The 101720-nt window shown below is 46.6% G+C and overlaps 1 protein-coding gene across 2 annotated transcripts; it reads left to right on the forward strand.

Annotated features, from left to right (window-relative positions):
* The first annotated feature begins 4851 nt into the window (after window positions 1–4851).
* Window positions 4852–94051, forward strand: ARFGEF2 (ARF guanine nucleotide exchange factor 2). 2 transcript variants are annotated; one of them, XM_081289291.1, is made up of 39 exons: window positions 4852–5133; window positions 18747–18777; window positions 19375–19498; window positions 26245–26391; window positions 28969–29148; window positions 29692–29917; window positions 36960–37028; window positions 38871–39019; window positions 42097–42227; window positions 44171–44405; window positions 44978–45077; window positions 46212–46351; window positions 47873–47981; window positions 48538–48721; window positions 49943–50054; window positions 50490–50695; window positions 52500–52584; window positions 52722–52893; window positions 53569–53720; window positions 54765–54893; window positions 56142–56300; window positions 57071–57218; window positions 58661–58760; window positions 62340–62380; window positions 62481–62650; window positions 66895–67046; window positions 70218–70390; window positions 71584–71744; window positions 73702–73832; window positions 73941–74070; window positions 76464–76599; window positions 78835–78973; window positions 79083–79137; window positions 80761–80875; window positions 84087–84217; window positions 87339–87507; window positions 88850–88988; window positions 90719–90836; window positions 91948–94051. In XM_081289291.1, exons 1-39 carry the CDS (start codon window positions 5013–5015, stop codon window positions 92122–92124), a joined length of 5346 nt encoding a protein of 1781 aa, XP_081145417.1. In that variant the 5' UTR covers window positions 4852–5012; the 3' UTR covers window positions 92125–94051. The 2 variants fall into 2 exon arrangements, with proteins under 2 accessions (XP_081145417.1, XP_081145418.1); XM_081289292.1 differs by having other exon boundaries at window positions 4853–5133; window positions 38868–39019.
* The last annotated feature ends 7669 nt before the right edge of the window (window positions 94052–101720 follow it).

Raw genomic sequence — 101720 nt, forward strand, 5'->3', positions numbered from 1 at the left:
GGACAGGGACACAAGAACAGAGAACACAGAGAAAGAAATAGGAACAAAGCAGAAACAGAATGAGGAGAGGTCGACAGACCACAGACAGGGTCACAGCACATGCAGCAGGAACAGAAGAGGCAGAAGGAGGAGAAGAGCCGGAGACCACACTCTGTCCTGGGACAGAGACAAGGAGAGTTGAAATGGGAGTGGCCTGACCAAGATAGAGGAAGGCAGACCCAGCCACGGGCCAGATGGGAGCAGCCTTCAAAACCAGAGAGGTCAGTATCTACACACAGCCTAAAGTCCGCCCATGCTAGAGTCGGGGAGCAGCAAGAAGAGGGCAAAGTTTTACAGCAAAAATTGCTGCTGGAGCTCCAGCCATTTAATCTGCAATCCAGCCAGTAGAACCAAGGAAGAGGAGATAATAGGTACTTCCTAGAGCTTGCATCCAATCATCTAGAACTTAGTCACATGGCCACAGAGCCCCCCAAGAGAGGCTGATAAACGTGGTCTTTATTCCGGGTTGTCATGTATCCAGCAGAAAATTGGAGTTTCTGTTACTCAGGAAGAGGAGTACTGATGTGGTCTCTTCAACCTTTTAGCTAGAAGGGTGATAGGTTCCTTGGAGCTGTGGCATCTGAGGGGACCTCTGTTGTGCCTACCATGGACCAGAAGTTGCCCCCCCCATACCTGCTGATTCAGTATTTAATTCCCTAGAGCTCACTGGAGCCTCTCCATCCATCACCGCTTGGTAATTACCTGGCACCTACTATGTGTTCTGAACATAGAGCTGTGAACAAGACAGCCAGTCTCTGCCCTCAGGGAATCCCGCTCTACCTGGGGAAGGCAAGATGGTGTGTGACTAACACATCGTGGGACATTCCTGTCCATCTAAAACCTGATGTTTCTCCTCCTGAGTGGGGACCCGACCTACTCACTAACTGCTTAACCATGTGGCCATCCGGGCAAAGTGCAGAACTTTTATAAAATACTGTTCACTACTGGCTGGGCTGTGGCTCAGTGGCAGAGTGCTTGCCTAGCATGTGTGAGGCACTGGTTCGATCCTCAGCACCACATAAAAGTAAATTAATAAACAAAGACATTGTGCGTCCCTCTACAACTAAAAAAATATTTAAAAAAATACTGTTCACAACTCCAGCACCAACCTACCATGGCATTTGAGCTGCCAAATCAGCACTTCTGATCAGTCTTCATGGTGAACCTCTGGAGATAAAGTAAACACACACACACACACAAAAACCCACTTCTGCTTCCTATAGCCAGTCCCCTCCTCCCTCCCTCTCTCTCTGCCCCATCACCCACTATGAAAAAACCAGCCTGCCACATCTGATCACACTCATGCACTCTGTGGACATGGGAGGGATGAAGACCCCCCACCAGCGCCATGAGCTGAAGTCGATCCTGTGGCCCCAGTGGAGCCTCAGGTGCTGGCAGCCCCAGAGTACACACTGCCTGCCATCTCAGAGGGGATCCTGTGCCAGACCGCCCCCCAGTACACATTGCTCTCCAATTCCTGACCCTCAGAAAGGGAAACAATAAATGCTTGACTTGAACCAGCTGGCGATTGAGTCATTTGTTACGAGGCAACAGGGAACGGATACACAGATAAATAACACCACGCTTCCAAATTAAGTTCAGTGCAGTTAAGAAATAAGTCAAGACGCATGGACGGAGGAGGTGGGGCAGGAGGGAGAGGACGGGAGATTGGCGAGGACCCTCTTTTAGGGACATGAACCAAGAGCAGCGTTAGTGGGGAGGGGACGGCCAGTGTGTCCACCAACCTCATGGGCACCACACCCTCCCCTTTTAAAAACGAATAAACGCCTTTGGTAACTATCTAAAATGAAATGCAGAGATAATAAGACCTTCCCACACACAGGTTTAATAAAAGATGATAACCTAAGAGAACAAAAAGGAAAGCGATGTATAATTTGCTAATTTTATTTCAGTAGACAACGCTCACGCATGTCCCCCTAGAACAACAGGGGAGCCCCCTCCCGGGCGACAGCTGCAGTGCACACTGAGCAGAACAGCCGTGTGGCCGCTCTGATGCTGCAAGAGCGTAGGTACTGTGGTCTTCAAATGGGCGTGTTTGGTAAGGTCCCAGCACAGAGTGCATTTGGGGGGGTGGGCACTGGGGCACTTGGCCACCGAGACACATCTCCAGCCCTATTTTGTATTTTAGAGACAGGGTCTCACTGAATTGCTTAGTGCCTCGCCATTTATGAGGCTGGCTTAGCATTTGTGATCCTCCTGCCTCAGCCTCCCAAGCGGCTGGGATTACAGGCAGGTGTCACTGCGCCCAGCTCGAGTGCATTTTTCCTTGAGTTACTCTGACAGTTACATTTCTGGAAAATAGGGGGTTTTGTTTGTTTTAGGTACTGGGAATTGAACCATGGGCAATCTGCCACTAAGCTACACCCCCAGATCTTTTTATTTTTTACTTTGAAACAGGGTCTGTTTCTGGGGATGGCCTCAACTTGAGATCCTCCTGCCTCAGCCTCTTAAGCCACTAGGATTATAGGTGAGCCCCACTGGGTCTGGTGAAACTTAGTAACATTAAAACAGTGCAAAGATTCTTTGTGTTTGTTTTTTTATTTATTTTGGCACCAGGGATGATTGAACCCAGGGGCACTGAGCCATATCCCCAGCCATAAATTCACTAAGTTGCTGAAGCTGGCTTTGAACTCTAGATCCTCCTGCCTTAGCCTCTGGAGCTGCTGGGATTACAGGCGTGCACACTGTGCCTGGCAGATTCTTTGTCTATGTGCCAAGTGGTTTCAGGGTCTGGGCTGGGCAGTCACCCACAGGCTTGCCTTTTTGCTAGATGGGACTGTCCAGCTGTATGTAGGGTGCTGTCCAGCATCCCTGCTCCCCGTTATGCCAATAAAAAATAGTCTTCCCATAAAATTTCAAAATGTCCCTGGGGTGGGACTGCCTTCATGGAGAAGCACTGAACCAGAGGCACAGAGGATGTAAGCCAAATCCTGGAAGGGACAAAGAGAAATTTAAAGTGGCCCAAGGGTCCTGAGGAGGGGGAAGGGAGGGGATGAGGTGGGAGAAATCAGCAGGACCCAAATCTCTCCTTGCTGGACTGTCAGACTCAGTCCCAAGGTCAATGGAAAAATCACTGTTGGGTGTTTAGCAGAGGAATGAGTTGGTCCAACCTTGCTGCAGGCCATTGTTCAAGACTTGTTTGCCCACTCGGCAGACTGCAGGGTAATTCTGATAATTACACACACTCACTCATCCGCTCATTCACTACACAAGGATGTGGTGGTGGTAGTGGGGGTTGTCTGTGATCTGCTGTGTAACAAGCTACCCCAAAGTGCATCATCTTAAAGTAATGATTTGTTGTTGTCCACTATTCTATGAGTTGTCCAGCAAGTTCTATTCATCTCCCTGGGTCTCTCATGCTGCTGTGTTCAGCTGTACGTTGGCTGGGGACTGGACCTTACTGGAGGAGCTGGGGAAATTGGGTTGTGTCCATGTGGGTTTTCTTCTAGGACCGTTTCGGAGCATCATGCAGCATTCCAGGAGCAAAGGAAGGAGTGGGCCAGGCCTCTCGATGCCCAGGCTCTGGTGCACAAGCAGCTCACTGCATTACATTCCCTGCTGGTCAAGCAAGTCACAGGCTAGCCCAGGGCCAGGGGATAAAGGAGGACTCCACCCCTTGTTGGGAGGAGCAGCAATGCACATTAAAAGTCGATGGAAGTGAGGGAATTCATGGCCATAAAACCTTCCACTAGGCTCTAGATCAGGCCCTGGGGACCCAGCAGCCCCCTCTGAAGGCTCACTCTGGTGACTCCACAAACAAAAGGTCAGTAAATACCATGAAAAACACCAACCAGGGAAGGCAAGGCGGAAGGGGAGGGCCACCAAAAGACACTGGAAGGGAGGCCCTAGCATCTGCACACGCCTATGAGAGAATTTCCCATGATGTCCAAGAATGACCTCTGTCCTTGAGTGACCCTCAGTAGCAAGGCTGCCCACGGGGAGACAGGTGGTGTGAGAGGAAGGGGTCTGGGGTCAGCCCTCTGGCTGCTGTGACAGCAACTCTGTTTTGGGGCCAGGACCTCTGTTTCTTACTCGCTGCAGACGGCGCACACTAGTCTTTTGGGTCAGTTTCTTCCCCTGACAAGTGCACCAAAACCGCCTCTCCTGCCCACTGCAGGGCGAGGAAGCACAGGTGCAGAAAACAGACCAGAAACTGCAGAGGACACTCTGCGCTGGCTGCCCGAGCGGGCGGCACCGTGGCGACAGGAGAGCTGCGTGGCCGGTGCATGTCCCGTGAAGCGCCCCTCGGCCTTCGGCTCTCCCCGTCGTGGCGCGTCCTTCCCAAGACCTCGGCTCGGCCCCTCCGCACCGTCCCCACTTCCCCGCTCCTCCCGGGCTTCCCTCCGCCCCATCGTCCCTTCCCGCGTCCTCACCTCCTCCACTCGTCACTCTTCCCCTCCGCGCCTCTCTCTGGCTCTCACCTTTCTCGTCCCCTTTCCTCTTCCCTCCCGTCCTCCGCCACTCTTCTTCCTCCCCTTCCTCCCCGTCCGACCTCCTCCAGTCTCCCCCGCCCTCAGCCCCGCCTCTGCCCCATCACTCGGATCTTCCCCCCGCTCCTCCCTTCCTTCCTCATCTCCACTCCATCTCCGGTCCCGCTCCTCGGTCGGCCCGCACCTCGCCTCGGCCCTCCCACCTGCCGTCTCCGGGCCCCCAGGTCCCGCTTCCCTTCACCCACGTGCTCGCCCCGCCTCCCTGGCCCCGCCCCGCATAGACCACGCCCCTTCGGGTCACGGGGTCGACGGACGCGCAGCGGCCGCAGCGGTCCCGCCAGTCACGTGATCACGTGACGCGCTCCAACATGGCGACGCCGTGGGGCCGCGGCGTCGCTTCCTGACGGGGCGGCGCGCACGGACGCGGCCGATGCCGGCCAGGACGCCGGGCCCGTAACCTCGCTGGTCCGCTCGCTCGCGCCGCCCGCCCGCGGGGCTGCCAGCCCCCGCCGGGCCGGGGCCATGCAGGAGAGCCAGACCAAGAGCATGTTCGTGTCCCGGGCCCTGGAGAAGATCCTAGCCGACAAGGAGGTGAAGCGGCCCCAGCACTCCCAGCTGCGCAGGGCCTGCCAGGTGGCGCTCGGTGGGTGAGCCGCCCCGGCCCGGCCCCGCGCCGGCCGTTACCAGCCCGGCCTCCTGGCCTCCGCTTCCCCCACCCCCACCCCAAATCCCACTCTCCCGGCCTCCTCCCCTGGTGCCCCCCGGGGGAACGGATGCCCGGGCTGCGCGGGACTGGCCCAAGGTCACCTAGCAAGTTGGTGACAGCTAGGGCTGGTTCTTCAGCCTCCATGCTCAGGGCTTTTGCCACGACTCTTGGCGTTGTGTTTCCTGGTTCTTGGCCTCACCACCTCCAAGTCCTCAGAAGCAGTTGTCCTTGCCCTAAGTTTTTCCTTTACCTGGGCTCTGCTGTTTGGGATTCCCCCACGAGAGCAGAACAGGTGGGAAGAGCGTCCCAGTTGGGAAGCCCCTGAGACTTGCTTTGGAAGTGCCCAGTTGGAGAATGTTTTCCCCTTATTTGCCGCTTAGCTCTTTCCCTCAGGAAGGTGTGTGGATGGTGATGTGTCACAGTAGTGCAAGACATCTGCTTATTCTGGGCAGTCTCCTAAAACATAGGGTCTATAGAGCAAAGACACTTGTCGGAAATTCACTGCTGTATTCCTTGCACCTGCAACAGTGTCTGACACACAGTAGGTGCTCGATAAATATTTGCTGGTTGAATGGACCTGCAGACTATGGAAAGGGAAAAAGAAATCTAATTTATAATTAGTTAAAAGATCTATAGTTGACACTAGCATTGGTCTCCCTTTTATTTATCAAATGCCCACTGTGTGCCAGGCACTGTGGCAGGCACTTAGGATTCAGTGGGGAACAAGACAAAGTCCTTGCTCTTGTGGAGTTATACTCTTAACAGAGCAGTCAAAATAAGTTAATAAGATAAATGAGACATTCTTAAATGCTAATAAGTGCTACAGTGAAAGTAAAAGAGCAAGAAGTGTTTTAAAAGGGTCTGAGGATTGCTTTAGATAGGATACTCATGAAAGTAATTTTTTTCAGAGGACATGACATTTGAGCTGAATATTGAAAGGCAAGAAGAATCCACTATGTGAAGTTTCAGGAGAAAGAGTTCTGGGTGCAGAGGATCAATACATTTGATCAGAGCTGCCTTCAAATGAATTCACCACCCTAATGCCTTTGGTTTGGAATCTGTAAAGAGTCTTGTTTTTCCTAACAAATTGAGTAAATGGAAAGGTTGATTTTCTGTCAGAGTTTGAGATTGCCATCATGTTTCTTCTTTCATTTGGTAAAGAACACAGTTCTCTAGGGCCTGGAGATTGGCTTGTGAACTTTGCAACAACTCTGGGAAGAAGTCCCCAGCTTTCATCAGAAGGATCTAAGACTCCCTCAAGGATCAAAACCGATTGATGTGGAGGTCATTGTTGCTTAGATAATCCGAATAGAGTTGCTGGTCTCATGAAATTTATGATCAGTGGAAGGAATTTACTAAGACTTTTAAAGCTTTTCTGTTTCCAGCTGGGCACAGGAACTCAGTTTTGAGGCCAGCCTGAGCAAGACCCTGTCTCCAATAAAAAGGGCTGGGGATATAGCTCAGTGGTAAAGTGTCCCTGACTTCAATCCCCAGTACTTGGGGTGGCGGTGGGGCTTTACTGTTCCAATAACTAAGGCTAACTGTTGGATATTATTTTATCAGGTATCAAGAATGTAGGATGAGCATGACAGAGCATGTGTTTCTTAGGTGGAGGTCTGGTATTTATGATTCCACAATGAATTTGCCTGGACTCTATCCTTTCAACATCACTTTAAGAGTGATGTGAACATTTCAAAATAGTTACTTGGCAGAAAAAATTTCATTTCTCCTTCAGATATCTTCTTAACATAAAATTTCCACAAAACTGTATGTCACATTTCGGAACCTACTTACAAAATTGTCTTGCAGACCTTAAAGGGCCATAACATTGAGAGTTTATTAGATATTTTTGGATCGTAGTTTTTTTGTTCAGAAATTTAGATTTTCTCCACAAAAATGGTAGATGCATGTTTTAAGTACTAAATTATAGGAAATGGCCTAGATGGAAGTAATCTGGCTACAGGTTATAGGACTAGCAAATTGGAGTGGAGGCTTGTCCTTAACCGCTAATGATCACAAGCCAGCACTCCACTGGGGAAGAGGAACGTCACAGGGAATCTGTACATAGTGTTGATTTAAGGTGGTCATTTAACAGAGTAATCACATGTCACTGCTGTTGACAGAAATGACCGCCGTAGGGACTGGGGATGTGGCTCAGTGTAGAGTGCTTGCCTGGCATGCAGTGTGAGGCTGTGGGTTTAATCCCCAGCATTGGGAAAAAAAAGAGGAAGGGGAGAGAGAAAAAAAAATGACTGCCTGAGAAACAATGGAAAATATCAGAGTACCTGGTGATATTTCACTTGATTTCTTTTCCTTTATGTATATGTGTGTGTGTGTGTGTGTGTGTGTGTGTGTGTATGTGTATATGTGTGTGTGGGGGGGTGTATAATGTATATAAATTTTAAAAACATCGATGAACCTTTATTTATTTATATGCGGTACTGAGAATTGAACTCAGTGCCTCACACTTGCTAGGCAAGTGCTCTACCACTGAGCCACAGCCCCAGTCCTCACTTGATTTCTTGAGGCCCAGTCTTGTATCCAGTAGTCCCATTTAAGAGAAGAAATTTGGAAAAATAGCTAAAGTAAGCCAATTTGTAAAACATGTTGTGATGTGGTTAGTATTTTGGACTTATTTGTATATTGCCTTAATTTTGATTAGAGGAACTGAAGGTGACCACTTGGGGTTGAAAGGCTCGGATGATAGAGAGTATTTCACAGGAAACGTTTTTTTCTGTTAGATTTCACAGAAAACGGTTCCTCAGAATCAGGGAGGGGATCAGGGCGGCAGGGGCCAGATCCTGGGATGTTAGAGGATAGGAGCTTGGCCTCTGGGACTCAGGTTAATCCCCTGCCTTCCACTTGCGTGTTTAGGATCGTGGGCAGGTTGCCTAATCTCAGACCTTCCTCACAGGGTTACTGTAAAGATTAAGTTCATTAATATACAAAGAACTTGGTGTGTATTAGACACTTAGTAGAGGCTGCTGCGATGATTATTTTAAGCTGTGACAAAACACAGAAAGTACAAGTGCTCTGACTTGGTGTTCTTAACTTCAGTTGTTCTTTTGGAATGACCTATTCCTGTGTTTGGTTTGTAGATGTGGTAAATAAGAAGGTAATTACATGACCAAAGGGCCATGTTTCCTGTAGTGTGAACTTGCTGAGCTCAGTGGGCACAGGAGCTGTTCCTTGTAAAAGCACTGATAATCAAGACGAAACAGGTCTGCAGCAATCTCAGGGATTCATCTGGTCTAAATACCAAGTGTACAGATAGGTACTGTCCAGGTAGGGGACATGGCTTTCTACCTTTATCAGAAGAGATCAGGAGAACCTGGGAAAGTGTTCATCGCCCCCTGGGCATTGATGTGCCTCACCTTGATATATCTTAATGGTCTTCAAACTTTGAGCCTTCTTTTGGGGATGATAATTACATTCTTAAAATCTCCCTTTTATAATTGTCTTATTTAAGACCCCTTTTTTTCCCCCTGTGATGTCTCTTTAAATTATATGTCTGCTCTTAATATGGAATTTGGAAGCTTGACAAAAAAAAATCTTAAGTGTTTTTAAATTCAATATAGAAAAATTTGTCCACTGTTTAACTGAATTGGGCCAGGAGCGGTGGCACATGCCTGTAATCCTAGCACATTGGGAGGCTGAGATAGGAGGAATGCTAGTTCCAGGCCAGGCTCAGCAACTAAGTGAGACCTTGCCTTCAAAGCAGGGCCAGGAGTGGTGGTGCGAGTCTGTAATCCCAGTGGCTCCGCGGAGGCTGAGGCAGGAGGATTGTGAGTTCAAAGCCAGCCTCAGCAACAGTGAGGTGCTAAACAACTGCATGAGACCCAGATGAATCACTGAGATTCCTGCAGACCTGTTTCATCCTGATTATCACTGCTTTTACAAAAAAGAGCTGGGGATGGGGCTCAGGAGTTGAATGCCTCTGAGTTCAATCTGCAGCACCCACCCCCGTTGCCCCCCCAAAATTAAAAGCAGGGTCAGGAGGGTGGGGGTTGGGACTGCAGCTCCGTGATGTAGCACCACTGGGTTCAATCCCCATTACTGCAGGAAAATAAAATTTAGTTGAATCATGCTAACAATCCACTTTTCGTGTGTGTGTGGTTAGAGATATAGTAGATATAGTGTCTTGTTACGTAATTAACATGCCTGAAGTGTTAAGGGCGCGAGCAGTACAGATGTGTATATTTCGTATGTTCATGTGGAATCAGGTGACTTTCTAATGGCAGTTGTATCTGTGACATAGTTCCAGGCACAGTGCCACTTGCTTTAGTTAAGTTCTTCTTATCATTATCCCCATCGGGTCCCTGAGAAGTGAAGTGAGTGGGCTGGGGTGACAGCGCAGTCCATGACCCTCCCCTTCCTACCTCTCGCGGGTGAAATGCTCAGTGAGCCTTTGACAGCTGCCGTCAGGCTGCCGTGTGGCTTCAGCTAGAGACCATGTTTACTGAAGCTGAATTTTGAGATATATTTGAAAGCCTCTTCTCAAAAAGATCACAGCTTTTTGCTGCATATGTCCTCCGTTTACTTTAATTTGGGAACTGAGAAGAAAGAAATGAGGCTGCAGAACTGGCTTCACAGAGCTGCATTCCACTTGAGTTTTCTGATTTTGGCAGGTCGGCAGCGGCAGGCAGCTTCCTCTCCTTCACTGGGATTCTGTCTGTCTGGGGTGCGTCCCCCAGCGGGAACCCAGGCTCCGGTGTAACTTGACCACATCACATGGCCAGGTGGGGAGCCGCGGCCGCTGCATGTCAGTGTCTGCCTGCCTGAGGTCTGGTCTGAGGCCCGTTGCTCTGTTGACATTCAGGGTTTAGAGATGGGGTCCTGTTGGCTTCCCTTGAGCTGTCTTGGTGGCCTTGCGGTTTCAAGGGCAGCCTGGCGCAGGCTGAGGCGGGAGCGGGAGGTGAGGAAATGGTGAGCGCAGGCAGCTCTTTCCAGGTTCATCTGTGTTGTGACGGGGAGGGACACGTTTGTTTAAAGGTAAAAAAAACTTTAGCCTGTGTGAGGTACTGGGTCCGATCCCTAGCACCACGTAAAATCAGTGAAGGCTGCAGTCCACCTAAGCCACACACACACACACACACACACACACACACACACACACAGGCTAGCTGTCACTGAGAAGAGCTGGTTATGGAGCGTGTCATGCACCTGCGTTGTGTAGTGAGGTGCTTCCAAATTCAGCATGGAGGGCTGGGGCTGGGGCTCAGCGTAGAGTGCTCGCCTAGCACATGCGAGGCCCTGGGTTCGATCCTCAGCACCACATAAAAATAAATAAATAAAATAAAGGTGTTGTGTCCATCTACAACTAAAAAATAAATAATAAAAAAAATTTCAGCGTCTAGGGCTGGGTGTAGGGCAGCAGGTGCCTGCACCCCCAGGCCCTGCGTTCCGTCCCAGAACCACACACGTTATTTACACATCCACTCTATGTGACAGATCGCTTTCTTCTCCATATATTACTTTTGTTGTTGTTCTATTTTGTTGTGTTCAAAAGAACTAATTCCTATCTCCAGAGCACGCACACACATCCCTCTTAAAATGAGGAAGAACCTTAAGTGTAAAATTTAAAAATTATAAAAAATGTCTGTAAATTGACATATCAAAAAAAAGGTTTTAAATTTAAATACTGTTCATAATAAAGCGTTTAATTTTAGCGAGTTCTGGTGTTTTGATGAGACATTTGTCTACAAGTGCTGACCTCATAAAAGTTTTGAGAAGTAACAGGGCTGATGACCCTGGTGTGAAAAGCTTTATGATGATTCTTTGGGAAATGTCATCTGTCTAGAAGCAGCACCTAAAGAATGGCTCGTCAGGGCTGGGGATGTGGCTCAAGCGGTAGCGCGCTCGCCTGGCATGCGTGCAGCCCGGGTTCGATCCTCAGCACCACATACCAACAAAGATGTTGTGTCTGCCGAGAACTAAAAAAAATAATAATAAATATTTAAAAAAATTCTCTCTCTCTCTCGCTCTCTCTCCCCCTCTCCCTCTCACTCTCTCTTTAAAAAAAAAAAAGGCTCGTCATTGATTATTGAAAAATAGTATTGATGGGTTGCTGGGGAATTTATTGGGAATCAAGTTTGGAGCCTCACCCTTGGTGGGTCTGTAACTGGGCTGCGAACTTAGCTTCTCTGAGCCTCAGTTCCTTGAGACCGTAAAGCTGGGCTGTCTGTATCACAGGATTGTCACGAATGGGTGCAGAGAAGGACTGGCCAGACCTGCACCTCAGTGGCTGCTGAGTAACATTTAGAGGCCTTGGTTACTTTCCTTACAGGGGAAGGAGTGGAGGGCGCGGCCTCTCTGCCTCCATGTAGGAGTTGGCTTATGGCTTTTTGAGGCCCTCGTGCAGCTGGGAGTTGGATGAAGGAATGGAGAGCCCTGCCTGCACCTGTCAGTCTCGGGGGAGACTCTGAAGCAGAGCTGGGGAGAACAGCAAGCCCTTCTGTGTGGAAGAGAGTGAGCTTGTGCAAACGTGCACTCGATCACAAGGACACGGAGCCTCTGTGTGAATAGCTCAGAGCTGTGTGTGTTCTCACCCTGTCCGGCTCGCGGCTGCCAAGAAATTACTTACTTTTTCAGTGAAGTTATCTTGGAAAATAGGTTTATGTTTGCTGATTCATTCCTGTAATCTTCCTGAAAGAGGCTTGCTTTGGTTTACTGTCTTGGTTGCAAATAAGCTTTTTAGCTTGATATTTTAATAGGTTTACAGTTTTGTGGGGGGAGCAGCCTTCTTTTGCTGGGACATGAGTTTCCCCTCAGTCCTGGGAGCGGTTGGCGTGCTGCTGCTTGTTGATCTGTAGTCCTTGTCCCTGACTGCACAGGCCCACCCTCACCCTGAAGGTTGGAGTGTCACTCCCGGTGACAGGGGCACAGAACCGACAGCCCTGTTCTGATGGAGTTGCCATCTGCTGGGGGAGTCGGGTGTTGTTGAAGTGCCCGTAGCTCTGCGTCACCTCTCCACTTGACAGGTCCTGGGAGAGAAACCTGGTCCTGCAAGGGCCTTGGAAAGGAGGTTGTGAGATGACTGATGAGGAAGATGGGAATAGGTTGGAGGAGAGGTATTTCAGCCAAGGGAACATCCTGAGCAGGACCCCTGTGGCAGGAGGACTAAAAGAGGCCACCGTGTGGTCAGAAGGGACATGGGGGAGCGCTAGGAGGTCCCCGGGGAGAGGTAGGCTGAGCCCTTCCATGCAGAGCCCTTGAGGTCATCGTGGGGAGTTTGAATTTTGGGGTCAGAAGCAGCGGGTGATGCTGACGGGTTTGAAATGGGGAAGGTGACAGGGTGGCTGGGTTTGTGTTTTGAAAAGATCACTTAGGCCGCCGTGTCCGGAGCTAAATCTCAACTCCGGAGAGAGTTGGGGGACAGCCGACAGGAGTGTCCGGCTGCCCACTGCGGGACGCATGTTCTGGAGGTGGCAGTGGCGAGAGAGCCAGGCAAGGAGGCCATCTGGGTCGGGGTTTGGAGCTGCCTGTGAGGGTCCAGGTGGGCGTGTGGGCGGGAAGTGGCCGGATCCCTGAGCCTGATGTGCGCGGAGGCCTGGGCTGGGATGGAGGAGGGCTAGTGGCGGTAGAGGGCCCCAGGCCCTGGCTGACGGAGGAGGCGGCTGAGCGCAGAGCAGAGAGCAGAGTGCGGAGGAGTGTGGAGGCGCACAGAGCCAGCGAGGTCCCACACTGCAGGCTCAAGTCACACGTGTAGGTCACTGGTGGCTGTCGCTCAAGCTGTTTGGTGGCGAGAGGCAGTTGAAAGGCAGACCCCGGTGGGCTGGGGTGCAGGCAGCCTCATCCCACTCAGCAGCCCATGGGGGAGAGGTGAGGCTCAGGGGTCTCTGTTTTGTCTGTCTTGTTTTGAAAGGTAGAAGACACTTGGACTGGTTTAAATGTCACTTGAAAGGAGCCCGTTGAGGGAGAGAGGTCAAATAATGCAGGAAAGAGGAAGGATTGACTCGTGTCTTTAACAGGTATGAGTGGCGGCTCTTCAGGGCCAGAGGATCCCAGGGACTTGGGACCCAGCAGAGGTGGGGGGCTTGTGGATTTGGGCTGAAGGCAGATGGTAAGTTAGCTGGCACGCAGTAGGTCACCGTGATAAGTGCTCTGGAGAAAGATCAGAAACTAACAGTGAAATGAAAAGCAGAGGTGTCCAGGAGACAGAGCGCCGGGAGGGGAGAGGTGGCGGTTTACAGAGGTCAGGAAGGCCTCTGAAGGGTGACACTGAGCCCTGAACTGAAAGGGGTCAGACTTGGGGATCTTGGGGAGGGAGGGTGCCCCAGGTGAACCCTGAGGCCAGAGGAAGGGGCTGCTGACAGGGCTGGATTCGGTGGTGAGACGGGGAGTGTGGGGTGTCGGCAGGGAGTGATATATTCTCATTTCCCTCTCGGGGGAATCCCTCCGGCTGCTGTGGGGTGGCCTGAGGCAGGGAAGAGGGGGACAGCGAGACACTTGAGGCTGTTGTCATGGTCCAGGTGGGTGGGCCAGGTGGTGGCCTAATGGTGAGCGGTGTCAGATTGTGCGTAGTCCAGAGAGCAGGGAGTTCCAAGACCGGGGACTGTGGAGGTGGAGGGTGGACGCAGCTCTCGGAGCAGGTGAGAGCAGAGGGTGCTCCAGAGTAGGCGACTTCTAGGTCTGTGAACAGGAAGTTGAGGGAGTCCCCTGGAGGCAGCCTCTGACCTTCTGAGGGACACAGGAGGCTGTGCCATGGATTGTGAGGAAGGAGCCGGGGAGGTGACAGGAGGGGGGCTGTGAGGAGAGAAACATCCCTAGTTGGTACCCACAGTTGGCAGTGACAGCCTCAGGGGTGGCCAGGCTGCCTGCCACCTCTGCTCGGGTGGAGACAGGTCACAGGAGGATAGTAGTACATTCAGAGTTTGGGATTTTGCCAGAAGTTAAGACCAAAGGTCAGAGAGGCCCGGCTATTGATCCTGTCATCCTGACAGCAGTCCTGCCGACGGCCGCCCCGGCAAGCGCAGGGAGAGGCGAGGCGTGCTGGCCGGGGCGAGGTTTCACACCAAAGAAACGTCCGGCTGTGAGCATGTGAGAGGGTCTGTGTGAAGGCAGGGAGGTCGTGGGCAGAGGACAGGAGGGAGCTGGGAGACCCAGCTCAGCTGCACATGGGGACCAGATTCAGGGTGTGGCCGGCCCCATAGACTGGCTTGGGGTGGAGGAGGATGTGGAGGAGGGAGAGTTGAAGGACCCCTCCGCTCTGCAGAGCAGGGAGAGGTGTGGCTGTCAGATGTTTGAAGGGACACTCTGTAGTGTTGGGGGCACTGGCCCTTCTGGATGGTTGGGCAGGGTCGGGTGGGAGGATGGTGATGTCATCGTTGGGAGTGGAAGGGACAGAGTGAGCTGCTGAGGAGAGTGTGGGGGGTTCCTGTAGGTGATGGTGACGCTCAGGATGGTTTCTTGAGAAGCCTGTGGCTTTCCAGCTGCAGCCATCTGGCCCCAGCCAGCCAGTTCCCTCTCCTCCCTGCAGCCTGCTCCTTTATTGCTGCTGACTGCCCGGGTGGCAGCTGGGAGAGCAGCTCCTGCTAAGATGTGCAGCCGTGAAGTGCGGCAGGTGGCCCGCCAGCTGCTCCTCTCCACTCCTGCAGGGTGCGGCTCTGCCTGCTGGCCTGGGGTGCCTGGCGGCTGGTGCCTTAACTTCTCTGTGCTCACTTTCCTCATCTGTGCCATGGTGGGGGTGTGACGGATGATGGCCATCTTCTCGCCACCCTGGGTCGCAGTGAGGACGGGCTGAGCCCTGGGCCAGTCACAAGTGACAGCGGTGCTGGTGATGGCGGTTCCTCTCGTTTTCCTTCCTCCCTCAGCTGGCTCCGTGATGGCCTAGAGGTTTTGCCCTCGCTGACTCCTGTCTGGAGGCCACCGGTGGGTGGCAGCCCGGGCCCTGCTTGTTCTGACAAGGCTTCTCTCCGGCTGTCGGCAGATCCCCGTATGGTCTCTGCACCATGCGGGCTGCTGTTTGCCATTCCATCATCTTTAGAGTAGGAAGTTGAGGTTCGCACCCCCTCCTCGGGCTCATCTCCACTCTCCTTTTAGCGGGAAAGCATTGTGTTACCAACATATCGGGAGCCTGCTAGTGGGGCTCTTTGATCATTCCCAGCCTGTCAACATGGTTCCCGCATTGGCTTCAGACTGGCGCTTCTCTGCCTGCACAGCTCACCCTGGGCCAGCCCTCCTTCCTGCTGCCTGGGCGATTAGCAGGTGCTCCTTGATGGCTTCCTGCTCTTGTCCTGGCCCTCTCCTCTCCACACAGCAGCAGCCAGAGCGAGCTGTTCAGGGTAGGTGGGCTCAGCGCTCCCTCGAGGCCCTCTGGGGCTCCTCCCTTGCTTTATACAAAGGTGCTGGAACACCCAGACCTCTGCTGTGTCCGTGGAGAGGATTTTAGAGATTTTTTTTTCTTCAAATAATTTAAAAGTGCAACAATTCGATTCTTTGTGAATAGTTAAGGTAAAGTAAGAAAACAACAGAAAATCTGCAGCTGTGGTTTCCTGAACTCCCTGGTAGCTCCTGGGAGAGGGCTGTTCTCAGCAGTGGCCCTGTCCTGCCACTCTGCTAGTTGTCCTTGCTCATTCCCACTCAGAAGCCAGGTGAAGCTGGGATGTAGCCCCTGGGTGGGGGGGCCCTTCCCTAGCATGTGGGAGACCAGTGATTCCATCCCCAGCACGACAACTTTTTTAATAAAGAAAACGGCTACCCAGGGTGCACCTTTGCGTGGTCATGCCACAGCAGGCCAGAAAGGAGGATCAGGAGATTCCAAACCAAGGTGTCTGCAACTGGCCACCTTCCCTTCCGGCAGCTCTCATGGAGAGTGAACAGCACGGGCACTTTGAGCTGCAGGTAGTTGCGGCGCTCCTGGTTTGCACAAGTGATAGCAAAACCACAGATTTATATGGCTCTGCATTGTGGTTTACAAGGTAATTCTGTGTGCTTTTTTGAGAGTCAGAGACCCAAGAGGTTCTGAGCAAAGAATCTGAGTCTGGTTTTCTAGGCTCAAGTCCCAGCTCCACCTGGTAACCCCTCGGTCCTGTGTCTGTTTGGCCTTGGACTCTGGTCCTCTTGCTCCTTGGTTGTTCTTTGCCTGAGTGACATCTGGCTTGGTTGAACTTGATGCTTTGTCTTCAAAAGCCACTGTTATCCCCTGCAGTGCCTTTTGTGCATCCGTGAAGCACCTCTGCCAGGCTCTTCCCTGTCCCTTAAAACAAAGGTGATAAACTAGTAGGCTCAGGGCCAGGGCAGCCTGCAGACTGCTCTTGCTTGAGCCATAATATTCTTAAAAATGGGTGAAGTTGTTTTTAATCGCAAGCTTGAGTTTTCACCTAAAATCTGCATTATAACCATTGGAAGAATCAGAATGATGGGCCCCTCCTGACTGAGGGTCTCTGGGGGTGCCAGTAGCAGTCAGCTGGGGCTGAGGAGCGGCTGTACCCCTGCCCTGTTGGTCCAGGGACCCGCTTGCTGCAGTTCTCCTTGGTGTCTCCTTCCTGGCCCTCGTAGTCCTTTGAGCGAGTGACCTCTGCATGTGGTTTTCTTACACCCTTACATGGGTGGCAGGTAGCCATCCTGTGATGGCGTCATCAGGGTGGGTCGGCAGCAGCGGTCTTCCCAACAGAGGTGGTCTTAGAGCCCAAGAAAAGGAAGCTTGTCACCTCCAGAACCGTGTCGTGAAGCTGTTAGGGTAACTGACGACCATGTCCAGACCACAGGCTCTCAGGAGTCTGTGCAAGAGGCCGAGTGCCAGCCTTGGGTGTCCCTTCTCCCCTCACCTGTGTGCAGACACGTGGAGCCAGTCGACCGACCGACTGAGTGGACATGGGGGTGTTGCTCCAGAGGCACCAAGCCTTATTCTCCTGGAAACGAGATGGTCTCATCTGTGTTTCTCAATCATGACATTTTATTTCCTTAACTTTGTAGTTCTTGTAACCTCCATGATAAAGATTTTTTAGATTTATTTTAACTCATTAGAATAATATGGTTTAGCACAACACTGAACTGCACATTTTAAAATGGTTAAAACGGTACATTTTAGGTTATGTATATTTTACCACAATTGTTTTTAAAAGTGTATATGCTTATCATAGAAAATGTGAAAAAAGAAGGAAAAACCACCAAATACTACTTAGGTGACTTTCAGTGTTTTTGTTATTTTTTTTCTTGGGTCTGTTGCTATAGTACCATGATACTGTGTCAGCTGTCACTAATATATGTTATGCTGAGTGGGGAAGTCAGTTGGCAGGGACTACAGAGCCAAAAATGCCTGGGTTCAAATTATGGTTCCCCTATGGCTCAAGCGGTAGCGCGCTCGTCTGGCATGCGTGCGGCCCGGGTTCGATCCTCAGCACCACATACAAACAAAGATGTTGTGTCCGCCGAGAACTAAAAAATAAATATTAAAATTCTCTCTCTCTCTCTCCCTCTCTCTCACTGTCTCTCACTCTCTCTTTAAAAAAAAAAAATTATGGTTCCCCTCTTCTTAAAATAATTTTTTTTTTTAGTTGTAGATGGGCACAGTACCTTTACTTTATTTATTTTTATGTGGTGCTGGGGATCAAAGCCAGTGCCTCACACATGCCAGGCAAGTGCTCTACCACTGAGCTACATCCCCAGTCCTCCCTGCCTTTTTTTGAGACAGGGTCTTGCTAATTTGCCCAGGCTGGCCTTGAACTTGCAGTTCTCCTTCCTCAGCCTGCAAGTTGCTGGGTTACAGGTGTATGCCACCGCACTGGCTTCCAGATCTTAATGTAACAGAGGGCAAGTTACCCACTTGTCTTCTGCCTTGTTTTCTTCATCGAAACCATTGGTTCTCATCAGAGGGAGTTTTGCTCAGGGGACACTTGGCAGTGCTGGAGGCGTGTTTGGCATTGAAGACTGCAGGGAGGTGGGAGTTACTGGCATCCAGTGGGTGGAGGCCAGGGAAGCTGCTCAGCAACCTGCCATGCACAGGATGCCTTGTAGTAAAGAACTGGATGTCCCCAAAGGTCAGCAACGCCTAGGCTGAGAAACCCTGCCATAGTACGGTGGAGCCTCACAGGCTTGTTGTGAGCGTTAAGTGAGTTCAGCAAGTAGAGCAGGAAGCCCGGCGCCGACTGCCTGCCACGGGAGCCTTTGCTGTTCTCCTGTCCTCACGTCAGAACTTGAGTGTGTAAAGCCTCCTAGACAGGCTGGGGATGTGGCTCAAGCAATAGCGCGCTTGCCTGGCATGCGTGCGGCCCAGGTTCGATCCTCAGCACCACATACCAACAAAGATGTTGTGTCCACCAAGTACTAAAAAAAATAAATAAATATTTTTTTTAAAAAAGCCTCCTAGACATCCTCTTTTTTTTTTTTAAATTTATTTCTTAGTTGTACACAATACCTTTATTTTGTTTATTTATTTTTATGTGGTGCTGAGGATTGAATCAGGCCTGGCACGTGCTAGGCGAGTGCTCTACCTCTGAGCCCCAGCCCCGCCCCTAGCATCCTTCTTAATGGTTCTAAATACCAGTGGTGAAGCTGTCTTCTCCGTAAACGCAGCATGGCCCTAACGTGCTTTTCCTTCTTCCCACCAGATGAAATCAGAGCAGAAATAGAGAAGCAGAGGTAAGCAGCGCACTTCTCCTGGCTGGACCTGCAGCACAGGGGGTGGTAGCAGTGTGGCCATCCATTTCTAATCACAGGGACGACGTGCTGCTAGCACGGTCCTGGGCACCCAGCAGAGCTTTGTGTGTCTGAACCAGCGCTAGGTCAACAGGTGACCACCCGAGTACTTGGGTATGTGGAGGAAAGGTCAAGATAATGCCATCAGACCTTGTCCTGAGAGAAGAGCAGAGCCATTGTCTCTTGTTTGGTTGGCTTAAGCATAAGGACAGCTGGCCCTGTAAGTAGCCGCTCCTGATCTTCGTGGTAATGAAGCCAGTTAGTCACATTTTAGAAATGCAGCTCTGGCATATCTGCCGCCAGGCTTCAGTCTGGGTGCCCTGGATGCAGCTCGCTGTCAGAGATCTCTCTGTCCGCATGCGGCACTGGATTTTTTTTCCCTAAAGTCGCACGTGTTCAGCATTTAATTGGCTGGCCCCAAGATACAGCTAGCCGGACTTTTTAATTAAATAAACGGAAGCAAGTGGAGTGGGAAGTCCAAGTGAGGCGCAGGGACAGTGGGCTGCCCGTTCTCACCTCTCCGCCCCGCTCTCTCCCTAGGCTTGGCACCGCAGCACCACCAAAGGCGAGCTTCATCGAAGCCGACAAGTATTTCCTGCCCTTCGAGCTGGCTTGCCAGTCCAAGTCCCCCCGGGTGGTCAGCACGTCCCTTGACTGCTTGCAGGTACCACGTTTCAACTTGATGGTCTAAAGGGTCCCCTCCACCCACAGGTGATCCTTACCTGGAGCTGTGCTAGTGACGGCCCTGGTACTGGGGAGGCCTTGGGGGGGGAGGGGGAGAGGAGCAGCGCAGCTTATTCTCTGAGTCACAGGAAGGAGGGGAGGAGTGCGTGTGTGGAATGCCTGGCACAGGAAACCTGTTCTTTATTTGTATTTTTATTTTAGTTGTAGATGGACACAATACTTTTATCTACCTATTTATTTTTATGTGGTGCTGAGGATTGAACCCAGTGCCTCACACATGCGAGGCAAGCTCTCTGCCACTGAGCCACACCCCAGCCCAGGAAACCTCTTCTTGACGACGTTTATTCATAATATTGGGTAGAAACAGTTTGTAATATTGGTAGAAATAAGCGAATGCTGAACCTTTCCTCCTATGTCAGCTTCCTGCCATTCTTGAGGGAGTTGGTTAGTATATGACTTTATTCTTGGTGTGTTTCTGTTCATATGCACCTCATTTAAAATGCGTGGTTGATTTCTTGGTGTCACATTCACTGCCAGCAGCACTGCAGCACACACTTGAACAAAGCTTATCTAACTCTGATTTCTGTGCCAGGCACATCACTGCCTTCTTGCTCTTAAACCTGAGAAGGCTCTCCAGCACACACTCAGGGACCATCTTAAAGAGCAGAGAGGATAGGAGTGTGAAAGATGTGGCACCGCGTACGCAGCGATTGGGAGAACTGAAACAAGAAGGCCAGGTGTCGCCCTCTTCACGCAGCTGGAAGGCGAGCACCCAGCCAGTCCAGGTCTCCCTGCACTGCGCATGACCACGGGAGACACAAGTACTGACTTGGGGCTTCCAAATGTAGGGAGTAGGTGCATCTGAGATACAGAATCTGTAAGTAATGAGCACTGGCTGTATATAGAGCTGCAGGGAGCCTCATTACCCGCCACCCGTTACTGACGGAGAAGCAGGAGTAATGGAGTCAGGGCGCCATGTCCGGGGAGGTGTAGGGGTGAAAGACAGAAGCAGAACTGTGGCTCGTTTCTTTTCCTTGGTCCGCATTCTTGTATGTTTTGAAGACTTAGTCCTGAAGTTTCTGATTACCTTAAAGAATATTTATTCTGGACCTCAGTGGGCAACACACAACAATGAAAACCATTTTATTGAAGTCTTTCAAATATACTAAAGGGATTCACAGTTTACCAGTATTTTCTAGAACAAAAAGGGTGACTAGATTTTACATGACGATCACTTAGCGAGCTGCGTTACGTGGCACGTGCAGCTTCATGCAGAGTTGGAGAAGGAGCGCCTTCACTGATCGGTTATGTCTGCTGGGGCAGGACTGCAAAGTGGCAGTGGGCATGCCACAGTCTTGGCACCCCTTGTCCAATATTTACTCTATTAATCTCCCTTCTTTGGTATATATATTTGAGAATTGACAACAGTTTTTTCACAGAAGCAGCTTTTCCAAATGAAAAAACATTTTTCTCATTCAAGATAATTCTGTACAGATTGTCCTATGTGGAACATTTAATGAGCCAAGGATTCTTAAATGGCAGGCCAAGTCCTGCTTCTATCCTAAAGTAGTTGATGCCGTGAATGTTTCTGAGGAAATGTAGCATAGCTTTAATTTTAGTTGTTTCCCTGTGATAAGGTCTGGTTCGGGCTGGTGCTGACAGTCAGCAGCACTGAGGGCTGAGGTGATGGTTACAGCACATTGAGCTCCTGTCCTGCACCAGGCCCTAAGCGCGTCAAACTCTTTACTATTGTAATCTCCACAACAGCCCTCTGAGGTGTCCTCATTTTAGAATCAAGGGAACCAAGGCTTAGAGAACAAAGTTACCAACTCAGTCCAAGTTCCCATAGCAGGGGTGATGAGATTAGGTGGGTATCTAGGACTTTCTAACCCCACAGAACCCCCATGTATGGTGTTTGGGGTTTTTTGGGGGTGGGGGGACAGTGCTGGGGATTGAACCTAGAGGTACTCTACCATTGAGCTATGGCCCCAGCCCTTTTTTTTTAATGTTTTGAGACAAAGTCCAAGTTTGAGGCTAGCCTCTAATTTGTGATCCTCCTATTTCAGCCTCCCAAGTTGCTGGGATTACAGCACCTGGCCACATTCGTGTTCTGAACCAGGGGTTGTTAACTGCATTCCATAAGCCAAATCTGGTCTGCTGCCTGCTTTTGTAAATAAGATTTTATTGAAACACAGCTATCTTAGTTTGGGTACTGTAACATAATACCATAGACTGAGTGACTTAAACATCAGACATTTAATTTTCAGAGTTGTAGAGGCTGAGTGGTCCAAGATCAAGGTCTTAACTGATTTTGGTTCTTGTGAGGACTCTCAGTATTTCCTCATGTTCTAGAGAGCGTGCACGCATGCTAGCTCTCTGGTCTCTTCTTAGGGAACACTGATCCCATCAAGAGGACCTTACCCTAGTGACTTATCTAATTATCTCCCAAAGGCCTGACACTATCCCCTTGGGATTAGGACTTCATCCTGTGGATGGGCATGGGGCCTACGTTCAGTCCATAGCATCAGCTGTGTTCCTTCATTCATGTGTTACCTGTTGTTGCTCTCCACTACTGGAGCCCAGGTGAATGGTTGAAGGGACCTCGTGACCCACAGTCCAACAGTTAGCATGTGGTCTTTTTGTGCACGGGCAGGAGCATATGGTACTGGCAGCGGAACGCAGGACTTTGCCCATGCTAGGCAAGTGCTGTACCACTGGGCTACCCCCCCAGCCCTAGAATGTTGTCCTTTACAGAAAAAGACTGCTGATCCTTGCTATTAACTATCACCCTTTGGTTCTGGCCTTTGTAATAACAGGAATTGTTTGGTTTTGGAGCTTGGTGTGTATGTGTGTGTGGTGATTTCAAATGGACATGCTGATGTCCTGCCTGCCTTCAGCCGTTGCTGGTCTTGAGGCTGATGGTGCATGGTTCTCTATGTAAAATGCAGTTCTCTGGAATTTAATGGGCATACTGAGATTTCTTTGGTATATAAGATGCAAAATGTGTCATCCTTTTATGGTACTAGAAGGTGACTAGGTGCACTCTGGACTCTGAATGAAAAGTGCACTTCCCCTTGGCAGCTGTCTTGCTCAGCCTGTTGGACTGGAATTTCCCAGCGTACGGGAAGAAACCTCTGTCTTAGATATGGAAGGCTGGCGTTGAGGGCTGAAGACTGGTTTTGGCAGAGTTGACATCAGTTGCAGACACATCTGTGCTGTGTCTGGTTATTTGTTTAATGTGGAGAAGTGCTGAGGGCAGGTGCTTTGGGACCTGGTTTGCTGTGCGCATGGGTAGTCACGTCCTCTTTCCCACTGGGAGAGGCCTGGGGACTTCCCCCACTGCTAGCTTCTGTCAAGCCCTAAGAAGTGCCTGTCCCTTTCCTTCAGCACCTGGTCTGCTACACATTCCCCATGACCAGGGCTGGGTAAGGAGGGTTGTGGCCAGTCCTGCCTAAGCTGACGTTTTTCTGGTTATATGTTTCTTCAATTTAAAATTATGTACGTATATTACTGTTTGTACGTTATTAAACATTCAAAAACCGAACTTTTAAAAGGACAAGATAAATATCAGTTACAAATAGAATAATTTTTTTTCCTACACCAGTGATGGTTGTAGGGGACCGTTGGTTTGAGCTGTCCTATTCATTCCACAAAGGTTATCTTTTAGCTCTTATTGCTAGAATACTTTGGATTTTTAAATGCCCACTTAAAATGAATTTTTAGTTATATTGGTTGAATGTAACATCGATCTCTAAAAGTTTTTAGAACTTTACAGATAAGGCTGAAGTTCCTCAGGCCACCAGCCTTAAAACCAGTTGCTTACGTAGATGTGTGATTTTCTTTCATCTTTTTTCCTTTTTCTGTAAATACTATCACCTTTACAAATTTCCCTACAGCTTGCTTTTTACAGTGTTCCCTCCATGCCAGCACCTGCCTCTGTGAACCCCTTACACATGAGCCTCAATGGCCCCACTGTACCAAACTGACACTTGCTGATACCCATTGTATCAGCAAAAACGCAAAGACTAAGGCAAGAACATCGACCGTATGTCTGCAAATCACCCAGAGCCCTGCAAGTCCCAGTCAGTTCAGGATTTGGTGTGAGCCTCCCCGTCATACCCTGCCAAGAATGTAAACTATGAGAAACGGAGTCACGTCTGTATTACTTGCTGTTGTATCGCCAGTGCCTGGGACAGTGTCTGGCACAGAAAAGGATTAGATAGCAGAGCCAGAAAGACTCCCAGAATGCAGGCTCTCTGCTTTCTTGTGGTCCTGTCTCACTGTACAGGCAAGGGGTAAAATCATACTGAAAACCCTTTTCAGGTTGGAAGGTATTGCCCTTTGAGGAATCTGAGCAGGGCGAACCTGTCTAGTCCTTTTTTGTACTTTAATTAAGTATCCAGTACTACATCTCCATTTTTGCTTTGCAGCATCTGTATTTGGTTATAGGGAACTACTTTTTTTGCGGGGGGGTAGGGAGGTTGTACCAGGATTAAACTCAGGGGCACTCAACCACTGAGCCACATCCCCAGCCTTATTTTGCATTTTATTTAGAGACAGGGTCTCACTGAGTTGCTTAGCACATCGCTTTTGCTGAAGCTGGCTTTGAACTCGCGATCCTCCTGCCTTAGCCTCCTGAGTAGCTGGGATTACAGGTGTGCGCCACTGCACCTGGCAGGAATCTACTTTTCTTTTCTATTTTTGGTGCTTAGGATGGAACCCAGGGCCTGGTGCTTCCTAAGCTTGCAGACTACCATGAGCCACATACATCCTCAGCCCCTGGGAACCTGCTGTTCAACATTCACTTCTCAGGAGTCTATACATCATCCTTATATCACAGTGCTCACAAAAAAACTTGTTAGGAGGAAGAGCAGGCAGCTCAGAGACAGAACCCACGGACTCAGTTGGTAGAGTGCTCGCTTCTGCCTGCACAAGGCCCTGGCTTCAGTCCCCAGCACCAAAACAAAACAAAAGAAAACAAAAGAGACAGTACTCGACTCCCAAGCAGCCAGCCCTGTGTCTCAAGAAGCCTGCAGGTGAGCAGTGAGGTGGGGGCGACGGCTCTGCACCCCCAGGTAGGCCCAGGGTTGTCCCTGAGCGGCAGAGTGTGCAGACTGCTCCTTAATCACACAGTACAGCGCTGCTGTGTTTCGACTCGACCACTCTGAGTTTGGGTTTCTGCTTATTGAATGGCGGTGCTTTGTAGTTGGTGGTAGGGAGAAGCCATTGAGAAGTGACATCAGGCCTCTGCAGGGTGGCCCATTTTCCTCCCGTGGCAGTGGTGGCCCTATAGATGGCCTCAGTAGCTTGGGTCTACTTTGTGCAGGCAGAGGCAGGAGTGTGGCCAGCGACAGCCTGGAAGGATAAAGAACAGAGCAGGGGCTGGGGATGTGGCTCAAGCGGTAGCACGCTCGCCTGGCATGCGTGCGGCCCAGGTTTGATCCTCAGCACCACATACCAACAAAGATGTTGTGTCCGCCGAGAACTAAAAAATAAATATTAAAAAATTCTCCCTCTCTCTCTTAAAAAAAAAAAAAAAAAGAAGAACAGAGCAGCATTTTTAGGGCCTCGCTGGAAACATCGAGCACTTGAGAAGTCCCCTGTCCTTTATATGGCCAGCCATCGGAATAACCTTCGTAGTTGGAAGATCCTGGGCTTTACCCCAGAATTTCTAGTTCGTTAGGTCTGGCTGGGGTCCAGGAGTCTGTTTTTAATGAGCTCCCTCAGGTGATCCTGAATTTCACCTGGGCTTGTAAGTCACCCTGGCCTCTGGGGTTCCCTCAGCCCTCAGGTTCTCCATGCGGAAATCCAGGCTGTGGGTCGGGTGGTCTCTCCAGCCATGTGAGTGACACATCTTGTTTGATAATGTAGGTACAGAATATTGCCACTGTTCTTACTTTAATTTTTGGAATAGAGAATATACTGACATGATTCAATAGTCCCAGGAAATGAAAAGAAGTACCTTAGTCTTATCCCGGCCTCAGCTACTAGTTCTTTCTTTAAGCAAAACATGTCATCCTTAGTTTCTCAGATATCTTAACATTTAAATTAAAAAATACATAATATGTTTAACAGCTTTATTGAGATACAATTAGCAGAGGATTAACCCATTTAAGGTGTACAAGTCAGTGACTTTTAGTGTATCTACAGAGGTGTGCAGTCATCACCACAGTGTAACAGACTTTTTTTTCAAACATTTTTTTCAGGTGTAGTTGGACACAATCAATGCCTTTATTTTATTTACTTATTTTTATGTGGTGCTAAGGATCGAACCCAGTACCTCACATGTGTGAGGTGGGTGCTCTACCAATAAGCCCCAGCCCCAGCCCCAGCCCTAGACTTTTTTTTTTAAACCTCAAAAACCTCAGACTTACTAGCATTACTCCCACGTCCCTCTGGCCACCATCTGACCTGAGCTCTAGGTCGCTCTAATCCACTGCCTTTGGTAAGTGTGCTTTTTAATCCCTCAGTATTTTGCACAGATGATTGTGTGCCAAGGAGTATTCTGGCCTTGCTGCTGGCATTGAACAGTGTGTCACTGTCCCTGGATCTGCTGTCCAGACAGGAATGAAGGCCGCATGGCAGTGGTCTTGCCTGCCTGCTCGGACAGAGGCGTCTGTAGGAACCAGCAGGACGGGCAGTGCTCACTGCCTTTCTTTTGCTGTCGAGGGCAGCCTCAGCCCTGGCCAGGCAGAACTGTCTAATCTCTGTTTTTTCTGTGTTTAGAAACTGATCGCCTACGGGCACATCACTGGCAATGCCCCCGACAGTGGAGCCCCCGGGAAGCGGCTGATCGACAGGATTGTGGAGACCATTTGCAATTGTTTTCAGGGCCCTCAGACGGATGAAGGGGTTCAGTTACAAATAATTAAGGTATTTCCTGTTATCCTGTCTGGATTTTCAATTAGAGAGTTAGTCCCCTTTGGGAATTTGGGTTTCTAATTTACCATGTGTTAGTTGTCTCAGGTGGTGCTGAGCTGGAACAGAAAAATTTAAGCATCACTTAGATCTTTTGTCAGGTGTTAGCATTTCTTAGCATGGACTGAGACAAGGAGAGTATAACCAGGTGTGTTTCCAAAGTAAACATTCTGCTAATATAACTGTAAATTGCTTGTGAATTAAATGGGTTTGAAATCCTCTAGTCTTTCCCCATGAAATTCTGAGTTCCCGGACTGCCACTTGTCAGCAGATCTTCATCAAGACTCATGTCACCTACTAGTCTTCTCCTGGTTCCCCGTTCTGCTTCTCTGTTCTGTGTCTGCTGCCAGGAGTGGCTTGGCATGGGATGGTGCCAACTGCTTCTCAGGAAATGGGCACAGGATGGGCGTGGCCAGCCTTCCAGGGCTTAGGTCCCGGATGCTGTGGCTTTGTGACAAGTATCTGTGTCAGCCACAATTTTCTTAAAGTCCTCTTGAAACCCATCGGGAATGGGGAGGCCAGCTGTCTACTGAGACGTATGATTTGGGATTGGTGTGGGTGAGATCAAGTGTCTGTAATCTTTACTCTGTGTTTTCCAGTTGTTCAGTCAACATTAACATTCAGAAGTTTGGCTTTTTAGAAAGTAAACCAGTAGAAGCCTACTTCAGAAAATTTGGATTTTATGGAGTTAGTAATTGCTTTTAAACTCTTCACAATAATAGAAAGTTGGCTCTTGGCAATAATCATCCAATAGTTTGCAGAGCCATCTTAGAACTAAAAAACAAAACAAGCCAAGCAAATAAGAAAAACTAAAGCCAACAGCATGGTACTGGTACCAAAACAGGTGGGTAGACCAATGGTACAGAATAGAGGACACAGAGACCAATCTACAAAATTACAACTACCTTATATTAGACAAAGGTGCCAACAGCATGCAATGGAGAAAGGAGAGCATCTTTAACAAATGGTGCTGGGAGAACTGGAAATCCATGTGCTCAAAATGAATCTGAATCCCTTTCTCTCACCATGCACAAAAGTTAACTCAAAATGGATCAAGGAGCTAGGAATCAAACCAGAAACTCTGCATCTAATAGAAGAAAAAGTTGACCCTAATCTCCATCTCGTGGGGTCGCGCTCCAAATTCCTTAATAGGACACCTGTAGCACAAGAGTTAAAATCAAGAATCAACAAATGGGACGTATTCAAACTAAAAAGTTTTTTTCTCAGCAAGAGAAACAATAAGAGAGGTAAATAGGGAGCCTATATCCTGGGAACAAATCTTTACTCCTCAAACTTCAGATAGAGCCCTAATATCCAGAGTATACAAAGAACTCAAAAAATTAGACAATAAGATAATAAATAACCCAATCAACAAATGGGCCAAGGATCTGAACAGACACTTCTCAGAGGAGGATATACAATCAGTCAACAAATACACGAAAAAATGCTTACCACTCTAGCAATCAGAGAAATGCAAATCAAAACCACTCTAAGATACCATCTCACTCCAGTAAGAATGGCAGCCACTATGAAGTCAAACAACAATAAGTGCTGGCGAGGATGTGGGGAAAAGGGTACACTTGTACATTGCTGGTGGGACTGCAAATTGGTTCAGTCAATTTGGAAAGCAGTTTGGAGATTCCTGGGAAAGCTGGGAATGGAACCACCATTTGACCCAGCTATTCCCCTTCTCGGACTATACCCAAAAGACCTTAAAAGAGCATACAACAGGGACACAGCTACATCAATGTTCATAGCAGCACAATTCACAATAGCTAGACTGTGGAACCAACCCAGATGCCCTTCAACAGATGAATGGATAAAAAAATGTGGCATTTATACACAATGGAATATTACTCAGCACTAAAAAATAACAAAATCATGACATTTGTAGGGAAATGGATGGCATTAGAGCAGATTATGCTAAGTGAAGCTAGCCAATCCCTAAAATACAAATGCAGAATGTCTTCTTTGATATAAGGGGGGTGACTCAAAACAGCAGGGAGGAAGAGCATGAGAAGAAGATTACCATTAAATAGGGACGAGAGGTGCGTGGGAATGGGAGAGAGAAGGGGAATTGCACGGAAGATGGTAGGAGACCCTCATTATTATGCAAAATTACATATAAGATGGTGTGAGGGGGAAGAAAAAAAAAGAGAGAAATGTAATCTTTAGGTTTTCCAGTTGTTCAGTCAACTGGGTAGAAAGAGGGGATGGGAGGGGAGGGGAGGGGAGGGGAGGGGGGATAGGAAGGGTACTAGAATACAATAGACACTAGTATGGCCCTATGTATAAACGTGGCTGTATAACCAATGTGATCCTGCAATCTGTACACGTGGAAAAATAAGATTACGTACCCCAGTTAAATCAAATGTATGATATATCAAGATCATTGTAATGTTTTGAGCAACTAATAAAAAAATTAAAAAAGAAAAACCAAAGCCAACTCTTCTAGAAAAGTCTGGCTGGGGGTTGGGGAAGGCACAGGGAGGTGGGTATTCATGAAGTTGATGGTTGGGGTCTACATTTCAGGCTCTTTTGACCGCGGTGACTTCCCCACACATTGAAATCCATGAGGGCACCATCCTGCAGACAGTGAGGACATGTTACAACATCTATTTGGCCAGCAAAAATCTCATCAATCAAACCACTGCCAAGGCCACGCTCACCCAGATGCTGAATGTCGTCTTCACCCGCATGGAGAACCAAGTGGTGAGTGGACTGCCGACCGCTAGGGCAGGGCACTGTCAGCTGTGAGCGCTTCGTGTGAATCTCAGGGCCCTGAAGGCCACTAGCACTCGAAAGTTCTTCCCTTCTTCCCACGAATTCTCTGTACTGCATTTTTGTTCTCAGTTTAAAATCAGGGAGACTCTAGTGCGAGTCTTAAAGTTTGAATTCAGAATTTGCTTTGAGTTTGTCACATTCAGAGTTGGCTTTGAATTTATTTCCTTTAAAATTTTATCCTGGCCAGGTATGGTGGCATACACCTATAATCCTTGGGAGGCTGAGGCAGGAGGATTGTGAGTTCAAAGTCAGCCTCAGCAACTTAGCGAGGTCCTGTCTATAAATAAAAATATAAAAAAGGGCTGGGGGTGTGGCTCAGTGGTTGAGTGCCTCTGGGATCAGTCCCTGGTACCAAATAAGTAAATACATAATCCTGCTGGTTGGAAACTCTTTAAGCCATAGGCTAATATAATTGTTTCTTGCCAATATGCTCTGACCATACAGGTTGATTTCTTTTCTGTTGCCTTCTAGTTGCAGGAAGCCAGAGAATTGGAAAAACCAATTCAGTCAAAACCCCAGTCCCCCGTGATTCAAGCTGCAGCAGTATCCCCAAAGTTCAGCCGTTTAAAGCAGAGCCAGGCACAAAGCAAACCAACAACTCCTGAAAAAACAGACCTGCCCAACGGCGAGCAGGCCAGAGGTGGGCCTGGCAAAGAGAATGGAGACGTACCCAGAGAAAGAGGCCCATCACTCTCAGGTATGGCTGAGCCACACGGAGAGAGGGCATCATCCAGTGGCTGGGGACAAGTAAAGGAGGTTCTGCTAACGTAGAGGAAGCCCCTGCGGCAGCTCGTCTGTTTCTGGGCCTGCCCGTCTTTGCTCGCAGGAGCGCAGGCGTGAGGTTCCATGTTACTGCCCCCGGAGCTGTGCGTCAGTCCTAAGTGGTTCCTGGAATGTGTCTGCTGCATCTTCACGCCAGCCTCAGCACAGTGGGCTCAGCTTGGGGCACTGTTTCCACTGGGGGCTTGTCGGGTGACCCGCCCTGAGAGGGTGGGGGCCTCACCTACCCTGCCTCACTTCCTTGCCCAGAGCCTGGTGATTCTGAGCCACTCGGACCTGTGTGGAGCAGCAGGAGCCCTGGGAGGCTGGGTGGGCCTGCAGGCAGGCGGGGAGAGCTGGACAGCTGGGTGGGTAAGCCCAAAGGCAGGCGGGGAGAGTGGACGGCAGAGGCAGGTTGCGTTTTCCTTCCTCTGTTCACCAGATGCATCGCTTGTTTTTGTTGCTTTTTAAACACAAGATTATCCCGCACCTAGTTATAGTCTTAAAGTAAATGAAATAGTAAGCCTGAAATCTTGGATTTGGTTGTCCTGAGATTACTTTTGAATGTTTGTGTCTTCATCCTGGGTTTGTAGGAACCAGACCTCAAGGTCTTATTTTCTCTTAGTGTTTACCTAGTGCTTTGTCAAATAGTTCTTCACTCAGGCTGGTTGTTGTCCACAGTGTCTGACCTTCTCTGTGACTGACCTCTTTTCCTTCTTGGGTCACATGACTACTAATGATGTCTGCTGGTAGTGTCTTCCCCTCTAGAGTGTGCATATTTTGGAGGGGGGTTCCGGGGATTGAACTCAGGGGCGCTCAACCACTGAGCCACATCCCCAGCCCTATTTTGTATTTTATTTAGAGACAGCGTCTCACTGAGTTGCTTAGGGCCGTGTTAATTTGCTGAGGCTGGCTTTGAACTTGCGATCCTCCTGCCTTCAGCCTCCTGAGCCTCTGAGATTACAGGTGTGCACCACTGCTCCCGGCTAGAGTGTGTATATTTGAGCAGCTTTTGTTCCTTTCTAAAAGTTTTCTAGAGTGCTTGGAATGCGCTGGAATAGAATATGTGTCTGCTGGCATGTTGTTCTGTATCCGTTTACTCAAGGAAGGACAGAAGAGAAGTTGCTACAGGAGCTGTGTGTGCTGAGCACTCACTCTTGCTCCCATATATCCTAAGGGAGGCGCTGAAGAACCCCAGCCAGGTCACTGGTTTTGCCTTGATAACTGTCAGGGTGAGGACCAGGGTTTACTGTAATCCTTATCGAACTGTGGTTAATCTACAAATATTAATACTTAAATGCGCTGTGGTAAGCACAGCCGTGCAGCTCTGTGCTGTGTGAAAGTGCTTCCTCTCTGGCTCATTTTACGGCAGCCAAAGTGATCTCAAACGCATGAATTAGATCACAGCTCCACCCCTGCTCAGCGCCCCTCATCGCATCCCCTTCAGAGTGAGGCCCTCGCCCGCCTGCCCCACTGTGTGCCAAGTTCCGTGTGATTGGCCCTCGCTTCTCTGTCCCTTTCTTACATCCTCTTTGCTGCCCAGTGCCTAGGTGCTTTTCTGGTTCCAGAAGGTTCTGCACTTCTCCTGCCAGTACCTTTTGCTTAATGTCCCCTCCTCAGTCCCTCCCCTCTGTTCCTCCAGGCCTCTTGGTTCAGACTGCAGGAGGCTTCCTCATCACCCCTGCGGCTCCCTGTCCTCTCTGTCGCCTCGTCCCTTACTGAAGTGCTGTGGTCACTTGTAGGATGCCGTGTTCAGCACTGTATCACCCACACCTTGGCAGGCCTGGCGCACACTCAGTATGTAGCTTTTTTTTTTTTTTTTTTTTAAAGAGAGAGTGAGAGGAGAGAGAGAGAGAGAGAGAGAGAGAGAGAGTGAGAGGAGAGAGAGAGAGTGAGAGGAGAGAGAGAGAGAGAGAGAGAGAATTTTTTTTTAATATTTATTTTTTTTAGTTCTCGGTGGACACAACATCTTTGTTGGTATGTGGTGCTGAGGATCGAACCCGGGCCACACGCATGCCAGGCGAGCGCGCTACCGCTTGAGCCACATCCCCAGCCCCTAGTATGTAGCTTTTAATCATGGCGAAAAAATGTGAATTCTAGAATTAAGTTTCAGGTTGCTGAATAGGGCAACTTGAAGTTCTAACAAAGATAATGATTTGTGGGTTAATAGATGCTGTGGGTTTTTTATGTCAATCAGTTTTTATTGTGGTAAACATCTGTAACATAAAGCTTATTATTGAAACTACTGTACGTGTAAGTTGATGGTTCTAAATTTGTCATTGCTGGACATTTGTTGGCATACTTGAGGGCTTTTCCCAGGCGCTTGAGAGTCAGACCACAAACCTGTGAAGAGTGGACGGAACAGAGGTGCACAGTGTTTTTTAGAAGCGCTTCCAGTTCTCAGGATGTGGCTGTAAAGGAAGAACAATCCTTTGGAGACTAGTTGAGCAGCCCTAGAAGCCCAGGAGGAAGGACAGCCATGGCAGATGGTGGGGGTGTTGCCCTGGGGAGCTGGTGTCCAGGGGTCCACTCGAGTATACAGCCCTCCTGCAGCCAGTCCCCCCTGGCCACTCACTGCCAGGCCCTGTGCCTGCGGACCCAGCACTCGCCACACTCTCCTGTTGATGAACCAGGACTTCCCACAGCCTTCCCGGGGTCGTTTGCTTCCCCGGGTACCTTGCGTAGGTGGAGCAAAGACTCCAATAGACCTGAGCAGTTTCCCCTTTAGCAGTTAATTTTTTATCCTACATTAATAAATCAGTAGTTAATTTGTCCATTTCAACTGCCCATCCAAGAAGTGGGTCAGATTGCTCTTTGTAAATTCACAAAACGATTTTTGAGTTCAAGACTCCTGCCTGCCCGTGTGAACTTGGGGGCCTGGCCATCTGGACTCCCCTAGGTAGCCGTGCTGTTTACCTCCTCACCACCCTCCTGGTTCCCCAGCTGCTCTTGTCCGTCCTTTAGAAAGCAGCTGTCTGGGGATGGAATCCACACGCCATCCACTCACCCTTGACAGTGTGCGAGTCAGTGCTGCTGGCCGAGCCACAGGCGGGCAGCAATGGCCACAGTCAGTCTCAGGACGTTTTCATCACTCCCCGAAGAAACCCTGTGTCCCTCAGCACTTCCTCTTCCACTTGTCACTCCCAGAATTGGACAGTAGCGCCATACAGACAGTGTGCAGACTTGCCTGTGTGTTTCTGAATTTCTTAGCTCCCCTTTTCTTATTACATCTCATTCTTTAGAGGAAGAACAACCCACCCTTAAGTACTAGAAACAGAGAAGACCTATCTTCCCTCAGCCAATGCAGAGGCCCTGATCAGGCAGCCTCTGTGGGATCATGACTCTTGTTAGTAACTGTGTGACCCTTGGGCCTCAGTTTTCCCATCTTAAAATGGGGATACAGCTAATATTTACAAGTTTGTGAGATTAAATAAGGGTAGGGCCTGGCACTTAGGACTATGTAAGTCTTTTATTCTTTTTTTCTTCTCTCTCCTTGAGAAGAAGTCTCCCTTTGTTGCCTAGGCTAGTCTCAATTCCTGGACTCAAGTGATCCTCCTGCCTCAGCTTCCCAAGTGGTGGGAATACAGTCATATGCCACCATGTCCAGTTTATGATTATCTTTTAAATAAATTTCATCTTAGCCAGGTGCGGTGAAGTATACCTGTAATCCCAGAGGCTTGGGAGGCTGAGGCAGGAGGATTACAATTTCAAAGCCAGCCTCAGCAACTAAATGGCGCCTATGCAACTTAGTGAGACCCTGGGGATGTGGCTCAGTGATTAAGCGCCCCTAGATTCAATCCCTAATACCAAAATAAATAAATACATAAATTCATTTCAGCTTAAAAAATGAGTTGGTTTAAAGAAAAATAGTAAATATTTCAGATGGTAACCAGGTGAGAAGGTGGTGGAGATGATGCGGTAGGATAAAATGAGCCTGGCTCCTTTGCGTGCTCATATGAGATCTTTTGCTGTAGGAATTTTACATTTTGTTGGCCAAAAGAGGAAGAAGTCTCAGGCTGACGCTCAACAAAAGTAGCCAAATGCACCCCACGTCTTTGCACTGGTGCCGACAGTCACTTCACAGGAGTCGGCCGCGTTGGCGTCCCCTCACTGGGCGTCCCCTCACTGTAGTGGACCTGCACCGGCGGTCAGCAGCCATTCTCCTGTCACAGAACCATACTGCTGTGTGGTGGAGGTGGCAGAGGACAGCTTCGCTGCCAGCGTGTTTCCTTCATTATTCTTTCATTTACTAAGTGCTTGGACATTGGACCTGGCTAAGTCCCAGTTTCTAGGAAGCAGGCATGTCACACTTGATGTCCCCATGTGTCCACAGCTGCCCTGAGTCTCCATCTTTCTTCCCCTCCCCATCTTCTCCTGGCACTGTAGCCCGTGATAAAACTGACCTTTCCCTCAGCTTGGCTGTCAGCACCGCGGGTACGGTCTGTTTGGAGACAGTGATGTGCTCCACATGCTTGGGGCAGGGCCAGGACACAAGCCCTCAGCTTGTTGACCAAGATGGGAGTGCCACCCCAGCCCGCCCGCCTGCTCCCTGCCTAGCTGAACAGAGCAGGGAGTGGGAAGGCCTCCTCTCAGATGCCTTCTGGTTTAGTCCTGTTCTTAGCATGTGACCTCTGTCTTTATGGTTCAGCATGTTGCCATTTATTCTGGCAGGGGGAAGGAAAAGGGAAGGACTAGAGGATTCCTTCAGCCGAATCGTCCCCTTTCCTAAAGAGAGGCCTGCTTGGAAGCCAGGATCGTTCCCAAGAACTTACGCTATCTCCTCAGTGGCCAGGACTTGGTCATATGACCATCCTTTCCTGAAAGGAAGGCTGGAAAATATAGTCACATTTCTTTCCAAAATAAGATGAGGACCTGTTGGTTGGGAAGGGTGGGCTTAGGTAACTGGAGTGCTGGCCGCGGGGGTGCCCCTGCTGGCTAGAGAGGGAATGGCACCCAGGGTGTCTCCCACCAGAACCTGTTCAAGGTGACCATCCTGTTTTGCTTGGACACAGTGTGTGAAACACATGGTGCCTAATCAGCAGTGGCAAGGTGGTGACTTCCCCAGGGAACCAGCAGAACCAGTGTTTTTTAAGTGTACTCTCTGCACCTTTCAAGTATTTGAATTGATTTGGTTGTCAAACACTGTCATAGCATGCTTAAAACTTAAACACATGGACTTCTTAGTGTTAATACAGCATCCAGAAGGCCCCTCCCAAGGCCTGCAAGCCAGGTGTGCCCACCAGCCACCACTTGATGGCCCCGGTCTCACTTGCTAGCACCTCTCATAAAAGGAATCGGTGTTTTTGATGCTGCATGGAAGCAAGGTGCCATGTAGAAGCTGCTTTGAGAAGGAGAATACAGATTAAAAAACAGCCTTTATTAAATCATAGTATCAGAGGATGTTGGAACTGGAAAGGAACTTAGTCATGTGTTTACCAAATCATGGTGTAGGGTGAGATGGTTTTAGGTGGTTCACAGGTGAGCAGTTTTTAATAGTTACATGTTTATTTAAACCTGCATTTGGAAAACGTGATTAGTACATCAAACTGTTACTTTGTGGATTTTTTTTTTGCATAAGGTGCGTTAATTTGAAGAGCACTGTTATATGAACCTCAGTGGTGCTTGATGTTGGGCGCAGTGGCACATGCTTGTAATCTGAGCAGCTCAGGAGGCTGAGGCAGGAGGATTGCAAGTTCAAAGCCAGCCTCAGCAAAAGCTAAGCAACTCTGTTACTATCTCTAAATAAGATACAAAATAGGTCTGGAGATGTGGCTCAGTGGTCAAGTGCCTCTAAGTTCAATCCTCTCTACCCTCACATCCAAAAAAAATCTTAAGTGGTGTGAGTGCATGTGGCAAGAACACGGGGTGGCATGAGAGGGACTGAAGTTCAGGGAACGCTAGTCCAATCTTAGTGTGGCTGCGGCTGTGGCCGGGGGTGGGGGTGGGGTTCCCCTGTTTCTTTTCAGTTCTTAGTGCCCCCTGAGAAAGGCGTGGGACATCGGCAGCCCCGCGGTGCGCTCGGCCACTGAGCGTTAATTCTCTTCTGTTGAAGAGAAGACCCTAGCGCCACCCTCCGGGGCCTGGTGGACCAGCACAACTCTCTGAAATGGTAGCTGGACTGAAAATCCTCCTCCAGGCCGATTGTAAAAGGTTGTTTGGGTTTTGTCTGTTTAAGGTGGTGGCCTTTCTCGTCAGTGGGATATTTTGTAAATCAGTAATATTCACTTTTTTCTTTTTTGTGGTGCTGGGGTTTCAGCCAAGGGCCTCGTACATGGCAGGCCAGCGCTGTACCCTGAGCCACATCCCTGCCCTAGTTACGTGGACTTCTAAAAGTCTAGACAAAGTGGTTTGCTTCATAAACTGTTTCCCAAGACTAATTTTCAAAAAAAAAGCTCTTTACCACATTATATTACATTGTGTGCATGTATGAATATTTAACAGGAGACCCCACTCGTTATGTTCAACTACAATGGACCAGTTAAAAAAAATGGGGGTGAAAAGAGGTGCCAAACTTCTTCCACTTAAATAGTTAACATTGTACAGAGTGATTTTTTTACAATTTAGCAAATCCTCAACTCTTGTCTTGAAAATCTCATGCTACATTCTGGGCTTACGTATGTGGACAGCCCAGCAGCAGAAGGTGTGTGACTTACCAAGACTGTCGGGAGCCAAGGTGAAGGCTCTGTTTGGGGGTGGTAGGGAGGCCCTGGGCCGACAGCTGGGACTCAGGAAGGAAGAGCGTACGGGCAGGGGTCTCAGCATTCCGGGAAGCGAAACTTGGAAGCAGAGCAGATGCTGCTGAGGATTTTGGAACTGGAGGGGATGTGTGCCTCGCCATGGTGGGATCAGGCCCTCGGCAGAACTCACTAGCGCCCTTTGCCTGGTGACTTTAGAGGAACATTGCTGTAATCTCCTTTCTCCCTTCCTTTTTTTTCTCTGGAAACACCCTCACCTGTGCCTGTGTGTTTGGGCGTGTGTAGGGACTGACGATGGAGCCCAGGAGGTGGTAAAGGACATCTTAGAAGATGTAGTCACCTCTGCTGTGAAAGGTAAGAACCAAGGAGCACCCGCCCTTCCTAGCACCTCATTCCTCCTGGAGGTCTGCGGGCCAGTGCTTCAGGGTGGTGGTTGCTCTTCCCTGTCCAGAAAACTCGCGGAGCTCTGGGAACGCTAGCCGCCCACCGCCCGCCCTCCTGCCTCTCACATGGGGTTCTCCGTGGCTTGGTCTCCGTGGAGTAGCTTGGTTCTGCTCACACTTGCACAGGGTTCAGAGAACGCCATCTGATCGTGCTAGAGTCCCTGCTCCCCTGGACACGCAGAACAGCACTCCCTGTGCCTACTAAGCCAGGTGCCCAGGCTCTTCTGGCCGGGGGTTGTGAGCCCACAATCCCTGTCCTTTGCTGCTAAATTTTCTTAGATAGAATCGATGTGTCCAGGGTACAGCCCACATGTCAGTGGGTACCGAGTGTGCCATGTTGTTAGGTTCCCTTCAGCATTCTCTGTCTCGGGTCCGGTTTCAGTGGTGTTACCTGTGCATAATTCAGAATGACAGGTTTTTGTTTTGTTTTTTGCCCCAAATCTCAGGTTTACTGATATGTGTTGACTTGATTGCAATGACAATAAACCACTAGTTGGGTAAGAAATAAAAACATTTTAGTGAGTTGCAATCAGCATTTTTGTAAGTGAAAGGAAAAAAAAATAGAGTAGAGATGGTGTGAGTACACCCCAGGTAGTGATGCTGAGTATTGTTTCATGTACTGTGTTTTGGTTATTTATGTGCATATATCTGCATTGGGACTCAGTTTTAAAAATTAGTGTCCTGTTTTTACTTATTTATTTAGCAGTGCTGGGCGCAGTGGCACATGCAACCCAGGGCTCCATACATGCTAAGCAAGTGCTGTACCCCAGAGCCACACCCCATGCTTTGGTCATGATTTGGAATCCACTTGTCTAAGCCCTATCCTTTTATTAAATTAGGGTGCCACAAAGCTATTTATAGATTCCATATTCATTTAACTCCTTGTGGAAATATCTTTAAAATAGCACAGTTTTATTTCATACCCTTAAGTTTGTTTCTGGGTGTGCACAGGAAGTCATCATGTAATCAGGATTTGTTCTCATTCATTGCTATATCCCCAACCCATGCCACAGCCCATCTCACCCAATAGGCACATGATAAATATTTGTTGAATGAATATATGCTTGGAAAACAGTTACTGAAGACTTGCTCATTAAGTTCTTTAGTGTTTCTCATATGTATAAAAAGCCAAATGATTCATTCCTCTTAGTTTCATTGTTCTGCTATTCACCAGATGTACTTTCCTTGAGTAAATGATGAAATCTTTTAAAAATTCTTTCTGATTTCATATGGCTGCCAGGAAGTTTAGGCCTGTGTTTTTCTTTGTAAGGCTTTCTTCTCTGATTCCTGTATTAATAGTCTTTTTAAAAAAATCTTTGCTTTTGGGGCTGGGGTTGTGGCTCAGTGGGGGAGCACTTGTCTGGCATGTGTGAGGCACTGGGTTTGATTCTCAGCACCACATAAAAATCAATGAAGGTCCACCAATGACTGATGAAATATTTTTTTAAAAAATCTTTGCTTTTTATATTTAGCTCTTTCTAGTCTTTTTCAGAAGTGGGCAGGGTGGGCACAATTTCAGAGGCTCCACCGGTGGGTTGTGACACTGAGCCAGTGCATCACGCGTTGCTGTGGCCCTGGCGGTGAGGCTGTGGAGGACAGACTGGCACACCTCCCGGGCCCAGTGCCCTGCCATCATAGCTAGCAGGAGAGGCACAGGACAAACGCAGCAGCTGAGGGAGTATGTATCTGGTGTAGGCAGCCTTTTGGGGTACCAGCTGATTGGCAATGACTTTTGCACTTGTCTTTTAAGAAGCAGCAGAAAAGCATGGTCTGACAGACCCCGACAGGGTCCTGGGTGAACTGGAGTGCCAGGAATGTGCCATCCCCCCTGCAGTTGATGAAAACTCACAGACCAATGGCATAGCAGATGACAGACAGTCCTTGTCGTCAGCGGATAACCTGGTACGTTGGCTGTCAATCTGTTCAGAGGTTCCCGTTTTGTCCGTTTGTTTGTTCATTAGTTATTTAAAAGGGCAACTGTTGCCCCTGAGCTCAAGCCATCTTCCTGCCTCCGTCTGCTGCAGACTGAGACTGTAGGTACACGCTCCCCTGCCCAGTTTGCATGTCCATTTTCAGTCTTTTTTTTTTTTTTTTTGTGAAAGAAGCAAGCAGCTGGGCGCCATGATGCACACCTGTGATCCCAGTGACCCTGGAGGCTGAGGCAGGAGGCTTGCAAGTTCAAAGCCAGCCTCAGCAACCTAGTGAGACTTTGTCTCAAAACAGAAAGAACAAGGAAAGGCTGGGGATGTAGCTCAGTGGTAGAGCACCCCTGGTTTAATCAATCCCCAGTACCCCTGCCATGCTTGCACACACACACACACACACACACACACACACACACGTACGTAAAATAAGCAAGCTCTACTCAGTTATTAGTCTGATACTCTTCTTATTTGCAGGTTCAGTTCTTGGGATGTGTTAATGTTTGTTGTTTATGACATTGTTCTTAAACTTTTTTACTCACACTTTTAAGACCTTAAATTTCCTGCCATTTTTCTTTCTTTCTTTTTTTTAAATATTTATTTTTAAGTTTTAGGTGGACACAATATCTTTTTTTAATTTTCGTTTTTTATCTTTATTTTATTTATTTATTTTTTGTATGTGGTGCCGAGGATCGAACCCAGTGCCTCACACATGCGAGGCAAGTGCTCAACCACTGAGCTACAGCCCCGGCCCACAATATCTTTATTTTACATTTATGTGGTGCCAAGGATCGAACCCAGTGCCTCGTGCATGCTAGGCAAGCACTCTACCACTGAGTCACAACCCCAGCCCTCCTGCCATTTTTCTTCTTTCTCAAAATAATATACATTTGTTGTAGGGAAAAAAAGAAAATACAGAGAAGAATATAGTTCCTTCTGTTTTTTCCTCTCTGTGTTAGAAGGACTGGGCAAGTCAGTATCCTTCTAGACTTTTCTCCCTCTTGCATTTTATTTTCCTGCTTAAAGAGAATGATATAGTATACATGCTATTTTTAAAACATTTTTTATTTTTTAGTTACAGGTGAACACAATACCTTTATTTCATTTTTATGTGGTGCTGAGCATCGAGCCCAGTGCCTCACACGTGCTAAGCAAGCACTGTACCTCTGAGCTACAGCCCAGCCCTGTGCTATTTTTTGATCTGCTTTTGTTTCCTTTTTTGATGCTGGAATCAAACCCAGCGCCTCCTTCTTGCTAGGCTTGTCCTCGACCACAAAATGCTATCTGGTAACTTGCTAAAAACTTAAAGTATGTTTTGAAGGTCCTTTCAGGCCCCTAGATGTGTCTACCACATTACCATTACTTTTAAATAGCTTCATTTTCCCCTTAAAAATCGTGTATGTAAACATCCAGAACAGGAAGTGATATGCTATGAGCTTTTCTGTTCTTTGCACTATTGTTTCTCAATTGTTTTCGTAATTGCACCCTTCCTGCCCCTAGGAACCTTCTTAGATATTTCTCCTAATCATTATCCCCCACTATGAAATTTTGATGCAGTCAGTAAGTTGGATGCCTGTGTGTACTGTACATTTTCACCCTCTCCCCAAGACCAATCTTTCCCCTTGGAGTGTATCATTTCCCATGAATGCCCTCAAGGACACACATAAATCCCACACAGGACCTCGTGTCTGGTACACTAGCTTGACTTGCTTTGTTCTCTCAGCTCTCCATCATGGACGTCTTTCTGTATCAGTACACAGAGGTCTACCTGAGTTTTGTCCAAGAGGCCAAGAAGCAGTGGATCTCATTAAATTTTTTAATGGCCATGTAAAGTCTATATGGATAGTAGGTTGTTAGAGTATTTAAGTTTCACCATAGATAGAACAGTTCATAATAAACATCCTTATAGGTAAATCTTGTGCATATCCATATGTCTTTTTTAAGGATAAATTGCTATAGTATATGTCTGGGTTAAGAACAGGAAACTTTGGGGCTGGAGGTATAGTTCAGTGGTAGAGCACTTGTCTGCCATGTGCAAGGCCCTGTGTATGATCTCTAGCACCACAAAAATGAATGAATGAGTGAGTAAAATAAAGAATAAATGAGGGGCTGGGGTTGTGGCTCAGCGGTAGAGTGCTCGCCTACCACATGCGAGGCACTGGGTTCGATCCTCAGCATCACTTACAAATGAATAAATAAAATAAAGGTGTTGTGTCCAACTACAACTAAATAAAATAAAGAGAATAAATAAAAGAAAGTTAGAAACCTCTTTGTGTGTATGTGGTATTGAGGATGAAACCCAGGGCTTCACGCATGCTTGGCAAATGCTCTACCACTGACCACATCCCCAGCTCAAGAGATAGGAACTAAGGCTTTTGATACTTACCACCAAATTAGTCTTCTGGGAAGATACTACTCAAATCCCTACTTATCCATACCCATTTTCTCATTCTTTTATTAAAACCGAGCTATAACATTTGTTCACTTCTTTACTGGTTTGATAGGAGAAAAATCCTGCCTTGATATTGGTAGTAAAGTTGTTTAGGTTCATTTGTCATTTGCATTTCTTGGTAAATTTGCATATTTGTGTTTTGATTTGTTTTGGTTTTGAATGCTTTGCATTTGAGAGGAGTGTTTGCATATTTCCTTAAAGAAATTTGAAGAGCTTTTATATGTGAAGGATACTAATCCTTATTATGTATGTCTACTTTTAATTTGTAAATGTAGCTTACTCTTTTTGATAGTTTGTTAAAATGCCATATGATTTTTCTTTTTATCTTGCAACACTATTAGAAAACTTTTCTCACCCAAGCTAATATAATTGACTATATTTTAGATTTTTTGATAAACTTTTGATCACTTCTTTTTAACCATCCATGTCAACTTTTCGAAGGATAAGAAACAAGGTTTAGAGCTGCTCCGATGACTCCCCCAGCACCTATTTTGCCATATTTTAACCTCCCCTAATACCCCTTCACCTCCCTTTTGAATAATATAGGAGTTTAAATTTTCATGCGACAGTTTCGTTCTCCCTTTCTTTTCTTGATTCCACCTTAGGAGGCAGATGTGCAAGGGCACCACGTGGCCGCCAGGTTCTCTCACATCCTGCAGAAGGACGCCTTCTTGGTGTTTCGCTCCCTGTGCAAGCTGTCCATGAAGCCCCTTGGGGAAGGCCCCCCAGACCCCAAGTAAGTGCACAGCAGTTGTCCATGTTGGTGCCTGGGGTCCAGGAGCGCAGGCTCTGTGCCTGTCCTTCCCGGCTTCCCACAAGTCCATGGCTCTGCAGCTCTTCAGGCCCTGCTGCCCTGCCCTCCTTTCCTGTTGAATCGTCTGTCTCCACTGACCAAGATTCTGCCTAGTTTTTTTTTTTTTTCTTGGTTTTTATCTTTAAAACAATCAGTATATGGGGCTGAGGTCGTGGCTCAGAAGTGGAGCGCTCGCTTGGCATGTATGGGGCACTGGTTCGACCCTCAGCACCACATGGAAATAAAGGCACTGCGTCCACCTGCAACTAAAAATGAATATTGAAAACCCAATCAGTATATAGAAGATACACCTTCTTTTTAACTTACTAATAGATTGTGGGGGAGCGCGTACTGGAAATTGAACCTAGGAGTGCTTTGCCACTGAGCTGAGTCCCCAGTCCCTTTTTTTTTGAGACAGGGTCTCACCAAGGTGCTAAGGCTGGTTTTGAACAGAATCTTCCTGCCTCAGCCTCCTGAATTGCCATTATTACAGATCACAGATGTGTACCACACCTGGCCTAATTTAATCTTCTGATGGGGATATGGAGGAACAGAGTGCTTGTAGAATATGTGCCCTGCCCTGTTTGGAAACTTGTGTTTCATGGATAAAGATTTAAGCACCAGATTCAACCCAGGGAAGCCAAATGCTTCTCTGTAGTGGATACACAAGCCTCAGGGCGTGCCTGCTGTGAGGTGAAGGGTGCAGAGGCTGGCCAGAGAGAGCTCCTCCATAGGAGCGGCGGACTAGGCTCAATTCCCAGGACCCCCGCTCTAATCTATCAGCAAGTAAAAAAAGAAGGTACATCTTCTATATACCAACTATTTTTAAGTTACAAACCAAGAATCAGCCTGCAGGATTGATTAAGTGAAATGAGATGGATGTTGCCCTGAGCACAGGCCCTTGCACTTTATAGTCACTGTTATTACTGCCGTTATTAGTACTGCTCATTAATAATCCTCAGTTCTTTTATTATGAATGCTGCTGGCTGGGTGTTGTGGCACATGCCTGTAATCCCAGCAGCTGGGGAGGCTGAGGCAGGAGGATTGCAAATTCAAAGCCAGCCTCAGTAAAAGTGAGGCTTAAAGCAACTCAGTGATACCCCGTCTCTAAATAAAATACAAAATAGGGCTGGGGATGTGGCTCAGTGGTCAAGTGCCCGGAGTTCAATCCCTGGTACCAAAACAAAACGAAAGAATGCTTCTAGGGGCTGGGGCTCGGTGGTAGAGCGCTGGCCTACCATGTGTCAGGCACTGGGTTCGGTCCCCAGCACATAAAAATAAATAAATGAAGGTATTGGGTCCATTATAACTTAAAAAAAAATATTAAAATAGAATGCTGCTGGTATGGTGACAAGTGTTAGGAACATTTCTTACCATAACATTCTTACCATATTTTTCCATTTCTTACCATCCCTGATCTCAGGGGAGGGGTGGAAGGAGGCTTGTGAGGCTGGTGGAGAGAACAGCACCCTCCTGGGTGAAGAGAGTGGAGGGTGGGCGAGGGCTCTACCTCTCACAGATGATGCGAGGTACTGACTGCGGCTCGTCAGCTGCAGAGCTGGCTCTCCAGACGCACTAGTCACTCACTTTGCTCCTGTTCCTCTGCCTGTTCTCTGTTAGGAGACAAAACAATAGGAATTGGCCGCTTTTGTTCCCAAAGGGCCTGCAGGTGCCAGGAGCCCCCACCTCTGCCCTGTGCCCTCTGCTCTCTGCCCTCTGCCCTGTGCCCTCTGCCCTCCCTCTCCTGACGTTCAGGTGCAGTGGCTAACTTAACCCGCAGCCTCACAAGGTCCTGCGCACAGTGGAGGAGCAGGCAGGGCCTCCCAGGGGACACCTGGAACAGTTCCTCTTCTAGAGCTGTCGTTGTTTTCCACTCTCTTTGCCAGATCCCACGAGCTGCGGTCCAAGGTGGTCTCCCTGCAGCTGCTCTTGTCCGTGTTGCAGAACGCCGGTCCCGTCTTCAGGACACACGAGATGTTCATCAATGCGATCAAGCAGTATCTCTGTGTGGCCTTGTCCAAAAACGGCGTCTCTTCAGTGCCTGATGTCTTTGAGCTCTCTCTCGCCATTTTTCTTACTCTTCTTTCAAACTTTAAAATGCACTTGAAAATGCAGATAGAGGTACGGACTCCAAGTTCATTTTTTCTTACTTGATGACATTTGTGCCAGATGAGAAACCCACCAGCACTAAAGTTACACAGTCTATTTGCTGGCACTCGGGAGAGGAATTTTTGAATCAGTGAGAGAATATCTTTCACTCATAACAGTTCTGCCCCCAAGTCTTGTGCACCATCCATTTTGATCAGAGGTTTAAGGTGTGTGGCTTGTGTGCTGGGCTCAGTCCCTCCATCTGTTTGTTCTGTGGATCATTTGAAATAATTTGAATGAGTTGCCAAATTGAGAAATCATATTTTACACAAAAATCCACATTTCTGGTTTCTCTCAAAAAATCAGGAACACAGATGGTCCTGGGTTTGCATGTGGCAGTTCTGGGCAGGAGCCTAGCATTGGCCGCTTCCCGACAGGGCCTGGCCCTGTGAGCTGCCCCCTGGTCAGGCCAGGGTTCCCAGGCTCTTGAGCAGGAAGTGTGTGCCTCTTGTCTCTGTGCAGGCCACCTTCCGTACAGGATCAGGGTGTTTGACTCCTAACCCAGACTGTTAATTAGCATCCTCCTTTGTCTCCATGTTGTTTAGGTTTTTTTCAAAGAGATTTTCCTGAACATTCTAGAAACATCCACAAGTTCTTTTGAGCACAGGTGGATGGTCATTCAGACCCTGACGAGGATCTGTGCAGGTACGCTCCCCGCGGCGTCTTCCTTCAGAGCACTCAGAGCCACTTCCAGGGCTTCCATCTGCCAAAGCCAGACCAAGACCGTGACCCGCGCTGCGGAGCTTTAAGAGGTGCTGGGAGGGTCGTTCCCTGAAAGGCCACTTTGGCCTGATGAGAGCCCACTTGCTTCTCTTTTAAAGAATGACTGCCTCAGTCCATTTTCTTTTTCTTTTTTCTTTTTTTTTTTTTAAATGCGGTAACTTTTTTTTATAGCTTTATTTTATTCATTTATTTTTATGTGGTGTGGAGGATTGAACCCAGGCCCTCACACGGGTTAGGCAAGTGCTCTACCGCTGAGCCCCAGCCCCAGCTCAGGCCATTTTCCCAAGACTTTCTGGTATTGACACTACAAGTCCTGTGTCCCAGAAACCCCCTAATCCCGGCACACTGGGACACCTGGCCAGCCGTGACTGGGTGTGAGGTAAATTTGGAATGCCTTACGCCACGCAGTTAGGTATGGGACTTCAAACTAAGCATCGCACTTGTCGGCCATCTAACCTAACTGCGCTCCATAGTGACTCTAGGGGCATGGGTAGGGCAGTTATAGGTAGGGCAGTTATTAGCCCCTTCCTTTTTTGTTTCTGCCCTGCTGGGGGTCGAATCCAAGGCCTCCGTGTTCTAGGCAGGTACTGAACCACTTCCTGAGCCCCATTAGCCCTGCTTTTTTTTGTGGGAGACTGAACCCGGGGGCATTTTACCACTGAGCCACATCTCCTGCCCTTTTTGTTTTTTATTTTGAGACAGGACTTGCTAAATTGCTTAGGGCCTTGTTAAATTGTTGAAGCAGGCCTCCTTCCTCAGCCTCCCGAGTCACTGGGATTACAGGCATGTGCCATCATGCCTGGCGTAGCTCCTTTTCTGAAGAGGAAATTCAACCTTGGATTGCTGGGACCAACTGCTGAGGTTTTGGTTAGCATAGAGGCAGGTCGGAAACCACCCCATCCCAGTACTTCTGCTGTGTCTTTCCTGAATGAGGCTTAGCCACCTGATCAGTTCTCGGAAAATTTTTTGGCAAAGAAGTCTTGTTTAAACAATAAGAAAGTATAACTTCTATTTGTCTTTGATCACAATTCTGATACTCGTATGTTATTTTCCAAGATGCCCAGTGTGTTGTGGATATTTATGTCAACTATGACTGTGACCTAAATGCTGCTAACATTTTCGAGCGTCTAGTGAATGATTTATCCAAAATTGCTCAGGGAAGAAGTGGCCATGAGTTGGGAATGACACCTCTGCAGGTAAGATACATTCTCTCATTTCACGCAACATTTACTGAGCACCACCACACACCAGGCACTGGCGGAGAGTGAGGGGACGAGGAGATGGGGGGACATGGCGTGAACAGCACGGAGCTCACATGAGCACGCACACAGCTCCTGCTGTCGTGAGGTTACTGCAAGGAGGGCAGTCAGCCAGAGGGGACAGGCACTGCAGAGAGCAATACGCAGGACCATCGAGAAGAAGCACTGGACATGGGGGGTTGGGATAAGTGAAGGGGTCATCAAGTGGTGTCCCTGAGAAGGTGACACTGACCTGAGACCCCCAGTCACCTTCCAGCAGTAGTGTGGAGAGCAGGACCCCAGCCTCTGTATGGGAGAGGAGACTGCCTGTTGATAGGAAGTTGCCATCGAGGAAAGAGGGGTCCTGAGAGCCCCTGATCAGGGGGTTCACAGGGTCTTTGCACCCTGGAATGGGGCACAGGATTCTGGCTTTTTTCTTGAATAAGGTCATACTTTTTATCAGACTGACAGATCTGTGCTGCCTCTAATGTGGTTATGAATCTAAAATGTGCCTTTTTTAAAAAAAAGATAATCTATAACCTGTAATTTTTTATTTAAAAAGTACTACTTATTTTTAAAAATCAGTGTTTTCGGGGGGTGGGGCTGGGGTTGTGGCTCAGTGGTAGAGTGCTCACCTAGCATGTGCGAGCCCTGAGTTCGATCCTTGGCACCACATATAAATAAATGAATTAAATAAAGATATTGTGTCCATCTAAGAAATAAATATTTTTTTTAAAAAATCGGTGTTTTCATTGTAGTGTGAACCTTAAAGTAGAACACATCTGCAAGTTTTTAGGGGATAAATTCTTTTCAAAATAACTCCCTTGCTGCATAATTCCAGGTTTTTTTCTCTCTTTTCAGGGTTATGGTTTAAGACCCTGTTATTTAAAGTTTTCAGGTTTTTCTTTTAATTCCACAAGCAATGAATGAGAATTTTCTTATTTTTTTTCAAATATATTTTAGTTGTAGATGGACACAATACCTCAATTTATTTATTTTCATATGGTGCTAAGGGCTGAATCCTGTGCCTCACATGTGTTAGGTGAGCGCTCTACCACTGAGCCCCAGCTCTAGCCCTGAGAACTTTCTTTTCTTTTTTAAAGATTTTTTCTTTTAGTTGTTGGTAGACCTTTATTATTTATTTATATGCGGTGCTGAGAATCAAACCCAGTGCCTCATACGTGCCAAGCAAGTGCACTACTGCTGAGCCCCAGCCCCAGCCACTCCCACCCCCCAGAACTCTCTCTTAAACTTTGTTGACCTTAGGACAGCGCGCAGCTGGTGTTGTACTGGGATGTTCGCAATGAACACCTGAGGAGAGGCCAGGTGCTGATGTGACTTAACATTTATTGTACCCTGTTGCCTTTCCCTGGGTTTCATCCTTCAGTACTGATAGCACTGATTCTCTGATCTGTGAGCCCCCGGACGCCTGTTCTTGGCTTACCTGCACCTCTATGCTGTGTCACTTTTGTTCTGTAGGAGCTGAGTCTGAGGAAAAAAGGCCTGGAGTGCCTTGTGTCCATTCTCAAGTGCATGGTGGAGTGGAGCAAGGACCTGTACGTGAATCCCAACCACCAGGCCAGCCTCGGTGAGAGCCCCCGCCTGCCTCCTCCCACAGGGTCGGGTCGGTGGTCCTGGAACCAGGCACACACTCTGCAGCTCACACCCGTGGTGTTTTAAAAGTTTTGCTGTTTCATGGGACTGGAGTGTTGGAGGAGCAGTGTGACGCTTTTGTTCCTCTTTGCTGGTAGCTTCCCTTTCCTCAGTGATTCCAGGTCCTTTATGACATGCCAGGTTCTCCTGTGAGTGTGTCTGTCTCTGTGACTTTCTATTCTGTTGACTTGTTCGTTCTCGCACAGACGCCACGCTTTCTAAATTGTCCGAGCTGTGTCAGTCTGGATGCCTGGGGGAGCGGGGCCTGTTCTGCTCTCTATTCACTGTTCACATCCTCTTACTTTTTTGTGTGAAGTTTTGAATTTGTTCTTCAGGTTCCATGAAAAACGTTTCTGATGGTCTAAGGTCCGTGCTGTGATCCTAGAGCAGAGATTGTTCGACGTGGGCTGGGGGACCCTGCCCAGTACTTGTGGGGCCATGGCAGTACCCCACCTGCTCACCTGGTGTCCTCTGTTTCTACGTCACTGCAGGTCAGGAGAGGCTCACAGATCAGGAAATGGGGGATGGCAAAGGCCTGGACATGGCCAGAAGGAGCAGTGTGACGTCCATGGAGTCCACAGTGTCCTCTGGGACCCAGACAACTGTTCAGGATGACCCGGAGCAGTTCGAGGTCATCAAGCAACAGAAGGAAATCATCGAACATGGCATCGAGCTGTGAGTGTGGCTGCCACTCTGGCAACCCCCTTTAGCCTTGTCACCACCACCTAAATCACACCAGGCTTCCTGGTGACCTCACTCCCGCTAAGTCCCCTGAGCCACACCATGGGCTCTTGGTCCTCAGTCACCTCCATCTGTTTCACCACCGAGCCCTCCTTGGAATGCTGGGCTCTTTGACCCCTCAGATGAGGCAGAGTTCCCCCTCAGAGAGGCCTCGGGACCACACCTTCTAAATAAGCCCTGAGGCCTCCTTTGTGTCTTTCAGACTCGCCACTTTGCACTGACACAAACCTCACTCTTTAGTGCAAGGCCAGGTAAAAAGTTAGTTTACATTAGCAAGCTTTGCCTTCCTTTAACAGGAAACATAAAGTAACGGTACCTAGATTATATATTTCTTTTTTTTTTTTTTTTTTTTTTTTAAAGAGAGAGTGAGAGAGGAGGGAGAGAGAGAGAGAGAGAGAGAATTTTTAATATTTATTTTTTAGTTCTCGGCGGACACAACATCTTTGTTGGTATGTGGTGCTGAGGATCGAACCCGGGCCGCACGCATGCCAGGCGAGCGCGCTACCGCTTGAGCCACATCCCCAGCCCTAGATTATATATTTCTTAAGGAAAGGAAAATCAAAAATAAAAGAAGAACAAAGAAAAGGAAATCCTAAAGTGGACAGTCTGCGTTATTGCGGTGAATCTCAGGGAGGGATCCAGCCTCCTTCTGTCTGTCTGCTTTACCACCCGAGGCACATGATTGTCATCTTCAGGGTTGCCTCATGGATAGGGATGACTGCTGGAGCACTAGACTTCACACATACATTCCAGAGAGGAAGAAGGGAGGAAGGGCCAAAGGAGCGGCCTTGGTCAGCTTCATTTAAGGAGACTTCCCAGAAGTACTGACACCATTTCTGCTTCTATCTGGCTTGAACTTCCATGTTCCATGTCTAGGGAGCCAGGGAGATGCAGGTTTTCTTCCACTGAACAGCTAGAGTCCTGTTACTGGTGAAGAAGGGGAGAGTGGTGGTGGGGTGACAGCCATCAGACTCTGTTGTCGCTCAGTCAGAAGCGAAGTTGGAGTTTGGAAAAGCTACTGGGACGCACAGGACCTTGCTAACTTATATATGATGGCTTGTTCATGGTGATGTGTGTAATTACCCCAGGTACCAGCTCTGTCTGTGCTCTGGGTTTTGAAATAAGCCTCCTGTGTCCCATCTCTTCTTGAAACAGCTTCAACAAGAAACCCAAGAGGGGCATCCAGTTTCTCCAGGAGCAGGGCATGCTGGGAACGACGGTGGAAGACATCGCCCAGTTCCTGCATCAGGAGGAGCGCCTGGATTCTGTGAGTCTGGGGCTGTGCGCTTGCAGGAGTTTCTGCTTTGTGCTTCTGCACCCTCCTAGCCGGAACCTCAGGACGAGCTGACGCTGCCTGTGGTCCACTGGGCCCACTTTCCACCAGTGTCACACATGTTCCTCATCACAGCCGTGAGAGGAAACGAGCCGCCCAGCAGGCGGTGGCTTATTTGGTGGAACTGTCAGAAATGTCCCTTAGCTGGCCCCATCTGCCCCTGCCCCTCTCGTGAGGCAGCCCAGTGAGGGCTCCCCGCACTGTTGAGTCTCTTGCCCGTCCTCCTCGTCCTCCCTCCACAGCAGCAGTCCGGGTCTGGAAGCAGGAGGCAGTTCAGCCTGTTGTGGACATTGAGGCCCTGGTCCCGGGGCAGTGTCCTCTGCTGTGGGTTCTTATTTGAAGTGAGTGAGTGTGTTCTGCGTGTTTCAGACCCAGGTGGGCGATTTTCTGGGAGACGGCACGAGGTTCAACAAGGAGGTGATGTACGCCTACGTGGACCAGCTGGACTTCTGTGAGAAGGAGTTCGTCTCTGCCCTGCGGACGTTCCTGGAAGGTTTCCGCCTCCCTGGGGAAGCCCAGAAGATTGACCGGCTGATGGAGAAGTTTGCTGCTAGATACATAGAGTGCAACCAGGGGTGAGCCCCCCCTCCAGCCTGGCGCCTCAGCTTTTTGCCTCAGGACACGAGTCTTGATCTGCTTGGGGTGTGGGTTTAATCTTTCTAAATCTGTGCCAAGCAACTAAGGTTTCTGTTCACTGCGGACCTGGCTTTGTGCTCAGGGATTGTCTCACAGCAGCCTTGTTCATGTCCCCATTCTGTTGACAAGGAGATTGGGGAACAGGGGGGTTAAGTAACTCACCTGAGATGACACAGCTAAAGCCCAGGCTATTAACTACTTCAGACAGGGTCTCACTAAATTGTTGAGGTCGGCCTCGAACTTGTGGTCATCCTGCCTCCTGAACTGGCCACCCTAGTTTTTTTGTTTTTTGTTTTTTGTTTTTTTGTTTTTTTGTTTTTTTTGCTTATCAATTAAATCTTTTTTTTTTTTACTTATTTATTTTTTTATTGGTTGTTACCACCCTAGTTTAAAAAGTATAATTTTGTGAGTTGAGAGGAGGTAATTGGGTGCTTCTTTTCTAATCAAGAATAGCTCCCTGATTTAATGTATGGACTAGATCTGAAGGTTTTGGGTTTGTTTGGTTGCTTACTGATCAATAAGCTATAGAAATGACTGAGTAACTTCAACCCCCACAAGTATGTGATTGCATCTTGAGTTCTTTTTGGTGGGTGGCTGTCTTGCATGCCCTGCACCTGGTCAGTGGCAAGCCTGGGTGGCCTCCCTGTTTTATAGATGAGCTACCTGTCAAAAACTAACCAGCTAGTAAGCAGCTGGGCTGAGCCTGGGTGTGTCCTGACTCAGAGGTGCGTGCTCTTGCCACCACTCCTGGAGTGGATGTCTGAACACACTGGATTACGTGAGGATGATGGGGAATCATTCAGTGGGAACATTCTGATAATAATTTTGCCTCTCAATTCCATTTTCATATTAATTGGTCCCCTCCTCTGAGTGTGTGGCCAGCTGTCCTCAGGAGTTGACCTGAGCAGCAAAGGTGGCATCTGGTTCCCTCTAGATGTCACACCCTGTATGGGCCTGGAAGCCGTGCTCTGTGAGCCCTGCTCCGAGTATGTCCCTAGTTGTGTCTCATTGTGTACCCTTGGCGCCCCTCCTTTTCCTATTGAGGCAGTTAGGACAGACCAGTTTGTTGGCCACGTGTTATAGGAGGCTACACATCAACTTCTTTGTGTCTTATTGTGTAAGGCAAAAAAAGGCATGGCCCAGGGTGTTCTGCAAAGGTTTTTTTCTTTTTTTTTTTAATTTGCGCCAGGCATGGTGGCCCTGTGATCCCAGTGGCTGAGGAGGCTGAGGCAGGAAGATTGAGAGTTCACAGCCAGCCTCAGCAACTTAGCAAGGCCCTAAGCAACTTAGTGAGACCCTGTCTCAGAACAAAAAATAAAAAGGGCTGGGAGGGGCTGGGGTCATAGCTCAGTGGTAGAACGCTTGCCTAGCATATGTGAGGCACTGGGTTCGATCTTCTCAACACTACATAAAAATAAATAGATACAAGTATTGTGTGCATCTACAACTAAAATTTAAAAAGCGGGGGTCTCGAAACATTCTCAGAGACTTCCCAGGTTCAATCCCCAGAACCAAAAACAACAATAATAATAATAAAATAACATTGAAGCAACTTTCTTCAAAGAAGCCTAGACTCTAACTAAGACATATCCTTAGTTAGCTGTTTCCATGCTCGGTGATGGTGAAAGCATGGCTACTGTCACACACTAGGCTCCAGGTGGAGCACGGGCCGCCTCCAGTGAGCACTGTGCCTTCCAGAAGCATCTGTGCCACTGTCCTTTACATGAGGCTCTTTCCTTGCAGGCAGACTCTGTTTGCTAGTGCCGACACGGCGTACGTCCTGGCCTACTCCATCATCATGCTCACAACAGACTTGCACAGCCCTCAGGTACTCGCTCTAGGGCCCGGGTTCTGTGGCAGATAAGGAGGAGGTTTGGGCTAACGAATTTTGGGGGGAGGGACTTTGTATTATTTGGGGGCAACTGAATATTTTTTAAATGGTCTTTATATTCTTTAAAATTTCAGGTAAAAAATAAAATGACAAAAGAACAGTATATTAAAATGAATCGGGGTATTAATGATAGTAAAGATCTACCAGAAGAATATCTATCCAGCATCTACGAAGAGATAGAAGGCAAGAAAATTGCAATGAAAGAAACAAAAGAGCACACCATGGCAACCAAATCCACCAAGCAGAGTAAGGTCCAATGGCAACAGGGCCCCTAGTCTAGCTCTGCGGGGTGTCAGGGGTGTGGTTAATTAGGTTGGTGGTGAATTAATTTGCATATTAAGTATCTGAGTAGGAAGTGTGATTAATTATTATAATTATGATTATGTTGGTTCTTTCATAATATCACTATCTTGCTAAGTTTTGATTAGGAACAAAAGGGAATTTAAAATAAGTAATCAGGGAACTTAATTACCTTCCAAAAACATATTACTTAAAACTCAGCTTTAATTTCAGTGGTGATTGTGCCATACTTGATTAGAATTTGATTAATCAGGGACCTGTGAAGCTGTCAGTTTCTCTGAGTGGCAGTGGAGTTCAGAGTGGGGAGTGCAGGGTGGAGAGTGCAGGCCTTGGACCTGTGCTGCTGGATCAAGTCCTAGTTATGGCTGGCTGGTGTCTGTGTAGGAGGGATTCTTGAACTCCATAGACATTCAGCAGAGAATGGGGTCTTTGGTTAATTAGTGGTGTCTATGTGACCTTGAGAAAGTCTCCCAACTTCTCTGGCTTGTTTTTTCCCAACTGTAAAGTGGTGATAATATCCATTAGGCCCATGAGACGGAGCGATTGCTATGCACCTTTTAAGTGGCTCCTGGCATGGGCAGTCCCCAGCCAGCTGCCGCTCACGCTCAGGTTTCTTCGCAGATGTGGCCAGTGAGAAGCAGCGGCGGCTGCTCTATAACTTGGAGATGGAGCAGATGGCTAAAACGGCCAAAGCGCTGATGGAGGCCGTGAGCCACGCCAAAGCCCCCTTCACCAGCGCCACACACTTGGACCACGTCCGGCCCATGTTCAAAGTGAGTGTTCTGAGGGGTTAGGCGAGTCTGGCTAGACCCAGTGCTGGACTTGTCCAGCTGGAAGGTGACCTGCAGGACCCCAGTGTTAAGGAGATGGCAGGAGGAAAGGCCCAGTTGGGGTGCTTCTTATCTGAGCAGGAACTAACACAACTCTCTCGCATTGTCCTTTGGTGATGCTGGGAAAGCTCCAGCACCATACTGGACTCTGCCATCAGACCATCTGGCTTTGAGTTCTGGCTTTGTCACTTTGTCACTGTATTGCCTTGGCCAGTTGACTCCCCCTCCCCGTTCATCATCTGTAAAATGGGGACATATAGGATTGCTGTGAGGGCAGCCAGGGAGGGGGTTGAATGAATTAATGAATAGTTATTTGGGCTGTAGAGGAAAGGACAGTGTTATTGGGACATCTCACCTCAGTGGCCTCAGTTTATCAGATGAGTTTAGGTGAAAGAAAAAGACAGTAGATGAAATCTGTATGTTAAATATATCTTTAAAAGATACATGTTCTGCCTACATAGCACATAATTTTTTATAAGTTTTTATAAAAACTGTTACTGTCCTGTTAGGTAATTAATTCTGGACTTCCATGACCTTATTTCTAAGGAATTCATTTGAAAGTTGGAGAAAAAAGTAAAGTCTAGATAATTTGAAGTGGGAGCCTTTCAGTAAACTCAGTTTATAGTCCATATGTCTCTTGCAGGTTTTATTTTGCACCATTGGTAATGGCTGGCTGGTGTCTGCGTGAGGAGGGATTCTTGAACTCCATAGACATTCAGCAGGGAATGGGGTCTTTGGTTAATTAGTGGTGTCTGCCATATACCCAGGAGGGGCAGTGGTGCTTGTCCTTCCTTTTGAATCGAGTGTTCAGTAACTAGCAAGCCTGTAGTGATAGGAGGGACTGCCTTACCTTGGGAGGGGGATAGATTGAAATCTAAATAGCAGTGAACCTGACACCCCGGATCTCCCCCAACCTACAACATGTCCTGCAAGAACACTTCCCACGCTGACATTCTGGCCATTATTGAAACCTGCCTTCTCTGGTAGCTGGTGTGGACGCCGCTGCTGGCAGCCTACAGCATTGGACTGCAGAACTGTGACGACACTGAAGTGGCCTCCCTGTGTTTGGAAGGCATCCGCTGTGCCATCCGAATTGCCTGCATCTTTGGGATGCAGGTGAGTGAAGTGTGTGTGCGCTCTGTTCCTGTAGAGTCATCAAAAGCCAGACACTGTCGGAAACTTCTCGGTGAGCCAGCATCTTAGCACACTGCTGGCTTCTTCCCGTTGCTCTGTGTTGACCACAACCCCATCAGGGGAGGATGCTGGAGATTTAGATCAAAGCCTTTTTTTTTTTTTCCTTCAGTGCTGAGGATTGAACTCAGGCACTCTGCCACTGAGTCGCATCCCCAGCCCTATTTTAAATTGTATTTAGAGACAGGGTCTCACTGAGTTGCTTAGCACCCTGCTTTTACTGAGGCTGGATTTGAACTCACGATCCTCCTGCCTCAGCCTCCCAAGCTATTGGGATTACAGGGTGTGCCACCACACCCAGCCTAGATCGAAACTTTTTTTAACCATGAATAGGACCCAGGCTACTTGATGCCTGACTTACTGCCTTGGTTCTTAAAATACGTTTATTCTGAGGGGTGTAGCTAAATGGTAGAATGCATTGCCAGTATGCATTTGACCTTGGGTTCAGGCCCCAACACCTCCTGCAAAATTGCTTTTTCCTCTTAAAATCCATTTTTATTATAATTTCCCATTTTTTTCTCTGGCAAAACATAGTTGAATGCAAAGTGAATGTCTGTAAATCTTTTTGGAATCTTAAAAAGTTCAGTGAATAGATGAAATACAATTCTAAAGCTGTTATGGAAGTTGTCATAGAAGGTTGTCAGTCCTTTGCATTACTTTCTAAGTCAGTAATAGTTTTACCCATTTGTTTGAAACAAACAAATAAAACCCAGTCTTCTATTCCTCTTCATTTTACAGTTAGGTTTTTTATTGGGCCAGGCTTTGGAGTCAGTCATGGTTTCAAACCCAGCTCTGGTGCTTCTCTGGCCCTGTGCCCTGGCCCAGCTAACTTGTAAGACATTGCTCATATCCTTACTCGTACACTTGAGAAAATGAACTGCCTCACAGGATTGTTGTAGATACTAGAATTTATATATTGGCTCTTGGCCTTCAACAAATCTTGGAACACAGGACAGGTCAACGTGCTTGAGGTCAGGTGGATTGAGCTAGTTCTCAGGCATGTGGCAGTGCCCAGGGAGCCTCAGGGGTGTCCAGTAGCAGGACACCAGCACGGCTGGTGTGCTGATGTGCAGAAGGCCTGCTGTGTGCCTGTGGACATTCCTTCAGCCCAGCCCCGCAGACGGGAAGGTGGCTGCACTGGGCTGGACTCGGGTTCTCCTGGGTTTCTTGCAGCTGGAACGAGATGCCTACGTTCAGGCCCTGGCTCGCTTCTCCCTGCTGACGGCCAGCTCCAGCATCACAGAGATGAAGCAAAAAAACATCGACACTATAAAGACACTTATTACAGTGGCTCACACAGACGGCAACTACCTCGGGAACTCTTGGCACGAGGTGGGTCTTTTGCCTTTCCCAGGGTTGCTTCCTCCGGGTCTGTTCCATTTTTTCCTGAGAGCAAGCCCAACTTCCTCATGAATCTGAAAGATAGCCAGGAAGACGGTTAACAATGCCCTCTTACACTTAACGCAGGGAAGAATGAGCAACTAGGGTGCAATGCCAAGAAGTGGTGAGTGCTCAGGAGACCTTTACATAGGACCAGGGGGTGGTGATGGGAGCGGGGTCAGGAGAGCCAGGAAGCTCTCTCCGGGGCTGATCTGGGAATCCACGGGGTAGGCACTTCATGTAAGGAATGGCAGGAGTAAAGGCCCTGGGTGGGACCAGCGGTGGCAAGGTAAAGAGTCCTGTGCAGGCCAGGGAGGCTGGTGTGTTGTGGATGGTGCGGCAGCGGATGGGGTGGGGGCGGGGCAGACTACGTGGACGGGTGGAATCCTCTGCTCCACTCAGATTGTTTCCTCTGTTAAGTCCGTGCCAAGTTATATAAACTTCAGTATGGCGGAATCCCAGCATACCAACTTCGGTGCATTGGTCTCTTGTTTTTAATAATTAGAAAGAGGTAGCGTACTGGTGGTCTGTCTGCTCAGGACACTTGCCGCTGCTTGGCCAGTCCTTTTGCCCTCTAGGGGAAACACCCTTAGCCCTCAATTTGCTCTTACGTGGAAGGCGCTGGGTTCAGAGAATGCCTGGATGGCTGGCGTAGGTAGCAGCACCCTTCCAGCCTGCGCCCTGCGTGGTGGGAGCTCATGTCTTCACTGCCCTTTCCTCAGATCTTGAAATGCATCAGCCAGCTGGAGCTCGCTCAGCTGATAGGAACCGGGGTGAAGACCCGCTACCTGTCTGGGACTGGGCGCGAAAGAGAAGGGAGCCTGAAAGGCCACGTGTTGGCAGGAGAAGAGTTCATGGGCCTCGGCCTCGGTAAGACAGCAAGCCCCACGGCTGGCCGCCACAGACTTGCAAGCTAACCGGCATGAAGCCCTTCTTGTCTCGTCAGGACTGTCCCGTAAACCGTCTCTTCCTTATGCGCCCGCTGACAGCATGTCTGTGAACGCAGGTGGACGTGCTGCCTCAGCTCCTGATTGTGCTTGATTGTTGAGTAAAGTGTCTATTTTACCAAAATCCGCAGGGTGCATTACTGTTCTTTTTGTTCCTGTAACATCCCAGGAGGAAGCCTTCGTGCTTTCTGAAGCCCACGCCAGTTTCTGGTGTGAGAGGCCACACCTGTGGGTCTCTAGAACTTGGAGAATAGATCCCGCATCTCATCAAGTTCCTGGGGGCTTTGTTAAACAGGGTGCTAGCTCAAGTGGAGTTATTTCTGGCTCCACAGTGGGTTGAGAGATTCTTCTGTCAGTGATGTACAGAATAACAGATGGTCAAGTTCTGAGCACTCAGCTTCTATGTATATATGAGAGAGAGTGTGTGTGTGTGTGTATAACTTTTTTTTTTCTTTTTTTTTTTTTTGGTGCTGGGGTTTAAACCCAGGGCCTTGTGCATGCGAGGCAGGCACTCTATCAACTGAGCTATATCCCCTGCCCCTGTGTTTATATTTTAACTCGGTTAATCCTCTTAACAACCCAGTGGCATTGGAAGTCTTATCCTCCCTGTTTTGTGATTGAGAAAACTGAAGCCCAGGGTGAGTGACTTCAGCAAGGTCACACGGCAGGGAAGTAGCAGAGGCAGGGTTCAAGCCTCGCCATCCAAATGCAGGGAAGAGGCTGCTAGAGCCTGTGTGTGTGTGGTTGATAAGAAGATGAGAGTAATTTGTCTTCACTGTACCTTCACCCTCTCCCAGTCCTGGGGATTGAACCCACACATGCTAGGTGAGCACACCACCAGCCCCTCTCCACTTATTTTGAGACAGGTGCTTGCTAAACTGCTTAGGCTGGCCTTGAACTTGCAATCCTCCTGCTTCGGGCTCCAGAGCACAGGGGTTGGAGCAGCACAAGTCAGCAGATAAAAGCCTGGGCTCTCGGGAAGCGAGAGTGTGACAGACCTACCTCTCAGGGTAATTGTGAGGGTGGCTGCACTGACACTAGAGCACGCCAGGCATCCAGCAGATGGGAGCCATTGCGGGTTCCAGAGCTCTGCGCCAGTGTTGAATCTATTTGGTTTTCTTAAACATGGGCCTTCAATACTGTAGAGATTGGGAGGTGGCTGGTACCAAACAAGAGAGCTTGTGAATAAGGGCGTGTTTTAAATACCAAAACATGTGTGATTGTATTCTGTCATCAGTGGGTTTTTGTTTTTGCCTGTGGAACCTTCTCATTTCTGCCCCTTGTCTCTGCATGTTGATGCAAAGAATACTTTGTTGTAAATCCGTGCCTCTTTGAAGTTTGCTAATTTTGTGCATTGTGTTCCAGGCAATTTGGTGAGTGGTGGCGTGGATAAAAGACAGATGGCCAGCTTCCAGGAGTCTGTGGGTGAGACCAGCTCACAGAGTGTAGTTGTCGCCGTGGACAGGTAATGATTCTCTTCTCTAGTAAGGCTGGACTACCCCGTGATTTGAATGTGGTCCTCTGTGTAGTGACTGGGCATGATGACTCCTAATTTGTTGGCTATGCTGTTGGCTCTAGAAAGACAAAAGATGGCGGGGCTGGGGTTGTAGCTCAGAGGTAGAGCACTTGCCTGACTTGTGTGAGGCACTGGGTTCCATCCCAGGAACCACATAAAAATAAACAAATAAAGGTATTGTGTCCATCCTATACCTACAAAAATATTTTTTAAAAAGATGGTGCACATGACCCAACTATCAGTAACTGTCACCTTTCTTCAAATTTTGACCTTGAATTGCATTGTGCCTTTTTAAAAAATTATAGTTTTAACATTATAACATCACAAATGAGCTTTGTTCATACTGATGTTTAAATTACCATGTTTTCTTAGTGGAAGTTACTTTTAAAAAATCTCAGAAGAGTTTGGGATTGAAAGCATACTCATGAGTGAAAATTGGCCCAAGTTTGAGTTTCCATGAATTCTTCCTCAAAGCCTTTCCACTATTTGTTTACTTGAAACTTGGCCTAACAATCCAGGAGAGAGATAGGTATTCTTATTTGAAGATACTTGTGATGTTCAAGTGCTTAATAAAATAGGGATTTCCTTAAAATCAACAAACTCCTAAAAAGTACGTTGAATGAATATCAAAGGAAACACTGCTTATCCTGTTTAATGACCTCTACCAGGACATTAAATATAGTTAGTTCTGGGGTGTTAGCAGTACAGATTTTTTAAATAATTTGGATTATTCTTGGAATAATCTTTTACTGTTATAAACTTTTGTCTGCTTAATCACCTTGTTCCAGTTGCTTCTTTGCTTTTTTTTTCAACAAAGATATTGTCTGTGGCATAATTTTGACAGTTTTCCCCCAATCCTATTTCAATTTAGACTTACAGAACAACAACAACAAAAAATAATCAATTTTTATGAGTCAGGGTCTCACTGCATTGCCCAGGCTGGCCCTGGGCTCAGTCAGCCTCCTCCCTCAACCTCTACGTAGCTGGACTACAGGCTCGTGCCCCTGCACCTGATGGATGAAGTGGGTTTTCCCGTTATCTTTATTTGTTTCTCTGCCTTAGCCAGACAGTAGACAGTAGAGATCTTGCTCAGTACCTTTTTCTGCTGTACCTTTTTTTTTTTTTTTTTTTTTTGATCCATAGCTCCCATGCCATTGGATATGGTTGTTTTAAAATGTACAGGTTAGAGAGTGTTGTAGTGTGCTCAGAGTCGTGCGGCCATTACCCCTGTCTAGTTCCCTACCAGTTACCACCCCACCCCACAGATAAGCCTCATGCTCATTCGCGTTTGCTCCCCGCTTCCTGTTCCCCCTCCTCATCTTCTCATGCCTCTGGCCACTGCTCTATTTTATATAGATTTTCCTGTTCTAAATATTTGAATTGTCTGGTTTTTTTGCTTCGTTCATTTCTTCGTACGGTCTTAAGTTATTCTCTAGTTTCCTTTCCACGTGAAGGACTTCCTTGAGTATTTCTCACAGGGTAAGTCTGCCGGTGAGGAATTGTCACAGTGTTTTTTGAGCCCCCCTCCCACCTCAGAATGTTTTCCTTCTTCATTTTTGAAGGGTAGTCTTGCTGGATATAGGATTCTTGGTTAATGATCTCTCTTTCAGCCCTTGAACCATTACATCCCATGCTTTTTGGCCTCTGTGGTCTCCTGTAGAAATGAGCTGTTCATCTTCTCAAGGGAGACTTGTCTGCGATGATCTGCGGCCCTGCTGCTTTCAGGATTCTCTTGCCATTTCTGGCTCTCAGAGGTTTGATTATGATATTTCTGGATGTGACTTTCTTTGGGTTTATCCTCATTGAAATTTGTTTAGTTTCTGAGAGGTATAGATTGTTATTTTTCATCAAATGGGGGAAGTTTTCAGCCATTATTTCTTCACATGTTCTTTTAGTTCCTCTCTTCTGGAACTTCCATTATGTGCATGTTGGTATGCCTGATGGTGACCTATAGGACTCTGAAGCTGTTTGGTTTTTAAATTCTTTATTTCTGCTCATGACATCAGATGGTCTCATTTGACTCGTCCTCCAGTTTACTAATTTTTTTTCTTCTTCCAGCTGAAAACTGTTGTTTAGCCTCTGTAGTGAATTTTTCATTATACCTTTATTATTTCCAACTCCAGAATGTTTAATTAACATTTTTCCTGACTCTTTGTTACTATTCTCTATTTGGTGAGAGATTGTCCTTACATCTTTCTTTAATTGGACATAATATCCTTACTTCTTTAGACATAGTCAAAATAACTAACCTAAAAAATCTTTCTAGGCCTGGCACAGTGGTGCATGCCTTTAATCCCAGTGGCTTGGGAGGCTGAGGCAGGAGTATCACAAGTTCAAAGCACTTGTCTCAAAATTTAAAAAGGGCTGGACGGCTCAGTGGTAGAGCAACCCTGGGTTCAGTTCCTGGTACCAAAAATAAAAGCACTTTGTCTAGAAAATCTTACGTCTGGGCTTCCTCAGGGGCACTTTCTGAGAGCTGATCCTCTCCCTATGAACCAGCGTCCTTTCTTGCTTCTTTGCATGTCCTATTTTTTTGTTGTTGAAAATTGGACATTTATAGTAACATGATGGCGACTTTGGGGCTCAGCTCCCAGCTCCCAGCCCAGGGGCTTTGTTGTCATCAGTGCAATTTGTTTAGTGACTTTCCTGAACTGACTGTGTAAAGTCTGTGTTCTTTTCCATGTGTGGCCTCTGAAGTCTCCACTGGGTTGGCTTTAATGCTCAGGTTCCCTTCGCTGCCTTGGGCCTTGGTTACGTCTCCCAGCCTTTGCGTGCTGAGGACTCTGAACATGTTGGGGGCGCTCGTCAAATGCTCTGCCTTTGCTTTCGCCTCTGGTTCACGCAGACTCAAGGCCACCTGCAGATGAGAGCCCCTTCTTATCATAGTCTCCTGGGTGGGCCAAGCCCTGCACCCATGCTTGTTGTCCCAACTGCTCTGCTGCCTCCTGGCGGAGAGCTGGCTGCCCTGAGTGAGGACCAGGTCGGGTCAGATGATGGGAGCTCTTTGAGAATGTGTTTTGAGAACCGTGTTCTGCTCCTTCCAGTGGCTGTGCAGGATGCTTTGGTTGTAGGCTTCCTGTTGAGCTGAGGAGGTGAGGGTAGGAATGGAGGGGGCTGAGCCACCACAGCACTCACCATTCAGATCAAGATTCAACCATTTTCTTAAAAAACAAAAATAAAAACACCCTGCAGATTTTTGTTAGCTTGCAGTTAATTTTAAAAGTTTCACTGTGGAAAAGTTAATTTTGATAATTTTGGCCAACATTCTTATTGCTCTTACTGAAGAGCAGCTTTGGGGAGGTTCTCACTCCACTAGTCCCCACTGCCACCAGGTCACCTCCCTGCCCTGTGGAGGTGTCTCTTCCTCTTGTACTCGGGGTAGACTTTTCTGCTCTCTCACTGACCAGTTCTTTTTGATTCCTCATCACTGATCTTTGGTGAGGGGCCAGACTTGAAGCCTTTTCTCTCTGCCTGCTCTAAGTATTTGAGAAACTTCCAGATCTAATATTTATTTCTTTGTCTCCCTAGAATTTTTACTGGCTCTACCAGACTGGATGGAAATGCAATAGGTATGTACGTGACTCACCTGTGACACTGCAGAAGCCTCGTGTGTGACCATCCCACTGTTACTAATGAGGCTTTGCGTGTGTTGTTGGCTCTGGCCTGTAGTTGACTTTGTCCGCTGGCTGTGTGCTGTGTCCATGGATGAACTGGCTTCCCCCCACCACCCTCGCATGTTCAGCCTGCAGAAGATCGTGGAGATATCCTACTACAACATGAATCGGATCCGACTGCAGTGGTCCCGGATATGGCATGTGATTGGAGATCACTTCAATAAGGTAACTTTTATCCCACATCTGGGATGGAGGCAGGCAGCATTAAGTTGCTAGACAAATATCTCCTACTCAAAAGCTTTGTGAAATCCTGGAATCCCTCCTTACTGATCTGAGAGTTATGTTCCATATAGTTTCACCTTCAAATGTCACAACTTCTTGTATTCTGACTCCTGTCACCACTACTCTTTTGAAACTTTTGTTGGAAAAAATTAACATTGGTTTTTAAATCAGAAACACACAAAAGACCAATTGATAACTCTTCTAAAACTCACAGTTGCTGGGAGTAAGCCAGAATGAACTTTCTCTCCACTACAGGCTTCATTATGTACATACAGAAATTTAAAATTCAAATATATGCTTTTCCAAAATAAAAAAATTGGAGGGGGAAACAGTCAAAAGGATCTTAGTGTGTTGGTGTGCATGATGTCATTTGCTTCCTAATGGAGATATAATTGCTTAATAATACTGTTTTCTTACCAAAGCACATTTCATGATCTTGAAATTTTTTCAGGCCTAGAAATGCAGAGTTATAACAGATGCTTGGAAATAGTTTTAATAAAAAACAATTCAAGGGCTGGTGCTGGGGCCCAGTGGCAGAGTGGTTGCCTTGCGTGGGTGAGGCACTGGGTTCCATCCTTAGCACCACATAACAAAAATAAGCCAATAAAATAAAGACATGCTGTCCATCTACAACTACAAAAAAAATTTTAAAAAGCAATTCAAAACAGAATGTTAAAAAAAGTAGGCTGCCACTGGGGTATAGCTAGAACAATCACTGGGTACAGGTAAATGATTTGTAGCATCTGCCAATTTTCATGGTATGAATGTCTCCCTGTGGCCCATTTGAAGCTGGCAGTGTAATGCCAGTAAACGTGGAATAGGGAAGAGTGGGGCACCATTCGCTCTCAGGCGGTTGCTCACCTGCTCCAGCGTCCATTATGGCCATTTTGTCTTTACAGCAGCTCTTGGCAGTCTGTGTTTCCTTACTGGCTCACATCAAGACCCCTCTGTGTAACAGAAGAACTCAAGTGTCTCCTGGGGCAGTGGACTCTACCTATGTGGGTTGGCCCATATTCTATGATACAGTAGCTGATGGGAAAGGGTCAGGCCATGCAGTGGGTCAGGTTCTTGGAGATGGCATTGTCACTCTCTGGAGGTGGCCCTGAACAATGACTTCAGTCAAAGGGAACATGTGCATCTAAGGTCGTAGCCCCTCAGCACCATCTTTCTCACTGAGGGTGCACAGGCTCCTGCTGGACCATGGAGGAGCTGTGAGCTTGCTTGAGAGAGACAGTGGGAGTCATCACCACTGCTGTGCCCCGTCCCGGCCGGTGGCAGCTGAGCAGAACAGACACTGCTCGTTCATTCCACAAGATGTTTTGGCTGACAGCTGTCCTCTCAGGAACGACTGTCCAGAAGAGCGTTGATGAGCATTCTCCCAACTCTTCCAAGTCTTTTCATTGGGACTCTGTTGGGAAGGAACATCATTTTGAGCAAGTTACTCTTCTCACCTGTCAGGACTCACGTGTGCAGTTCTCAGTCACCCGAGGGCCACTTACAGGCAAACTTGAGACTTAGGCTGGCAGGTAGTAATTAGATATTTCATGGTTGTCAGCTTCATTATAAATGTCTGTTCCATCTAATCAGTGCTGGTAAACAAGTCATGGAAAACGCAGTCCCTCACTGAGAGACTCTCAGTTTTTCTACTTTTTGGAAAGATGTTCTGCTTCCTGCTATGAACTAGGCCATATAACATTCTCGTGGGTCTGAAGAAATGTGGGTGGTGGAACACAGCTCTAACCTAACTCTCAGTACAGCTGTAACTTAGCAAGGTGAGGCTCTTCGTCAGAAGTAGACAGCAGCAGGTGCTGACAGGTGCTGCAGCCTGGGCCAAGCGAAGCTGCACAGTGAGCGTGGCCTGTGCCAAGGCATCTGTTTTACATAAATCTTTAGGAGGAGAATATTCTTATATATAGTCTCTAATTACATGAACATTATAAAAATGTGGTCCCTTTTAAAAGAAGTTACAACTGAAAATACTTTTGACCACCCGCACATACAGCAGGCCCTTCCTGAAGCGGATTATTCTCATCAAGTCAGGAACTATCTTTCCCCAGACAGACATTGTTATGCACATGCACGTCTGTGTGCTGATGGGAGCATAGAGAGCATTGTCTTGGTTTCTTTACTCTAAATGCACAGTTCGGCAGTGTTCAGGAGGTTCACGTTGTGCAGCAGGTCTTCAGGACTCCACATCTTGTGAGACTGAAACTGTCCCCATTACACACAAACTCCCCATTTTCCCCTCCCCTTACCCCCTGGCGGCCACCAGGCTGTCCTCAGGATTCCAGGTGTCTCGTCTTAAGTGAAATCAGACAGCATTTGTCTTTTGTGACTGGCTTATTTCCCTCTGCATAACGCCCTTCAGGTTCATCTACATTATAACGTCGTAATTTCCTTCCTTTGGGGGCTGGGGATGTAGCTCAGTGGCAGAGTGCTTGGCTAGCATGTTCAAGACCCTGGGTTTGATCCCTAGGACTGCAAAAGAAAAGAATTTCCTTCCTTTTTAAGGCTGAGTTTACTGTCTTAACCACCAGACAGTAGTCTGCATATATGCACATACCATTAAGTAGCTGTTTTCATATTGTTGTTTCCAGTTTTTCTGAGTATAAATGATATGCTGCACTGGGCCTGGTGGCACAGGCCTATAATCTCAGCCACTCCAGAGGCTGAAAGAAGATCTCAAGTTCAAGCAAGCCTAGGCAACCTTGTGAGACCCTGTCTCAAAATAAAAAAAATAAAAAGGGCTGGGGATTTAGCTCAGTGGTAGAGTGCCCCTGAGTTCTCTTACCAGCATGGGGGAAAACAACGATATTGCTATATGACTTTGGTTAAAAAATAAAACATTTCCAGGGGCTTGGAATGTCGTTCAGCAGTTGCCTAGCATGCATGAAGCCCTGGATTTTATCAGGCACCACAAAACAAAAACAGCCTTGTTCAGATCAGACCACATATTAGCAAAATTTCTCACGCAGGTCTGCAGGATGCCCCCAGATCCCTTGACAGTGGAACTGGTGGGAAACACTGCCCTGCTCTGCTTGTAGGGATTTTTCTCAAGGGGAAAGTCTGAAATACCGCAACTGACTATATGCCCATAACTCTAGTCCCTAAAGGGAGGTGAATCATAAATTAGTATAATTCTTAGGAAATTGAAAAGCTTCAGTGTTTCTGTAGGATTTTCCAGGGCTGATGGTGTATTCACTTGTAGTCTTTTTCTTTAAGTGGCAGATACTGGGAAAGTATTACAAGTCTTTCTAAGCCTGGTATGTGGTGCACACCTGTAATCCCAGCTACTTGGGAGGCTGAAGCAGGAGGATCATAAGTTCAAGGCCAGCCTCAGCAACTTAGTGAGACCATCTACAAATAAAAAGGAATAGAGATGTAGCCCAGTGGCAGAGCATCCCTGGTTCAATCCCAAGTACTGGAGTATGGGACAGGGAGCTTTCTATAGACTGTAAAGTCTTTTGACCCCCTCATATATTTTTGCGTAAAATTAAATAGTACCTAGAGAGTTGTAAACTAGATACAGAGTTTCATTTTGCAAGATGAAATCTAGAGATTGTTTATACCGAATGTGTGCTCCTGAACTAGACCTTTAGAAATGGTTAAGGTAAAGGCCTGGTGGGGTGTGGCTTATCAAGGTTCAGTCTCTAGCAGGGGGTTTGTATTTTATTTAGAGAGACAGGGTCTCACTGAGTTGTTTAGCGCCTTACTTTTTGCTGAGGCTAGCTTTGAACTTGGGATCCTCCTGCCTCAGTCTCCCAAGTCACTGGGATTACAGGCATAAGCTACTGTGCCCGCCAGCACTTTAATTCAAAGTGTAATTCTGGGTCTGGGGCTGTGGCTCAGTGGAAGAGCACTCACCTAGCGTGTGTGAGGCCCTGGGTTTGATTCTCAGCACCACAGATAAATAGATAAAATAAAGGTATTGTGTCTATCTACAACTAAAAAAAAAAAAAAAAAAAAAAAAAGTTTTATTTAAAAGAAAGTGTGATGCTGGCCTTTCTTTTCATCATTGTATTTAGATAAAATAGGATAGATTGTGGCCAAGAAATTGCATTTTCTTTCTCCGTGGGTATCTTTTCCCAGAGTGCTTGTTTTGCGGGTAGGGTATCCATCTTTGACATTTGGAGCCACAGCCACCGTGACACTGTCCCTCTTTCACTGAACTTCCTGTTCCTGCTCAGGTTGGCTGCAACCCCAATGAAGACGTGGCCATCTTTGCTGTTGATTCGCTACGGCAACTCTCCATGAAGTTTCTGGAGAAGGGTGAATTAGCCAACTTCCGTTTCCAGAAAGATTTTCTGAGGCCCTTTGAGCATATTATGAAGAAGAACAGGTAATGTTTATTGCTAAGGAAAACCCTTTGTTACATTCCCCATTGGGGTCCAAAAATCCCTCCCTCGTTGACTGAACAGATTGTGGTTCATACCACTTGTCACCAAGGTCTATGAGTATCCCCTCCCAGAAAGACAGGTGACACTTATACAACTGGTAGAAATATGTCACATGCTCTTATGGGGCCAATGCTGAGAGAATTTAGAGAAAGCCACTGTGGAAGCAGTTCAGGAATTAGGTGACCCGGTGTTTTTGCCCCAGGGAGACGATAAGAGAGGGCAGGTCCCTTGTCGTTGTAGTGTGTCCCCCCCTCACCCCCCCAAGCAGTCATTTACATGTGTTGTTGGCCCGCCCTCTGCTGGGTACCATGAAGTACAGAGAACACAGCAGTGAAAATTCTCAGTTTGGGGGGCTTTGAATTGATGAAAGTTGCAGCTACGCAGTGAGTACACAGGAGTTCCATGTACTATCCTGTCCATTTTCCTACATGTTTGAAGTTTTCCATAATAAAATCAAAAACCAAATTTCTGTTTACATCCCAGGGGAATAAGCAAACCTGGATAGCAAGCCAGTGGAGACAGGTGCTGTGACCAACGTTAGATGGTGGCGAGGAAATCGGGGTGCAGCCCTCCTTGCGGGGCAGTCAGCTCTGCTCTGTTTGGCAAGGTGGCCCTTAGACAAGACCTACGGGAAGAGAGGAGCAAGCCCAGAGCGGCTCTGTGCCGTCTTGGCAAAAGGGTGGGTCAGGGCGCTGAGCTAGGGTGGTCGCCCCATGGCAGGCCAGCTGGCCAGCGCACTCAGGGCTTGGTGAACACGACAAGAAGTCGTAGAAGATGAAGTCCCTCCCAGGGCAGCAGGGTACCTGCATCATGTAACAACTGACCGCCTTTGCAAGCACTTTGGCTTGCTCTGGTTGAGAGGCGGAAGCTGAGGGAGGATTCTAAGGAGCAATATAAAGTGGTGTGACACGTTTTAAAAGCCCCCCTGTGTTTATCCATGAAGATGAGAAGCAAAAGAGGGAGTTAGGAGGCCACCGCAGACTTCTAAGTTTGCACAGGGCGGTGGTGGTGTTGGACTGGACTCTGAGCATTTTGAAGGGGAACCGCCAGCACGGGCTGATGGGTTGGCTGCACAGTATGGGAGGAAAAGTCATCAAGGGTGACTCGGGGCATGACCCTTTGAGTAGCCCTCCTCCAAAAATCATGCTGTGTGTCTGCAAAGACAAGGAAGCTGACAAGCTGGGAGGCTTGAGGCCAGATGGGACTGTGGGGTCGTGACTCAGCAGAAGTCTCCTTGGCGTGTCCTTCTCATGGGGTCTGTGTTCTTGTCTTATTTCTCATTTTAAGAGACTCCAACTCAAGCCCATTCCAGAATCTGATGTCACCCCTGGTTTGGGCCAGGTGCACAAAATAATATGCTTCTCTGCATGGAAACACGGACAGTTCTGGGGAGACTGGAGACCTCCATGGCTAAGCAGTGTGCTCTAGCCTACTGGCTCCAGAACCCCAGTGCCCTGACGTACGTCCTTGTCCTTTTCCTGCCCACCCAGCATTTTCAGAGGGACAGAATGAGCTAGAATCTCACGTTGCAGCCAGCTACTGTCACTCAGACTGCATCTTGCTGTAGCATTTGCAAAAGCACTTTGATAAAGTGCATCAGAAACCTTAGCGTCTTGTGCCATTTGACACAGCAGTCCCACACCTCCATAGCTCTCTCGAGGACTTAGTTGGAGATACAGTAAAACACTGTGAATCACACAGAATAGTTCTTTAAAGAACAAAACACCTAACTGTTCAAGTATTAAGCCACAGCCAGGTATATTGCTTGACTGAAAAATGTTGGGGAAATTCTTAGTTTATTGTACTTTAATCTGCATTTTAAAAAACTTATTGTTGAGGCTGGGGTTGTAGCTCAGTGGTAGAGCGCTCACCTCGCACATGCAGGGCCCTGGGCTCGATCCTTAACACCACATAAAAATAAATAAATAAAATAAAGGTATTATGTCCAACTACAACTAAAAAATAAATATTGAAAAACTTATTGTTGTCATATATCACTTTTAACAAGTGGGCAAAATCTGCTATAACATATATGTAGTTTAAGGGCTGGGGACGTAGCTTATGCAAAGTCCTGGGTTCAGTTCCAACACCACACAAAAATAAAATAGAATAAATATATAGAGCTCTTGCCAAAAAGTTGCATCACTCCACAATTTTGATAACCACAAATTCAGTTTTATTTACGTATTGCAGTTCCAGAGGTAGGTAGCCAGTGCTCTGTTATCTGCAGGTGGCATGTTTGCTTGGTGAGTTTTCAGCACTTTCCTGACTCTGCTCTGACTTCATCCGGGCCTTCTCTGAATGGCTTTTCCCATGATGAGTTAACACGGTCCACCACACAGACAGGAATGCTGTTCCTGGAAAGTTGACTCGATGCCCAGTCCATCCTAGGGACTTTCAGGCTGGTGCTGTAGGAGTAGGTCTCTGCAGAGCTCCTTCTTGCTGTTGGTGGGATGGCAGAGCCCCCCTGAATGTACATGTACATGCCAATCTGCGGCGTGTCTTCAGGCCACACTGTGTTTTAACTTGCCACTGTTTGAGAACATGGGCCATTTTTCAATGTTCAGGTGTTGTTTGGTAATAATTTAAAATATTGCATCTTAAATTATGTATGTGTGCTCCAATCCATGTTTATATGTTGATGATATCTCTGCCCAAAAAATCTTAGAGAATAGAGACCAAGAATTTAGTCACAGTTCTCTCTGGGGCAGAACTCTTAAGTACATTAGCTTTAATGCTTTGGACCAGAAAACCCAACCAATAGTGGCTTCAGCCACAGGCTGTACACTGTTGACTCACAAAGTCGGGAGGGCAGTCCCAGCTCTGGTTCCTAAGCCCTAGTGGCCTTTGCAAACCGGGCTTAGTTCAGCCATCCACAGGGTCGGCCTTTTGTCAAGTGTGTCCTGGTGGCAGGACAGCAGCACTGGTGCTGACATCTTGCTGGATTCAGGATGGAGCAAGAGGAAAGGGGCAGAGCCTAGAGGAGCGTGATCACCATCTGCTTCCAGATGTGCTTTTACCCATGCTGCCTGTGAGCGACGAGCTGTGCCCAGTTCTCTTCCCACAGCCCCTCCTTTAGCACAGATGACATGGCCGTCCCATTCCTCCCTCAGGTCTCCGACCATCCGGGACATGGTGATCCGCTGTGTTGCCCAGATGGTGAATTCCCAGGCAGCCAACATCCGCTCAGGCTGGAAGAACATCTTTGCCGTGTTCCACCAGGCAGCCTCCGACCACGACGGGAACATCGTGGAGCTGGCTTTCCAGACTACAGGCCACATCGTCAGTGAGTGCTTCTGTTTCCTCCTCAGATGTCCACTGCAGGTCCCCACAGTGTGCTGTCTGCTACCTGCAGGGGCTTCCCGGCAGTGCCTCTGGGTGGTGCATGGGAGCTGGGCCGTGTTCTGGGTGCTTCACGGCAGCCCTGCAAGGAAACTCAGGCCTCGTTGCTGGCAGATCCCATCTTTAGGAATCTGCCACCTCACCAAAGTGTTCGAGTAACCCCAAACTAGTGCTCATGGTGCTTTTGTGGTCGTCTCCAAAGGCGTTCATACACAGAGCAGCAGAGGACATAGCCCCCACAGTGCGTGTTCCCGCTGAGGAGGAGGAAGGCCTTCTGTTTTCAGCGGTCATGCAGGAGCCAGGGTCCTTTCTGCAGTCTGTTGAGTGCGAGTTTCCCAGATTCTCCTGCTTTTTGTTGGCGATTTCACTGTTTACATTGGCCCCTGAGAACAGTGCTGGGTGCCAACTTGTGTTCTGAGCACAGAGGGGCTACAGTGTGTCCCGGAGAGAATGCTCGAGTTAGATGAGCTCCCTTCAGGCCTGCGGTGCCACTGGCTGTGAGTTTAGTTACTGCATCAACAGCATCTATTCAGGAAGGTGTCTTTAAAGAGAAACACCTGTGACAAAGCTGTGTAGTGATTGGTTGATGAAAATACAACCAGAGACCTGGAGGAACCCATATTTCTCCTGGGGACAGAGGTTAGTACTTCCTAATTCAGTGTTCATGACAGCTGTAAAGAACACAGCTACTGTGACTAACAGGGACCAACTGTACCGTGTTTCCCCCTCTTTACCAAAGAGGAAACTAGGGCACAGAAAACTAAAGCAGGACTGCTTGCCCAGGTCACACATCTGGACGGGATGGAGCCAGGGCTCCCACCCAGCAATCAGCCCGGAGTGAGGGTGAGTGTAGGGTCACAGTGTCACTCACTGTGGACTGCCCGGGAGGCCCTGGCCTGCCTTTGATCACGTTACCAAAGTTCACTTGGAAGTCGTTTGGCCTGTTGTCAGCTTTGTGCACTGCATTCTTGAATAATTTAGGAAGAAAAGTTGTCTTCTAGGGTACTGACATGCTTTTCTTAGATTCCTACGTAGGTGAGTCTCTGATTGTGTGTGTGTGTGTGTTTTAATTTCCATTTCTAAATCTTGTGCTTCTTTAAAAAAGCAAAAAAACAATTGTGCCTTGTGTCTCCCCAGCAACCATTTTCCAACACCATTTCCCGGCAGCCATCGACTCCTTCCAGGATGCCGTGAAGTGCTTGTCAGAGTTCGCCTGCAACGCCGCCTTCCCCGACACCAGCATGGAGGCCATCCGGCTCATCCGCTCCTGCGGGAAATACGTCTCTGAGAGGCCGCGAGTGCGTCCCCTCCTAGCTTCTGGGTGGGGTGCAGGTCGGGGCAAACCCCATTCTCCTGGCAGAGCGCTTCCTGGACAGCTTTAAAAGGCGTGTTAGCCCTAGGCTAGGTGTTGTTTCAAACGCTGCCATTGCATGGTTATGCCTTTCAATATAGTTTGTATGTGAAAGTATTTTATTCATACCAAAGTTTTATGTAGCATTGCAAGTTATAGAAGATAATAATACTTTGAGTTTTATATTTCGGAATAGCTTTGAAGCTCACCTTTCTTTTGAAAGAAAACAAGCCTCCTGCCTTTAGGGCTGGGGCGGGGGTTCAGTGGCAGAGCACCTGCTTAGCGTGTCCAAGGCCCTGGTTTCCATTCCCGGGTCGACGGGGTCGAGGACAACAAAAATCACCTTGCACTTTCGCCTGAAAATGTCTGGGGCTTTTCTGTCGTCTCTCAGCTTTCTGAATGGTTTGGCTTAAGCAACAGCCTAAAGCAAGGAGACTGGGTGGAAAACACACCTGAACTCCGCTGGCCTGTGCAGAGCTCCCCTAAGAATTCTGTACAGAACTGTCCACCCTGTCCACCCTGTCCAGTCCTGACAGCCGCTTAGTAAGATGTGATTACAGTGAGAGGCAGTGGTGACTGAGTGCTTGGTACCTGCCGGGCACCATTCTGGATGCATCCTGTGGGTTGATTCATTTAGTCCCGGTCTCAAAAAGTGCTGGGATGTGGCTCAGTGGTAGAGCACCCCTGTGTTCAGTCCCCAGCAGTATGGTCGGGGGACTTGAATGCTCTTCTACTTATTACTTTGCCAGTGTTCCCATTATACAGGTGATTAAATTGGGACCAGAGAACAGAAGCAAGACGTTGTCGTAAAGACCAAGGGTGGCACCTGCCGCAGTGGTGGTGCACACCTGTGGTCCCAGCAACCCAGAGGCTGAGGCAGGAGTTCAGCCTCAGCAAATTAGCAAGACCCTGTCTCAAAATAAAAAATAAAAGGATTAGTTCTGTAGCTCAGTGGTAGAGCATATTTACCTAGCATGCGAGAGGCCCTGGATTCAATGCCCAGTACTAGAGGGAAAAAAAGAAAAAGAAGAGGGATGAAAGAAATTCCAATACCATTTTAAGAACAGTTACAGAGCAGAGTAATTGAATCCCAGAGACAGGGAAAAGTAGGGGTTTGCATGTAGAATGTGGAAAGACTGCAGGCCCTGGTGGCAGAATCTTGGGCATCTTACTTAAGCTTTTGGAACCCCTGTTGAGTCAACTGTGAAGTGGGGACATTATTTTTATCTTCCTGTTGGGGATTGTTGAGAATTGTTAATCCACGAAAAGCCCTTGAGCAGTTCCTGGCCCATAACAAGCACTTAGTAAATACTAGCTACTGCTGCTATTATTTTATTTATTTATTTGTTTTTTCCCCGGTACCACAGATTGATCCCAAGGGCGCTTTACCACTGAACCACATCCCCAGTCCTTTTTTTTTGTATTTTATTTAGAGACAGGGTCTCACTGAGTTGCTTAGGGCCTTACTAAGTTGCTAAGGCTGGCTTTGAACTCATGGTCCTCCTGCCTTAGCCTCCCAAGCTGCTGGGATTATAGGGGTACTTCCAACCCTGCTGCTATTATTTTAAAACTCTGTGTAGAAGACCTACAGTATTGCATCATCCTGGATATTTTACTGATACTATTTGATCTTTAGTGATCTTCCTGTGAAACACCTTCCGTCCCCAGGGGGTCTTGGGGTCTGCCCCCCTTGACTTGTTCTAAAACTCACAGAGATCCATAGGTTCATTAGGAAAACTTCTCCTTCAGACAGGTGACTGTCACTGTCTCTGGGATTCCCCATGGTACCCTGCTGAGTGGGAAATTCTAGGAGAGGAAAATGTGTGGACCCTCAGTTTTGGTGCAGTCCCCTTTGGTTCCTTCTTCCTGTTTGCTTCACATCTAAGATGTGACTGTCACTGTAGGTGCTACAAGAATATACAAGTGACGACATGAATGTTGCTCCTGGTGACAGAGTCTGGGTCCGAGGCTGGTTCCCCATCTTATTTGAGCTCTCCTGCATCATCAATAGGTGCAAGTTGGATGTGCGGACAAGGTGAGCAGGTCCCCAGTGTGGGCGTGAGGTGCACCTGGCCCACCCTCCTGACCCTGTTTCCTCCTGCTCTCCCCTTGCCCATCCTCTGTGCCTGGCTTGCTTCCCCAGGGGGCTCACGGTCATGTTTGAGATCATGAAGAGCTATGGCCACACCTTTGAAAAGCACTGGTGGCAGGACCTGTTCAGAATTGTGTTTCGGATTTTTGACAACATGAAGCTGCCTGAGCAGCAGTCAGAGGTAGGTGACAGCGATAGCACTGTGGGCCTGGGGACTGAGGGTTGGAGGGCTGTCCCCTTCACGGGGTTGCATCGTCCTCTGCCTTTGAAGTACTGGGCTTCTCAAGGGGTTCTAAAAACAGAAGCCTCCCCTCCTGGCCCTCCTGGACAGCGTCAGCTAGACACAAGAGACTCCCCACCCGGGAGGGACATCACACAGTGGCCTGTGGACACTGTCTGCCAGCTCAGCAGCTCCTAGCGGGTTGTCTTAATTGTTTTGTTCCTTCACAGACTTCTGGGCCACCAGTAGAGAGGGGGTATATTTGGCCCCTCTGTTTGTCATGAATTTAAAGATGGAGAAGATATAAGGCTCTCTGAACCATTCTTTCAAGAACACCTTCTCTCCCTCGCCCCAATATGAAAGTAGTATGTGCATAACATGGAATATTGGGTATATGAAAGAATTAATGCTTCTGCCATCCAGACACTAGAATTACTGTTTTGGCAAATTTGCTCCATCTTCTACATGGTCTAAAATATGGTTGAAATCATAGTACAGAGTTTTCTAATCTCACCCCCCCCTCCTTTTTTTGGTATCAGAGATTGAACTCAGGGATGCTTAACTGGGGAACCACATCCCCAGCCCTTTTTATTTTTTATTTTGAGACAGGATCTTGCTAAGTTGCTTAGGACCTCGACAAGTTGCTGAGACTGGCCTTAAACTTGTGATCTCTTGCCTCTGCCTCCTGGGTCAGTGGGACTACAGGCATGCACCACCACTGCCCAGCTGATCTTCTTTAGTTTTAAAATATAAAGTTTTTCCCCATTATAAAACAAATAATATTCATTACAGAAAATAGAAAAAATAAACACCCGCAGTCCCATTTCTGTGGGCAACCCTTATTAACTCCTCCAGATGCTGTGTTTGTGTGAAACAGACACCTTTTTTTCTTTGTACAAAAGCAATTTCCCAACACACCCGTGTACTCTGCTTTCTTAATACATGAGAGTTTTCCTGCAACTGTAACTTTTTTTTCCTTTTGACAGTACTAGGAATTGAACCCTGGGCCCACGGTCTCACGCTGGAAAAGCACACTGAGCTACATTCCCAGCCCTCTGTGTTGTGGCTACAAAATATTCCATGGCTTTTAGGTTGTTTCTAGTTTTTCTTTTAGATAGCACTGAAGTGAACTTTTTATGGCAGTGCCAGGGATTAATCCAGGACCTCAGAGCCATACCCCCAGCCCTTTTTATTTTGAGACAGGGTCTTGCTAAGTAACTGAAGCTGGCCTCAAACTTTAGATCCTCCTGCCTCATCCTTCAGAGTCTCTGGGATACAAGTGCATGCCTCCACGCCCAGCCCTTAAAAGAGAACGTGTTTGGCAGCGATGCTCGTATTTGTGTTCTTTAGTTCTTTTCCCTTAGGACAGGTAGCCTCACTGCCAGGTTTGGGCATGAATGTACTGAGCCTTTTGATATGTTCTTCTAAACTGACCTCCAAATAAATCTAGCTGATTGCACTTGTCCAGCAAAGTCAAGCACTCCTATTTCTCCACACTCACTCCAGCTTCTCATTTGTTCCATTATGGTTAACTGATAGGCCAAGACATCACACTGAAAAGTTTTCTTAGTTGTTAGCAAGCTTCATATTCCTCCTTGTATCATTGAGTGTTTATTTCTCCTTCTTTTATGAGTCTGCCCACTGGTTGGTTTCTAAGGAAGTCGTAATATGCTTCTATAAACTGCAACTGACTTTGCTCACTTTTTCTTATTTCCTTTTTACTTGGAAAAAAATTTAGTTTTTAAATAACCAATTCTCCCAGCTTTTCCTTTCTGGCTCCCACTTTTGGAATCACACTTAGAGGCCCTTCCCTTTGCCATGACTTCATAAATATCCCTGTATATTTTTCTGGTAAATTCATGGCATCATTTTTAATATTTAGATATTTGTTGTCAGATATAAGTGTTTGGTATAATCTCTTGTTCACTTTTTACTGATCATTAAAACTACCATTTTGAATGACTGTTTAATATTCTTTCATGTGGTCTACTTAGTTTAATGCCCACATTGCAAGGTGTCAGGTGTACCATGTTTTCAGTCTCGGGATGCCATTGCAGTAAACACCTTTCTTCATAGACTTTTACCCGTAAATCTTCACTTCTTCTTCTTGTTTCTTTTTGGTGGCACCAAGGATTGCACCCAGGGCCTTGCACATTCGAGGCAAGTGCTATTATTTCTTTAGGATGGATTCCTGGAAGCAGTGTCACGAAGTGAGTGGGTGTGGACATTTTTAAGACTACTGATAAGTATTGCTAAACCGCTTTCCAGTGTAGTTTTGCCAGTGGGATACAAGAAAACCATTCTTATTGCTGAGAGAGTGGCTTTAAGAATTATCTTTTTTATTGTTCTTCCAGAAATCTGAGTGGATGACAACAACCTGCAATCATGCACTTTATGCTATTTGTGACGTATTTACCCAGTTCTATGAAGCTTTGAATGAAGTGCTTCTTTCTGATGTATTTGCACAATTGCAGTGGTGTGTTAAACAAGGTATTCTTTAAGTCTTTAGGTATCGTTTTACATAGTCCTCATGAGAGGTTACTTTTTTCAGTATATAAAAGCGTGGGTGTAATGCCAAGGAATCCAGTGAACAATTTAATTTGGTGAAAATGTATGTTTTTAAATTTAATTAGAACATAAAACAGTCCTCTCAAACAGTTTGTAAAGCACTTAAAATGTGATGTAGTTATTGCATTTTTAAAAATGTACCTTTAGCTAGGGGTGGGGGTCATGCATACCTGTAATCCCAATGGCTTGGGAGATTGGGGCAAGTGGACCATGAGTTCAAAGCCAGCCTCAGCAACTTTTCGAGACCCTAAGCAACTCAGCGAGACCCTATCTCAAAAATAAAAAAATAAGGGGCTGGGGTTGTAGCTTAGTGGTTGAGCGCTTGCCTTGCATGTGTGAGGCACTGAATTTGATCCTCAGCACCACATAAAATAATTAAATAAAATAGATATTTTTAAAAATAAATAAAAAAATAAGGGCTGGAGATATAGCTCAGTTGGTAGATTATTTGCCTTGCATGCTCAAGGCCCTGGGTTCAATCCCCAGCACCACAAAAATAAATAAATAAAAATAAAAAATTAAAAGGTCTGGGGATGTGTTTAGTGGTTAAGCATCCCTAGGTTCAAACCCTGGTACCAAAAAAAAAAAAAAAAGAAGCAAATTTACGTATTATTAAATTTACGTATTTAGTCTCTCCACTTTTTATGTTTGAAATTTTCTGTATTAAAATAACTTTATAAAATGCACATTTGTTGCACCTACACATTCTGGAAAGAAGTGCTTTGAAACAGATTGTTATTGAAGGAAAATGAAATATCTTGTATAATATGATGATTATGTTTTGATTTTCTATTTGTAATTTTACTAATTTGCTTGAGTTCTGGTGAAGAAATATACATTAAAGAAGCTTTTTAACTTTGGAGTCAAGATCAACAGCCTGCATCAGTAAACTTTTTTTTTTTTTTTTTTTTTTTTTTGGTCTGAGTAGTTATGTGTTTTAATGTGTATCATAAAAAGGGGTCATTTAGCACTGAAGACCTGAATTCTATAGATAATTTTGGTATAGGGCAAGGCTAAATTTAGAAGGCTTTCAAAAAGTGACTCAAATTTTAAATATGTGACAAAAAACAGTGGAGTGTGTGTGTTTGTGTGTGTGTGTGTGTGTTAGGGCCTTGCCAAGTTGCTGAGGCTGGCCTTGAATTTGCAGTCTTTCTCCCTCAGCCCACCTAGGCATGCGCCACTGCACCCAGTTTAATGGATACTCTTTAGATGACAAAAATTGGAAATGTAAGTGTGTAAGTGACTGAGTTTTCAGAAACACTGGTTGACTGTGTTCCATCTTATGGTGAAGGGTGTGTTACTGGGGATTGAACCCAAAGGTACTTTACCATTGAATAACTCCCCCAGCCCATTTTTATTTTGATACAGGATCTCACTAAGTTGCTGAGGCTAGCCTCAAACTTGTTATTTTCCTGCCTCAGACCCCTGAGTCTCTGGGATGCAGGTGTGTGCTACTGCACCTGGCTGTTCCATTTTCTTTTACTATTTTCCATATGTGAGTCAGTTACTAAGTGACAAGATTGCTTTCTTCTATTCCTAGCAATAAAACTATGATAAGTCAAGCTGGGCACAATGGGCACTCCTGTAATCCCAGCTACTTGGGAGTCTCAGGCAGGAGAATTGTGAGTTTGAAGCCAACCCTGACAACCTAGTAAGATCCTGTCTCAACATAAAATTCAAAAAGGGATGGGGATATAGCTCAAAGATAGAGAACTTGGTTAGCATACATGAGGCCCTGGGTTCAAACCCCAGTATCACACAAACAAAAAAAAAAAAACTATGATAAATCATTTTACCTCCCCACCACCAATTCCTCAGTATTGGGGATTCAAACCAGGGCGCTCTACCACTGGGCTACATACATTCCCACCCCTTTTTTATTTTGAGACAGGGTGTTGCTAAGTTACTTAGGGCTTCAGCTTCCCAAGTTACTGGGTTTATAGGTGTGTACCATCATGCCCAGTTTAAATCATTTTATCTCTTCGTAGCATAATTAAGCTATAAAACTTTTAATGTTCTCTATAGCATTGTTTCATTAATTAAAATCCTACAAACCCTCCAGCTGCAGTCTCTTACTTCACTATAAAAAGCATCTGGGACATGGTTGGCATCCAAACTGCAGTTCAAGTGTAATGACAGATAATGTTTATTTTGTAGATAATGAACAGTTGGCTCGATCAGGTACGAATTGCTTAGAAAACTTAGTAATTTCCAATGGGGAAAAATTCAGTCCTGACATCTGGGATGAAACATGCACCTGTATGTTGGATATTTTCAAAACCACCATCCCACATGTGTAAGTGTTGATGCAGTTGCTGCACTTTATTTCACATACTCAATTGGTGTCGTAAAGCTCCTCGTTGCCTTTGAGGTTGACCATTTTCCATCTCTTCCATTCCCTTCAGTTTGCTGACATGGAAACCTGCAGGAATGGAGGAAGACACATCAGAAAAACATTTGGTAGGATTTTGTTGTTGTTGGTATCTTTTCCTTCTTCTTATTTCTTAAAAAAATAGGAAAGTAGTGCTCACCCTGGCAACACATATACTAAAAGTTGGAATGATACAGTGAAGATTAGTATGGCCTCATGCAAGGGTTATATGCAAATTCATAAAGTGTTCCGTATTTCAAAAATGAAGAAGAGGAAAGTGTTTTAAAAAATAAGTTTTCTAACCCAACAAAGAGTACAGGTTAGGGCTGAGGTTGCGCTTACTGGTAGAGCACTTGCCTAGTATGTAGAAGGCCCAACACTGAAAAAAGCACAACTTACATTTGTGGTTTTATCTTTGGGTGTCTGTGCACTATGCACACCTAATAGACCCACACACAATTGCAAGGGATCACTAAGCACACAACATTAATAACATTGGGAGCATTTTTCTGTTCTTTGAGAATAGTCTTTTCAGTGGCTGCATGTTGTCATAATTCCTTGATTTTCCCTAAAAAGATGGACTCTGGGTAAGTTCTTATGTTTCACTGTTACAAATAGCAACTTGGGGCTGGATTGTGGCTCAGAGGTAGAGTGCTCACCTAGCACGTGCGAGGCCCTGGGTTTGATCCTCAGCACCTTGTAAAAAAATAAAATAAAGGTATTGTGTCCATCTATAACTGCAAAATAAATATTTAAATAAATAAATAAATGAGTAAATAGCTCCTTGGTGTGACTAGCCTTGCTTATTGCCCTTCTAAATTAATAGTGCTTTTCTTGCCACCAAAGAAAATAGTAGTTCTTGCTTTTTGTGTGAGACCACAAAGACAGGATATTTTGCTTTACTGGGCAATTGTGGGGAATAAAAATAACAGGGCTGGGGTTGTGACACAGGGGTAGAGCGCTTGCCTTGATTGTGTGAGGCACTGGATTCGATTCTCAGCACTGCATATAAATAAAGAATAATGGTCCATCAACAACTAAAATAGATACTTAATTTTTTTTAAAAAAATTGACTTATTAACTTTTATTCCCAGATAACTGTAAAACCATAGATTTTTTTTTTTAAAGAGAGAGTGAGAGAGGAGAGAGAGAGAGAGAGAATTTTTTTAATATTTATTTTTTTTAGTTCTCGGCGGACACAACATCTTTGTTGGTATGTGGTGCTGAGGATTGAACCCGGGCCGCACGCATGCCAGGCGAGCGCGCTACCGCTTGAGCCACATCCCCAGCCCCAAAACCATAGATTTTAAAAGGCATTTAGGATGCAATGACTTAAAAGTGAAGCATACTATTTTAACATTTTCTGTTTTTTAAATTCTTTTCTGCTGTCAAAACACAACACAGAACAAAACCTAGCTAGTGTTCACTAAATTTTGAATTTGAGCATATTGGAAATTTGTCCCACTCATTGTTACGTCACAGTGTGTAGCGAGGTGTCCTGAATTAGAACAGGAAACCGTGAAACTTCAGTGGCAGGGGGCACAGTTGAGTCCCCACTCCCGGCAGCCTTGAGGAGTCTGGGTGAAACACGCAGCATAATTCATTTGTCCAGAAGGCACTGAAATTCAGGCCAGGCCTCCAGTGTCAGAAACTCACATCTACCCAGGTAGGAAGAGAAGTGAACCCGGTGCTTTTCTCTGGTTTACCTGTAGGACGTGGACCTGGACCGCCAGTCTTTAAGCAGCATAGACAAAAATGCCTCAGAGCGAGGCCAGAGCCAGCTCTCCAACCCAACTGACGACAGCTGGAAGGGCAGACCATACGCAAGTAAGGCCCTTCCCATGTTGGTTTGTTTTCATTTGTTCTTTATTTTAAGCAGGTAACACATTTGTGTGATTCAGAAATTTAAACAGGGTAAACCTCTTTTCCTGTTGGGCCTTCACCTTGGAAAACCATTTAAAAGGAACCAGGTTGGGATGGCAGTACTGTCACTTAGGAACTGCTTCATAGCAGTCTCCTCCGGGGTCCAATGGTGGATGACCTGTGCCCTTCCATGTGTTGGCAGTGCTGCCAGTTTCTCGTGTGCCTTCTGTGGTCATTTTATTCACATGCCAAAAAGTATATACACATATACATTGGCCCATGCCCATAGGTGCCCATCTGAATTCTCCTCTCCTGCTTATGCAAATCATGGAATACATGAATCATTCTGTTTTTGCTTAATATACTTTAGAGCTCGTTCAAAATCAGTACTTAAAGAGTTTTTACTGTTGTTATTCTGGTATGTAGGTGTGTCTATTAAATTAGATCCCTAATAGTGGACATTTATATTATTATTGTTTCACTTATAGTTTTTTCTGTTACAAATAATATTGCTTTGCTTATTAGTTTATATATTAAATTCTTAGAATTGTAGGGTTAGTGGATAAGCATGTTTGTCATTTTGATAGGTATTTCTAGATTGCCATTCATTAAGGCTATACCTGCTTACATTATTTTGCAAATACCTGGATTTACAATTTTTTAATTATGATTGAAAAAAGAGTGGGTTTTTAAATATGTTTTTGAACCACTTCTAGCCAGGCATGTTGGCTCATGCCTGTAGTCTCAGCAGCTGAGGAGGCTGTGGCAAGTTCAAGGCCAGCCTGGGCAACTATGTGAGCCTAGTGATAGAGCACCCCTTGGTTTAGTCTCCGATACCACTTAAAAAAAAAAAAAGACATTTCTTTTTCTGTTCATCTTTGCTCATTTTGTAGTGGAGTGGTTGTTAATCCTTAGTGGTTTGGAGGAACCACTTATATTTCAGAACTCCTTTTTCTGCATACATATTTTGAAATTACTTTAGACAATTTGTCTCTTAATGTTACAGCTTATGATGTATTTTACTGTATCTTATTTTTAAAAATAGTATCTGATGACAGTGACAGTGTGCCGGCACTGTGCCCTGTTTCCTGTGTATGTCTCATTTAATCCTCACACTGGCCTTGGAAGAGTGAACCAGGATTTAGATAATGTGACTTGCCAACGTGAAGTACTCGGACACCCTTTGGCATTGTGAGGAAGCAGAACTTTTAAAGCATTCTTCTGGTCTTTTCGAGGTTGCATGCCCCATTTTTTGTCTTCATAGTGGTCCTTCCCCATCCTTATCACTCCAGGCTGTAGGTGTTGACATTGAAGTTAATTTCTGAAGCAGCACACAATACAAAAGCAGCATGTGGTCACTGTTCTCTTCTAAAGTTTTCCTTTAGAGTAAAGTAGTCACCTTTGAAAACCATTTAAAAGGCACCATGTTGGGATGGCAGTACTGTCACTTAGGAACTGCTTCATAGCAGTCCCCTCTGGGGTCCAATGGTGGATGGCCTGTCTCATTTTCAGCTCCAGATGAAGTGGTGAGTTTTTGGGTGGAGCCAGGTGGGCCTGTCTTTCACAGGACAGCCATTGTCAATGCAGCAAGATGCCTGCACGTGTTGGGGGGCGGGGCTGAGACTCAAGCCCCACCTCCTGTGCAGGGAATGGGCATTTTGTTCTCACTCCCATCTCAGGCTCCCTTCTGGGTGTGAGCTCAGGTAGGTGAAATTTTACACTGTTCATATTTTCTTCCTTTTTAACATCTGCAGTTTCACCATATATATATATAAATAAAGTTAAAACATTTTTCCCTTAATCCAGGCACAGTGGCACTCACCTGTAATCCCAGCAATTTGGGAGGCTAAGGCAGGAGGATCACAGGTTCAAAGCCAGCCTCACAATTTAATGAGATCCTCAGCAACTTCGTGAGATCCCATTTCAAAAGAAAAAAGGGTTGAGGATGTAGCTCAGAGGTAAAGCGCCCCTGAGTTCAATAGCCAATACCAAAAAAAAAAAAAAAAAAAATTACCCACTTTTTTTGTTGTTGTTATTTTCTTTTACACTATTAGAGATTGAACTAGGGCCTTGTACATGCTAGGCAAGCACTGTACCACTGAGCTACATCCCCAGCCTCTCAGAAGTTAAAACATTCTGCAAGGAGAATTGTTATGTTTAAGTAATTTCAAAATCACTGTCAAAAACTTGAAGACAGCTTAGCCATCTTGTTTTCTTTCACGTAAACTTTTTAACTTTTCCCATATTCTGATTCTATAACAGTAAGTCAGAAGGAACCCCTGCTTTTACTGTAGTCAAGTCAACCAACACTTGGGAAGGTCTCTACATAGGATACCCTTGATCCCCAGGCAATCGAGAATGCAAAGATGGGTGGTCAGAGTCTAGTCAGTAGGCAGAAACTGCACTGCTGATTTGAACAGGGGAGATTCAGAATGGAGAATTATTGACTAGTCAAGGTTGCTATCCCCCAGCTCAGGGGGATCACGAGTTCAAAGCCAGCCTCAGCAGCGGCAAGGCCCTAAGCAACTCAGTAAGACCCTGTCTCTAAATAAAAACAAAATAGGGCTGGGGGTGTGGCTCAGTGGTCAAGGGCCCCTGAGTTCAAACCCTGGTAACCACCTCCTCCCACCAAAAAAAATAAATAGAAAGTGCAAAAAAAGCTGCTCCTGCTTCTAGTTGGACAGAAAGTGATGCAGAAAGTAAAAACTCAGAAGAGCTGTCCCCATACCTGTGCAGAGCTGAGGTTTTGTCCTCAAAAGAGGCTAGTCACTGCAGGGACCTGAAACCCATGTGATCAGGGCACAATCCAGAGCTGCTCGTAGGGTGGCCCCGGGGTGATAGAAACTTGCTGGAGGACACACAGCCTGCAGAGCTAATTCCCTCCTCTTCTTCAGGTCTTTGCTCAGGGACCACGTCTTGGAGGGAGATTTGAAGCTATTGAAACTTCTGCTTATTTAAACTTGCAGCCTGGCCCTGCTGCTTCCTACCGCCTCTCCCTCACAGTATCATTTGATGCTCTTTTTCGCCTTAAATCTTACCTGTCAGTCAATGCCGTGGGAGCTGGGGGTTTGTCCACTTCATTCATTGCTGGCCACCGCCAGCATGGTGGGACTGCCGCGCTGACTGCTCGTGTGGTTTGGGCTGGGTCTTTATTGCTCTTCACCATCTGATGTAGATCAGAAGCTGTTTGCCAGTCTCCTCATCAAGTGTGTGGTCCAGCTGGAACTGATTCAAACCATTGACAACATTGTGTTCTACCCTGCCACCAGCAAGAAGGAGGACGCCGAGCACATGGTCGCTGCCCAGGTAACACCACGGCCCTGGGCACACTGTCCCTGGGGTTGCTCAGGGGCAATGGCATGCTGGAGCAGCCTGGCTGGCTATCCATCAGCCCTCCCACCCCCATACCCCTCATCTCTTTCCAGGCCTACATTCAAAAATATCCTATTGGTCGCTTGAAATTGGCCACAATGGAACTTATTGACACCGCAGATACCAGCAAACACTTCTTTTTTTATGCCCCTAAAGCCTATTTACCAGCATATCTCTGCCTAATTGCCACCCCTACTTAGGTGCTTACAGGAAAGTGTTACTTGTCATTATTCTGTACCTTTGGTATACAGTTTCACCATAAATAATTGAGAGGGAAGATTTGTACATAAAGATCCCAGTTTTTCCTTCAGAAAGTGTGTTTCTGTTTTGTATATGCAGCTTTCTCTATAGAAGGGACTCTTGAAACAGGAGGAGGGTCCAGAAGTTGGACAGGAACCCCATGCCATGGGACATTATACCTTAACGTCCTCGGGGGCAGTAGACCCTGTGACTGGGGAGGTGGGCAGGGTGGAGACGGTGGGCAACACAAGTTCCTAGACCAGGCAGAGCAGCAGCCACCTCCCGGTCTACCCTGTTGCCACAGAGGAGGGGGCAGCTGCTGTACCACAGGCCCTCCACACCCAGGTCGGCCCTTTTTTAGGTGTGCAATCCCATGTTTTTTGCATATTTACAAGTTGTACAAACGTTGCCATTGTCTGATTTGAGGATATTTTGATCGCTGTAAGAAGAGATGCTGTGCACACCAGCAGTCCTGGCCAGTCCCTCTCCTTCCAGCCCCTGCTTGGCTGCTTTCTGTCTTGATGGATTTGCCTCTTCTGGACTTTCGGAACCATACAATCTGTGTCTGGCTTCCTACTTGGCAGAGTGTTTCTGGGTTCATTCACGTTACACAGTGTCCGTGTATCAGCACCTCATTCTTTTTTTTTTTTTTTTAAAGAGAGAGGGAGAGAGGGAGAGAGAGAGAGAGAGAAAATTTTAATATTTATTTTTTAGTATTTGGGGGACACAACATCTTTGTTTGTATGTGGTGCTGAGGATCGAAACCGGGCCGCACGCATGCCAGACGAGCGCGCTACCGCTTGAGCCACATCCCCAGCCCCAGCACCTCATTCTTTTATGTCTGGCTGGGCAACCAACCCTCCGTGTCTGTGCCACCTTTTGCTCATCAACTCATCAGTTAATAGACCTCTGGGTGGATTCCACTATGGTTGTTGCAAATGGTACCATCACGAGCACTGTGCACAAGTTCTCGTAAGACACGTGTGTCGGCCATGTTCTTTGCCTTTTTGAGAAATTGCCAGTTTGCTGTGCCGGCAACCACACCATTTACATCACCGACAGCAGTGTGTGAGGGTCTGTTTCTCCACATCCTCTCGGTGGTGGTTGTCGCCCTTTTAAAGTTTTGACCAGGGGCTGGGGATGTGGCTCAAGCGGTAGCGCGCTCGTCTGGCATGCGTGCTGCCCGGGTTCGATCCTCAGCACCACATACAAACAAAGATGTTGTGTCTGCCGAAAACTAAAAAATAAATATTAAAAATTCTCTCTCTCTCTCTCTCTCTCTCTCTCTCTCTCTTTCTCTTTTCAAAAAAAAAAAAAAAAAATTTATGACCAGAGCCGTCCTGGTGCATGTGGAATGGTGTCTCATTGTGGATGATTGGCATTGCCCTAATGACTAATGATGTCGGGCAACTTACATGGTTACTGGTCATCTCTGTATCTTTGAATGTCTACTCAAATCCTTTGCTCATTTTTAAACTTACCTCCTGTTGATTTTAAGTTTTTATATATGCTAACATAATAGTCCCTTGTCAGGTGTGTGATTTGCAACTATTTTCTCCCATTTCATGTGTTGTCTTTTCAATTTCTGGTGTCCTTTGAAGCACAAAAGTCTTTCACCTTATCTATTTTTCTTTAGTCCCTTGTGCTTTGGTGTCAGTTCTAAGAAAGCATTGCCTAATCAGAGTCACACTTGAGGCTGTGTTCTACACTTTTACAACTTTGGCTCTTTTAGATCTCTGATGCATTTAGCTCATCCTTGCTAATCATGGCAGGGATCCAGCTTTCTTCATCTGTGATGTTCAGTTGTCTCAACACCATTTATTGAAATGTCTGTTCTTTCCCCAGTGAATTTTCTTGGCACTTGGGTTAGAAACCACTTGATCTATAAACTGTAAGGTTTTGCTCCTGGCCTTTCCATCTGTTCTGTGGGTGCACCTCTGTCTGTATGCCATTACCATACTGTCCTGATTGCTGTTGCTTCCAAGTGAGTTTGCAGGTTGGGGAATGTGAGCTCTAATGTGGTGGTGGTCTTTTTCAAGATTGTTTGGGCTATGCTGGGTCACTTGCACTTTCATATGAATTTTAGAATCAGCTTGTCAGTGTCTGCAATGGAATCATCTGGGATCTTGATAAGGATTACATTGAACTTAACAGATCAATTTGGGAAGTATTGCACAGTCCATTTTTGTGACTCCTGGCTTATAAGGAAGATGAGTTTGTTTCTAGAAATATCAAGAAATTATTAAAAAAAAAAAACACCCTAATTATGTCTCAGATTTTAGGCAACATGTTCAATAAAATTTTTGAGCATTTCATCCATGTTTTGTAGTTTTTTTCTTTCACAGTTTAAAAATACAGTCATTGAGCTTACTGGTTATATATCATCTGACTGAAGGTCAGGATGTCCCTTGGATTTGCTTACCAGTTTCTATCTTTTGGTTACTGTGCTTTGAAACGCAAGCCTTTTTGTATATTTATTACACTTTGATTTTCTTATTTTTCACTTTCTTCATGCAATGAAAAAATACAACACTGTAGTGAAATATCTGTAGAGACACAACACTGCTGGTCATTCAATAAAGGCAGTACTGACAAAAACCAAAAAATTGGCGAGCCAGTCACCCGTCACTCAGTAGCACAGGACATGCCTTCGCCTACCTGTGAGCAAGCTCAGATGGAAATGGTTGGGGCATTGAGGACTAGAGGGCATCTTGCAAGAAGATCACCTTTGGACAGTTCGACTGCCTTTGTCCACTCTCACTGTGTCCAGAACCACTGCATGACTTCACTGAGTTCTTCTGTCATCTCTCTTCAGCAAGACACACTGGATGCAGATATCCACATCGCCACGGAGGATCAGGGCATGTACAAGTATATGTCTTCCCAGCACCTCTTCAAGCTCTTGGACTGCTTGCAGGAGTCCCATTCATTCTCAAAGGCCTTCAACTCCAACTATGAGCAGCGGACTGTCTTGTGGCGAGCAGGTGAGGCTACGCTGGTTACCAAACTAAAACATTAAAGCCTTCCAGATACTTCTGGTGTTTTAAATGTAGCTCAAATAATTTAGATATTTTTATGTTTGATATTGGGTAGATTTCATCCCAGTACCAAAACACTGCCTGGCACATGATAGGAAGTATTTGATGGAAAAACAAAATGAAAGTTGGAGAATTTAATTGCTCTTGGTGGTCATAAATTTTACATTAAAAGTTAATTATGACATGGGCTGGGACTGTAGCTCAGTGGCAGAGCACTTGCCTAGCATGCATTAGGTACTGGGTTTGATCCTCAGCACCACATAAAAATAAACAAATAAAATAAAGGCATTCTCTCCATGTACAACAACAACAAAAAAATTTGTTTAAATAGTTATGATATGAAAAGTGTGGTGTCTTAAGAAACAGTATTCATACAGTTTTCTGAGGCTTTAGAGTTTCTCTCTAAATCTTGCCTCCAAAAACAAACGCATTAATCCCAGGGTTAAAAAAAAATATATATATATATAAAATTTGTTGATAGACCTTTATTTTATTTATATGTTTATATGTGGTGCTGAGAATCGAACTCAGTACCTCACACATGCCAGGCAAGTGCACTACCACCGAGCCCCAGCCCCTAAATATATATATTAAACCCATTGCCCCCCCCCCGTGGTGAGATTCTCATTTTTTTGAATAGTCTCATTATTTGCGCAGAAGTGACACTTTTTTTTGTAATATTACCATTACTTAAAATTTCCCCAGATGCCTATTTTAATCCACAATTAAGGAGTGTCATTCTAAAATATCCAGGTGTTTTATGTCTTAGTCTGTAATGAGGTTTTGCTTTTAAGACTGGTGTGCACATGTCTCTTTGGCAGATTGGTATTACTTTGTTTAGAAAACTGTTTTTTGGGGTTTTTTAAACATTTTTGTCTTTTAGTTGTGGGTAGACACAATGCCTTTATTTTATTTTTATGTGGTGCTGAGGATCGAACCCAGTGCCTCACACATGCTATGCGAGCACTCTTTCTCTGAGCCACAGCCCCAGCCCTAGAAAACTCTTCTTATATGTGCTTTAGTGGGGCGGGGGCAGGGGTGTGGTTCTTCCAAGCTGTTACACTTGAAGAAGTAGCCAATGGTTTTACCATCAAACAAGCAAGGCAGGGTATTCCTACAGAGGACGACTTCTGGAGAGTCGTGACTGTTTTCATCCAAGATCACACCTGAGCTACACTGAGGCCGTGGGATGCTTCAGAATTTCCTAAAGGGAATAGCTGACCGGCGCTCACAGGATTCTCAGCATTGCCTTTTGTTTGCACTGCTTATATGACTGTCTGATCTCTAGGTTTTAAGGGCAAGTCAAAACCTAACCTTCTCAAACAAGAAACCAGCAGCCTGGCCTGTTGTCTGAGGATCCTGTTTCGGATGTATGTCGATGAGAACCGAAGGGATTCCTGGGGTGAAATACAGCAGCGACTTTTAACGTAAGAAGATTGGTTTCCCATTGCATTTGTATCTGTCATGTACAGAACACATGACACAGCACTGTGAATTGAAGAGCAGGGGAAAGATACCTATGGGCTGGTGTTCCCACACTCTGTCCTTCCGTTGGTGTCCTGAAGAGAGGTCAGGGCCTCCCCTGTTTCACTCACAGACCTCCCTCAGGCACAGAATCATGAGCAACAAGAAGCTCTGCAGCCTGAGTCTGCAGGCGGGAATGAGTTCCCAACTCTGGCTGGAGCCCTTTAGCTTTGGCCAGGTCAGTGCCCTCTTGGGACTAGGTCCTCTTTAGAGTTGTTGTCAGCCTACATCCCATCATTCCTCCTTTCCAAGAAAAATGAATCACATGGATACCAGGAGATGCCTAGTCGTTCAATGTAGATATGCACCTGTGGGGAGACAGTGGCACCCCAGAGAAAAAAGCCCAGACAGAAAAGTACAGTTTTGCAACCCACTTCCTGTCCATCAGCAAAATGATGATGTCTGCACCTCTTTGAACCCAAGGCCTTGTGCATGCAAAGCACACTCCACTGCCGGACACCCCCTGGCTCGCAGCCTCACTTTGCCTCTTTAAGATTTAAAAATGATGATGTGAAGCACTGGAACCGCAGGGTCGGTGATGCCCACAGTCCCATGCACAGCTGGTGGGGGTGCACAGTGACATGATCTTTCTGAAAAGCAGCGGGATTATATACCAAGAGCCCTAAAATGTTTACTCTCCTTGATTCAGTAGTTCTATTATTATAGAATCTCTTTATTTTAGAAATATGAACCAGGATTCCCACAGAGAATACTTACTGTAGGTGTAATTTAGGAAAAAAATTTAAACAATGGAATGAATAACTAAATTACAGTATAACCTCTGATGGGATACTTACAGCCAGTAAAAGTGAAATTTCTCAGGACTAGGGAAGGAGCTCAGTGGTAGAGCACTTGCCCAGCATGCATGAGGCCCTAGGTTCAATCCCTAGCACCAGACCCAAGGGAAAAACAAACAAACAGAAGTATGCCAAAATATTGTCATATATCCCTTAGAATGACAGAACTTTTTTTCTGTTTTATAATTTTTTGCTCCTGTCTAACTTTATGCATTTCCCAATTGTCTTACAATGAGAGTACCAACTAATAAGCTATTGCTGAAAAAAGAATTAATTAAAGAAAACACTATTGGTTCATTTCTTAAATCAAATCCAAAAGAAAATTACCTGTATAGGCTCATAAAAGTTTCCCTAAAGGAGATAAAGGGTCTTAATTTTCATAAAAAAAAAAAAAAAAGAGGGGGTCTGTTCTCGTGGACACCAAACACTGGTCAAACTAACTAATAAAGTGGATTCAAGCCATGACGGGGTTTTCTACCTCTAACATGCTAAAAAAAACTATATGTGCTTTGAGAGGAAAGACAATCATGTAATAAACTAAGAATAATCAGTTCTTGGGCTTATTGTGCTACAAGCATTGCCGGATCCCAGCCCTTGCCGGGTGCCAGCCAGAGCTGAGCTGTTTCTTGACAGGTATCTGTTCATCCCTGCAGCAACCCCTTAGGTTTGGTACAGTCACTTTCTCCCAGTTTGCAGCTGAAGAAACTAGGACTCAGTGATTTGCCCCTGAGGACACAGCCAGAGTGGGTGCTCAGGGAACACTCATTGCAGGCACTGGGGGGTCCTCCCAGCCGAGAGATGCTAACCAGGTGTGCGTCTCTCCTTTCTCACTCCAGTGTGTGCAGCGAAGCGCTGGCCTATTTCATCACGGTGAATTCTGAAAGCCATCGGGAGGCCTGGACAAGCCTCCTGTTGTTACTTCTAACCAAGACCCTCAAAATAAATGATGAAAAGGTACAATGAACAAGTGAACTCTGATAGCTCCTCTAGGATGGGAAGTTTGGGAGGCTTTGGGTTTTTTGTTTTGTTTTGTTTTGTGTGGTACTGGGGATTGAACCTAGGGCCACTTTACTACTGAGCCTCATCCACAGCCCTTTTTATTTTGAGACAGGGTCTCACTGAGTTGCTGCTGCTGGCCTCAAACTTGCCATCCTCCTGCCTCAGCCTCCCAAGCGTCTGGGGTTAGGGGTGTGCACCACTGTACCTGGCTGGGTGGCTTTTCATTCCGAATTGAAGTTGCTGTTTTCTGAATTCTCCCAGTAATGGCTACATAACCAACACCATTCTAGATGCACTGAGGGGAAATTAACTCATTACAAACCATTGATGCCTTCAGACAGAAGGGCTTTTTCTCTGGAAGAACCCCAGTTTAGAAAGGCTAAGGTTCAAGTCACATGTGTGGCTGTTGGGAACAGCACAGTGATTCTCAGTGCAGGAAGAGAGGGTTCAGATTGTGAGATCTTGGTTTAAACCTGGGAACCTGCTTTACAAAATGACAGGGCTGTTGACTTTTTGTAGCAAAACTATCCTAATACAATTAAAAGAAGTTAATTATAAGTGAGACATGGTGGTGCAACCTGTAATCCCAGCAGTTTGGGAGGTTGAGATAGGAGGATCACAGGTTTGAGACCAGTTGGGGCAATTTAGTGAGGCTCTGTCTCAAATTAAAATAAAAAGCCAGGCATGGTGGTGCAGCCTGTAATCTCAGTGGCTCAGGAGACTGAGGCAGGAGGATTATGGCTTCAAAGCCAGCCTCAGCAACTTACTGAGGCCCTAAACAACTCAGTGAGACCTGTCTCCAAATAAAATACGAAAAAGGGCTGGGGATGTGAGTAGTTGAGTGCCCCTGGGTTCAATTCCTGGTACCAAAAAAGGATACCCAATAGTTAAAATTTAATAATGCACTCAGTGGTAGAGCAGAGCATCCCTGGATTCAATCCCCAGTACCACAAACTAATAATAATAGTGATTGTTACATTAGTGTTATTAGAGTACTTTTACATCTTTGGTGCAAAAAAAGAAAAAGGCCCTATGTCTAATTTTCTCTCTTCTCTCCCACCTCAAGTTCAAAGCACATGCTTCAATGTACTATCCCTACTTGTGTGAGATTATGCAGTTTGACCTGATCCCTGAGCTCCGGGCAGTTCTGCGAAAGTTCTTCCTACGGATAGGTGTCGTGTATAAAATATGGATCCCGGAAGAGCCATCGCAGGTAGCACCGACACTGTCACCAGTGTGGTAGCCCTGACCCCTGCAGGCCACTGCTGCAGCTCTGCAGAACATCCGTCAAGCCACCTCTGACTGGCACAGCTTGTGAAGAGTCACACGGAAACGAGGAGCTGCCGTCTTGGGTCTCAGATGGCCTGGATAAGGATGGCCTCTCTGCTGGCCCTATCGAAGTCCCCAACTAAGGCTTGTGGCATTTCATTAAGTTGTTGTATACCCAGGTAGCACAGTTGGTGGGGATTCTGTTTCGTGGGTCATTCCATTTTACTGATCAAACTGTCAAATCTGTCACTGCAAATGCCATTGTTTCCTGGCCAAGTCCCATGACTGGCTGCCAATGTTTTGTCAGAGGAAGTCACTCTCCTTGAAAATACTGAACATAGTTGTATAGGTTCGTGACTATTAGAGAGTATGTTAATAAAATTTCTTGTAATGGCTAACGGCCACCTAAAATACGCTGGGTTCTTTGTTGTCGTTTGAGTGTGTCAGATAAGTCTGAGTGCTCTTGTCAGTGCCAGTCAGCTGTTGTTAGCTTAGTCTGGGGAAAGGTAGGAGAGGAGGGTTGTTTTTATGTTTTGTTTTGTGTCTGAGTGATTTTTTTAAAGTATTTTACAAAGAGATATTTGAAGATTTGATTGAAGGCAGAGTTTATTTAGAATTAAGAGCTTGCAAGGTTAAAAAAAATGTAGTGCCTCGTGGCTCTCTGTTTTAGTAACGTGGGGAGAAAAAGTCTTTAGGGAAAAAGTGAACAATTTAATGAAATGGTTGACCTTCCTTGGTGTAAGTATTTGTGGATGGGTGTTCAGTTAAAGTTTCCAGAATACATTGTCCATCTCACACACACTGAAATCTAATATATGAAGTAGTAATTGACCCAGAGTTCATTTATCTTTGAGTAAACCTTTTATTTTTACCTCAGGAGAGTGAGTGTACTGATGGTTCGTGTTGCTGCCTTGCACGGTCCTCATCAGAGGGACCTTGAGACAGAGGGACAGTAGCAGTGCATGAGAAGGGTTGCTGCCATGAGCTTCCTCAGCTGACATCTTGGTGGGACCAGAGCAGCTGGGGCCAGCACAGGTGAACTGGGACAGTGGCCGCAGGCGGCAGGCGCCTGGCACCAGCTGCTCTCCGTGAGGAGCTGCATGCCTCTGCGAGGAGAGCTTCCGGCTCCTCTGTGTACAGCATGGCGAGGGGGTCGAGCAGCGCCGTGGCAGGGGCAGCACTGAACTGTGAGAAGAGAACTCTGCTCACTCTCAGCCTGGGCAGCGTGGAGTGCAGAAGGGTCTCCAGCGTGGCCGGGGACATTCAGGTTTCCACCTGCACTCTAGTCCTGAAAATCGGGGTGTGTCGATGTCAACTCTGGTGCCTTAGAAGTTAGTTGTTTGGGAATCTTATCTGTAAAATCAGATATTTTTTCTTTGTAGAGAAGGATTTCTGGTGCTTTTGCTCATTACCGAGAGACCGATTTCTTAAGTTTCTTGTTGTTGTTTTTAGCAGCCTTGAGAAATGTCCTGACTTTGGCCGGCAGCACTCTTACCTACTTTTTTCTTTCCCAAAAAGTGTTTTGATTTCTCTACCAAAGAACAAAAGCAGGCCTAGGTTTTCACCTTGTTTTCGTCCGTAGGTAGGAGGAGCTGAGCAGTGGAGCAGGGAGGGACGGTGGGAGGTCTGCCTGTGCGGGGAGGCGTGAGCAGCACGGCTGACTGGTCCTGGGATCCGCTGCACCTTGATGCTGCACTTGGAAACCTGCGCCAGGCGGTGTTGCTCGTCACAACCTCCGCAAGTCACTTGTCCCCACTGACATCTGTGCTGAGGTGTAGGGGGAACCTGTGTGTTTGCTCCTCACTGTGTCCTGTCCACAGCTCCACCCCGACAGGTGGCTTTCCTTTCCTTCTGAGGCTCTCAGGTGGCATTTTGTTTGTCAGGATTTCTCCAGGGTCCTCCTGCCTCTCACAGGTCAGGAAATGTGTCATTGGGTTTTATGACTTGCTGAAACATTCAGGCTTGCATTTCTTTTCATTTAAAAGATTTGGGGGCTGGGGATACAGCTCACTTGTTAGAGTGCTTGCCTTGCGTGCACAAGGCCCTGGGTTCAATCCCCAGCACCACAAGAAAAAAAAATAAATTTTCAGAACGAATCCTTTAAATTGTACCAGCAATGGACCTTTCAAAGACTAGATGTAAAATCATTCAGGGTAATTTTTCTTGTCACTGGACAATGACAAACAGAGGACATCCCTTACCTCCAGTAACAAGCCATTCAGCCTAAGTTCCTTTCTGTGAATAAGTCTGTCCTCTCGTGGTGAATGTGGCTTGGGCCACACAAACACTAGTGAAAAGGGCGTGTGCAGTCAGCAGCATCGGCCAGGATGCTATTTAGTATTTAAAAAGTCACGGAGGAGAGCAAAGCATTTCCAAGGCCTTATTTCTTTCTCAGAATGCTTTATTAAGTGTTGGTTATTTGTGCTGGGTCTCTAGAGAAAAGTTTTTGTTATAATACCGCTGCTTGAGCAATTTTGTTTTTCTTCATTGTCTGTTAGGGAAATCACCAGCTTTGGCATCTTAACGACAAACGGTGGATGGTAAATTTTATTTCTAATATGCACCTTTAGTGTCAAGTATACCTTTTCCTTGTACTCTTCATGTACAACCAAAGAACATACATTATAAAAATTGTATAATATTATCTGGAAACAACATTTTCCTCTGACAGGTAACTTTTGTACAAAATGCAAAAACAAACAAATAAAAAAACCAAACCTTTTTTGTTATTCTGTGGTGATTATGGCTCTACGTTTAGTCTTTATAGTTATTTCAGTGATCTGCTAATAAATGCAAGTATGGCCCTCGAATCCAGACGTTTGTTGTTATGATGCAAACGGGTATTGGTTTCAGTAGAAGCTGGTTCCTTCTGAATTCTGTTTTAGTACCTTTGTTAAGGTAGACACAGCTTGAACTCACACGAAACCCTGGAGTTCTGCTACCAGCAGCTTTGCAGTTTGGAAAACAAAGAAACCAAAACTGAATTATTTTAAAAGAATGAATATATCTGGAAATCCTTGCTCTCAGAAAAATGACACTCATCAAAGGTGTAGTTTTCTCAGTATTCTAATTTTTTAAAAAAATTATCTGCATATTTACATCAAATATTTCTTTATGTGCAAAATGTATGTTTTACCTCCTTAAAATGCCTAAAAGTTAGTTAATAGCTACTTTGGTTAATCTATACTCAATGATTAAGTGCATTTAATATTGGTAATTTAATGAAAAGCATTCCTTGCCCGGTGGATGTATACATTTTTGAAAGAATAAAGCAGAATTATATAATATGAAATGCTATGTAAAGTTTTCTATGTAAAAATATTATGTATAATACTGTTAAAATATCCCATGCTTTGATCAGGTGGTAAATCAATAAAGTTTTAAAAAGTAAACCTGTTTTTAATGTAGTGATTAAAAATATACACCAAACCACAGTTTCGGATTAGCCTGAGTCTGACCTCATGCGAGATACAAGCTTGTAGTTTTCAGGTGGAGGTAAAATTTGGCCTGTGTGTTTAACAAATGTAATTATTAATGGGAGAATATTAATTGTGGGTCTTAATTTTCATTAAAAAAAAAAAAGGTAGAAAACCCCGTCATGGCTTGAATCCATTTTATTAGTTTGTTTGACCAGTGTTTGGTGTCCACGAGAACAGACCCCCCCCCCCCCCCCACTGGCAGAAAGGTAGATGACAGCAGCCTGGCACGGGAGCCAGCAGGGCCCTGATGAGCAATTCTGTGGTGCACACAGATAAGGACAGTAAAACCAAAGCTCAGATTGTCTGCCTTAGAATTCAGAACTCATTCTTTCCAAAATATTCCAAATATATATATATATGTAAAAATATATATGTAAATCATTATTGTACTTAAAATATTCCACTGTTGCCAGGTGCAGTGGCCCACGCATGTTATCCCAGTGGCTCAGGAGGCTGAGGCAAGGGGATCGCAAGTTCAAAGTCAGACTCAGCAATTTAGCAAGGCCCAAAGCAGTATAGTGAGAACCAGTCTCTAAATAAAAAATAAAAAACAGATGGGGGTGTGGGTCAGTGGTTGAGTGCCCCTGGGTTCAATCCCTAGTACCAAAAAAAGAAAAAATCCACTGTTGCAACTGATTGTCATCTTTATTAATTCCTTGAAGGAAAACTGCTCATCTCTGCTGGGCTGTTCTCCAGGAATGTTGGTGAAGAACAAAAGTCCTCCCTCCTGGGAGGGTCAGCAGAGAGTCCCTGTCTTCAGAGCAGGCATTGCCAGGGTTTTGTCTAGAGTGTTCTTCAACCTGCTGCCAACAACAGTGGTTTTTAATCTAGTGGGTAGAGGCCACAGATGCTACTAAACAACCCTCAAGCAAGGAATTTCTAGAGCCCAAATGTCAGGGTACAGAGGCTGAGAAACCCCGAACTAAACAGACTAAACCCTTACAGAAGGCTGCGCTCAGCTTGGCAGCAGAGGTGGGCCCAGAGTCAGTCGGTGGCAGGTACTTCCTGCTTTCTTTGACTTACCTATTAAAAAAAAAAAAAATCTGCTTAGCCATCTTATGAAGGAGACTATCCCAGGATTTCTGGAGAAGAAAGGGCCAGCTCCGCCTTCTTTAGGAAACTGCCAATTTAGCATTTTGAAAGGTGATTTCAGTATTAGACGGCATTTGTATCCTGGCAACAAACTAGAATATGTTTCAGACAAAATTTTATTTCTTCAGAAGACCAGGATGGTTCATTGAATTTGACAAATGTGTAGTCTGCCTGCTTTTGAATTTCAGAAGTTTGCGGAGAGCTGGGGTGTAGCTCTGTGATGGGACACATGCTCACAGCATGCACAAGGATGGGGTTCATCCTCATCAAGCCCCCCCACACACACACGAAAAATAAAGAGGGTAGGAGGGAAAGGAAAAGGACGAAAGAAAAGAAACAGAATCTAAATTGTTCCTGGAATGTCCACAGCAAAAGAAGGAGGAGAAGGAATGTGGAGGATTCTGCCAAAAGTGATTTTAGTATTCTAAAAAGTGCCTGTCTCCTGACGCAAGCTGCCGTTATCTAGTGCTCAACTGAAGATTGAGCCCTTGAAGATATTTTTTATATGAGTCAATTTCCATCTCCTAGAAACTGCCAGTCCTTGCTTAAAGCTTTTGCAATCTTCTCTTCATAAACCTATTTCAAGTTTGCTTAAAGAATTTATCTTGATTAAGAAATACACATGAGGGCTGGGGATGTGGCTCAAGTGGTAGCGCGCTCGCCTGGCATGTGTGCGGCCCGGGTTCGATCCTCAGCACCACATACCAACAAAGATGTTGTGTCCACCGAGAACTAAAAAATAAATATTAAAAAAAAAATTCTCTCTCTCTCTTTTTTTTTTTTTTTTTAGAGAGAGGAAAGGGGGGGAGAGAGAGGAGAGATCTCTTTTTTTTTTTAGAGAGAGGAAAGGGGGAGAGAGAGAGAGAGAGAGAATTTATTTATTTATTTATTTTAGTTAGCGGCGGACACAACATCTTTGTTGGTATGTGGTGCTGAGGATCGAACCCGGGCCGCACGCATGCCAGGCGAGCGCGCTACCGCTTGAGCCACATCCCCAGCCCTCACTCTCTCTTTAAAAAAAAAAAAAAAAGAAATACACATGAAGCCAGGCACAATGGCACATGCCTGTAATCCCAGCGGCTCGGGACAAATGGGACGTGGCAATGTCCTGGGACATTTTTGGTTGTCGCAACTGAGATGGAAATGACTACTAGTATCTAGTGAGTAGAGGCCACAGATGCTACTCAAGTCCAAAGCCAGCTTCAGCAATGGCAACTCAGTGAGACCCTGTCTCTAAATTAAATACACAATAGGGCTGGGGATGTGTCTCAGTGGTGCCCCTGAGTTCAATCCCTGGTGCAAAAAAAAGACACACGAGGGGATGGGGATGGGGCTCAGTGGTAGAGCACGAGAGGCACTGGGTTGAATCCTTAGCATCACATAAAAATAAATAAATAATGGCATGCTGTCCATTTACAACAATTTTTTTTTTAAATACACATGAGTAATCCCAGTGGCTTAGGAGGCTGAGGCAGGGAGAATCACAAGTTCAAAGCCAGCCTCAGCAACTTAGCAAGACCCTGTCTCAAAATAAAAAGGGCTGGGGATGTAGCTCAGTGGTAGAGTGCCCTTGGGTTCAATCCTTGGCACCAAAAAAAAAAAAAAAAAAAAAGAGAAAGAAAATACCAGGAGGTTAGATTTATAGCTCAGTGGTAGAGCACTTCCTAGCAAATATGAGGCCCTGGGTTCGATTCCCAGCACTACAAAAAAAAGAAAAGGATAGAAAGCAATATCCATGTGTTCTAGTAAACATTTTAGCTGAGTGATTTTGAGCTTAAATAATTGCATGTTGATTTTCTCCTGCTGTTTTGGGTTTTTTGTTGTTCTTATTAGGGGGCACCAGGGATTGAACCTGGGCACTTGACCACTGAGCCCCATCCCCAGCCCTATTTTGTGTTTTATTTAGAGACAGGGTCTCACTGAGTTGGTTAGGGCCTCCTTAAGTTGCTGAGGCTGGCTTGGAACTCTCGATCCTACTGCCTCACCCTCCCCAGCTAATGGGATTACAGGTGTGTACCACAGGCCTGGCTCCTGCTGTGGGCTCTAAGAAGCAGGTAAAAATAGCACCATTCCAGAGGAGAAGCCAGTGGACAGATCATGGACCCTGAAAGGAAGCACTCTGGACAAAAGGAATTGGTGCTGATTTTCTGCCTTTGTTGGGAATTAACCGTTTCATGCCACGTATGTTACTCTTCTTCCTTTTTTTCCCATTATGCATTACTGGGTCTCCCACACCTAGGCAGGTGTCCTACCACTGAACTGCACGCCAAGCCTCTAATGCCACCTTTTAAAAGTTAACATTTGGTGATGGTTCACTGTACTCCAGGCACCTAATTAAATGCTTTGCGTACAATGTCTTCAAACTTGACAGGAATCCCAAGTAGTAGGCAGCAGTTACACCCCTATTTTGTAGATGAGGAATCTGACCCAGCGTGGCCCACTGAGAATGGGTATGTGGATTGTACATCTGGGAAGTGGCAGAGTGGGGACCCTGACCCAGGCTCTGTCTCTACAGCATGGACTCTTCACCGTCACACCAACCACACTGCCTGCTGTCACAGGCTAATCTTGGGAAAACCAAGTAGGGCATCCAGCAGTCCTGGTCCCTAAGGAGCTGATGTTCCAAAGCTCCTATGTGTAGGTTGAATTGCTCAGGCATCCAAACACCTGAGTCGGAAACCATCTTGACCAGACCTCTGACCTGCTTACCCAGCCCTGGTTACCTGCTTCCTTCTGAGAGAGTCCCCCAAGGCTCCTGGCCTCCAGAGGCTGCTGGTGAGGCACCATTCTGAATCTCCACAGCCCTGGGCTCCTAATGGGGTTCCATTTCTCCTTACCCAGATAAAGAAAGAAATCATTCCGCCCCCTGCTAGGCCTTCCCGACTGAAGACTCCTCTGTTCACCATTTCACCCATTCTTCGGCCTCCAGTCCTCACAGCAGCCCCAGAAAGCGTGTCCGTGGTCAGCACCATCCCTGCTTTGGATAGAGGGGCACCTGGGGCCCAGGTTGCTCAGGGCCACTGGGCTGACTCAAAGCCCTGCAGTTGGCCTCAGGGCCCACGTGTCCCACTGCCCTGCCCACTTCTCCCTCTCTCCACTGCCCCCTGCTGCTCAGTCACCCTGAGGAGCCCACACGGGGAAGGGCTGTTCTGACGCGCTAGAGGGCGGACTGTGAGAGAATGCAGGGCGCGGGACACGCCTCTGGAGGGTAGAGAACCTTTTTGGGGGGTCACTGGGGGTTGGCCCCAGTGGCACTTTACCACTGCACTGTAGTCCCAAGCCTTTTCATTTTTAAAATTTTGAGCAGGGTCTTATGGGGTGAAGGCCAGTGTCTCAATGGGGGATTCTTCTTCCTGCTGAGGAGGGTGTAAGCCACCTGAGAAATTAAAGTCTGGAATAATCAGTGAAGAACAAAAGACAGAGAGTCAGAAATATACTTTCAAAAGCAGAGGCCCTGGTAGACACCGTCCACACAAGAGCTGGAGCTAGACAAAGAAGGTGGCTCTATGGTTTATTTAAGGGGGAACATCAAAGTCAGGGACAAGTCTTGCTTCATGATGTCTTGCAGTCAGACGGTTGACTGGCACCTTGGCAGGTCATACCCATCTCAGAGGGGCTGGGTGGCTACAGCAGGTCACCCCCTCTTCAGTGCTTGTGTGGAACCTGTTGCAGAGCTTGAATAGGGATCACAATGAGTCAGGGCGGTCAACCAGAGGAAAGGTCCACTGGTCATTCCTAGACACCAGATTCTCCTATTCAATAGGCTTCAATGCACGGGCAGCCTACATACAGCCCATGGATGGCTTATGACAGGGTGTCCTTGAGTTGCTTAGTCAGTTGGTGAGGCTGGCCTCAAACTTGCAGTCCTTCTGCATCAGCCTCCCAAATCTTTGGGATTATAGGTGTGTGCCACTTCGCACTGGCAGAGAACATTCTTAATATAGTACTAACATTTGCAATGGGTTCAAAGTACAAATAAGGCTCGCATGCTATGAATATAAATGTATGTTATATGTCAAGCTAATAGACAAAACATTCTGCTTGGCCAGGTTGATGGTGTATACTGTAATCCCAGACTTGGCAGGCTGAGGCAGGAGGATTGCAAGTTGGGCAGCCAGGGCAGCTTGGCAAGACTATGTGGTAGAATGTTCTTGGGACTGATTTCCTGTACCACAAAAACAAAGATGAAATGATCCTGGGGCTGTGGCTGTGGCTCACTGGTAGAGCACTTGCCTAGCACATATGAGGCACTGGGTTCGACTCTCAGCACCACATAAAAATAAGTAAAATAAAGATATTGTGTTTATCTACAACTAAAAACATATCTTAAAAAAAGATCTTGTCTTCATTCCTTTATGAATATACCTTTCAGTGACCTGGAAGACCAGGTTCAAAGGTGGGATTCTCCAGCTTCTCAGAGCTGCACACCAGAGTGTAATAGCATGGGGAGGACTTACTCACGACACACTGACCACTGACCTGCAATTGGCCTCTGATGAAGTGGCCTAGCAAAAGGTATCCACAGAGTCCTGGCCCTGGGCTACTGGAGTGTGTTGGAGGGGCATTTGGTTGGTGATGACACACCCTCTTGGCCCATGGACTGCTGACCCGTGGAAGGGAGCAACTGGAACAGGGTTGGACACCTCTCAAGTGGGGGCCATAGCAAGGGTCCGAAGGCTTGCTGAGCCTGAGGCAGCACAAACAGGGGAGCGGGGGAAGCAAGGAGGACTGAGAGATCAACATCAAACTACAAACGGCAGGGCTCAGATGGAGCTCAGTGCTGGAACACATGCCCTGGGCTCCTTCCCCACTGCCCAAAAATACAGGAGAAGAGAACAGGTGCACTGGGACACGCACCTGGTTTTCAAACAGCTCTGTTGGTGTGTGGTGCTGAGGAGCGAACCCGGGCCGCACGCATGCCAGGCGAGCGCGTGACCGCTTGAGCCACGTCCCCAGCCCCAGCTTAAGAGTTTTCTAACAGATGCCAGCCAGCGTCCTT

The sequence above is a fragment of the Spermophilus citellus genome (genome assembly GCF_964194105.1).
Source record: "Spermophilus citellus genome assembly, chromosome: 4".
Classification (NCBI taxonomy): Eukaryota; Metazoa; Chordata; class Mammalia; order Rodentia; family Sciuridae; genus Spermophilus; species Spermophilus citellus.

What these genes read in the sequence shown, in the direction of transcription:
- ARFGEF2 (XM_081289292.1), top strand. Translation starts at nt 5,013, where the DNA reads ATGCAGGAGAGCCAGACCAAGAGCATGTTCGTGTCCCGGGCCCTGGAG. An exon ending in GCAGAAATAGAGAAGCAGAG is followed by an intron (nt 18,778 to 19,374) that starts GTAAGCAGCGCA and finishes CTCTCTCCCTAG; the next exon opens with GCTTGGCACCGCAGCACCAC. An exon ending in ACGTCTCTGAGAGGCCGCGA is followed by an intron (nt 71,745 to 73,701) that starts GTGCGTCCCCTC and finishes CTGTCACTGTAG; the next exon opens with GTGCTACAAGAATATACAAG.